Genomic DNA, 144,179 nt, shown 5'->3' with positions numbered 1-144,179 from the left:
GGAGGCAAATGAATTCTGGTCAGCACTTTCTAGATGATTTCCTCATACTCTGAAGTCCTGTGCCCTACTATCACTTTCCAGCTCCTCCCTTACCTTTTATATCTGCCCCAAAGCTAGAGTTTGAAATTGTTTAGTTATTTTATTCACATATATTTATGTTACTATTTACTATTTAAATGAGTAAATTGGCACCACTTGGAACACTGACATACTCTTTCAGTCCCCTTGGGGAACATTTTGTTTTTTTTTTTCTGGGCAAGATCATTTGCTAAGTTTTATCCCTATGAGCTGAAAAGGCACATATTCCACCTGAGAGGAGGACATTCCCAGCTCATAGAACCTGCCTGTCTGGGTGTTCACTGGAGAGGTAGTGGACTCACCCACTTCTCAGTTGAGGGAATGTTAAGGCTACTTATTTTCCAGCCATTGGATACACAGGAAGATACTGCATATCAGGGACTAGTGGATGTTCAAGTCAGCTTGTGGGAGTCACATCTGTTTTATGCAGGTAGACAAGGTGAATTAATGAACTAACAGCTTTCTCCGGTATGGGCTCTCTGGTGTGATCAGCGATGTATAATGTGCACTCAGGCAAAAAAATGAGGTGTTTCAAGGCTGCTGGAGCTATTCCACCTTCAAGCAAGGGAGAGCAAGCTGGAGGCTTTTGTAGTGTCTTACATTCGCCCATGGTGGCTGAATTGATGAGACACAGGTCAGACTTGCCAGAGAGCAACAATGTGGTCTCCTCTGTTTTGGAGCAGTGTTCATCCTCTCCAGATCCCTTTGTAATTTTTGTCTGATTTTCTTGTTCCTAGCGTGTAGTCCATGGCACGATACGATGACAGAGATAATAACAGCTACCATTGTACTGAGTGTTTTAGGCGTATAACTCTGCATGATATTATGATATGAAATTCTCCTAATGAACCTGTGAGGCAGGTCTTCGATTAGCCTCATTTTGCAGTGGAGAAAATGGGGCCTTAGAGAGGCCACATGGCTGGTGAGAGGAGTCCAGCCTGCTTGGCCCTGGAGCTTACACAGTATACACCACATTATACTGCTCTTCGGCACTTACTATATTTTAATTATTGTTGGTTGAGTGAATAAATGAATACATGAATATATGTCAGAGTAAAGAGCTTCTCACGGGGGATATGAAAGAAAAATGCCCTCTCTAAAAAATAAAAGGAGAGTTGATATCCCATTTGATTCCTAAAGAGAATAGCAGCTGCCACTTGGCCCCTGACTGTCTGCTCTTGGAAGAGAAAGCAAGACAAGCGGAAGGTTCCCTGGTTTACACCCCAGCTTTGTTACAAGGCCCTTTGCTCACCACTGTGTCCCAACACCCAGCACAGCGCCTGGGACAAATCACAGCTGAAAAATATTTGATAATTAAATGAATGAATAAATTTGATGACGTATGTGATAGCAGCGATTGGTTTCTGGCACCAATAAAGAGCTCAATAATGTATTTGCACCAGGGTTGGAAAGAGAAAAAATGCAGGAAGGGGGAGAAAAAAGAGAAAGTGTTAGGAGTGCTCCTGACGGTGGTGCTCGCATGAAGCCGAGGGAGCAGAATTAGGCCGGCAAATGCACGGGGGTCCGGCTCCCCCAGTTTATCTACTCTTGCCCAAGCCCTGGCCCAGGGAGGACAAATGCTACCGTGTGCTCGTTGGAGCTTCAGAAGGCCCACGGTAAGACAAATAAGTGATGTTTGGCCCATTTATTCCCTCTTTCCCTTCGTCCCTCACTCCCTGTCTTCCTTTCCTTCCGTCTTCTTTTTAGTTTAGGAAATGTTCCATTTTGGAGTCCCATTCAAAAACTATATATATAAAATCTCCAAGCCCGGAGTCATATTTGAATATCTGAATGATGGCATGTGACAAATCTGATTTTCTGTGTTAAAGAAAATTAACTTTAGAAATATTTCTTTCCTGTTTTATATTGGGGGCGGGGATCACTGCGGAACCCTCAAAAGACTTCCTGCATGGCCAACAGCTCTTGAAAAGATACATTTTTTAATTTTTATGTTAATGAGCAGGACATATGTGGAGCCTGTTTTCCATCCATTTCACGTGGTTTTTCTAATTGAACAAGGGCTTACAAGCTTGGCAGGGTACCCTGGAAGTTTGGTTGACCCAAAAATATTTAAAATATGATTTGAGTTGTTTGTCCAACCTTCCCTGTACTAGCGAATAATTGATAATTGATCTTCTCTCCTTTCTTCTTTTTTCAGGGGCTTGGGAGGGGAAGAGTAAGTATCATAAGTAGCTTTGACCTTGAGAAGTCTGGAGTTCACATGGTTGACTTTGATTTTTATTATTATTGTTAATTTTTACATGGTGGCCAATTTGAAGTAGTGTATGTATCATTTTATCAAGATTTGATGCTTTATAGCTCTGTCACTGTAACTATCTCAGCCTCGGTTTCTGTTTTTATAAAATGAATACCAAATGCTTATTCCACGGGATTGTTTTATTAGATGAAGAACCAGTGCTGAGCACCAAGGCTGATGTATAGGCTGTGGTCAGTGAACGTTGCCTTCCTCTCTCAGCTGTTCCAAGACGGTTCAGGCCTGGGGACAAGTGCACACAACACCCTCCTCAACTGAGAATGACCAAGTCAGCTGAGGATTTAAGAAACAGAGGGAAGGTGATGATATACATATACTCTGTGTGGACTAGGCACTCATTAAATGCCTGTTAAGCAATCAAATGACAGAATAATGAACACGATTAATGAAAAGGTAATAAAAAGAAAGACTCAGCACTGTTCATACATCAAAATATCATTATGTCCCTCAGTCCCACAACACAGGGTTGATATGAAAGCCCTTGTCACAAGAATCTCTTGTACTGGAAAGGCCTGGGTTTGAATCCTGCCTCCACTACTTATAACTATGAACTTTGGCAAGTACTCTCCTCTCCAAGTCAGTTTGCTCACCTGCGAAATGTAGATAGCAAGCTATGACATTGTGGAAGGAGTCATTGTTATATTCCCTCAGCAGAGGGCCCATAGTAGGTGTTCAGTAAATGCTAGTTACTCTTTTATCTTCCTTCTCCTCTTTGTCCTCCTCCCCTACCTCTTTTTCCTTCTTTTCCTCCCTCCCAAGTAAAATGAAAATCACAGTAGTAGTTTTACCTGTAGAAATATTGTCAGGATTAAATGTAAAGCATTTAGACTAGTGCCTCACACACACTAAGTGCTGCATTGATTGATGTTAACTTATTTTCATATGGCACTTCTGTGATGGAGACAAGGGAGGGAAAGTCTATATACAAATCTTTTCTGATTTGTCTCTCGACAGGAAATCTAAATAAAAGAAAATAAATAGCTCATGTAATTTAGCTGTTTTTTTGTTTTAGGGCATTTGATTTTTGTGTTGTCTTTCTCATGCATTTTAAAGTTGATCAACTTAACTTGGAAATATTTAAATAAGCATTGAAATATTTTTATGGAAAACATTTCCCATACTGCCCTGGCCAGACTCCCCATTCTAAGACTGATCCCAGATGCCACTGATATTTTCAGCTCAGAGTAGTGGTTCATTTATTTAAATGTGTTGACTGAAACTCAAACACGAGGAGGCCCAAATAAATAAAAGATGCTTGATATCTACAAGGCATGCTCTAGAAGACTTCCACCCACAATGAGGAAGACTCTGAGCCATTGGTATGTGTGATTCCCTGTGTGTTTCATGGCGGGCTTTGCACAGCTGACTCCTGGCCATGGCCACATGGAATCATTGCTATTAGCGGGTGTGATGAGAAGGAGGGTTGATCTGGAGTCCCTAATTCTATTTCTTCCAGGCTGTGAGATCTTGGACAAGTCAGTCGGGCTCAGTTCCCTCTCCTGAAATTGTTCTCAAAAATGCTCACCTCAGGGTCCTTTCTGAATTATTTCAATGGAACAAATATAGGGAAGAACACATCAAGCTGTAAAGTGTCTTAGAAGCATGACGCCTGTTTCCATGATGGTTACTGTGGGAGTGGAGAAGCAGCTGGAACCATGTTTGCTCTATGGATTGCTTAGGTCTGTGCCTGGCCTCTGCTTCGGGTCCTATTCTGGCTTCCAGCCTGCTTGTGTGCTTCCATAACTGCCTGCAGTTCCTCCCAGCAGCCACCTTCTTCCCTCTGCCAGCATGGCTCTTCTCCTTCTGGGGTTCCTTGGCTGAGACTGGGCCAGTGAGCAGCTGAGACTGGAGATGGGTGAGAGCTGGGACATCTGCTGCTTCTTTTGGAAAGGGGTAAAGAAAAGGGTGGGAATTATTTGCAGTGACTCAGGCAAGGCTGAGATGAGGCAGAGGAAGGCAGCAGGAACAGGATTCTAAGAAACTGAGGCTTCCACCATACGCCCCAGGCAGGCATTGTGAAGGAAGAAAATGGGGAGGAAAATGTTTAGCATAGTGCTAAAAAAGGCCACACTTTGTCTCATTCCTGCTCCAGGATCAATGAGTCACCTGGTGCCCTAATTCTCTTCTTTCCTTCATTCTTATTTGACCTGGTTCTGTGGACCTCTGTCAGAAAAGACTAGCAGTGTTCTCCTAGTATTATATGACATGATTGAATGATAATCATTTTGGGGATCTGCGTGGATATGACAGGGAGCATTCCTAGTACACACAGGCACTGACTCCAGGACCAAAATCTGTAGGCCTTTACCTTACATATCACACCAACTTGGGCTCAACATCTCTAAACCACCCTCTCCAACTCCTCACCCACCCCACCACTCCAATCAAGCCAACACCTTCCCTCGCCTGCCCCTGGCCAGTCACTTCCCAATTACCCCTCTCACTTTTCTCCTAGAGTCCCCTTTAACTCATTCTTTGTAAAGGAGTCCACAAAGAATGGTCTTTCAGAAAGGTAAATTAGAACATATCACTTTCCTGCTCAAACCCTCCAAGAACTTGGAGTGAAAACGCAAGCTCTTGTCCTACCTTATAAACTTCTGAATAAATGCTGCCTGATTTGGCAGCTCCTAGTTATCTTTGAAATAGGGCTGTTCCACATTGGGGTGTGCTATGAGTATGACACTCACACCAGATTTAGAAGACTTTGCGTGAATAAAAGAATAAAAATTATCTCATTAATAATTTTTTTTTTTTTTTTTTAGGCAGAGTTCTCGCTCTGTTGCCAGGCTGGAGTGCAGTGGTACAATCTCAGCTTACTGTATTATCCGCCTCTTGGGTTCAAGTGATTCCCCTCCCTCAGCTTCCTGAGTAGCTGGGACTACAGGTGAGGTGTGCACCACCATGTCTAGCTATTTTTTTGTATTTTAGTAGAGATGGGGTTTCACCATGTTGACCAGGATGGCCTCAAACTTCTGATCTCAAGTGATCCATCCTCCTACACCTCCCAAGTGCTGGGATTACAGGCATGAGCCATCACATCTGGCTTTCATTAATTATTTTTATAATGATTGCATATTGAAATAATAATATTTTGAATTTGTTGGGTTAAGTCAAAATCTTTTTTTTTTTTTTTTTTGACAGATTCCCCCTCTGTCACCCAGGCTGGAGTGCAGTGACATGATCTTGGTTCACTGCAACCTCCGCCTCTTGGGTTCCAGTGACTCTCACACCTCAGCCTCCTAAGCAGCTGGGATTACAGGCATGCGTCACCATGTGTTAATTTTTGTATTTTTAGTAGAGATGGGGTTTCACCATGTTGGCCAGGCTGGTCTCAAACTTCTGACCTGAAGTGATCCACCTGCCTCAGCCTCACAAAGTGCTGGGATTATAAGCATGAATGACTACATCCAGTCACCAAAAATCCATTTTTAAAATTAGTTTTTCCTGTATATGCATATCTACACCTAATAGACAGACAGACAGACAGACAGATGGTAGATAGATAAATAGATAGACAGACAGATAGATAATATGATAGATAAATAAATAGATAGACAGACAGATAGACTCTATCTATATACACACACTAGAGAATTTTAAGTTACCCGTGTAGCTCACATTGTTTCCACCGGACAGCGCCAGTCTAAGTGATCTGATGGCTGCCTGACTCTGACTTGCCTTCTGCCCTCCCCCTGCTTGCCCTCTGAGCTCAGTCACCCTGCCCTCTTCATTTTTCAGGTCAGGCAGTGTTCATCCCCACCCTATAGCATTCCTTCTCATTGCTTACTCTGTCTGGAAGGCTTCTTAGCCTGATGGTTCCTTCTCTTCTTTCAGAGTTCAGCTCAATGTCACCTGCTCTGAGATGTCTGTCCCGTAAAAATGGCTATGCTATCATTTTTCTTTCCATAGTGTCTTATTTCTTACGTGCATAGCACTTATCAGGAGCTGATGGCTTCCTTCCTTCCTTTTCTTCCTCCCACCCTTCCTTCCTCACCTCCTCAATATAACCTCTATAAAAGCAAGCACTTTGTCTTGTTCATTATTGTGTCTTGGTGACAAGAATAGATCCTGGCATGCAGACGGCACTAAAGCAAAATTTGTTGAATGAATAAATATGATTTTGAGTCATGGATACTGTCAAGACAAAATAGCCAGAGAGGTATTTATTGAGCATATCTTATGTGTCAGACATTGTAAAAAAAAAAAAAAAAAAAAAAAAAAAAAAAAAAAAAAAAAAAAAAAAAAAAAAAAAAAACCTATATATATATATCCTATCTCATAGACGTATACTATCTATAGATCTTATAGATATATGTCTTGTCTTATTTGGGGTCTGCAAACTATGGTCCATGAATCAAATCTGGTCAGCTATGTGGTGTTGTAAATAAATACTCTTCGGAACATGGCCATCCTCAGTTGTTTAAATATTGTCCACGGCTGCTTCTATACCACAACACATGGGGAGTAATTGCTAGAGGGACTATATGGCCCGATATTTACTTTCTGGTCATTTACATTAAAAGCTTGCTGATTTCTAGCCAGGCACGGTGGCTCACGCCTGTAATCCTAGCACTTTGGGAGGCTAAGGCAGGCAGATCACGAGGTCAGGGGTTCAAGACCAGCCTGACCAACATGGCGAAACCTGGTCTCTGCTTAAAATTACAAAAATTAGCCGGGGATAGTGGTACACACCTGTAATCCCAGCTACTTGGGAGGCTGAGGCAGGAGAATTGCTTGAACCCAGGAGGCAGAGGTTGTGGTGAGCCGAGAGCACACCATTGCACTCCAGCCTGGGTGACAGAGCGAGACTCTGTCTCAAAAAAATAAAAAATAAAAATAAATAAAAAATAAAAAGTTTGCTGATTTCTAAGGTAGATAAGAAGTGACCCAAAATGGCTATATTCTCCACAATAAGTTCATAATTCTTCCAAATGAACATGAAATCCAGGTGAAAGCCTATGATTCAAATGCAGCTTCAATGGAACTTCGTCAGTCTCCCCTTGAGACTACATTATTCTGCAAGACCCTTTACAGAGACATGATAGACATGTGTTGGCAAAACCAGCCCAACACTGTGAGTGAGGTATTATGCTCATTTGACAGACGAGGTGACAGAGATTCAAACTAGATAAAATGCAGACCTGGGATTGAAGTCCTGACCTGCCTCATTCTGTGGGTACAGCAGTTTGAGAAATCCAAACAGAATGCCTTCCACACTTCCACATGCACAGTTTAAAGAATTACCCTGAATTCCCCGACTGTCTTAATTTTTGCTTCAGCATGGATAATTAGTGTCAAGTTCTAGAAGGCCAACTATAGAATGTACCTGGCTCCTGTCCAAGCTATTAAAGAGTCTGAGGAGCCTATATCAAATCAGAAAATAGTGATGATCTCTGGCTTCATTGTAATAGGAAGCAAATGAAAACGATGCTTAAAAATTGTTACATGCACTTTTTTCTTTGCATATTGTTTTTTAAACTACATATAAAAGTTTTTCATGGTTGACCAAGTTTGCCTTGATTTTAAGCCATTGTATTAATGTCTGCTTTTATTTTTTCTAGCCTCCTTTTCCTCTCATGACCAAAATGTTTTTTAAAAACCTTGAATTGACAGAGAGTAATTAAGATAAGCACAGTGTGGCTTAAAAACATTATTTGCAATAGAAAAAACAAATTTCTGTGATTAGTTTGTTTCCTCTAGACTCTGACTCCTCCCCACAGCGTGTGACCTCTTTCTTGGCCCAGTTCAGCTTCTGATGTGATATCCTGGTGAATTCTGGGTTGTTCACAGTCATTTCAGCCAATTATCTAACCCTACTTTCTGATCCTGGCACTTGCCTCAGAAATAGTTCTGAGAAACTGAGTCTGATTGGCCAGAGCCTGGTGCCCATCTCTCTGGCAGTCTTGAGGTCACCAGTGACAACATGATCCTAGGTCCTTACATTGACCAAAACAAGGAAGAAGAGAGAAGAGACGCTGTAGAGAGCAAATTCCCATCTATGTGACTCATCCTAACTGTTTCTGACACATGAAAAGTTCGTGCAAGTACTTGTTGGTAGGGTGGACGGGTCAGGGGATGACTGAATGGATGGGTGGATGGATGAATGGGAAAAAGTGAAGAGTAAGTTTGGTTCACCAGGACTTTGTTAGGTTTGGGGCTGGAGGAGAAAGGGGGATATTTTAACAGTTGTTCCAGTGTGCTGTTTTGTATCTTCTCAGTCAATTCTAAAAAGCATAAAATATCATCTGCTTGGTCTTCCATGACAGAACACATTAGCCAGTGTTGTTTATTTTGTGACACTCGAGGAACGAGCTGTCAAAACCCATCTGCCCATTTGATCGATTCTGGCTTGTTTCCGAAAAGTGATATTTAGCCTTTTACTGTTGTTAGCTATTAGCCCTCTTCCAGTTAAACCTAAATTTTCACAGGTCATGCTAGATCACAAATAGTAATTCCACTGCACTACCATTTACAAGTTGTGAGTAACTGAGAGCTGTGTCTATGGTGGCACTTGACTTGGGATGCTCTTTAACCTCAGGCTGCTGACGTAAGACAAAATCAAGTTACATTCGCCAGGGAGAGCAAGCAGGGTGGGAAAATGCCCAAAATAGCTCCACTTGTTTAAGATTTCCTTACTTGATAATTGCAGCATATAAAATGTATGTATAGAAACTGCTTGAGCTGCCTGCATTTGCTTCTTTCAGTTAGCACACGCTTTTTATTTAGGCCTCTGCTAGCTCCACGGCTGTGCCTCAGTTTACAATAAGAATGAACTGCACCATGGAAGAAAGCCCACCATTGGCTGCCACTGCAGAATGGGTGTGTGTGTGTGTGTGTGTGTGTGTGTACATTTGAGTCAGAGAGCCAATTAGCAGTGCCTGGAAGCATCGGCACCCTGAGGCTGTTCCAGCCATCTCTGGTGCTGTGCTTATTCTGCTGCTGTCCCTACTGCTAAATTGGCTTTCAGTAACATACCTTGCGTATCAGGAGAGGGTCTTTGTTTATCCTGAAATCCTGGGGCCAAGACATTAAGAAAGTCCTTTCTAGTTTCAGAACTGCTTTTAGGGGGCAGTGTGGCTTTATTTCTTCTTTGATTGGGAAATGGAGGGGGTTGTGCATAGGCTAGAACAGAGGAAACAACTTATCCCCCTGAGCCCTTTCAACCATATGAGCTAATGCACTGCCATGACTGTGCCAAGATTATGATTCAAAGAAACTATTAGAGGGCTGGATGAGGTGGCTCACGCCAGTAATCCCAGCACTTTGGGAGGCCGAGGCGGGTGGATCCCATGAGGCTAGTAGTTCGAGACCAGCCTGGCCAACAGAGTGAAAACTTGTCTCTACTAAAAATACAAAAATTAGCTGGGTGTGGTGGCACCTGCCTGTAATCCCAGCTACTCAGGAGGTGGAGGGAGGAGAATCGCTTGAACCCAGGAGGCAGAGGTTGCAGTGAGCCAAGATTCTGCCGCTATACTCCAGCCTGGGCGACAGAGTGAGACCCCATCTCAAAAAAGAAACTGCTAGAGAAGGCAGTGTGGAAGCCAGCCTGTGAGACTGTAAGGCAGGCAAAGAAGGGTGTCACAAGATGGCATTATTTTTCTCCTCTGTTCTCTCTGAGGGCACAGGCCCTGCCTGCAGACTGCAACCCATGTCCCATACTGGAACCTGATGATGTGTCTCCATATCAGCTGTGACCTTCCATGCAAAAGGCAGCATCAGGCGAATGCAGGATGGAGCTAGTTTCCTTGCAGTGCCTTGCATTGTGGTCTTATTTAAGCTCAGCTTCCTCAGTCAGCAACGGATGGGCAGTGAATTATCTGCAACAGTCTTGGCCCTGGAAGTGTCACACTGAAGTTCATTACCAGTATTTATTATGGGAAACCAGCTTTTGACTTGGGATCTTTTAGGGTGGGCACTCTTTCTCAAGGGGAAACTGTGCCCAGCATTACTGGAGCATGGTAACGCACCTGTCATGCTGTGGTCAGTCTGATCGCACTTGAAGGACTCAGCTCAGCTCTACGCACCAGTCAGAAAAGGAGCTGCAGTGGGTAGATGAGAGGGGCTAAATGCCAGGGTGTGTGGCCTGGGAAACAGCTTTGGAGACGGTGTGTATTCTGTGCAGTCCAAGGAACAGAAATGTGACCTGTGATCCAGATAGTTTAGGGACACAGAGTCACCATTGACATTTTTCAGTAAACAGGGTAAAAATGTTTCTAATTGGAGTGAACTACCTCGGAACATAGAAATCTCACACTGTTGCTCAACGTCTGAGCAAAGACCAGGGTGGAAACAGTAAACGAGAGGATTCTTAAGCCATCTAGGTCAACTAAGCTCTTAGGGATGATCTAGGTTTTGTGGGGCCTAGAGTTGATACCATTTTGGGATGCTGCTGAAACTACAAGAATCCAGAAACCCAATTACATATACCAGTTAATATTTATTTATAATGAGAAAATAAGTTGCAGTAGATTCCTAGGGCCTTAGAGATTAGCGATTCTTTCCTCTAAGCTCTTTTTAGGCAATTTACCAGGAATGCCTTTACCAGAAACGCTTTCTCCTTGTAATCTGTCCTTCCATCTTCATGTAGAACATTCCACAATTCTCAGCAAAACCCTCAGCCCTCTAATGGGCCTGCAAGGAGGAGTCCTGAAGCCTAAACCTCATGACTTTATGCTACATCTTCCTGCACTGAGCTGCCATCTGGGCTTAGAACTGTGGGCATGATCAGAAATTAGGAGGGCCAGACCCTCCTTCAGGGAGTTCAATGAGCAAGTCACAGAGGGTGCTGGAGTCTGGGGAGAGAACACTAACTCTGGTGACATCTCTTCCATGTGCTTCACACACTCTATGCATTTACCTCCACTTCTGGAGTATTAGCCAGTCTTCTCCAAAGAAGCAGAACCAGTAAGATATTTATGAGGAGAATTATTTTGGGAATGGGTTTACATGATTATAGAGGACAAGCAGTCCCACAGTATGCCACCCGAAAGCTGGAGAGCCAGGGGAGCTGATGACGTAACTCTCAATCTGAGGCTCAAGGCTGGAGGATGCAGGTTGGGGATCTATGCCCTGAGTCTGACACCCCCAGAACAAAGAGCTCCAAGGCTCCAGGACAGGAGAAGATGATGTCCCAGCTCAGAAAAGAGAGAAAATTTGCCCCTTATCCACCTTTTTGTTCTATCTAAGCCCTCAGTGGATTGGACAATGCCTGTCCACATTGGTTAAGCTGATCTTCTTTACTCAATCTAGTGATTCAAATGCTAATTTCTTCCAGAAACACCTTCACAGACACACCCAGAAGTAATAAGTTACCCAATATCTGGGCATCCCATGATCCAGTCAAGTTGACACATAAAATTAGCATTACGATTGGTTAGTTCCACTTCATCCTGGAGGAAGTAGACTTGGAGATGCTAAGATTCACACCTGAATATGTCTGATTCTGTGTTCTTCTCACTTGGTACTGCTAAAGCCTTTCTACTGGGGAAGTTTTCATCCTAGGGGTAGGACAATGACCTCTTCTTGAAGAACTGGGTTCAGAGGGCAACCCAGAATATATACTGAATGTAAGAGTTAGCCTGTGTTAGTCCATTTTCACACTGCTATTAAAAAAACATGCAAGACTGGGTAATTTTGAAGAAAAGAGATTTAATTAGCTCACAGTTCCACGTGGCTGAGGAGGCCTCAGGAAACTCACAATCATGGTGGAAAGGAAAGCAGGCACATCTTACATGGTGGCAGGGGATAGGGGTTGAGGGGGAGAGGGAGAGAGAGACAGAGAGAGAGAGAGAGAGGGAAAGAGAGGGAGAGAAAGACATAAAAAGAGACCTGGTGAAAGAGGACCTGTCAAACACTTAATAAAACCATCAGATCTTTTGAGAATTCACTCACTATCATGAGAATAGCATGGGGGAAATCACTTCCATGACACAGTCACCTCCCACCAGATCCCTCCCTTGACACTTGGGGGTTATGAGGATTACAATTTGACATGAGATTTGGGTGAAGACACAGAGCCAAACCGTATCAGAGACACAACATACACATTAGTGCCATGCACATACATACTCACTGCTGGCTCAAGGAAGAGACTTTTCCAATGAGAAGGGAAGAATTTTTATTTTTAACCAAAGGAACATGGCGCCAAGACTGCACCAGCAATAAAATCACCAGTGAGATCTGTGGAGAGCTCAATTTTTATTCAAAACAGTCTGGGGTCTTGCAGTTTTTTCTCAGAGCTACTTCCAATTTTTCTCTGAACTTAAGAGAGAATTTCCCTGATTATCTGTGCCTTATTCTCTCCATTCACAACACATTAGTCCTTATCTTTCATTATGAAGATAAATGTGAAAGGGATTTAGCCTTTAATAGGCCCATTCGGATACAGATCACACATGGCTATAAAAAGGCATTAGTATTAGTTTTGTTGTTATTAAGAAATTGCAAATAATAAAAAACCTAATTTAGCTAAAAAAAATAATCCAAACTTCCTTTGATGGAAGTGGAAAAAAATAGTTTTTCTTTTTTATTATGAATATTATAAAAATAATTCATGTTTATTATCAACATTTACAGTACAGATAAATCATAAGGGAAAAAAAGTCACCCACAATCTCATCTCCCAGATACAATAAACCATTGATAACATTTTCATAAATTCGTTCATTGTCTCCCCTCCTATGTGTATACACACGTGCATGTGTGTGTCCATGTGTGTTTATGTGTGTAAAACTAGAAAAAAAAACTATACTCTTTTGTAACTTGCTCGTTGACATAATGATGTACTGTGAACATCTTAGTTTCAGTAAAATCTATTTACTCACATTTTTTTTTGAAGTGGCTGAATTAATATTCCATTATATCAATATGCCACAATTTCAGATAAATTTTTATTGTCAGATCTTAAAATATTAACCATTTTATACAATGATGCAATGAATATCTTTCCTGGTTCATCTGGTTGTTTTCTTCAGAAGCATTTCTAGAAGTAGAATTATGAGACCAAAGGGTTTATGAATTGTATGGTTCTTGATACAGAGGTCAACCCTTCCCCCAGGAGGCTGTTCATTGCTACTTATACAATAGTGCTTGAAAAAGCCGGTTTCCCCATATCCCTGCCAGTAATAGGCGTTTTCATTCTCTCAAAACTTTGCCAACTTAGCCGGGCACGGTGGCTCAAGCCTGTAATCCTAGCACTTTGGGAGGCCAAGACGGGTGGATCACGAGGTCAAGAGATCAAGACCATCCTGGTCAACATGGTGAAACCCCGTCTCTACTAAAAAAAATACAAAAAATTAGCTGGGCATGGTGGTACGTGCCTGTAATCCCAACTACTCAGGAGGCTGAGGCAGGAGAATTGCCTGAACCCAGGAGGCGGAGGTTGCAGTGAGCCGAGATTGCGCCATTGCACTCCAGCCTGGGTAACAAGAGCGAAACTCCGTCCCCCCCAAAAAAAAAAAAAAAAAACTTTGCCAACTTGTGGTGCATAAATCAGTATTTTGTATTTGTTTACATTTCTTGCTCAGTGGTGAACCTAAATGTTGTTTTTCATTTGTTTCTTAGTCATTTGTATTTTGTCCATTATAACTTGCATATCTATGTCCTTTGTTCATTTTTTTTTTTTGCTAGAATATTTTTCTATAATCTTTCCTGAGAAAATATATTCAGTAATACTTTGTCTACCTTATTTTAGGACATGGAGGTTCAGATTTCCTTAAAATTTCATTTCCCTTAGGTAGTCTCCCCTCATTGAAGAAAAGTAAGCAGTAACTTTTAAAAGCAAAAAGAACTGGAGATATAATTTCCACAAAGCATATTTGCATATTTAATATTTTTACTAGCATTTTATTTCTCAGGTTTAAAACATGAACTAACTCTCTCTCTCTTTGGATGACCTTGTGCTTTCAGTTTGGGTCCCCAAATAAATTGGCTACCTACCTATTATGCTCCTTTTGAACCCCAGAGTGTTCTATCATAATGTGTCTATCTATGTATGTGTGGGGGGAGTTGGGAATAAGACACCATGTACAGCAGATGTCAGTTTATATTGACAGCTGGAGGGCTTCTGCAACCCAAGCCTCTACGATAACAGCACAGGCAGTTTGTTGAAAATGACAGAGCCTATATTTTGGTATTGGAATGAGAACTATATACATAACTCACTGTAAAGGCACTTTAAGCAAAAGTACACCACAAAGTATAAATGACACATAGTCGCTTCTGATATAAATATCTGTCTCCACCAAGAATTGCAAAAACCTCTGGTCTGGTCTGGTGTGCCTTTTCCTTCTGGAATTCCTCTGACTCTTCAGAGCGCTTCTGTTTCTACTTCTTCTGTCCCCAAGTTGGTCTCTTTCTTTTATCAGGGCCCCTTTTCCTGGTCAGAGCATGCTTTCATCTCCATGGTTGCCACGCTACTCCTTATCCATTCATTCCTGAACTGGAGCAGTTAAGGACACTAGCTTCTTTTAATGCTCTTTGAAGAATGATTGTCCTGGTTATTGGAAACTATTACTTCATGGTCCTGAAGCCCTCTGTCCCTGTGAGGACACCGCCTGCCACCCAGTGTTTTAACACTACTGCCTTGCTTTCTGCTCATGCTGCAGCAGCTTTATAAGCTTTAGCAGAAGTATTTCCAGACCAGGCCCTGGTTGAAAATTATTTCTCCCTTGTCATTTATTTAATGGTATGAACACAGTGTGTCACTTCATTGAAACAGCCTCCCTGGCTTCTTAAACATGTAACTGTAGAAATTGTAAGGGCTATTTATACGTCCAGGGATCCGACCAATATTGTTTACATATTTACAACAATAACAACAAAATCCAAAAAGACCTTTTAAAGCATCTAGTGAGCTATGTATAGTTAACATATTGAAAGTGTTTATCAAGGCACCACACTTTATCTGAGATTTTCTGTTTCCCCTTGGTAATCTGTTAGCTCATACGATTTCAGCTGGGTAAGAATATACTGACTTCACTTAAATGTTATTCCCCCAAGCTGTCACAAATACGAGGCAAGTTGTGTCTAACAGAGTTCTACTGAAAGTATTTGAGGGGTATCAGAGGATTTACAGGAAGCAAATTCTAGTTGAGTGTCAGGAGTTTCTATTCCTCGTACTTTATCCACCATCCTTTAAACCACATAAAACGTTGCCAGCATGTCCCTCCTTATGAGACCTGGCCCCCTACCATGCTACCAACTCATCTCTCTTTCCTCTTTTCTCTCCTCTCAATTTCTGGGCTCTCACTTTCTGATAAACATTCAAGACTTCTGTTTCACTGGCAAGCAGAACAATTTGTCTTTGCTTTGCCTTAACCGTCTCCTCGCAGACTAGGCCAAAGCCTTGTGTTTTATATTCAAAAGGGTCATTTATAAGAGAGTCATTTTTTCGTGTGGAGATTAAACTCTCTCAGTGCAGAATCGGTGACAGTCACTAAATATATAAATTGCATCTCTTCCCCCATCAAATATGGAGCACTGCAGCTCTTGGAGTTTGCATCTTGCTATCAACATCCACCCATGATCCTCTCCCATTATTTCCCTTCACCTTTCTCTCTCCTTTTTTCCACTGATACAGCCAATTTTGCAGCCTTTCCCACTTTGCTGAGAATCTGACCTTTCTCCTTACTCTTGAATAGCAGGTGCTGGGCCAAGATATTTAATGCCATTCTCCTCAACACGTGTTATCAGCCGACATCCACTTCTTTCATTACCCTTTCCTCTTGCTCATGGGATTTCAAGAACTACTGGTTGCAATCCAAAAAGTGCAGTACCACCACGCTTCTGTAGGTTTGTTTTTCTCTTTCTTTGACCTGCACCATTTAGTGATTGCTTTAGGACACTTCGTGGTTTATGCAGCCTCACAGAAGTGCTTCACCTCATTCTTGAGAAAATCCAATTTGATGTTTGATGTTCAGGAGGAAGCCTTAACCATTGCTGCCAAGTACTCTCTTACTCTGTTCTCCTTCAGTAAACTCATCCATCATCTGGCCTGGCCCAGAGCTGTTCACCCAGTGCTGTAATTGCACCGTGATTACCTGCACTGGCTCTCCTGCCTACCTTAGGTGTGATCATTTCTCATGAGCATAATCCATTGCTGTCACTGAGGGCTTGGAGGAGATTCATTTCCACTGTCTCCTGTGGCTTCTAAATAAAACGTTTTAAGCAGAGACTAGACAAAAACGAAGGCTGGGGACAGTGATGAATGCCTGTTTCCCTCCCAACTAACATGTTCTCCTCCCAGACCAGGACCCATGCATTAGGAGAAAACAGATCACTCATATCATAATATTTTTGTAATAAATTGCAGTGTCCACTACAGTGTGATTGAAAAATGTATTAAGAATGATGCTGCTGGCCGGGCGCGGTGGCTCAAGCCTGTAATCCCAGCACTGTGGGAGGCCGAGGCGGGTGGCTCACGAGGTCAAGAGATCGAGACCATCCTGGTCAACATGGTGAAACCCCGTCTCTACTAAAAATACAAAAAATTAGCTGGGCATGGTGGCGCGTGCCTGTAATCCCAGCGACTCAGGAGGCTGGCGCAGGAGAATTGCCTGAACCCGGGAGGCGGAGGTTGCGGTGAGCCGAGATCGCGCCATTGCACTCCAGCCTGGGTAACAAGAGCGAAACTCCGTCTCAAAAAAAAAAGAATGATGCTGCTAAACGAAAAAGTTCTTCCTCAATTCACTTAAGATTATACTGACCTTTTTACAGAAAGTCACACTAATCAACCTGACATCAAGCACACAGCCAGGATGGCACTGACTCGGTCTGAGATGCCTGCACCCCAGTCCCGTGTTAATGCATGTTAGTCTTCCTTACACTTCAACTTCAGAGTTCACCCCAGAGTACCTACCAAAAATGGATCTCGAGCCTACATTGTTGGGTGTTTCTAGGTACACCAAACGATCTTTATTTTTTAGAAGAAAGTATGCAAAGAGATTCTAGGCACAGAGTTGGAGGTGGGAAGAGTATGTTCTGGAAAGAGAAATGAACATGACCAGGAAGGATAGAGTGTGAGGAGGCCCCCTGGGCTGGACTTGTCAATGAGTGGTCTGTGGACCAGCAGCATCAGCATCACCTGGGAGCTTGTTAGGAATTCAGGATCCCAGGCCCCACCTCAGACTTCCTAAGCCAGAATCTGCATTGATACAAGATCCCCAGGTGATTCCCATTAAAGTATGAAGAGAATAATGTTCTAGGCAACCAAACCCCTATGCACACATATATGAAGTTGTATATAAGTCACCTATAGAAGTTAAACACTCAGCACGCTGCCTGGCACATGTTGTGTGTTTATAGGGGAAGAAAGGACCAGGGGAGGCGGCAGGAAATGAGGTATATATCTTGCTGTACACAGAGAGGAGCACCATGAACTTAGAGTGACATATCCTGCTTAGCCCAGGTAGTGTCAGTAACAGTGAATAAAAACTCATGTTGAGAGCCATGTGGACCCCTCACAGCCAGTGCAGAGGATGTGATGATTGATCCTTCACATTCTTGCTATTCCTTATCTGCTGTGTAGCAACAGAGGCATTAAGGGAAATAACTCCAACTTCTGTGTTAAACCCTGATTGGGCAGATCCAGTGCTTCTCCAAGGTTAGTTCTTGGGCCAGAAGCATTACCTGGAAAATGTTTGGAAATTCAAATTCTCTGTTCTCATCCCAGACCTACTGAATCAGAAATTTGGGGGGTCAATTTCTCCAGGAGATCCTAGGGCGCACACACATCTGGAGAACCAATAGTCAAATACCATTGACCATTTGGTTTTATTGCACTAATTGACCATTACCCTAGGGAGAATTAGGAAACTCAGGCCTAAGCCAATGAATGGCAATAGGATTTGTTCATGAATATGTATGAGATCCCAATATAGACCAAAGAGACTCAAGTGGAAGCTTATTTGGGTTTTCTGAGGAAAGCTTTGTAACATTTAAACAGAACCTTAGGAATAGCTTCTCTCCCTCTAGATGATGCTGTGGACTCATCAGAGCAAATATTGCTGCAGCCATCTTGCTGCTAGCCTAAAGGGTGCCCGCACAGGATGAGGACGAAGGAAAGGGAATAACAGGCAAACGGCATGAAGCCCACCCATCTCTGGATTACATTAGGTGAGCCATTTCACTTCTTTGCTTCAGCTAGCTCAAGGTGGCTGCTATTTGCAGCTTTAAGCGTTTAACTGACAGCTTTGATGCAGTGAATAAGCTGCACTGGCCTAGTTTTGCTGATGGTCTCAACCCTCTTCAAACACAGAGGTGACAGGCCAACTTTCATAACTGGCACAGTCCAGGCACTGATCAACTGGAAGAAATGATAGCTGCAGCACTTTATTATTCATTGAGAGGAGCTCATCAAAAATCAAAATTCCTTCTGATCACTCCTATAGCAATTACGGTACCTCCGAGCTTGATTTTTTTATTTTTTAACCCCAATGGGCCATTTTTGCCTTTCTGAAATCCTGCAGCTGGCTGACAATCAAAGGGATATATCTCACTGAGACTTACCTTACACCCTAAATTCATTACTCTTTTTTTACCTCCCACTTGATCTATACAGGGAAAAGCAGTAGCTAGTATTTAAATACTAGCTACCTTTTAATAAATCATCAAATACTTCCTTCAATTCTCCTCCTTCCTTTCCTTCTTAGTCAAATTTAATAAAATCTTGATCAAATGTTTAAAAATTGATAAAACAAAAATTGTGTTAAAAGATTTGTTAAAATGAAATGTCAGGGCTTAAAAATGTTATACTAGAAAATGTGAATATGAAGTATCAACTTTTTTCAGGTTTATTTTAGTGTTAAATTGCTCTTGTTCCAATTCTTTGGAAATTCTTTGAAAATCAAATTCTTTGAAATTGTTAATTCCTGCATAGTGTATTTATATGGTAATAGCTATTTATTAATTAGAAATATTTGACTCACCAGAAAAAATGTGTATATCTTAATTCATATAGTATGGGATTTTAATGTTCTCTATAAAAAGATAGAGAGCAGTTAAATTAGTTTATTAAAATCAGAATGAAGAGCCTTTAATATAGTTATCATGGTTACTGTTGTGTGTGAAATAAGACATATGCATTTTAATATAATTTATGCATTAATAGCTATCAGTAGTGGCTAAACCATGATAGTCTGAAACTGAGATCTGTTTGCTAACTCCTGTTTCTCCTGTCTACCCAAAGCATGTATTTTCACTTGAGTTTTAGACATGAGCACTGAGGATGCTAATAATTAACAGCTAGATCTCTTCTTTCTAGAAAAAAAGAATGCTGAATACATCATATCCTAATTGTCCTCAAAAAGAAATATGAGAGTAAGATTCTAATTTAATTCAGGCCTGAATGTAACTATGAAGACACCAATAGCTATATATGGGCTGTATATGTGGCTGGGCAGAGCTGAGTGAATTATGGTGGTGACACTTTCACCACCAAATACGTTGCCTTATCCCTAAGCAGCCAGTCATATGTTCCAGTCTCATCAGCAAAGTCTTATCAGAGGGGCTGTTAAGAAGATAGTTTTTGAGATCAATATTAATTTTTAAAGAGCACGGTAACCTAGTTTTTAAAAGAAATTAAAAAATCACAACTATAAAATTCAGACTGACCTAGATTAATAAGACATCAAATTGAGATTCTATGATTTATTGTGATCTGACAGCCTATAACTGATGATCCTGCTATGTCACTTAATAGATGACTTCAGAGGTAGGTTTCGTAGCAACATTATACAGCTGATATTAAGTCTCTTAGAATGACTGACCATCTCTTAGAATTGTTTCTGCTCTTAAGCTAGCAGGGAGCATTATTGGCAGAGGTTGGAGTTCATGGTAGTCTTCCAGTACCACATCACTTTGGGAGCCCTCTGGCAATTGAAAATGCTTTTCACTCCTATTGTTTCTTGTGTTGCTAGAATTCTGAGCATGATAGTCACTTCTTTAGACTCAAGGAATCAGAAAAACTATCTTTTTATATTTTTAATGATTAATTCTCCTTTGCATCTTCTGTCTTATTTCTCTTGAGTTTACTTATAATACTTGAAATGGCTCTCTCACGTTCTGTTCTCTATGTCTTTTAAATCTGTTCTCTCTCCCCAAATTCTGCAAGAACAAGGCAGCCTTTAGATTAACTGGATTGGTAGCTTCTATTGTTCAGCATACCTCTCTGGAAAATTTGAAAATTTTTAAGCAATTATTATATATCATCTGAATGTAATCATGCCTGATCTTGGGTTAGCCCCTGTAAAATGATGCAGTTTCCTTCAAAACCTGATGCCTTTTCTAACATTTTTGTTTCACGTGTTTGTTAGCTCAGATCCTCTGCTCAGCATACTCTAAGCTGGGAATAGACATGCAAAAGGATTTTTAGGGAAATGCCTGTGAAGAGTAAAGGAGATGAAACAGGAGAAGGTGGAAAGTGCCTTATCAACCACAAGATCTGACACCTATTCAGCAGAGAGAAGAAAGGAGAAGCCAGTGGGAGACCCTCAGACTACAGCAAAAGTCCAAGAAGGTTTTGGCAAGGCTGCTAGTGAGTCTGTAGCCAAAGTCACCTATTAAGTGTCCCTTGTCTTGCATGAATGGGGCTGCATTACTGCAGAGTCACTGGCTGGAATAGCTTGGGGGCAGCAGGTGGGACCATCACACAACAGATCTGAGTGGCACATTTTCATGGCCACCACAGGGTATTGCTTAATCTTAACCTGCATGTTTCCTTTGATCTATTAAGTCCTACCTTGCTGGATGATTTCTCTTCATTCGCTCAACCTTACCAAGTGAAGTGCCATGTCACTTTGTTCTGGTCTGGAAAATGAAGTGGTTTCACGCAGAGATTGTAGTGATTTCATTATTGTCAAATAATTCAGGTCCAGACAAAGGAAGAAGGGAAACTTTAGATAGACTCTGTTTGTAGACATTGTCTTTTTAGATAGCTTTGTCTATTGAAGGTAGGAAGAGAGCTAGATTAAGAGGTTCCACACAGCAAGATTTTGCTATACTGAAGAATTCATTTTTCAAACCAAAGTCAGCTAGGACAATGCTCCCTCTTTGACCTGCCATGACTGCAGTAGGCATTGCAGTGTTTTACTAAGTAAAACACTTAGCTCTCTGCTACAGGAGAAGCTGGGAATGAGTACTGCAGTTAGCTGCTTCCCATGCTAGTCTTGCTACATGTCTCCAGAGATGCTATAACTTTTGTTTCTCAGCAAACCAGGCAATAAACTGCCTTCATTTCCAGCTCCTGCTCTCTCTAGCTGGGGGTGTTTGGGAGTCCTGTAGAAAGTCCTGCTTATTTCCTCTCCACATATGCTTCCCTTTGTGAAAGGTGGATCCTGAATTCTACAATCCCTGATACAAAATAATTGTTTTTCCACTGTATCTTATGTTATATTTGTGGTATTTTGATGGCATTATTTTCAGTTTCAAATTGATATAGATTTTATTTTCCTTTAATGCAACAAAGATCTATATGGAGTGGAAATTGTTTGGATTTGGATAATCTGCTTTCTCATATCAGTTTGCACTGGTGATTGGTTTGCACAGAAGGTCAAAGAAGAAAATGGTAAAAAATAGAACTTAAATTCTGCACATACTTCATGTCCAGGTGGATTTGTTAGGCCAGGGAAGATGTGGTATGTTCTCTAAAAAAGGAAGAATTATTTTAGGCCTACTAAATTAGGTCTAATGAGTTAGTGAAGAGAAGGACTCAACACAGTGCCAACATTTTGGTGTCAGAAAATCTTAACCACATGTGTTAAAATTTGAACTTCTTAATCATAAGTGTTATCTACAAAAAAACAAAAACAAAACAATAAAAAAACAACAAGATAAGGGTCTTGAGCCTATAATCCTAAGCTTTCCTTGAATTATGAAGTTGAGAAGAATGGGTCTTCTAGATTATCGGAGGTGGTCTGGGCTTCCATGATTTTATTTACCAGATTTATGACTAGTTCCCCTAATCTGCCTTTATTCTCAGTGACCAGTAAACGCAGGTTCTCCCATAAGTATTTGTTGTAAGTGAGTGTTTAGACATGATCATAGTTTTATAGTAAAATTTAAATTTAATATAATTCTAGGTGGATTTTGCTGATTTCTAAATTGTTTTATATATCACATCCTCAAGCTAGCCTGGGATTATTTGATTTACTGATGACGCTTTTCAAACCAATAACTGGAGTGATAATAAAACACATGCAGTAAAACTGGAACATTTCTCATTCTGTTCTAATCTTTAGTCCCCAAAATAAACCCTGTTCCAATTATGAGAATAGATAAATTCTGGGACAGATATGCCAGGATTGCTTTGAGGGGAAGATTCCTACCTTCCACCAGTTCAGGACATCAATCCTCAGAAGGACTAGTGCTCACAGGTAGCCACATTTCCCACGTGCACCAGAAGTGTTGCCATTCAGCAGAACTGAATTAGGCATGGCAGTCGCTCCTCCCCTCAGAGACTCCACACAGAGGCCTGGGAAGCTGCTCGCCAAGGACATTTCCAGAACCATGAGATATGTAGAATACTGAGCTGACATCAAAGATTGCTTTTACTGATGACAAGGTTATATCACAATATTGAAACAAAGCACGTTTAGCTTTTCAAGGAGCTAAAACAGCACCAGAGGGAAAATGCTCCTGTGGCACGAGCTGAGGGACTTGGCTTACATTTTCTTAATGCTTACATTCCTTTAAACTTACATTGCCTTTAAGCCTTAATGTGAGGGTTGGCCAGCCTATCATAACTCCAAAAATATTTTTCTTTATAGCCCAGGATAAAAGAGGTGTCTATTCCACAATATTTAAGAAAACAAGGAGGTTACGTATCACAGTAACATGTTAAAACCCATTCTGAAAGAGGTAACACATTAGGACCTTTCTTGGGGATTCCAACCAGAAAAATTTCAAAAGAGGCATTGTAATCACTGGGAAATCCATGCACTAGGGAATGAACTAAACATAGAAGATTATCACTGTGTGTGTTGAGTCACTAAGTTTGAACTAAAATTATAGCAGTTTAATGAGTATTCTGACTTGCATCTCTTGAATCCAGGCTACTTGAAGGCAACTATTTTCTATTTTCTGAAGCTCTTAGATCTCACCTGTGTCATAGTTACAGAGTTGTTCTTGAGGTGTTCCTTCTGACTATGCTTTTAGCCTCTGGGATCATTGTGTTTCTCTGACTTCCATTTTATTGGATTAAACCTGGATCCTTTCCCTTCCTGCACTGTAAGCTTGCTACACCTTATTGATGGAGTGTGCCTTACCACTTCATTTTGCTTCAACCTGAGATGCAGCCTCTCTCAGTTCTGTGCACTATAGGTGCATGTAAACCCCTCAAAGATACTAGAGTCCAGCCAAGATCCAGTGCCCCCAAATTGGGTATCCAAGAATTGACTGGTAAGTGCATCACTTGTATATGCAATATCGACATTGGTGCAACAGAGGAGACAGTTCCACTTGGCTGAACTGTGCAGAGGGAACCTTGACAACTTCTACTGGAAGACACCCGCTAGATGTAGGAGGATGGAGTTTCACACTGGAACCCTGACTGTATGGTGGAGAGAGAAGTGCATCTGAGAATACAACCACATGGGAAACAGTATTGCCTGATCAGAGAACTACAAACACATTCACAGTTGATGTGGAGGTTTATATGTTGGGACTAAGGAGGAACCAAAGAAGATAAGACTAGAAAAATAGTAGCAGATGGTAAGTGAACTAAGCTGTTCAGGGAGGGGGTGGAGTTTGACTTGATCTTGCACATCAGAAAATACATTGTATAAGGGCAACAGGCTTGGAATCAAATATATTTCCTGATAAAATTTGTGAAGTGTATAATGAATTTCCAGAGATTTTAGGGATGGATATGACTTTACAGGAATATAAATGTCACAGATTCAAAGCAGCTATGAATATAGTACTTTCTACTCCATCTCTCATCAACAACAGCAAAAACGTCTGTGTTTACTTTTCACAATATGACTGCTCCACAAATAGCCATGTTAATTCCACCAGGACCTGTTGTAATGGTCACATTGGACTCTCTTGGGAACGGCTGGCATCTTTTGCCCACTGGGCTCCTTTTTCTATCCCTGCTCTCGTTTTTAGGTTACTTTCAACTGCAAGTTCTCTGAACAATAGTTTGAAGCTGTGACCTTTTAAATAGAATAAGCATTCAAAAGTTTTTCCATGATTTAAATTCTGAGCATGAGCCAGCTGTTTTTACCTAGACATGCTGCAGGGTATGAAAAATTTCTGGAGCAATTTAGCTATCTCCAGTTGGCATCAAATGACAATACGTGAATCATACTTTTTGTCTCTCAGTGCTTTTCTATCTTTTACAATTCATACTGTGATGCTTCCTGAAAGATTATCAGCCAAATAAGTCATACTTTCAAGGAGGTGATGTGGTCCAACTTATTATCATAACTTACAGTTTGGATTTATTCTCCCTTTGCTCTCTTCCAAGCTATTATTTTACTGGCAGAAAAAAAATGGATCCATTGAGCTATCAGATAATATTTTGGAACTAGCATCATTTTCACTGTCATAAAGGCCAGCTTGAAGCGATCAGTAGGGTTATCAAAGTAGCAGTGTTTTGTCTTTTATAAATGACTGGAAATGATTGAAAGTACTGACCAAGGAATTTTGGAGCTCAACTAGGGCAATGAATTATGATTTAATCTTTATTTTGAAACTGATTATCTTAAACTAATTTCCACTTCATATCAAGGATTTCAGAGAAAATAGCATATGTTTTACATAAGATTAGGCAACTGACTTCAGTCAAATAATCCTGTATAAAGCTGGTTACACTTCTTGAAACACATGTTCCTTGTTACTGAAAGGAAACATTTGCCTTTAGTAGAGTCTCTGATTGTTGTTCATCTTATTACTATTATTGTCGTCAAGGCTCTGGAGTGTGTGTGAATGTGTGTGTGTGAGTGCATGTGTGTGCCTAAGCTGAGTGTGTTCCACAAAACCTTGGCATGACATACAGGTGAAGATGACCTTCCTATGAGTTTATTCATACATAAAATCCATGAGTCTTTAGACAGAGAAAATGACTGCATACATCCAAGCTGACAGTATGTCTGGCACATAAGAACTGTGACAAGAGACATATCCTCAGCCTTGCATGTAGTATGCCCTTCCTAAGCAGTGAAATTGCCCTGAATTTGGAGAGAACCTGGTGCTAGAGGACATAGTAGGAGAGGAAAGATCCTTGTTATGGCATAGAATTATACCACACTTATTGTTTTACTCATGAGATTTTGCGCCAGGTTTCTTGTAAGAATCTGAGAAGGTGACTCACATAAAGGATTAGACACACAATACTTAGAGATGAGCTAAGGTGGCATGGCCTGCACTTGGAGGTCTATGATGAATTGCAACACTGCAAGCTGGCAGGGTCTTCTTTGGTCTCAGCTAGAGAAATGTGGGCAGAAATGGCAGAAAGAACTATGACAAATTAAAATTGACACTAGGGAGGTGTCAGCCAGAGCAGGGGTTTCCCACAAAGTCAGCTCTCCTTGCCTGGAGCAATGGCAGAGCTGGGCGATCCAAATGGTCTGCAGGCAAGGAACACCACAGACCAGGAAAGAACTGGAATGGTGCCAGTACAGAAACCATCACAGGCACGTGCTTTGGGTCTCAAGAGACAACGTTACAATGGAAGAGACGGTATAAGGCAGTGGCATAGATATATCCCTTCTGTGCTAGAAAAGAAGCTCCATGGCAGCCATGCAGAAAGGGGCAGGTCACCTTAGAAGTCTGCCTGTAGGTGGAAGAGTGGGTGGGTGTAGGCAGTGGGAGAATGGATTAGAGTGCGGAACTCCAGGAATTCTGAAGGTGAGGCTATTGTTGGTAATCTATGTGCCTCCATCACAACTGCTTAGGTCTCAGATATGTAAGAACTGGGGAACATGGGTTACCTTATTAGATTCATACAGGAAAGCCATAGGGTGAACAGAGTGAATGCTCTCCTTCCCTAGTCTCTGTCCCAAGTACTTGGTCTTCCCTTGGATGTGTACATGAGATAAACCTCTTACTCTCTTCTGAGGTCCAGTTCTCAGCTCAAACTGAGACCCTTTGCTCACGGGCAACTCATAAAGCAACTCCTTGTCTGATTTTGAACAACCTGCGAAGACTTGGGCAAGTCGCCTGGGAGACCCCTGAATGTCGTGACCTCAACATAAACATATTCTAACAGTTGTCCTGCCCTGGACTTCCCTATCACACAGCCTAAGAAGAAAGTGTGTTTGGGAGGAGAGGAAGGTAGGCTCACTTGATATGGAAGCCACTGTCCTCATCCTGACCTCTAATTCGAGTTCCAGTTTCTTATTTTGAAATTCATTTATCATCTCCTTCTGAAAGTCCGTTATCTTCACACACTCAATATGTCCTATTCTTAACATGTTAACTTCTCACTTCCTTTCTTAGTTCTTATTTTTTCAGTGGAGCATCTTTCCATTCTCCCCACCTCCAAACTTGGAAACATCTTTCATTCCTCCCCTAAAACTCTTCCATAAGACAATATGCATTTAAATTATTCTGACAATTGTTCTTAAAATGGACGACTCCCTTGTTCTGTATTGCCATTGCACCACCATAATTAAAGCATCCATCAACTCGCTCCTGGGCCACAGTGATTCTTCCCCTTCCCTTACATGTCACTGATAGCTCTGCATGTCCCTCTATTGTACATAAATTTAGCCACTGCCTGGCTAGTCCAGTCTGGTTTCATCCCTCTGGTCAGGCTTGTTGGTCTTCACTCCCAAATAATGAAATTCTCACTTCTTAGTAAATAACCTCAGCTTTGCCCAAAGCCTATGCAGATCCAATGCATTTCCACATGAACAACCTGGCTCCTCCTCTTCTCCCTCCTATCAGCCTTGCTAATTTTTACCATCTAGACTTATAAAGTCTATTTTAATCCTTGCCATGTTGATAAAGTGATCATTAGAAACTTTAGCTGCTACCAACCTTGAATAGCTCTGAGCTACACATTTTTTTGGCTGACAGTGGGTATGCAATAAACACTTGAATTAAATTACATTCTATCATATTAATCTCAATCTCCTTCACGTGTGAAAGTATTGCCCTTTAAACTACAGAATAAAGTCTTCGAATTTAATAAATGCTTGCTGGATAAGATTTACTGACTCATGCTAGAAAAACAGACAGAAGTATTTTAATTTTTAAATCTATGCTTGGACATGGTGTATCAAAAGCATTATTTAGACACAAAGGAAATTTAAGCAAATATTTCTCCTCTATAGTATGTACCAAAGGAGGAGAACTCTTTTTCCCTTTAGGGTACATGATATTCTTTTAGGAGTCGGGGCAAGAGCTGTAATTTTCATCTGACACTGCATGGGAAGACACTTAAAGGAATTGTTTCTACTTTCTAGATTTCTACATTCTGGTTAAGAAAAGACTAATGTAACAATGAATGACTCTGGGCCAAAATAGATGCTATTGGATGTATGCTAGAGGAATGCACAGAAAGGGTTATCAGTGGGTGCCAAACAGTCAGAGATGGTCTTGCAGGGAAGGGGCCGTAGACACAAACCTTAAATGAAGGGGCATGCATTCCACAAGGAGAGTTAACTCTGGAAGGGCTACGTGAACTCTAGGAGGACTAACACAAGTCCCTCTTTCTGTGTTTCAGTGTTTCCTATAAAATGAGGAATATGAGTGAGATTATTTTCAGGGCTATTTGCAGGGACCCAAGGTAGGGAAAGTGGGGATCATGAATCCCAGCATGGAGGAGGGATGGTGATCACAGCACCATAAAGGGCTGAGCAAGCATGAGCAGTGTCACTGGCTGTGGTCAGGGCAGCTCTTCGGATAGCATCTGGCCTTGAAGAGGGAGAGAGCAGGCACCAGGGGTTCAGGATATTCCTGACAAAGAGTTAAAAGTAGGCAGGGCTGTGTAACTTCTCTTGTTCAGGTATAGCACCTGACACTAAAGTCCTGAGATTCTAGGAATTTATCTATAAGGCTCAGCTACAATGGTCTGAAGTTGTAGATAAGTGTATGTACTAAGAGGAAAGAAGAAATTTTGCTTGGCTGGATTATTAAAACTCATTTTGAAGAGAAGACTAAGATAAGGTCATACTAACTACATAGCAAATGCTCAGTAGCCACATGTGGCCAGTGGCTGTTGTATTGAATAGTGAAAATATAGAACATTTTCTTCATTGTGAAATTTATATTGGGTAGGCTGTCCTCTAGATTCCACAGTGAGTTCATTGTAAGTCTCAGAGCGAGATGAGAAAAGAGGAAACACTTGCCCTCCCCAAACTCTCTTTGGTATCATGACACTTCAAACATTTCCAGAACATCTCAAAGAATGTCACAAATTATTTTTAAGTTAATACATTCCAATTCAGGCCAATTAAAACAAAAAAAGATGTCACATTCTTCTTTTTTTCCTGTGAAGAACAAAACTTTTATTGTTCACATCTTTTCTGAAGAGCTTCTTTGAACATGTCTAAAAATAGAACGTGTTCCAGGAGCTCATGCACACCTTGGGGACAGCACTGTGCACTTTCCCCCTTGGCGTTGCTCAGTTGTTGCTGCAGAGACCCATTGGAATCTCTCCTTTTGGATCTTCTGCCTTTTCCCTTGCAACTTTCTGGTGCCTTTTGAGGAATGGGATCCACAGTCGGCTGGTTGGTGGGTAACAGCATTTCAGAACCCAGGAGTCACGGGGGTATAAAGGTGGCATCTTGAGAGGAAGCTCTTCACCTGACCTTGGTTCATTGTCAAAGATAGAAATGTGTTTTCAGCCATCTGTCTTTCTAAGAACTAAACTCCTTTTCCTTATCATATAACAATTTTGAGAAAGAAGATTCAGAACACAACTAAACACACATCTCAAATTCAAAGGACCTGGAGAGGGCCTTAGAGAGCTTTGCTTTTTTCTGGGACAAATCCTGCACCCTCCACAGATCCCCCCTCTTCCACCACCCCACCACAGGATGACTAACACAGAACCAGGAGAGGAGATGAATCTGTAAGCAGGTGAGGGGCCGAAGATATTCCTTAGGACTGGAGGAGAAAACCATGAAAGCAAAGTGTGGGGTTCCCAGCCTCCCAGCCCCCTTAGTAGCTGCTGCTTTCCTCTTCATTCTAAACCTCAGGCAGACCTGCCACCATTTTACAATGCAGGGGCAAGAGAGTCACACACTGGTAAATGCATCTTCAACCACAGAAAACATCGCTTTCTTTGGTGTTCCGTTTGGATCATTACAGGACAGAGGAGGGAGTGAGTCACGCAGCTGAGTTTTCTTCCATGCCATGCATTAGCATAGACTCTTCAAGCTTTAAGCACTCTCCTCAACCACGTATTTACAGAACAATAATATTGTGCTCAATGTACAAAATGAGAAACCAAAGGCGCTAAGATAAACAAGACATGGTATCTGACCTTGAAATGTTGAGAGATTACTAAAGAAGGGTAAAATACCTAACATTAATGTTATCAATTTCACCTCCTTGAAGCAGACATTATTAATCTATCATTCATTCATACAAATGTTAATATTAATATTGAATACCTATTATGTGCTCAGTTTGAGCCAGACATTGAAGATACCATGGTGAAAAAGTCAGATTAGGTCCTTACCCTTATGAAGTCTGCATTTAACATTTTCCCATTGAGCTCAAACAGGCCTCAGAATCCTTCTCAATGCAGTGCTTAGGGCAGTACCACTAATTCCTTCCTGGTAGAGAAGAAACCCAATATCTCTGATCCATGGTCTGACAGGAGACACAGATACATATATTAAATAATGCAACACTGAGTGGCAAACACTACACCATAGATACGCGATAAGTTGTATGAGATCTTACAGAGGGGGTGAACTAACTTTAAGCCAGGAAAGTCAAGGAAACTGCTGAGAGGAAATATGGCTTTCCAGGGACTTGTAGAAAGTGTAGGAGTCCATAAGGCAGATCAGAAGGGGTGGGTGGTCAGTGGGGGCAGGGCAAGCATTGCAGGCAAAGGGAGGAGCGAGAGCAGAGCCCAAGCAAGAAGGGGCACAGGTGATATTCAGGGAGTGCACGATGAGAATCCCTGTGTAGGCATAGGATGAGGTGATTAAGCTCCACTGTGAAAGGTTATCTATTCTATTTCGTGGACTTGAGACTTTATCCTGGTGGCGACCAGGGGCCCAGTGAAGAACTTTGTGAAGAGCTTTAAGTGAAGTGGAGAACTTTAAGCATGCAAGCGCACAGGTCCTCAGCCAAAGAGCCTATGTTTAAATCCCTTCTCTTCCCCTTACTAGCTGTGTGGTTACGGGCATGCCAGCTTACCCTCCTGTGCCTCAGTTTCCTCATCTGTAGAAATGACAATATCATTCACCTCATTGGAATAATTAAATGAGGGAATATATGTAAAATGCTTGGAACATTGGCATGTAGAAGCCATGTATGTGGATTATTTCTGTGCTGTTTTGGAATTTGGAAGCTGAGGCACAGAAAGTGAAAATAATTTACTCAGGACCACCATGCTGCTTGACAGCAGAGCCTAGATGCCTATCCATCATACCAAACTGCTTTGAACATGAGTGTTGTCAAAATCCATCTCTCCCAATGGATTCTAAAAGATACATTTTCATTTGTTTAGATGATGAAGATGAAATTCATTCTTTTAATAACTCTTTGTTATTTGTTATTTCTATTCCCCCTTTTATATTAAGATGCTCCAGCTGCTTCCCATATTGTGTCCCACCACTATGTTTTCCTTTTATTTTAACATGCACCATTTCAATTTCCCAAAACACAGTGTAATTTATCAATCAATAAATAAATCTGGGCAGAAACACAAAGTACATTTTTCTTCAGGAGCATTCCCTATTCGCAAGGGCAGGGAGAGAAAACCCAGTGGCGTCTTGAGCCAACATATGCAACAATACACACATTAAGCAGATCCCTGCAAGAGGCTGTACCAGCTCTGTTGGAATCCTTTGCTTATGACTGAAAAAGAAAACACATCTTTGAATATTGGCCAGATCTGTCCAGTCACTGCACCAGTCCAGGCACTTAAGGTTTGTAATCCTCGCTATATTTGTAAAGTAAGTATTTGGGCTATCAAATTGTTCAAAGAGGCACTTCCTGGATTTCTACAATATAATCACCCAACTCCTTTCCTCCCAGATGAATCCAATAATATCTCTGGTCAGAAGCAGAGACTTTTACTACCAGGTTGAACCAAACCAGGCTGTGTCTGCCCATATACAAAGTGATCTTGGTGACTGGGAATGGGATCTTTGATCAGGAACCAGAAAAAGAGTCAAAGCAGACTAAAGAGAAGAAAGTAATATTTTTAGTTGTAAATCTTTGAGCAAGATAACGGTTGCTGAGGTTTAGTACATAACAGGTCTTAGAGCGCTAGGATGTTTTCCTTTCGTGGGAGGAAACAGCTGAGACTTATTTAAGGGGAACTGATGTAATGGGATACACATTTGGTATATTCTAGTATTTTCTAAAGGAAGACTTTCATGAGTGGAGTGGAAGCTATAAAACTTCATGGGTACAAGAAGCAGTGGGATTCCAGACCCATATTTGGGCGAGGGGGTCTCCATCAGTATTGTGATAAGCAGTGCACTTGGAATGCCCACAATACTCGAAATCACCAAGGCATCAGTTAGTACAGTTGGGAGGTGGGGTCTCATGCCCAGTGTTTGGTTCAAGCAAACACAAATGCCAGCAAACTGTCAGGTGTCACAGAGCTCTGTGGGTTTCAATACTGGGACCATCAGGATTTTTTGAGGACATTGTTTTTCTTTATTTTTCTCTTTAAATTTTAAAAATAGAAACAGAATATATATCTGTAAAGTACAGAAATCTCAAGTGTATCTCCATGGATATTTTAAAAGTGACTTTGCCCATATATCACCTGCATCAAGATATAAAACTTTTTCATTGCAGCAGAATTCTACCAAAAGGAAAAGAAGCTTATCAGGAGGAAGAGAAATGATCCCAGATGGCAGCAAGCTAAGGCAGGATGGAATGTGGATAAACTGAATAAACACATTTTCAGTGACAATAATAATATCTTATGAGGGCTTAAATAATGTAGAATTAAAAGACATGGCAATGATAGCGCAAAATGTTGGAAAGGATCGTATAGCTGTGAGGTCCTTGTATCATCTGGAAAATGGTAAAGGCACTGATTTAAGATGGACTCTCTTAAGACAGTGATACATTCTAGGATAGCTACTAAGAGAAGAAGAAAAGAATATGTAACTAACAAGCTAATCAAGACAGAAATCGGAGTATTTTAGATGCTTTATTGATCCAAAAGACAGCAAGAAGAAAAAAGTAACAAGCATAAGATGAGACAAATAGAAAACTAATAGTAAAATGGAATATTTAAATCCAAATATGTTAGTAATTATACTAGATTGAGACAAACTAAATAAGTTATATATATATATATATATATGTAATTTATTTTTATATAGTTTAATTTAATCTTTATATAGTTTATTCTTTTGAAAATGTATATGTATAATCTTGTGAGATTATACATATATAATTAAATATCTATATAATATTCAATATAAAATTTCACAAGAATAAACTTTAAGAACACAGGACAGGCCTGGTGGCTCACACCTATAATCCCAGCATTTTAGGAGGCTGAGGGAGGTAGATCACCTGAGGTCAGGAATTCAAGACCAGCAGGACCAACATGGTGAAACCCCGTCTCTACTAAAAATACAAAAATGACAAGTGTCGTGGAACACGCTTGTAATCCCAGCTGCGTGGGAGGCTGAAGTGGGAGGATTGCTTGAACCCGGGAGGTGGAGGTTGCCATGTGCCATCACGCCACTGCACTCTAGCCTGGGTGACAGATCGAGACTCTGTCTCAAAAAATGTGTGTGTGTGGGTGTATATATATATATATTTTTAATTAATATATGTACATATGTATATATTTTACACACACACACACACACACACACACACACACACACACACACACAGGAATGTTAGGGGAAAATGGAAAAAGGTAAACATGTAAATTGTAACCAAAAGAAAGTTGACATCACTTAACTAACTTCAGACAACATACACTTTGAGTCAAATAATATTACTAGCAATAAAGAAGACATTTATGATCCTAAAAGTTTCAATTTAACCAAAAGATAGAGATATAAATTTGTATGCACCTGTTAACATAGCCATATTATATGTCTATGAACAAGAGCAAACTGCTCTTACTTGTAACAACCTGAATGAATCTTATGGAAATAATCTTTACAAAAGAATATATACTTCACTTAAAGTTCAGAAACTGGTCAATTCAGTATAATTTCATTTAAAGTTTAGAAACTGGCCATACAGCTGTGTGGTGAAGCCAGTCCAATGGTGATTTCCTTTGTGGGCACAGTGGATAACAGCTGGGAAGGGGCTCAAGGGAGGCTCAGGGGTGCTGGAAGGCTTCTATTTGTTTTATCTTATGCTTGATCCCTTTTTCTCCTTGCTGTCTTTTGATCAACGAAGCATTTAAAAAATTCCACTGTCTGTTTTGATAAACTTGTTAGTTACATATTCTTTTCTTTTTCTCTTAGTGGTTATCCTAGAATGTATCATTGACTTAAGAGAATCCACCTTCAATTAGCGCCTTTATCATTTTCCAGATAATGCAAGGAGTTTACAACTCTGATCCTGTTCAACATTTTGTGCTATAATCGTCATTTCTTTTAATTCTACATGTATTTAAGCCCTCATAAGATATTATTATTATTATCACTGAAAATATATTTGTTGAATTTACATTCCTCCTGTGTTCATGACACCCTTTCCTTCCTGCCTTAGCTTGCTGCCATCTGGAATCAATTCTTTTCCTATTGATAAGCTCTTTTTAGAATTTCTTTTGGTAGACTTCTACTGCAATGATGGCTTTAGTTTTTGTTGAACCAAAAAATATTTTATTTCTATCCTGTAAGCATGTCATTATCTTGTCTGGTGGTTTCTGTTGTTTCTATTAAAAATTCAGATGTTGGTCTTATTGCTGCTCTCAGAAGTCATGTGTCCTTCTTATCTGGCTGCTTTTAAGATTTCTCTCTTTTTCTTTTGAATTTAGCAATGTTATTATGAGGTGCCTAGGTGTATTTATCCTGGCTGGGTTCAAAGAGATTCTGGAATCTGTAGCTTTATATTTTTTATATGTTTTAGACATTCTTTCGTCAATTTTTATTTTGCATGATTATCTCTTCACTTCTTAGATTTCAATTAAAGATTTTAGACATTTTCACTATATTCCATTATAATCTTACTTCCCTTTATTTTTTCACTCTGTGTGTCTGTGTATGAGAGTCAATCTAGATATTTTCTACTGAGTACCTTCCAATTTTTTAATTTCCTCTGGTTTGTCTAACCTGCTGTTACACTCATCTTTGATTTCTTCATTTTAGTCTTGCATTACTTTTGGTTCTAGAATTGTCATTTGATTTTCTTCCACGTATTTTAGTTCACAGGAACCAGTCGTCTTTTTCTTGAACGTATTAAGCATAGTTATTTTAAAATCCATGTCTGATAACTCCAATATCGTGATCACCTATGGTCTGTTTCTATTTTACTTATATCTTTTTCTCTTGCCTTTTAGTCATCTGGTCTAGTTTCCCAGCATGCTATTAATTTGAATGCCAGATGTTTTCCATGAAAAATAGTATGGGGCTCTGGAAGATTTTATCTTCCTCTAGAGTGAATTTAATATTTTTCTGGCAGGCAGGTAGAATATAGGAGGATCACCTTAATCTAAGCATCCATTGCCAGGATTGAGATTTTTCTTTTTGAGGGCTCATATATTTTCTGTTTGTCCTTACCCCTAAGGTATAACTACTTGGAGTGATTGCAATAAAAGCCCGGGACATTACAGTGGCCTGACCTCCCTAGCAGGCTTAGCTCATTTTCATCTCTCTAGTTTTATGAGGCAGTCTGAATTTCTGTTTAGCTTTTTAGCCTCTCAGATGATACTTTTTACTGTTTCTTAGCTCTGCCTCCAGCCCCTCCCCAACTCTACCTGGTACATGTACCACTGAAGAACTTACAAATAAATGCCTTAAGAGGTAACAGCATACATTTGGGCCTCAATTATTATGGTTTTCATTTCTCCAGGATCGTGGCCCTCCGGGTCCCTGTCACATTTGTCCCCCTTCAGCATGGCCATAGGATTTAGGAAACTGATTTTGGTTTGGCCTCTATGCCTCACGACATGAATTGGCAAGTGCCCCAAAGGGTAGTAAAATAAGACAAAAAATAAAAAGCACATACCAAAAACTAACTAACCAACTAACCAACTAGCTGACTAACAAAATAACAACAAAACAAAGACAGCTGCCTCCCATCTTTCTAGGATCTTTTTTTAAGTCTTAGCTGCTTGAATTCATCAATGACTTCAAACACAAAGGGTTATTTCTGTGTTTCATTCAGCTTAAATAGTTGTTCTCAGTGAGAGGATTTGTCCACAAAAACTACTCCTTCATAAATGGAAGCAAAAGATAGTTTGGGAGGTGGGGCTGGAAACTATTAGTGTCCAGGCCCCACCCCACACTAATTAAATGAGAATCTATTGATATGGAAATTGATGTTTTTTAAAAGCACCCATAAATGATCCTCTAATGCAGTCAGATTAGAAAACTGCTGATATAAACAAGCCATATAAGGTTGACTGAATATTTGAGATGTTTTTACTACAGAGTTGGATGATTTAATGCCATGTGCAATCCTTACTGCCTCGCTCATATTTTCTAACATAAAATAATAACCTTCTGATCCAAAGATAATCCATCCCACCATGCCATTTCTATCCTGCCCTTCTCCCAGCTCTGGAATGTTATTATTCATCTTCAAGCTTTCACATTTTCTTCAGAAAATAGGTACACTTTTATAATGTTTCGTTAATATCTTGTACATTTCTAAATATATATGTTTTACACATACATGGATATATTTATACACATTTATGTATGCTTACACATACCACTGCTATTGCAAATAGAATTTTTCTTTATATTTTCTAATCTATAATTGCATGTATGTATAACAACTATTCATCTGTGAGTAGTGATCTGGTATTTGGGCCTCTTTGTTGTTATCTCATAAGTTCCAAGATATTTTTTGACAAATTCCATTTCTAAGTATCTAATCTTATTACTGTAGAAACAATGTTTTTTTCCTTCGCTACTAGAGACAGTTCTGGTACATGCTTTCTGTTTTGACATATTGGCTGGTAATTCTAGGTCAGGTTGGCAGAAGAGGTTCTATTTTTTAGAGTGTTATAATATTATCAAATAAGTGTGATGAATGCCTAAAATCAGAAGGCAGTTTTTTCATTTTTGATACAAAGCATTGTGAATATGTCCTACAATAATAATAAGAATGTTGTTCACCTTATGTTTATGTGTTCTCATCCCCAATTCTCGAAGCTCACTCTATTAGAACAAAGATGCCATAAACAAACTTTCAATTAAAAGCGAGAAAAACCCCCCTCTAATTAGGCTTTGGCATCAGTATCTTCACGGCAATTACTTTTCAAAAGTCATAGTTACTTTTCAAAACTTCCACTATGCTAAATCAGTTTCTCAGTCCTTATCTTACTCAAATGATTAGTTGCATTTGATAAAGTTGATCTGAAACACACATCTTCAGTTGCCTTCCAGGACATTGTACTGTTCAGGCTTGCCTCCTACCTTCTGTCAGAGCACCATCTTCTTCCCGTCCTCATTATACTGAAATACCCAAGGACTCATTCATATTCCTCACTCTCTAGGTTATCCTCTGTTATGAGTTGAATTATTTTCTTTAAACGATATGTTGAAGTCATTACTCTCAATACCCATGAATACCTGTGAGTGTGACCTTATTTGGAAATGAGGTCCTTGCAAATGTAATTAAGTTGACGAAGTTATTAGGGTGGGCCATGAAGTAACATGCCTGATGTCATTATGAAAAGGATATCTGGGCAGAGCACACAAGTAGAATGCCACATGATGAAGGAGGCGGAGGCTGGAGGGATGCAGCCTCTGCGAGCCAAGAAACACCAAGAATTGATGGCCACCACCAGGGCAAAGAAGAGGAAAGGAAGGATTCTACTTGGACTCTCAGAGGGAGCATGGCCCTGCTGACGCCTTCATTTCAGCCTTCCAGCCTCCTGAATTGTGGCCATAAATTTCTTTTTTTCAAGTCACCAAGTTTACAGTAATTCCTTAGGGAAGCCTTGGGAGACTAACATATATTTACCCCCTTAGCAGTTGTAGGGAGAATTCTAAGATGCACTTTAACACTACTAGCCTTTAGTATACACATGCCTTCTTCAGACATTCAAACAAAAATTGCTGATATAATCGACATCCCAAACCAGCTGACCTTAGGATAAAAAGATTTTGCGGGTAGGCCTGACTCAATTGCATGAACTTGTTAAAAGCAGATCGTTTTCTCTAGCTGGCTTCAGAAAAGGAAGTCAGAGATGTGAAGACTGAGAGGGATTTGATGCAGTCACTAGCTTGAAGATTGAAGGGGCCCTATGGCAGGACTGCAGGCATCCTCCAGGGGATGAGAGTAGCCTTTAGCTGACAGATGTATGGAAATAGTGACCTCAGTCTTACAACTGAATTTTGTCAACAACAAGAATGAGTTTGTAAGCAGATTTTTCCCCAAAGCCCCCTGACAAGAATGAAGCTTAAGTGACAACTTGATTTCGGCCTATGACACTCCAAGCAGAGAACCCAGCCACACTGTGTCATTCTTCTAAGAACCAGTTCACAGTTCAGTTGAAATAATTTGTTACATGGCAGAAGCAGACCAACGTGACCACTATCTATGTGCTGATGACTTAAATGTGTATATTTAGCTCAGCTTCACTCTTAACCTCCAGTCTTATGCATCTACGTTAGTATGAATAAAGCAGAAATTTTGTCTCTCTCCACTCGCCAATACGTATTTTTGCTGAATTATATGTAACCAACCAGGCACCACCACCATCTCCTTATCATATGTCCTCTGCATTACTGAGGAGAAGATGGGCACTAAACCTTTGTAATATCCTTGCTTGAATGATCCCAGTTTAGAATTTTCTAGTGAGAGAAACACAGATTAAGAAGGCAGGAAAAAAGATGAAGCCATTATCCCCTGCAGGCAGTTGCAGACTGACAGGGGGCAGGTGGGAGATTCACAGCACTTTTCTAGGGAGCGTTTGAGAACCACCCACTTCACTCCTAGAGCCTCAGATGATTGCTTGAAATTTTGTAGTGATTTTTGAGAATTGTAGCACTTTGCAGTGAGCTTTTGGAACCCCCTGACTTCTGGGTGTCAGGCTGAGCTCTTCAGGATCTGCTCCACAGTATAGACATCCTTGTTCCCTCTTCTCTGGTTCTTCCAACAGTTGAGTAAGGTCTGGATTCCCACAGATGCTCCTTACACCTGGGTACACAGGGAAGCTTGTGTTCTTATAACCAATCCCTCAGTGATATCTCAGTTCACCCCCCAATGCCTGGCTTCCCCAGCAATGAAAATGTTATTTTTACTTAAGAGGCACTCATGCCTCAATGCAGGGTTCATCCCTGATTCCTCTTTTTCCTCCTGTCTTCCATGTGGTGTATCCACATTCAGAAAGCAGCCAGATGGATTTTTTTTTTAAATTAGCAGAGGGTTCCATTTTTCACTGAAAGTTCTTGAAGAACATTAAAGCATTTCCCACACATAATCCCTAGAAGCTGTTCTCAGTCCCCTGGCTTTCTTGCCCGAGAAGCTGCTGCAGAGACCCTCCCATGCCAAGGCTTTAGGTTCCATGGGTTTTGGAGTCCCACCCCCTGTGGCCTCTCTCTCCCCATTTCCATATCAGCTGACTAGCTGACTTCATTGCTTGAATTCTCTTTTTCAACTCAAAAGAATCTTTTTTTTTCTTTAAAAATAGGGCATCTATGTATACAAATATAACATGCTCTTTAGCAGAGACAGATGAGCGCTCATCTGTTAATACATTTTTGTGCCCTTATGTAATGTTCTCAGGAATTTTGCTAGCTTATCTGACACAACCTGCCTTAAAAAAAAAACTATTTTAGTTATAAAAAGTTTTAGAAAACTTCAAACATAGGCAAAATGAGAGAGAGCATAATGAACTTAAATATGCCCATCACCTATCACCCATTGAGCTGTTTCGACAAGTAACAGCTCAAAAGCAAGCTTATTCTTATTTTATCTGTATGTACCCTCACCCATTTTTCCTCCCACCTCCTGGTCATGTTGAATCAAACCCTAAATGTAACATTAATTCACCTGTAAATATTTCGGTACATTATTCTAAAAGATGGGGATTTAAAAAGTATTACAAGAACATTATCATATCAGAAGTAATTAACAATAATTTTAATATAGTCAAATATCCCAAGTTCATATTATCTAATTTTCATAGAAAACACTTTTGCTAGTTATATATTTTTGTTTTAATTTGAGTAAACAAACTAATTGTTGATTTTATTGGGTTCCAGATAAGGCCCATGCATTACAATTAGTCAAATGATTCTTAAATTACTTTTAAGCTGTGATTTATCTCTTCATCTCTTTAGTTTATGAAATCTTTGTTATAGAGAGGGGAACTACATTTTTCCCAGCCTGGGTTTTGCCAATATTATCCCTGTGGTGGCATTTGAAATATTTTTCTGTCTTCTGTATTTTCTGTGTATTGACTGTTAAAGCTAGAGGTTTGTTCAAATTTATTTAAACTTTTTTGAAGGATTGGGTAAGACCATTGATTAGATGGTGTCATATATATCTGTCAAAAAACGTAATGTCTAGCTGGCCCTCTTTTTGAGATGTTAGCCACTGTTGATCATTTTCCTCATTTATTCATTTACCAGGAATTGAAAATGATATTCTAATTCTATTATTCCTTTTTCATTTATTAGCTGAAATAACTTCTTACAAAAAGAAACTTCCCTGTTAATAATTTGATTTCACCAAGATACACTTCATATAGAAAACAACAACAACAAGATAAAGGGCTGATTCTCTTTTTTCTTTGCCAGTTTTCAAAATAATGACTATTCTTTTGTCAGACTGGGCTTCATTAAGGAAACTGAACTATTTCACCTAGAACACTCTTGATACAAAATGTGTGAGTTTTATCCATACCAACAACCAGTTTTCCAATTATCTGGACACCAACTGGGTGTTCTCCAATTCAGTTCAATTCTGATACCCAGAGCGAGCTTACATCCCACAGGCCAAAGGCTCAGTCATACAAGAGTGCCCCCACTTCAGGTGCCAGTCACAAGACCCAGGTTACCAGTTGCACTTTTAACCAACTGTCTATAAATCAGGGCTTCCCACGACTCCCTCTTATGTTTGATAATTTGGTAGAATGGCTCACAAAATTCAGGGAAACACTTGACTTCCTAGTATCAGCTTATTATAAAGGACATAATACATGAACAGCCATTTGGAAGAGCTGCATAGGCCAAGGCATGGAGGTGGCATAGAGCTTCCGTGCCCTCTCTGTACATGCCATTCTTCCAGCACATCCGCCTGTTCACCAACTTGAAAGCTTTCAAACCCCATTGCTTAAGGGTTTTTGTGGAGATTCCGTCACATAGGCATGCTTGCTTACATCATCGGCCATTGGTGATGGAGCTCATTATCTAGCTTCTCCTGTCCCTGAAAGTCTCAAAGCGGGGCAGAAAATTTCAACCCTCTCAACATGTGGTTGTTTCTTCTCGCAACCAGTCATCATTTGGAGGCTCTCTAGAGGCCATCTAAGGCCACTTCTTTGGCATAAATCAGGTATGGTTGAAAGGGACTTATTATGAACAACAAAGATGCTCCAATTATCTCTACCACTTAGGAAATCCAATAGTTTAAAAAGCTCTGTGTCTGGAACGAGGACAAAGACAAGATATATATTTCTTATTTTCATAAACAAACAGCCACCACCATGTGTATTATGAGAATATTGGGGGTTAGAGTAGGAATTTGGGTTTACATCTTTGTGGGTGGGACTAGAGGGAGGTCTGGAAGTCAGAATGATGTCAGTCAGAAAATCAGAAAAAAAATTGCAAATGACTTTGAACTGTGCATTGTGTGGGTAGACAGGTGCTTGCAACAAAGTCCAAGAAGTCACTGAGCCTAGCCATGATGACTTTGAGTTGCCTGACATGATCACAAAGTGGGGGAGCATGGAGAAGTCTGGGAAGCCACCACTAGTGGATGTTTTTTACTTCCAAGAATATGGCTTTGCTTCACATACTCCTTTCAAACCTTATACAAGTTTATTCCTTTGGCACAGGGATAGTATTTTAACCTAGGAAAATATTAGTGATTGAATTGTGTCCCCTGAAAATTGTATGTTGAAACTCTACCCACTGTTACTTCAGAATGTGAGTGTACTTGGAGATAAGGCCTTTAATGAGGCAACTAAGGCTACGTGAGGTCATATGGGGAGGTCCTGAGCCAATAGACTAGTGTCCCTAAAGAAAAGATAGAGACACCAAAGGTGTGAGAGGCTAGAGAAGAGACCGTGCAGGATACAGTGGGAAGGCAGCCATCTACAAGGCAAAGAGAGGGGCCTTGGAGAAACCCAGCCTGCCGGCACCTTCATCGTGGGGTTTTTGGCCTCCAGAACTGTGAGAAAGTAAATTTCTGTTGTTTGAACCACCGAGTTTGTGGTATTTTATGTCAGCCCTAAAATATTAATATAGAATGAATGTTTGGAAATGCAGTTTCCAGTATTAGAAGTGAGTGTGGTCATGTGATGAGTTGACAGCAAAAATACAAAGATTTTTAGCATCCTCCAAAGCTGACCAATGAGGGAGTCCCCCTACTTGTGTGTGTGTGTGTGTGTGTGTGTGTGTGTGTGTGTGTGTGTGTGTGTGTAGGGGAGTGTTTGTAATGACAAATTTATGAATTTAACAAAATTTTTGTATTTCAATATTAATGCTCAAGTTGTAACACATTTCTTCAGTGAGAGCCCCTTTAGACTGAGCCCTTAGTTCTTTTGAGATGATCTAAGTGGTCTCTAAGAGCTTCCTTGCTTTTGAGAATGATAAGACATTCCAGGATTATGTTGTACGTTTCTTGTTCCAGAGCTGGAATCAATTATTTCCCAAAGAAGCCCTATTTCCTTTAGTGTGAAATAGTAATGAGGAAACACAGGCTGGGCAATAGGGGTGCTCGTTACTATCATGTTGCTAATTATTTCTATCCCTTTTTGGTGGACATAAATAGAAAATAACAGGTTATGAGTTCAAGCCAGTGTTTTTGACTTATGTGTAGGACTACAGAGTCTTCATATATTTATTGGCTTTAAATCTGTACCTCCTTTCTCCAACACCAAAAAAATGCTAGTTCTTAATATTGTAGATTCTGTTAAAGCTGTTGGTGTCCTGCCCAGACTCTATTTATTTGGCTGGTGCACACATTCCTCCGTGTGGTGAGCATTAGCAACAAATAGCTCACAGATACACCCTTATCCTAGAAAGTGTCTTGGATGTGAGTCATGCCCCTTGAGGGCCGCTATGTACTTCTCCTGGAATCAGCCTGCAGTCAATGACTGACTAATACTGTGTTTCAAAATACCAACCCTCTTGACTCAAGGGTTAATGTGGTGTTCGTTATTGGGGGCAAAAATATTACACCTCCTAGATCTTCATAGTAAACTAGTCTTTAATGCTAAAATTATCCTTGTTTTTCCTAATCCTCTTGCTAATTTTTTCTACATCTGTTTGCTTTCTCTTTTATAATTGTATTGGCTCATGTGTCCTTAAACATTTTTCGCTGGTTTGCTCATTTTCTCACTTAATTTAGTATTTGAGTTCACCTTCTCAGGGAAGCTTGACTCTCTGGCAGCACTTCTGATCTTTTCTCCAGCTTTATCTTTCTTCATAGCACTTGCCTCTTGCTGAATTTGTACTAAATATTTATTTATTTGTTGTCTCTCTCTTTCTTAGATGCAAACTTCTTGAAGGTAGGGATTATGTTTTCCTTCCTCCCGATCCCCAACCCCCTGGCAAGCTCACAGCACAGAGTAGGTACTTATAAATATTTGTGGAATGAAGGAAAGGTGCTTGTCTAAAGCATGAGATATGAGCACCCTTTCATGAAAGGCCACCAACATGAGAAAGCAGAATAAAGGGACTTAGAATCCAAGATAGAATTAATTATAAAATGTGAATATTTGGCGAGCATCAGAGAGAGGAAGTCTGGGGCATCTAGTCTTGTCATGAGAGGATGCCTACCTTTGAAACTGAGCATGTCCCAGGGTGTTTGAATCCTTTCCTCTCAACAGGCCGCACTTGGGCAGATGACATTGCCAGCATGCCTCCACTACTTGCCAACCACATTTCTCATGGACCCCTTTGTTATACCCAAATGTGTTCAAAGATTCGGGCTTCTGTAGTCACCCTTTCATTTAATATCCCAATAAAAGAGCTTGAACCTTCATAAGAAAAAATGTGGTAACACATTAAAGATATTCAAGTGTACTTTTGTGTTTAGATTGGTGGGGAACTTGTCCTGCCATATCTTGCTATGAAGTCTTGTGAGCATTTGAATTCTGTGTCACTCCATGAATGATATTCCAGGATCTTATGATCAGCCCTCTATCTCTATACTGTCTAACTGTAAATAAGACATCTCTTTATCTTCTCAAAGAACCTCTAGAATATGATTTTTGTGTGATATTTTTACTGAAGATTTGAGAGTGATGGGAGTTCATACAAACAGGTATTATTACAACAAACCTTAAGAAATGCCCTCATGTTAAGAATCCTCTATTGTTCTGATTAGTTCATTGGCAATTTCCTAATACAAGACATTTCTCATGGGCTATGTCCCTACATAGGCCCTAATTACTGTCATGTTGCAGGGATATGTTCATCCTGGACCATTTTTCTTATACCTATGTCCCTTATTCCAGAGTCCTAAGTCTTATCTTGATATATCAATGGACAATTCCAAAATGCCTGTTATTTTGGGTTTTTATGTAGAGCAATTTAATTCTCTTTGCTAACACTTCTCCATTATTGTCTAGCTTAAGAAACAGGAGGGTTTACTCTACCCAAAAAGATCAATCAAGCTATTTTCTTTTATTTTTTTTTTTAAACAATCTCTCCCTATGAAAAATCATTCTGAAATTCCTTGTCAACTGCTTAATTATAGTTTTCTTTTAAAATAACTATTTTCTGCCTGCCACATTATCATGTTGTGTCAGATTCTAGTCAATTATTGTAAATCTTAAAGCCATTCCAGGAGAATTTGCATAAATGTCTGCTTCAATTTTAACTTGTAACTTCTAGAAGTCATCCTGCATTCTATTTTCCCAAGGAATGTGATGAGGCATCATTAATGTACCCCAAGTTCTTGATAACATTGGTCAATGCAGTTTTACTACTTCTTGGGCTAATTATGGTAACTAATAGGCTTCCAGAAAGTCACATATTTCATAGTACTTTCTCTGTGTATTGCCATAGTCTCCCCATTTTTCAAATCTACTCCATATCACCATGTCCCTTCTGTTGTGGGTTGAATTGTGTCCCACAAAAAAGATATATTAAAGTCCTAACCCTAGATGATATGGTTTGGCGTGTCCCCAACCAAATCTCATCTTGAATTGTAGCTCCCATAATCCCCATGTCTCATGGGAGGGACCAGGTGGAGATAATTGAATCATGGGGGAAGTTTCCCCTTCCTGTTCTCATAATAGTGAGTTCTCACAAGATCTAACAGTTTCATAAGGGACTTTCCCGCCTTTTGTTGCACTTCTTCTTGCTGCCACCATGATTGTAAGTTTCCTGAGGCCTCCCTAGTCATGCAGAAACATGAGTCAATTAAATCTCTTTCCTTTATAAATCACCCAGTCTCAGGTATTTCTTCATAGCAGGATGAGAACAGACTAACACACTAGGTAACTGTGAACATGACCTTATTTGGAAATAAGAGTCTTTGCAGATGTCATTAATTAGGACTCTGAGAGAAGACATTCACGTTTTAGGCCACCCAGTTTGTGATAATTTGTTATGGCAGCCCTAGAGAAACTAATACTAATGTTGATTTATGTCTGACATCTATTCCTGATTAGCTTTGCTTATTTGATTAAGGATTTAAAAGAAAAATGTTCATTTTCACTTCCTTTGAATACAGTGATTTATGCTTGTATTTTGAATTATGTTCTTATTATTCTAAGCTCCTTTCTGACTGTATTTTCCTAAGTTTTTAACAGTTGGGTAATTAATACTGCTATGATGAACACAGTCCAGTGGCTGAACCTGACAAAGATTTATTTGCCACACATGGAAAGTCCATGGAGGTTGGCCAGCCCTCCTCCACATCAGATGAAATTGCATCATCTGAAACTCTGGCCGTCATGGTTGTTGGAGTAAGAAGAGAGATGGAGGAGACACAGTCTCTTAACTGCCTCAGTTCAGGATAGGAATTTCATCTACTCACAGTTCACTAGCCAGAAGTAGTTTTAAGGCCCCAACATGACCATGAAGTAAGGTGTCAAATACAGGGGAGAAGTTGGAAAATTCAATTTGTACCGTCTCTTCTGCTACTATCTTCTAGGTTATTTTTTTTTCTTCAAATATAGTTAAACTCCATAAATAGACAGATTTTTCTGTGAGTATAGCTTAGATACATCTCTTAAGTTTTAGAACATCTTCAGCCAGTATCCCCTTAAATATGTATTTTGTCTCCAGTTACATATGTGATATAATCTACTATAGTCCCACGGGTCTCGGGTGCTCTGTTCTATTTGTTTTCTTTTTCCTTGGCACATAAGTTTGAATAATCTGGCCCATCTTCATGTTTTCTGAACTTTCTGAATGTCAACTGAAAACCTAGGGTGTTGACCAACGTCTTTCCCCTCTGGCCTATCAGAACTCCAGCATCTCCCCAACTCTGTGCAACCTAAGAAATCCCTATTAGCTTTTCCTACCAGTAGCTGCACTCTGCTAGGCCACTAGAGTTTTGCTCAGTACCTATGCTGTATAGGATTTTGCCTAGGATAGGGAACCCCCTCCCTAAGCCTTCTAGGGATTTTTCTTAGAAGCCCCCTTCTCTCAGACACAATCTCTGATCCACAGTCTCAGACACTGTAGTGGTCCAATGTCTGTTTCCTTTCTGCAGCCGTATCTGGCTCTACACTGAGTCTCCACTTCCATTTAGAAAATGCCCCAGCAGGAACCCAGGATGAATGTGGCACTAACCTCATACTTCCCTCCTAGCAGGAATCACAGTATTATGCAGGCTGCTCCCTTGCACCTGAAAGAGTGGCAACACACACTTTATCAGGCTTCATAGTTGTTCACCACCACAACAGCAAAAGTCTGTTATCACATACATTTTAAAGTGTGGTGTTCTCAGCCAGGCATGGTGGCTCACACCTGTAATCCCAGCACTTTGGGAGGCCAAGGCGGACGAATCATAAGGTCAGAAGATGGAGACCATCCTCACCAACATGGTGAAACCCTGTCTCTACTAAAAATACAAAAATTAGCTGGGTGTGGTGGCGTATATTTGTAGTCCCAGCTACTCAGGAGGCTGAGGCAGAAAAATCGCTTGAACCTGGGAGGTGGCAGTTGCAGTGAGCCAAGACCTCACCACTGCACTCCAGCCTGGCAGCAGAGTGAGGCTCAGACTCAAAAAAAGAGTGTAGTTTTCTCTTTTTCATAATTTTCCAAACATTGTACTTCTACTTTTATGTATGTATTTATGTATATATGTATGTAGGTATGCATGTACGTATTCTTTGCAGAGACAGTCTTGCTTTGTGGCTTAGGCTGGAATGCAGTGGGTATTCACAGGCATAATCATTGGGCCCTAAACTTAAACTCCCAGCCTTAAACTCCTGGCCTCAAGTGACCTCCCACCTCAGCCTCCCAAATTGCTGAGATTACAGGCCTGAGCCACCATGCTCAGCCAATTCTACTTTTAATTTGTTTATTTGATGACAGTATTTGTTAGGGTTTTTTGTTTCTTACTTTTTTTATTTTTTATGTTTTATAGTTTTAGTATTTGCCATAAAATTATATGGCCTATACATTTACAGCTTTCTGAAATGAACAGAGGCTCATTTTTGGCTTAATAGACAATCACTTTTAAGATAATCACTTCATAGTTCCATGAAATGATTATATAACCTTTGTAAAATTTAATGTTAATTTATTTAACCATTCAATTATATTACTCCAATTTTCTATGTCCTTGCTTGATTTTGGTTTAGATGATTACTTCAAACAAATAATATTGCATAAAAGTTTCTCATCATTCTTTGATCTTATAAATTTATTTTCATTTTTTGTTTTATAGTTTTTGCTTAATGTGTTTTGATGTTATATTATTGACTGATGAAGGTTTATGCCTTTAATACTAATTGCATATTTTCATCCTATACTTTTTATTAATATGAAATTATCTTTGTTGTAATCATTTTTCTTTGACTTGTATATTTGTTAAAATTACTTTTGCTATTTTTGTCCTTTTTGTTATTTTGCCAGATAAATTATTGTTGATCCTTTTCTAACTTTGTTATTTTGTATTTAGACCTTTTAGTTTACACTGTGTATAGTTCAAAAAATCTGAGTGTCTTCACCTTTTCATAAATGTATGTAGTTATTTAGGTTTCAGTTTTAACTGGTATGTTAAATCTGATGTCTTCTGCTCTGAGATATATACAGACACACACACACATACATATATAGAGAGAGAGAAAGAGAAAGCATGTTTTATAACATTCTTTATTAATGGCTACATGATGTTACATAGCCTATTTTTGTTGATGTTTGCTACTTATTTATAATAAATAATAGTTTGTTTACTTTTAAACATTAACTTAAAAGATATACATCCGTTTAAAAGTTCCACTTGTGGTTATCTTTAAGTCAGGAAAAACTTTAATAGTAAACCCCAATGGAAGTGGGGGCTGGCTAGTTTATAACACTTTTAATATATTGTCCTTTATAGTCACCTAGTACAGAGGTTCTTAATCAGGTAATTTGCCCCCAGAGAATGCTTGTCTATGTCAGGAAACATTTTTGATTTTCAGAATCTGGGGAGCGAGGGTACCAATGCCATCCAGTGAGTAGAGGCCAGGGGCACTGCTAAACATCCCCCAATGTTGTTGGGATAGTCCTCAACAACAAAGAATTATCCAGGCCCAAATGGCAATAATGCAAAGGTTGAGAAACCCTGATCTAGTTAAACATTTTTATTTTACATACAAAGAATTTGAGACTCAAAGAAGTGAGGCGTTCTGTCCAAATTCACTCCACTAGTTAGTGCCAGAAGGAAGGCAATAATCCAAGGCTATAGCCTTTTCTACCACAGTGCTCTACTTCTGAACAGAGGTCCATTTAAAACAAGCCACTCCTGTGGCTGACGTGATAATATGTTAGATGCCCCTGCACCGGGCACTCTTTTTGGCTGAAAGCTAGCAGCTGTAGCTTTTTTCCCAGTAAATCTGAGACCATTTCTGCTTATTTAGCTTCTCAGCTGAGTAAGATCAAGTAAAATGTGGATATTGCTATAAGACTTCAGTAAGTGAGAATAGCCACATGAGCAGCAAGAACTTTTGGTTTTCTGCAACATATAAAATGTGTAATCCACAGAATTTGAGAGGAGGTAATCTATTAAGAGTTCATCCCATTCCACTGCACATCAGTCATGGTCATGCAGACTGACTCTGCCTGGACAAATCACGGGAGGGAAAGCTTAGGATTCTCAGATGCAGGTTGTAATGGTGATTATTATAAATCCAAGGTAGAATAGAAATTGCAACTGCAATTATGGTGACCATAAGGTAACAATTGAATTTATGTTCATAAATCAATCAGGAAAGAGTTTGTCAAACAGAACAACGGTGGGTTTTGTTGAGAAAGTGATTTGGAAAGGGAGTGAGGAAGGTATGAGGTCAGGAAGTGCTTTAGCATGACAAGGGATACAATCAAATATTCCAAGCCCTAAAACAAGCCCTGCCTCCAAGTCCTAAGAAGGAGCCAACTGACTTTAAAGACACTAAATTCCTGAATTAGAATTACTACTCCTGCAGGGAAAATTGCTAAGAGAATTTTAAGAGTTAGTCAAGGTGGCTGATTCAACTCTACGATTAGTCAATGTCTGCAAGCGGGAGAAGGAAAAACCAAATGGTCTCTGGGAACAAATCAGCTAAGAAAAGAATCTTTGAGAGATTGCCTATCACCCAAGGGAAAGGGAGGAGAAAATATTCTCTATTTAGATCAGCATTACAGATGTGGACAGAGGTAAAAAAATTATCAAAATGAAAATAAAAATACATTTCAGTTTTGAAAACTATATGGAAGTTTCTAAAAGTGGACTTTTGTTCTATAACCAATTTTAAATTCATCTCCTACCCCTCAACCTGACTTACTCCCCATTTTTCTGTCTTCCCAAACTCAGTTACTTGTACTACCATCTACCCGGTTGCTCAAGCCACAGACGTGGAGGCAATTGTTGGTTTTATACTCCAGATCCTCTCGCAAGCAATCTAATATCAAATTGCATGGACTCTGTCTTCTAAAATCATGTGAATTATAAACACTTGAGATGTCTTCACTGCTATGACCCAGGTTAAGGCCACCATAATCGCTTATTTGGAAAATCATAGTCATTTTTCTGTATCCAACCCTTGACCTTTTCTAAGTTGTTCTCTGCACAATAGCAAGAGTTTTTGTTTGCTTGTTTTAAATAGCAGTCAAATTCTATCACAGCCCCCTTTCTGGATATGGCCAAATGTTCTATGGATAATTGGCCTCTAATGACAATAATACCTTGAATTTACGTACCATTATCAATTCATCCTCAAGCAATGCTAAAACGGTGGTTTCATTGATTCTCATTCTGTGCATGAGGACACTGATGTTTCAGAAGATTAAGTAATTTGCCCAAGGTCACAAAATTAGGAAGAATTATGATTCAGGTCTTCGATTTTTTTAAGAGTATACTGGCTGCTATTTCTCCTTGTATTTGGGAAAAAGAAATTCCTCTCTCCTCCTCTTTGCAAGAAAGGCTTTTTATGTTTTCCATTACTGACTTTGCCCACAAACATCAGGCAGCATTCTATTTCTTATTTTTTAACGTTTTGAATATAAACTGGTTGTTGTGGTTAAATTTTCCACAGTTCTGTATTATTATTTTAAAAAATAACAAAAGAAACAAGAAAAATAATTATTTATTTATAAGCCGAAGCTTCTCTAGTTCTTTTCATACACTTAAACATAATTCTAATTTTTGTTAAGCAAGCGAGGTTTAACAAAGAATATTAGCCTAATAATGAAAAAGTGTAATTCTAAATACTTAATCTAGTTTTTCACATAAATTTGTACTTTTATTATAAAAAATTAGTTTTGAATGACATTTTGCAGTTCACATTCAATTAAATTCAATGAAGTTCATTTAATATGCAAATGGACAAGGGAGTCAGAAGAGTAAAAGAAGCTGACATTCAACGATATGCAAGAATTGGAGCCCAAAGGCCTGTGTTTATGTTTACCACCTACTAAGCCTATGAAATTGTATAAGACAACTGTTCTCTCTAAATTTAAGCTGAACTGATGGGAAGAGCAGGGGCTAACTCCTACCTCAAAAGGTTATTGTGATGATGAACCAAGACAGCACATGCTAAAGTGTCTGCCATTGTGCCCAGGCCATAGGAGGACTTCCAAAGACTTTACCATATCTGAAGTTTAATAGATGTACCAACAGAGCCTGAAGGAGGCTATAATAAGTGGGTTACATGGGAAAGATTTCATGGAGTATGTTACATTTAAGCTACCTGTTAAAGAATGAGTCAAATTTCAATAGGTGGAGATGAGTGCTAACAGAATTCCAATAAATGGAATGAACAAAGGCTAAAGCATACCTAGCTCTGATTAGAAGCCACTAGTGCTGAGGGTTGACTTGGCATAAAAGGTTTACGGAAGGAGAGATAAGGAATTAATTGGATGATTAGATTGGGAAATTTTATTTCAATCAAATCTGAAAATATCATCCACTGTAAAGATGCACCATTATTTTACACAGCACTCAGAAAGAAAGAACACAGTCAACTAAATTATGACTCTTGAAGTCTTAATTTCATTGAAGAATTCTTTTAGAATTAGACATCCTGTAGTATTCTCATGAATAAATAGAAAAGAAAATAAAAGCAAAATAAATTGGTTTATAAATGATTAAAATATCTTTCTATTCAGCATCCTAAGACATTGAAGTCTTACATTTTCATACAGTATCTGTGTCTGCCACCAAAAGCACAGTGATGTGGCATTTCTTAAAGGAGTGTTTCACTGTTGTCTCTGGTGTTTTTTCCAAGCTGCTCATGACAGTTCTACAAATTCTGATATGTGTCCTCAGACAGTGGCAACTGCATCATGACCACATCATGACCATCACATGGCCAGCGATTTTAAGACAAATCGATTTCAGAGATATTAAATGCAAAAAAACAAAGTACGGTTCTTAGAAAAATCTTTGAAATTTGATGGCAGCAAAAGGCCTTGAAAATATATTGTGCTTAGAGTCTGTACTTGAATTTGTAGCCAACTGAGAAGCACAACATGGTTTTGAATCAGATGATTTACCCAGCTGATGCTTTGGGTAAATCATCCTGGCACTAAGATATGACAAGATGGGAGGGTGGGAAGCCCCAAGGTCTGTGGGCTGGTGAGAGATGAAGATGGTCCCAACCAGGAAATCAGCTGAAACATTGGAAAAAAGAGTTCATAATGTTCATAATACTTCCTTCATTTTTCATAGAGAAAATCTTATCTATCTTTAGGTTAAGTTTTGTTTTTCAACAATCAGATATCTGGCTCCTGAAATAGGGATAAGAAGATTTATAGAGTAAAAGAAATCTGGGAAGCTCCAGTTATCCAGACTGATAGTCTAATTTCAGAGGTCACATTCCATCCACCAGTAGGCTGGACATGACCCACTAACTTCTTATATTTTATCAGCAGCATAGCAGGAGCAGCTTTTTTAATTAAAAAAATAAACTATTTTAAAATTAAAAAAGGTAGACTGTAAATTTTAGCCTTTAGATGGGGCATGCATTCTCCTGTTCGCCATAGGCCCTAACACTAATATACCTGGCCTGACCACTCCACACATTTATTTCTGCTGCTCAGTATCTGAATTAATTTACATTTATGACCTCTGGCACATGTATTGATAGCATTTGCCATTTCCTTTCTTCACAGGAAGATATTTCAAATCTTGCTTTATTCAAAGCACAAAGTTAAACTCACTTATGATTACCATCACCCTCTTGAATGACTGATTAGTCCAAGGCAGGATGGCATATCAGAAACAATTGGCTTCTTTATGGTAGACCTCCATCTTCATCCTGCTTAATTACTCTGGGGATATTTGATGCTGTTTCTTTCTCAAAATATTTTTTCTCTTTCCTTCGTGTTAATTAAATTAATATTAATGACCAAATTTACCAATTAATCTTTTTTTTTTAATCCCATGGGCTGAGCTCATGCACAAGGAGTTTCCAGGATACAACTTTGGAGGTCCAAACCTGCGCAGAAGGAGGCTTACAGAAGGTCCAGGGATGGCTCTGACTGACACAAGGACCTCACCTTCTTATGACGACATATAATCAGTCGCCATCATCTTGTCCCAACTGTCTCCTAACTTCCATTAAAAGGAAGTCCACTCATTTATTCACAGTCTATTGGCTTCCTGGTTGCCACTACTGGTTTCCTAAGCTTACAGTTATGCATGACTACATGTTTGGGGAAAGCAGTTCTACCTGATTTTTTTTTTTAAACTATCCCCACATTTCAGACATACTGATTTTTGAGCCATAAAATATGCAAGCAGAGAAAGAGACAGCAACATTTTAGTCTTAAATACAGAAGCTATCGTGAAGAAGTCAGTCATGAGAGTAGCAAGGTTTGAGACTCATACCTTTTTTTTTTCCCACCACACATCAAGAAAAGAACCAGATGACCTGAGAAGACAGAACCCTGAAGAAGGGAAACAAGTAGCTTAAAGGCTTGAGGAGGAAAGGGAAAGATTCGTGTCACTGACTATGAGCAAGGTGGCCACATGGAGTCATGGAACAGCCACATGACTCAAGATCAAAGAACCTGTCCCCATTATAAAATAGTGACAAAATAATCAGAACAGAGGAGTTGATCCCATTCCCAAATACTCAGTTCTCTGTGGATTCTGTATGGATCACAGACTGTGACATGAGCATGAGGCAAAGGGCTGTTTCATATACTCTGTTGTTGTTTTGGTTTTTATTTATTGTTATTTTGAGACAGGGATTTGCTCTGTTATCCAGGCTGGAGTGAAGTGGCACCATCATGGCTCATTGCAGCCTCAACCTCCCAGGCTCAATTGATCCTCAATCCACCTGCCTCAGCCTCCCAAATAGTTAGGACCACAGGTGCCTGCCACCACATCCACCTAATTTTTTTGCATTTTTTTAATAGAGTTGGAATTTCTCCAAGTTGTCCAGACTGGTCTCAAACTCCTGGGCTCAAAAGGATCTGCCTGTCTTGGCCTTCCAAAATGCTGGACTTATAAGCATGAGCCGCCACACCCTGCTCTCTGTGTGTGCTTGAGCAACTATGTCACTATTCACTTTAGAGTGCTGTAATTCCATATATTTCTCTCTATAGAGCATCATTAACTATAACTAATCCCATCCACAGATGGGATCTTTAGGATCTTTTCTGATACTCACTAAAAGGTGACTGGGGTGTACGTCTGGGTTCCCTCCTAAGTTGAGAGTTCAACTGACCTCAGAATATCTACTGCAGATCTTAAACAGAGACCACATTGAAGAAAAGTAACTCTTGAGGACTTGATGAGCTACTTGTCTAAGTATCTGACTTTTAAAGAAGGATGGGTTCTTAGACATTCAGGACATTCCCAAGGCTATTCTTTTCAGAGTAGATAGAAATTCACTTTGTGCAATCTTCAGCCATATCCTGTACAGTCAGTCTTCTCTGTTCATTTTAGGACAATATTTTGGGAAATCTGTCACTGCCCTTTCCTGAAGTACTGATCCATTATTTGAGCCTTTTATGTGTATGTGGCCTTCACTCACAATCTGTGTAGATCTTCTAACTGCAGAACCATAGAACAGTGAACCAGCCTCTGCCTTCATGTACCCATGGTCATGACATCCTTCTAAGCAGCTTTCAACATGATGTAAATTTCTACTTCTTCTTCCCCATTCTTATGAATACTTCTAAGTTTCCTTGTTTGGACCTTTTTCCTTATGCTACTGGTAAATGACTATAAACTAAATTCAAGTCAGCCAGTCAGTTCAGAGCTCAAGGAGAAATGTTGAGATGCTTCAGGTACAAAATTTCTCTAATTCTGAGTCCGTAACTCTCCTGAACATATTTACCACCCATATGGAAATATTTGACGTGATAAATCATGCATTTACTCATTCATTATATATTTTTTCTGAGTGCATAATAATAAAATTTTTTCTACTTTTAAATTATTTAACTCAGGCATTGATGTTTCCAACTTTTGAGTCTTTAGTGCATGCTAGGCACTGAGCTAGGCTACTCTTTACCCACACTGATGTGTATCTACTTTGTTAAAAAAAAAATGTTGCCTCTTTTGATTTTTACTCTATCTTAGAGAAGAAGTAGATTGGATTTTCTGCTAGATCAACATGTGTGACCTGCACTGAGAAACATTTCCCATGAGGGAATATGGCAATAAATGTTGAACTCACTGTCTTGCGTCATTATGTCTGTGACTAGTGTGACTCTCTGCAGGGTTTGTCTCCCTGAAGGAAAACCCAGAATGGACATAAAGATGCCACTTGAGGCAAATGTCCTGCCAATTACTGAGGCTACTCCTGCATATATATATATATACACACACACACATATATATATATATATATATATATATATACACACACACACACACCCAAATAGAAGAAAGCTGAGACAAAAACCTGCCTAAATCTAGCACCCTGCTTACACCTAGATATTGACAAAAGAAATAATTCTGTTTGGTGGAGTTATTACCCATAGGTTTATGATATTTTAGATTTAATCTTCTATATTTAATTCTGAAGAGATTTTTGAGCTAGGGTTAAGTCCAACTGTGGTAATAATTGGGAAAATGCAAAATGGCTCGATGTAAAATGATAGAAGTTTATTTCTTGTTCACACAGAGTTCAAAATGAGTGTTTGTAATTGGCAAGCAGCATTCAGCAAACTAGGCTCACTCTTGCTGCTTTGAAATTCACAGTGTAACCTACAAGAAACTGACAAACAGGAAAAGGCATAAAGGATGATGCATGGGTGGTTTCTTGGGGATAGGGTAGAAGGTGGCCCATATTACTTCTCTGCTCACATGTCATAGGGTGGAATTCAGTTATATGTGTACACGACTATAAGAGAGGCTGGTAATAAAAGACGAATAATCTAATACCAAAAATACATAGTAAATATAAATAAGCACTCTCTGAAAAAAATATATTGGGCTAATAAATATATGAAAATGTGTAAACTTTCATAATTAAAAAATATACATCAAAATAACAATTCCATTTCTTATCTCTTTGACTTACAAATTTTGGGTGAGCAGTTATGAGGCAGTCCTCCCCTTAGGTGAAGCAGAAGATTTAATATCCTGTCTCTTTACATATTTCCATCCTTTAGGGATAAAAACCTGTGAGGATATTGCAGTTTAATTGTTGAATAATTCTTTTGAATGGAATGTATTAGATGCATTTCTTCCTGAGTTATGGTTTTTGGCTTTAAACAATGGACACTGATGCTGCAATAACTTAAGAAAATGAATTTATTATAATTATATCAGATAGCTCAGAGTCTCTTGGGAAGTCTTATAGAATAATCCTTAGAGGATAGATAGCAATTAAGGGAAGCCAGGCTGCAGGAAATATGGCCAAGTTCTCATCACAAGAAGAGTCTCAAAATGCTGTCATTTGTGCTGTCACCCCTCGACAGGTAAAACTACTAAATAGCTGAACTCTCAACATCATCACTTCTGTGAATAATTCTCACTGTTTCAGTGTCTTTCCATTGAGAGCATCAGTTGAGTTCAGCTCCTCGCTAGCTGCAAGGGGTATGGAAAGGGACAAATATAAAAGGTATGTCTTTTATATTTATTGGGAGATGAACCTCTGCCACTTAGTCCCTTTATCAGCTCCCAAACTATGTGCATCCTCTCCCTTTGCAAAGACAGTGCTGTCATCTAACTCACTGCCTCCTGAAAAGAAAACATCTAAAGTTTCATCAAGTGTTGCATCTTACTCCAGGTCTAGGATCTTGGTTGTGTTCACTTCTCCTCTATTTTTAATTTTCATAGTCATTCTTGATGTTCCATAGGTATAAACTTAATTGTGATGTTCAACATTAAGAACCCTGGCTTGGGGAAATATATGGAATATAGGTAAAATATATATACTTGAGACATAAAGATTCAGGTAGGCCACACTTTTAGTCAGGTGATCATGAGGCTGTGGCAGCCTGGTATTTGCATGTTCCTGTTACTCTACTCAGTTTATTTTCTTTTTACTTTCGATTCTTCTTTACTTTCTATACATCAGCTGGTAGGTGCTCTTTAGTCAACGGGATGACCTAAGCCTTCATTTCTGAGCGAACTGGGGCCCTAGTAGTCCTTTCTATACAGCACTTCAGTGGTTTTCTGCTAACTTTTACTACTAGGTTTATTAATAGGAGGGCATCAACTGAGTTTCATCCATATTTCTCTCTAGCCATAGTGTGCAAAAGCACCTCTATATTTTCTGGATAATTATGATCAATAATTGCAGGTAATACTGTAAGCTTTTTTATGTCCATTTACTTAAAGGCATGAAGGATACCAAATTCAGTGGAATCACTGAATCTTCCAACTCAATGAATCATTACTGAGTCTTTTAATAGAAGCATTACTGGCTGGGTGTGATGGCTCACACCTGTAATCCTGGCACTTTGAGAGGCTAAGGTGAGCAGGTCACTTGAGGCCAGGAATTCAAGACCATCCTGGCCAACATGGTGAAACCCTGTCTCTACAAAAAATACAAAAATTAACTTGGCATGGTGTCAGCCACCTATAGTCCTGGCTACTTGGGAGGCTGAGACAGGAGAATTGCTTGAACCCAAGAGGTGGAGGTTGCAGTGAGTTGAGATTTCACCACTGACTCCAACCTGAGTGACAGAGCAACATTTCATCTTAAAAAGAATTTAAAAAAAGAAGCATTACTCTTAATGATTTTATCAATGTAATACACCAGGGTAATAATTGTGTTAGAATGGTGAAGTTCTCCTTAAATAAATTGTGATACATATCTGCAGAGGAGATAAAATCCTGGCATAAAATGCAGTGCCTGCCCTGTCAGGTGAAAGTATAATGCTTCTGGTTATTCATCTTTTGTGGGAAGCAGTAAAGAAAATATTTGTCACTTTAATAATTGCATACCATGTATCAAGATTACATCCTTTGTCCCAGTTCCTAGCTGTAATTAAAATCATTCCATGTGATCAACCTTGTAATACAACTTTTACACATTTGGCTTTAGATAATCAGAGATATGGGGAGAACTGCCAGCCCTGCAGGTTTCAAGACTAAAAGTGACACAACTCTAATTCACACAATGATGCAGTATTGTTTTTGATTTAAGGAAGAGGGAGTTTCAGGTCTCCTACTTTACCTTTCTATGATACAGGAGTTAAGAAGAAATTGCTTAGGCAGATAGTAAGAGTATGGGATTCCTTGATAAGATTTTCCTTTTAATAAAAAGCAGCCCCCATATCATTTTCTTTTCTAACAAAGAGAAGCCTGTAAAATCTAGCTGCAGGCATAGGCAAGCAAACTAGACGCTTGCACAGGTGAATGCCAGCACCGTGCCAATAGGAAAAGGCTACCTGGGACTGGGCATGTTAAAAATGGCAGGTTCATCTTCCCTTCTCTTTGCCACGTGTACAGTAAAGAGCAGACAAGATGGTGCTGGCCAAATGGAAAGCCCGCTTGCATAATAAGATTAGGAAGGTTAGCCTTCCCTGTGCACTATGTAAATGTCACATCTGATGGAACCAATCTGTGGGCCTTGTGAAAATCAGACATTGTCTTCTCAAGCCTGTCTATAAAATCAGGGGCACCCTACAACAGACTGGATTTTTCTTTCAGAAGCCCCTTTCTTACAAAGGAGATAGCTGTTCTTCCTTTTTCTTTCATCAATTAAACCTCTGCTCCTAAACCCACTCCTCGTGTGTGCCCATGTCCTAAGTCTTCTTGGCACGAAACGACAAACCTGAGGTATTTAGGCCACACAGCGACACCGCTTCACTGACTGGCTGTAACTCTGAATCAGCCTGGAAGAGAGGCAACAGCACCCAGGCAGCAAGGCACTGATACTAAGTAACCAGCATGGAAATGATTTCATCATCAGTTTGCTCTACTGTCACATATTGACTAGTATCATCCTGACTGCTGCCAGAATGGTGTAGGGTTTATATACAGTTTTTTTGGTTTATTACTGCTGTAGTTGTAGTTGTGTGTATATGTATGTATATGTAAACACACACAATTATTTGAACATTTTCCAAGTTATATGTCATATGCAATTATTGCATTGTTATAAAAATTATTTTAATGGCAAGCAGTTGACAACTTGTTTAGATATTCTTTCAATTTTTTTACAGTCAAAATATTTGTCACAAAAGAGTTTGCTATCCAATCATTACATTCATCTACTTTCTCAAGATTTTATGCTGGCTTAAAAATGACTGGTGAATATTCCGATTACTTTTTCACCCAGAGGCGCTTTGTTTAACCCAAAGGAATTTGGAACAGTTTGGAAAATAAAATCATGTTAGTACTGTTGACAACGCAATATTTTATCTTATTACAAACCTTTTAAACATGTTTTAAAGCCAAACTTTAGAATTACATATGCAGCTCATTCAGTTAGTGGGATGTTCCTGTCATATAACTACTCTGGTAAAGTCAATCCTTGTTGTGAACTACTCAGCTAAATCAGAATTGTTTTGTGTCAGAAAGAAAATATAATTTAATTTTTCAATTCAACTTAGTGTGCTAATGTATGACCTTATGAAAAACCATTTCTACCTCTGAATTTACTTGAAGATTGAGGTATTAGGCAGACAAGCATGCCAGAATTTGTCACCTGGCTAAAGTATTTCTTTCTGATGCACTTTTTGACTTTTAGTCACAAATTTTTCCACAGGGCAAAGCGTTCTTCACTTCATCACAGAGTCGAAGAAGCAGGTCAATTAACACTCAAAGATGAGCCAAAGTATCCAGTCTCTAACATCACACTTTGAACTATGAGGCAGGAAAATAATATTCAAATAGGCTTTCTGCAGATTTACGGTGGCTTAATTAAAGGCAGATTAGATTCTAAAAATTATTTTATTTGTTCCTTAATTTTATAAAAGTATTACTGCCATTATTATTACTATTACAATTATCTGGTACAATGTACCATAGTAAGTAGTTTGGGGATGGGACATGAGAAGTCAGCCTTTCTTTTGTAAGGTGGAGGAAAGACCATTAAAAAAGGGAATATAAGAAATGATGCCTTGGCCACCAGTTCCATTTCAGGCAAATCATTTTGGGAAAAAGTACTTACAAAAGTCAGGGACTATAAGCGACTGAACTCCTTGAACAGTCTTAGTGGACTCCCCCCCCCCCCCCATGCTGGAGCTACTTTCTATGGTAGGAGCAGTGACATCACACAATGCATTGCCTTTAACAACTGCATTTTTAAATTTTTAAAATTCGATGCATAGTTTGCTACAGAATGCCATGGATTGCAAGATTAAAATGTGTGCATACTAAGAGTATACTTTAGGTATAGTATTAATTAATTCACTTAATCAACTGCAAGTTCTTCCTTTCCCCTGAAAGCATTTTGTTTGGATTCCACCACCGGTATCTTTTTTTTTTTTTTCTATAAGGATTCTTGGTTGTGAATAATAGAAACTCATTTAGACTAGCTTAAGTATAAAAATGAATGTTTCAGATGAGTATTTGGAAACTCAAAGAACCAAGAAAAAAGACTGGCAAATAAGGCTTCTAAAACATGTAAGGTTCAAGTGATTATAACTAATAGCAAGCAAAGAAAAAGAAAAAAGAAAGACAGACAGAAATAACCTAAAACATAGTCAAGGCCATTGCGCAAGAATGGAATTTTTAGCACTTATTACCACATGACTCTCTGACTGCTGCTGCTGCTGCTCTTGTAATACTGAAGATTCTTACATCATCATGAAAAAGTTGTTGACCATTTCTCTACCTTTATGCCACTCCTTAGAGAGTCATATTCCCAGGCAGACTGCATCTGATTGTAGCCCCTAAGTCATGGGCCCACCCTCCTTGCTAAAGAGTCAGAGGCAGAGTTCTGCCTCTTCATAAGACTTGCACAATTGGGTAACACTCCGAAGCAGTAATGGTGGGTGTCCCAAACAACAAATGTTCACTACAGTTAATTTATAGTATTATTTAATCCTAAATTGTTCATTTGATTCTTTTTTATATCTTCCCTTTATTTGTTGAGATCTTATTCTTTTGCGTTTGTTTCAAGTGTGTTTGTAATTACTCACTAAGCATTTTTTTACGATGGCTGCTTTAAAATCCATGTGAGATAATGTTAACATCTGTGTAATCTTGATGCTGTCATCTGCTAATTGTCTTTTGTCATTCAAGTTGGAATTTTTCTTGTTCTTAGTGTGACAAGTGATTTTCCATTGTATCCTGGACATCCTGGGTATTACGTTACAAGATTGTTGATCTTATTTAAATATTCTGTTTTAGAAGTCTTCCTCCAACACTAGACAGGTGGTGAAAGAGGTCTGTCTCCCTTTGCTCCTGCCAGGTGTGGTGAAAGTTCAGGTTCTCCTCTGGGCCTCCATTACCACCCCAGGAGTAAGGAAAGTTCCTGGTTACTCTTGATTGGTGATGGGATTTCTGGTACCATGTATTTCCACACCTGTGAAAGCCCTCATGTGGTCTTCCATTTTCTCTCTACTTAACAGTCTTTTTATGTTTGCTTTGCATATAATGTCCAGGGATTTTAACTGTAATTAGTGGGAAGAATAGGTTGAACTGGATCTACTCCATAGTGTACCTGAACTAGAAGTGCTCATTTATTTTCACAAAACATTTTTGTATATCTATCTAGCCACATGTGCACATATTGCATATATAAAATATTTAGTGCCTTGTGTGTATATGTATGTACACACACATCATATATATATATCATATTTTGCCATATTTTCTATGGTTATATATATATATATACACACACACGTATATGCATAGAAAATATGCCAAAATATTAACTATATAATGTGTATATATACTAAATGTGTATATATATATTATATATCATATGTCAAAATATTTAAAATATTCCAAAATATTTTCAATATTTTGGTCTGACTTGAACTAGTATTTTAAACCCATGTTATTTTTTTCCTGCTACTGCCTAACACTATGTAAGAATCTAATCTGTTTCTAAATTAGATATCATATTATGGTACAGGAATTTTTGCACATGCAGTGACCCCAGACTTTTCAAATTATGAATGACTTATAAAATTAATTTCCTATTAACTTTCCATATTCCTCACACTCCATCAAATTAAAAAAAAATGCAAGAAGCTATTATCTAAATTGCAGAAAAGACACTAGCTTATGACTGATGGTTCAAATGAATCCATTAACCTGCTATTACAAAGAGCAAAGAGAGAATAAGAAAGAGAGAGAGAGATAGTAAGAAGCAAGCATCTCTCCACTGTATGATCCAAGTAGGCAGTCAGCTTTAGATGACGTCACAACAAATACATGATGAATCGCAATGCTAGGATTTTTTTCCTGTTGTGGAATTATTTCCTTAGCATTCCATTTTAAATAGTTACCCATCATCCACATGTTCTTTAGCAAATATTTAGATTATACTGAATATTGGACATTGAGCTAGCCAGGTGCTGGTGATACAGGAAGAAACAACCTTTTTGGAGGTCATTGTGGTCTAGAGCAGTTGTTCTCATACTTTAGCCTCTCAGAATCAACTGGATGCTTGGTCAAACACAGAATGCTGGGCCCTATCCCTTGAGTTACTGATTAAGTAGTTCTGGGTGGGGCCAAAAAGTTTGCATTTTTAACAAGTTTCCAGATAATGTTCTTGCTGCTGGTTTGTGGACCACATTTCAGAAACACTTGTCTAAAGCACTAATACTCAGATTTTAGTGTTCCTAAGAGTCACCTGTGGCATGGCTTAAATAATAGTTTCCTGAACTCAGTTCCTGGAGATTCTGATTCAGAAAGTCTGAGTAGGATCAAAGGATTGGCATTTTAAAGAGCATCCAGGTGAGTTTTTTGTACCTAGCTTGAAGGTTACACTTTGACCAGTATTGGGACGTGTTGGTCTAATGTGGAAGCAGGCATAAAATAAATACTCACATAAAAGTTATTTAATTTGAAATTTAATAAGAGCTAAAGGAAGTATAGGTGCTTTGAGAGTCGAGAGGTGAGCTCAGAGGAAAGGCTATTAAAGTTATTTTGGAGAAAGCAGCAGACCCAAGCATGATGGAGAATCCCCTTTTCTTCAAACCTGGCCAAGAAAAGAGGTATGAGGGGAAATTAATCCTCCTATTTTTAAAAGTTTTGCGCTGATATTATGGCAGCTTGTTACAGGGTTATGAGTATGGTCTCTGCAGTAAGATATCACTTCTGCTTCTACTAACTTACTAGCTATATGAACTTGGGAAAGCTGCTTATCATTTCTCTGCCTCATTTAAAAAAAATCTGTGAAGTGGGATAATAATAGTTCATAACATAGACAGTTCTATGAATATTAAATAGGTTTAAAAATGTAAAACACTTAGAAGGATGCCTCGTGGATAGAAAAAGCTCAGCTCAGTAAAAGTGAGCTATTATCACTGTGGGCAGCAGATTGGAATCCATTTGTTAAAGCAGCACTGTGTTACATACTCATGCAAAAGCTCCTCAAGAGAGTTCTCTGGCAGTTACTTAAAGCTCTACTTTTATACACCTTTAATATGGAAAAGGAAGAAATCTAATAGCATCTTCCTTCATGAACAATAGTTCAGAGTAAACATCCAGAGGTCTTCTCAATGGTCAGCTTCAATGTTAAGAGCTATGGGCCAGGATCAAGCCGGTAGACACCTTTAAGGCTCCCAGAACTTTGTCTGCACACGGCTCCTTCTGTGATTTCTTCTGTGATTTTTAGCGATTAGTAGAGATCCTCTAAAATAGAAAGGCCTTATTATATCACTATTGATGTATCTAAGGAAGGAAGACCTAAGGAGACAGTGTTCTACTCCCCAGGTGTAATTGGCTAAGAGGATCCCTGAGGGATGGGGATAATGGTAGCAGTTATGAATGAGAAAAAGGAATTCCTCATCACAGAAGTTAGGGAAAGAGTAGAGGTCTGAACCTCAGGAGTAGACAGAGCCAAGGCCCATTTCATTGTGCTGTAGGAGAGGAGACCCAATTTACGCTTTTTGTTATTCATGTCTCCACTATATTCTGGCCTCTCTTGCTGTTGTCTGGCCAATGGAATCTGAGCTGAAAGAATGTGTGTTTCTTTAAAGTGGATGCAGTTAATTACCTGCTGTGCCTCCTGCATCCTGTTTCCCATTGTACTCCAACTCTGAATCCAAGGTGGTGAAATGACATAGTGGAAGAAATCTGAATCTCTGAGCCAGCACTTAGGGAAGAGTCGTTGACCAGCATCAGTCCATGACATGAATGAGGAAGAAAATTATTCAGTAACTGAGATTTGAGGAGTGTACAATATGGCTATTTGCTTTATCTAGCAAAGGAATTGAAATTGATGTATTTAAGTGGAATGCTGCCATAAAAGTCCCTAAAATAGGAGGCATCAGCTGAATAGTTAAATGGCCACCAGTAAGAAAACTGAACCAGAGGCCAGAAAGACCACGATCCTGCCACACAGAGAGGCAAAACATTTAACTGTTGTCTATAATAACTGAAGGGATGAGTCACATGTTTTCTGACTCTGCACGTGGTTAGAAAGTGTCACAGCTATTCACAGCGGCAATCTGCGATCGCTATTATTGGCTGCAGTTAACAAAGTAAGGTTCTAAAAGGATGAGCTCCAGGAAGAATTGGTTGATGAACAAGCAGAAATGAAAGAGAATAGTAATGGAGAAGGTTTAGGAATTTGCCGGCATTGGAAAAGCCAAATAATGAAAGACAAAGATTAGAAATGCTTTAGTGATGTTATATCTCAAACTATTAATAAATAACAACCAGTTAAATAATAATAGGAAACATATTAGTATTTTACAAAGTATGGTCTTCCCACTGATTACTCCACATAGCCTCAAGGTAGCAACCATGAGATTGAAGGAGGGAGAAGTATGAGAGCAAGAAAAATAGAAATATGTGAACGTGAAAAACTAGGCTGACCAATAAACTGAAACTCCCAAGTTCTCGGGAACCCCTTATACCTGGTTAAATCAGGAAGCGTGTTCACCTGTAAAAAGTCCATGTCTAGGAAGGCATTTCAGGTATAACTACTGACACAGGGCACAGTAATGAAGTGGGAGGTGAATCACTGGAAGCAAATCAATTTATAAGTCTACTAAGTTTTTTTTAATTATTAAAAAACTATAAAACCTTTGATGAATTTGCATGTCATCCTTGCTCAAGAGCCATGCTAATCTTCTCTGCATGGTTCCAGTTTTAGTTTGTATGCTGCCAAAGCAAACACTGTCTACTAAGTTTTTGAGGAAACCATATCGCTAGGGAAACCGCAAGGCTGAGCAGCCTCTGATTGCTGAAGACTTACATCCATCTTTGACCTCCAAACCTCCATAAGCAGGAAGCAGGCTTCAAAAGCTCTATGGCCCCCAAATAAGGGCTTGCTCCCCAGCCCCCACTTTAGACATGGAGAAGAAGAATAATGGACAAGAAGGCTCCTCTTAGCAGGAACCAAGTACCCCTGAGGTTGGTGGACAATGGACTTTCAGCAGAGTAGAATCAGAACATAATCAAGGCTGCTCCCTCTTCCCAATAAAAACCCTTCTCATGTCTGCCCAGAGTAATTTCTTAACTGTGATGTTAAGGAATGTGGCATCATTGACTTCCTTTTTTTGAGTGAAAGTTATGATGCAGTTATCCTTTACCTGTCCCAGCACTGTATGTTGGGAGTGGAGAGGGGCCAATAATTTGTCATTTTTGTCCAAAGGTTGCCAGACCAAGAGGAGTCACATCTGGGCCTGCAAAAATGAACCAGACATTGCCACAAATCCTGGACTTGAGCTGAATGCAGAGACCGGTGGGTTTCTGTATTATATCTTTGGGAGAGGAAATGAACACTTTTTACATGGTGCCTCTCTACCTTTTCCAACCATCTTGGCAGTTAGGCTTGCCATGTGATGAGTTCCAGCCAGTACAATGTAAGCAGAAGTGACCTGTTTACTGCTGGGCTAAGGTAGTTACGTACCAGTGTGTCTTCCCCTCACTGAAACTCCCACCTTCTTCCCACAAAGCCCAAGGGATAAAGTTCAGGGCAAATTGGAATCCAAAAGGAGCCACAAAGTGGAAGAAACCTGGATGCCTGAGTCACTATATGGAGAAAACACCAACTAAAAAGCTTTATCTGATCCACATTTGATGTAAGTGAGAAATAAATTTTTGATTGTGTTAGGCCATTGATATTTTGAGATTGCAACAGCAGCTAGTATAAGTTAGCCCAATGCTTTAGGACAATATCTATTTGGTTATCTACTCTGTGAAGACCACTGACTCATTTCTCTGTTTTGTTTTCTTAATGAGCACAATATAGCATGTGAGTAAGAGATGAGGGGAAGGTGTGGAGGTGGGATTTGGAGCCAGAAGACAAGAATTTCTCTCTTTATCTAGTCATGGGCATTTAGTAAATTAACATTTCCATGCTGAGCCATAAAATTCAATGTGATTATTTTCCCTGACCCTGCCCAGAAGAAAGCAATCTCCAATTGTATACTCACTGGCATTTTGCTTTCAGGGATACTATTTTGTAATTGGGTTCAGTTCAGTCCTCCTGGTCTGAAGAGAAAATGAAACACCCTACTTTAATAAGAGATGTTCTGTCTTTACTGCAAGATCCAGCCCACTGTTTGTAATAAACTCTGAAATCTGTGCTTGACAGGTACTGCATACATAGAGAGCATGTCATGAAGGATAACAGAGAAGACGAAGCCTGTTAAAATGACGCAGTTTGCTTCTCCCTTCCACAAAGTAAACTCAGATTCTGGTTTCAGAAGGGACTGGTGCCTTCTCCCTTCCCTACCAGATTTTCCTGTTATCCCTTTTATTTCCTGTTATTTCCTGTTATGTCCTCCTGTTAAAAGAGGGAGACTAAGGTGACTGCTCCCACTCCTTCTATCAAGACTGGGGTCCAACTGTGAGCCCTGTGCTGCAGGTCAAGAGAAATTTGGTATGTGAAAGCATTTTGCAATCTGTAAAGCTTAAATATGCATGCACTTTGTAAGGAAATATGGTATAAAGGAAAGTAGAGGTTTAGAAGTCAGCAGAGTTTAGAAGTCTCATCCCAATTCTATGCTGGCCATTTTACAGCTTGGTAATGCTGAGAATGTTTTTCAACTTCTCTGATCTTCAGTTTCCTCCACTATAAAATGGGACCTATAAGTCCTACAACTTAGGGTAGGAATAAAATAAATAACATGTAAAATACCTAGCTCGGTGTCTGGTACATGTTGGTGCTCAATAAATGTGCAATTCCTTCCTTTCCCTTTCCTACCCACATGCTGTCCTCAGGGTAGAACACACATATGATTCTTTCTCATGCCCTGCCTGCCTCAGTACATTTCTGGATATACAGATCGGGACTTCCTGACTTACAATTACATAAACTCCATAGCAAGTATCTTTGGCTGTGTTAGTACAAACCCCTTAAATAATGCTTCAGTTCCCCTCTACCACAGACTCCACTGGATTAAGAAAGAAAGAAAGTAACAGAATGAAAAGAGCATTCAGCTTGGTGTCAAGTACTGGGTACAGATCTCTTTTCCAGCCTGTGCACTGTAGGTTAAATTAGAAATCTCTCTAAACCTCAGTTTACTCAGATGGAAAATGTCAGTTATAGTTTCCACGAAAGAACTTTGTGAAATAAAAAAAAAAAAAAACCTGGCACAAATATAAGGTATTTCAGTATGCTTCCAGGATATCCTCGCTTATTCTTATCACCATATGTGTTAATCCTGCTAAAGTGCCTTGTGCCCCATGTGTCTTCCCCAAGACCCACTGACTTTGTAACGCAAGGTAGGTGCTTTGGGCGGGCATCCATCCATGGAATCACTTCATCTATCTTTGACCTTGTTCAAGAATGTTTTGGTTTCACTGCATGCTACTTTAAAACAGCCTCATCTGAGCAGAGCACAGGGAGAAAGTTCTGTCTTTCTGTAAGATTCTTTTTGAACATTTGTTTCAATTCTCCACCAATTCCAATGTGCTTCATATATTTCAGTTTAGTGAAGTGAAGTCTCATCCCAATTCTATGCTGGCCATTTTACAAATAGAAAATCCTAAAAGTTAATATAGCAGATATGAAATACAATGCATGAATAAGGTGTTTGAGATATTGTTACCAGGGGAGTCATCTGTTTGAATTTTTTGACTTGACTTAAAAAGCCTAACCACCTTGATGTTTGTTTAAACTTGAATTCGATTCCATTAGGGCGTAACAGTACTGTTGTCTCACTTATATGTTAACAGAGTTTTATACGTTGGAGAATATATTTTCTTATAGTCAGAGGCTTTCGGACCTCTGCTTTATTTCACAGCTGTCTACACTTGAAGCCACATTTTTGGACATCTACTTTTAATTTTCTTGCCTTCTCCTTCTTTGGAATCAATTCGTTTTTCTCCTGTAAAGCTATATGGAAGCTCACATGGGGGGCATGGTACAAATTTCCAAAAAAGAATACTGAATTTTGAAAAGGCAGTAAAATAACATTATGGAAATCTTATGTTCCAACTCTGCTCTGACTCATTAATTCTCTCTGTATGTTGCCTTGAGGATCCAAATCCTCTGCGTGCCTTCAAACAGGCTCTGTTCTCCTGCATTCCGTTTGGTTCTTGAGCACTTTTCCTCTGCTGCCCAGGGAGTTTTCCCCAGTCCTTGGACTTCGACACAGTGTAAGCTCATGTTCAACTCATGCTGCTGCTGCTGCTGCTTTTTTTCCGCTTGGGTCTCCTGAGCTAAATGGATCTCACATAATTTATCTCATGCCTTATTGCAGCTGTTACCACTTTGCTCCAAAAATATTTTCCTCCTATTCAACTACTTTGTCACTCAGGCTTATTGTTATGTTGACATATTGTTCACTCCTGTGTCTCCTTAACATTCTCATGTGTTGTACACAACAGCAAACACATTTGATGTTGTGAAGTTGCAGTTCTGTGTGGGAGAAAAAAAGTTAATTCCTAAATTTGTCGCTCTAAATGAGTGCTTTACAAGTCTATTCTATCATTATTTCATTTCTTTTGATTCTGTTTAAGAAGCAAAGAATTGTATATTTCTGGGGACTCGTGAAATTCTTTTATACAATTATATTTTAGAAAGAAAAATGTTCATTTATCAGTTTCCTTCCTTTACTTTCTCACATGTTTTCAAAAGCTTTGTTAAGGTACTGATAATATATACCATGAAAATTAGCAGGATTTATTTTAAATATCTTGAACCAGGGAAGCTTTAAACTCACCACTTTGAGAATAATTCCATATTCCATTAAGCTTTCACTGAGGGGAATTATATCAAGTACCCTCAATTTTAACTTTTCAAATTTCATTCTGTTATTTCTGGCTAGAAATTGGAGGAATTTTACCTTGCTGTTTATTCATAGAATTTTAGAACTGGAAGGAAACTTAGAGAATGTGTTCTCCATCATCCTGACTTTTTAGACACCAAGCTCAGAGTAGCTGAGTGGATTGTCATTGTCACAGAATGGGTCTTAGCGGAACTGGAGCCAAAGCTCAGGCCTTCAGATTCCCAGCCCAGATCTGTGCCCTGTCTGATGCCCCCTGATACACTAAGTATTTTCATGTGTTTTTGTCTAAGGTCTGTGAATTTTTATTTTAGAATGTGTCATTTGGATGTGCCTCAGATTCACAGTGCCTTAACTGGTTTAATTCTGCTTTTCAGGGTTTGGACATTTGAATGGACAAGGCTGAGAGGTATAGTCATTCATTCAGCTGAGCCACAAATGACTCTATGCTCATTTTGGTGACCTGGCCCAAACACCATTCCTTGTATACATAGAAGATTCTGTATAAATATTGTTGAATAAATGAATGAATGAAAAAATGTTCCTTGTTTTACTCCTATGTTGTAAATTGTAAGGCAGGAAAAAGAAGGGAAAAAGATTTACTGCTATTAGTGAAAATATAATCTTGAAGCTGAAAGCACAGGTGGAAGTAACAATATAAGAAACCATATTTAATTGCCAGAATGAAAGTGCTATAAAAGTTCAGAAATATCAAAACTAATATAACCAGTGCCTATAAAAATATGAGGAGTGTGGATAAACACCAGTATATGTTGTGGAAAATAGGGAATATGTCTGGAGTTTGAAAAGCATGCCTTCTTGACAGATAAAATAATGAGTAATAAAGAGAAACACTACTTTCAACAAAGAAAATTGAGTGAAAACATTAGAGAGAGAAAGAAAGCAGAAATTACGCTCATAAATAATAGATTCACAGTATTTAATGGTTTTTAAAAATGTAAATCATTTTATTGTGTGGGTTTTAAAAGCATCTCACCAATGTACCTTGAGGCCTTTGTCTTACTACTTAAACCTGTTAGGTAGGGAGAATAACTTACAACTTTCCCAATGAACTCTTTTACTAAAAACTAGATTCTCATCAATTCTTATAAGTGAATTGGTAAAGGGAGTAAATGCATTTCTTTACTATTGACTCAAAACATAAGGTGACTACTTAACTCAAAAAATAGTTTAGATGTTATAGTTAATTAGGCATCTCCTGAGATAAGACTGAATATTAAACAGCATCAGTACTGAGGTTTGCATTCCTTCAGAATTGGGCTTTGGGTTACACCTGAAGATATTACATGCCCCATCTGTGGTCTTAGACTTCATTATTCCCATATGAAAAATTGTATCCCAATACCTGCTTCTCTTTGGGAATTGAGAAAAGGCATTGGTGAAAGTCAGAATGCCTGGGCTTTGATTCTGGTTGTATATCCTAAACAATTAAATTAAACTTCTTGGGGCCACAATTTCCTCATGTGCTAAATTAGAACTATATTACAAGGCTACTTTCTGTCAAGATTTATGTATTAGGTAAGATTCTTAGATTTCAAGTAGCAAAGGAATTTATTGAAATACAGTATTGGAATCTAAAAAGAAGTCACATAACCAGGCTTCAGAAGAGAAGACCCCAGAAGGTCTGAGGTTCAGAAGAGCAGGGGGCAACAGCTCCTTTCTTCAGGATACTTCCATTGGGATGCATTAGCTCCTTTGTCACATAACTTCAGGTGCAACTTCCTGGAACCGAGTATCTGATTGGAGGACACTCAATCCCTGGATAAGGGATGAGCATCTGACTCAGGCTAGGACTATCAGTGCTTTCTCCCTAGAGGCTGAATTTCAGAAAAAAGATCTGGGAGAATAGGAAGGTAATGATACATATTTCCAGGAAAGTGAAGTCTGTAGAGCTTAAACACCAAGTCCAAAGTTTTAGCTCATAGTGACTCTAACATTTTTTTTTTTTTTCTCGCCCAGGATACATACACTTTCACTAGAAACTGTAATCAGATTTTGCTTTTGGGAATTCTCCTTCTTTCATCAGATAAAGGCTTTGGAGATGCTTTAGTTACCTATTGCTACAAAAAAGCAACCCTAAACTTAGTGAACAGAAGAGTTCCCTGATCCCCCTCACAGGACATGCAGCGGGGGTTGGGGTTGTGTGAGGAATGGGGGTGGCTTACCTATTCGGTCACCCCTGTGCTCAAGCCCCTTGCTGGAGGGGGAGAATGCAGATGGACAGGTGAAAGAGCCCAAGTGGGCATGTGTTACAGTGTGCCCTTCTAGCCTTGCCCTTCGCAAACTGCTTGAGTGTTAACCAGCTCAGTGGACCCTATGTGTTTCTGCAAGGGCAGAGGGCCAATGTGACAGCTTTCTGTTTCCTGAGCTCTTGTCCAGCGTCCCAGAAAAATCGGGTCACACATGGACTGGAAAGATGAATGCGTGAGTTTTATTGAGTGGTGGAGGTGGCTCTCAGCAGGATGGATGGGAAGCCGGAAGTGGGGGATGGAGTGGGAAGATGATCTTCCCTTGGAGCCGTCCCCCTTTGTCATCCCCAGTGGAACACTTCTCTGTGTTCAGGTGTTCCTCCTCTTCTTTCTTTCTCTGCAGCGACCTTCGGCTGCCCAGTTCTTCTGCCTGTCTCCTCCTCTCCCACCTGCTGGTCAGCTCTAGAGCCTGAGGTGCGGGGTTTATATGGGCACAGGATAGGGGGCATGGCAGGCCAAAAGGTAACTTTTTGGGAAAACAGGAATGCCTGTTCTCACTGAGGACCTTGGGAATCTAGTCTTGATGGTGGAGCCTTTGCCAGGGAACCACCCTCTTCTACCCAGTATTTCCCTGTCTCCTCTTTATATCATTAGTGGTTGGAGACAAAAACCATGCCATTATTTATGATTCTTTAAGTGAGGAATACAGGCAGGGCTCAGTGGGGACAGCTCATTTCTGCTCTTCATGGTGTCAACTGAGGAGGCTCAAGTGGGGCTGGAGCATCCAAAATGGCCTCACATTTTTGGGAGCTAGAGATGAGCCAGAGAGTCCCAAACCACATGTATGTTTACCTTCTTCTCCTGTTCTATCCTGTTTCCTCATCCCTTTAAATTAACCCCCATCTCAGGCTCTTCCTCTAGAGAACTCAGCCTAAGTCCCTGGGCCTCTATATTGTCACCTGTACATGAGCAGTGTTGGGCTAAATGGCCTGTTGAACTCCTTCTAGGTTTGAGGTATAAAGCTTGGGATTTCATGAATTACTCTTTCCTGCCCCTCTCTCTTCCTCCCTGAGTGAAGGGGGAGTATTTACCCAGATCCTGCAATTCACAATGTTGGTGGCTAGTAGAAAATTCATAGACTTTCAAGTCATGCAGACATAAATGACGTCAATTTACTTCTAACCCTGGGGTCTTGAACCTGCTATTTAATTTATCTGGGCCCCAATTTTTTGGTCAGGAAAAATGGAGATATCTGTATCTATCTCAGAAAATTGTTATGAAAATCAACTGCAGTAAAACATTTGCAGCACAAATAGAGGATCTGGTACATAGAAGCTGCTTAATGAATATTCCTTTTCTCTCCTTTTGCCAAAAGGAGCCATCCTTTTAGGACTTTATTACATTCCCCTTGGGACAGAATAAATCACAAAATTTCAGTACAATGCATTTTCCCATGATGTGGCTTGACAGTAATATTGTTTAAATGATGTCCTTGGAGAGTACAGTGATTTGGTATAAAGTGTCAACAGCTGAGATCTGACCTCACCTCTTTACCCAGGGCTAAAGTAGGGACCCAAAACGCAAGATTCACTAGTGTTTAAAGAAATAAAAGTTATTAAATGTCAATGTTTATTTTTCAACAAAATCACAGAATTCAATAAGGAAAATATATGAGAGAATGGATTTTCACCTTCTTTATATTCATTAAAAGAAAAACATAGACTATACCAATACCACCCTTATCTCAATTTAGGCTCTGCTGGTTAATATGGTTTGGCCATGTTCCCACTCAAATCTCATCTTGAATTGTAGTTCCCATAATCCCCATGTGTCATAGGAGGAACCAAGTGGAGATAATTGAATCATGGGGGTGATTCCCCCTTCCTGTTCTTGTGATAGTGAGTGAGTTTTCACAGGAGCTGTTGGGTTTATAAGGGGCTACACCACTTTGCGAGGCACTCATTCTTCTCCTTCCTGCCACCATGTGAAGAAGGGAGTGAAACATATAGGCATATGTGTAATTAAGTTACATATTTGTGTCTGTGTCTACATGTCTATATACACACATATATCTATTCAAACATGATACCTTATATGCATGTATATGTGTTTTTTTTTGTGTGTGTATATCTTACATGTATGTAAGGTATGTATGTATGGTATGCATGTTTGAATAGATATGTGCATATATAGACATGTAGCATATATATATGGTATGCATGTTTGAATAAACACACACACATATATATATAGACATACACACACATATATATAGGCTTAATGTGTGTAAGTGTACGTGTATATGTATATCAAAATAGCATTATGAGAAACATTATAGCAACTTTCCATTTACCAAGATACAACACTCTCCATGAAGCAAATCCAGCCAGTTTCCATGATCCTAGGTCACCAGTCTGATTTTTCATCCTCTTCTCAACTTTCCTATATTTTCTTAGAAGAGTCTTCTTCTAGCTTCCAATTGTAGTGAATCAGACACATAAGGAAAAAATGATTGGCCAGATATTAATGTCTGGGTGATGTAAATAAAGATGAGCCTCAGATATTAATGTCTGATCTTCCTCAGATATTAATGCCTGAGGCTAATCTTTATTTGCATCACCCAGAAATGGAACCTTTGATTCAGCCAAACCCTTGATGCTCCACACTTCCCAGCCTCTGGCATTTTACTGTCAATTCACCTTCTCCCTAGATGGCCTTCTCCATCCATTATTTGTGTGTTTAAATCCTACTTGAGTGTTTAAATCCTTCTCAAGTGACATTTACATGGCTGTCTTTTCTGACCTGAGTTCTATGCCTTTTCTTTGTATTTTTTATGGGACTTACTGTATCTTCCAGGTGCCACTGGCTTCTCTACATGCCTTACCTACTCCTCCACAACCGTGGTAAGAGCCCTAAGCCACCCCAACAACATAACCAGCCTAACTGATGGGGAAACAAAGCCTCCATATTCCAGGTTCATTTCTTTTTATGTTTAAGCATTACAAGTAGTGTTGAAAAGGAACAGGAAAAGGAATGTGTAAGGAGAGAGACAGAAGAAGTTTCAGAATCCACCCACCTGGGGAGAGACGAGAACCTGGGAGATAAGACTAGAGAGCCATTTTATTGTTTTATTTTTTTTTTTTTACTTTTATCCTGGCAAATGAAATAGGAAAAACACAGCAGAGAGGCCACTAGCTAGAAATACATGAAGAAAGAACTTTGCTGAATTCCTAGCCTCTGAGTAACTGGAAAAGGAAGAAATCCATCATTGGAAGCACCAATTTACTCAACACTTATGACATGTCAGCCTTAGCACTAAGTACTTAACATATATGACCTTATTTCAACCTTAAAAAAGCATGGATCATCATTAATCCCATTTTAAAGATGAATTAACTGAGATTCAGAAAAGTTAAGTAACTGTCAGTCTCTTAGTTAAAAAAAAGCAGCAAGTTGGGACTTAAATGTAACTTTATGAGCTTCTAAGCCCATAGTCTTAGCCATTTTTTTACATTGACTCCCAGTGGAGATGGTAATGGCAGAGGTTTGGCAATATTTCCTGGGAAGACTGGGGAAGGGAGGTAACCCAATCCAGTAACCAACTTGGAGCGGGACACCCCACCTTGCTGCACCATTGTTGGAGTGTGTGTGTGTGTGTGTGTGTGTGTGTGTGTGTGTGTGTTTTGGAAGAGGACAGGGTGAAAAAGAGAGTCCCTGTTGCAGTTCTGCCCTGAAACCTTTTAAAAGAAAACAACTACTTCTTGAAGACATGGCCCAGGACACATCGACTGTGGCCAGTGAGAAGAAAGTTTGGGACTCAGCTGGACCCACTGACAATGGCTATCAGGTAATTGGCCCGTTCAACAGGGAGAGGAACTCTGGCCATGAAGACAGGAGAAACTGGAGCATCACTAATATAGGGGAGGTGCCAGCCCATACCTGAGCAGGGAGCCAAGGACAGTGTGAAAAATTGAGGTCAGACAAAAGCCACAGGCCTCAGAAAGCTGCTGGAGAGAAGGGACTTGGGGAAATTCTGGTTTCTGACACAAAGTTGGTGAAAGAGGGAGCTTCAATCACTGGTTTTGTCTTGTTATTAACATTTAAACTGTGCTTCTCCATCCTTGATCTTTGAGCCTCTTTTGCTGAACAGGATCTATGTAAATACCTCTATTAAAAGAAGATGAAAACCCCTATCCTCCCCAGGGCTTACTATGGAATAGAAGAGAATAAAGATTCCAGTGTGGACTCCTGCCTGTCTTCACTGCCTTAGGCCTACAGCCTACAGTCATGATTGGGAGGAGGGAAGCCCATCTACTTTGAACTGATCCCATCCTAAACATTTGATTAGAGATTTAAGAAGCTTCTAAAGGAAAGCTAAAGTGAAGAACCAGGAGACTATTCATGCGATGCAAGAAAACATAGTGATAATTCTTTTACTATGAAACAGAAGAGATGGAAGATGATGAAACACAGGAGTATAAGTTATCATCCCTAATAAATTAATAAGAATTTCAGACTTTTGGTCAGCTGATATAACAGGGATTTGGGACCCTAGGACATGGAGTAAACAGAAGACAAGAGAAATATCTTAGCAGAGAGGGCAAATGTGGGACCCCAAACAGCAAAGACTGGGACATAGGGAAGAAGGTGCTGCCAGTGAGAGTCTGTTTCTAATTGTGAAAGCTGATGAACTGAAACAGTAACACTGTATGGTGTTGCATATAAATTGTTTCTAATACTGTGTTTTTGTAGCATGTAGGAATTTCAGAAGCTGTAAAGTCAAATGTGCAATAAAATTTTTCATTTTTTTTTTCTAAAATGAAACTTAACTCTTCTCTTGAATCCCTGTCACCTGGGGCTAGAAACTTAGTCTTATTCAATTTCATAGCCAAGAGAGGAAAACCATAGTTTTACCATATTTTGCCTCTCCCTAGATGTGCCTCTACATTTCAAGAGGCTTATGGAGCCCGAAAGCATCAGGAGAATAAGACATTTACATCCATTGGATTTGCATTGGGCTGCAAGTAAGAGAAACCCCAATTAATCAGTGACTAATGGGATATAATTTTTTTTATATAATAAAAGGACTAGAGTCAGAGGGTCCTGGTCTGATGTGATGGCTCTCTGATGCTATTAAGAACCTAAGCACTTTCTGTGTTTCTGCCCAGCCATCATTGACATCTTAACTTCGTCCCCACACATGTCTCATGTCACTAGGTGACTGCTCCACCTCTGGCATCTTGTTTCCATTCCAGGAAGAAAGAAGAGAAAGTACAAAGACTCCCCCCTCGGCTCTGCCCCACCCCGCCACAAGGCACATGGGTAGCTGAGTCAACACCTTTTGGGAAATTTTTTCCCAAATTATGTTTACATCTCCGTGGCCTGAATGGTATCAGATGATCATATCTAATTGGAGAAAAGTTGGAAAATGTAATTTTAAAAAACTATTTCAAAACAAAATGGTTGTCTGATTGCAAAGAAGAAGAGATAGTGGATATTAGGCAGGAAACAAGCAGTGTCTTTCACAGGTGTTACATTCAGTCTGCAACAGCATCTTTTGAGATACAGTTTCTCAAATCCCTAGTCTCTATTTTCACTGACATTTACTTTTCTTCTCCATTGAGATGCAATGGTCCAAGAAGATAATGGATTTTGTGCAGAAGACTGGGTGAATAGAAGGAAGATATAGTATTGCTGATTTGGGTGTCTAATACAAGAGAAGACAAAAATGCCCATGTTTCAAAGGCTCTTATTTGAGTAAGTAAAGTCTCTCTAGTGTTTAGGCCATACTCTGCTATTGTTACTGTTGGGTCCCTGGGGTACTCTGGCAACATAAGCAGTTTACCTTATGCTGGAATAGAGCTATATCCCATGGAAAACAAATTGCTTGCTACTCTCAGATAACTTTTAGTATTTAACCTCAAAACCTCTAACAACACTCTGTAAATTCTCTGTCTTTGAAGGCAGAATCTTGGTGATATTCTTTTGTTCTGGGATGTGAGTTCCTTTGGTCAAAGAGACAAACTCATCACTCATTTTCTTCAGCTATTTCAAAGCAGGTTTTCAGATAATTTACAGATAAATTAAGGCAAGTGTTTTTTCTGCCCTCTGTCAAGATGAAAACCTGATTTGAAAAGACAAAAATTATCATTCTTTTTTTTAATGATTATCAGTCAACGCATTACCCTACTTACCCTACCCAACGCATTACTTTCCTTAAGCTACTGTGTCTGTTATGTCAGAAGAATACTCTGGGGTCACTAAGTTTGCTGTGTGCGTCAGGAGTTTTCCTTGGTTTAGTCAATTATTTAGTCTCCTTTAGGATCTCAGGCAGCCTATTTCTCCAGACATCCTGCATTCTCTGCCAGTAGCTTAGAATTTGCAGCAACTTCAAAGACTCCTCCCTAAGACACTGGTGTCTACAGTCCTTGATCTATGACACAAGGGAAGTCTCCTTTGTGAACATCCCTGTAAGTTAGGGAATAGAGTCAAAAGAATATTCCTTCTGAGAGAAAACTCTAAAAGAAATAGAATTTCTCTGGGAGAGTTTGGAGAGCTGTGAAGACCTGAGAGACCCTAAAGCAGCCATGGTTCAACTCCTTTGGGTCACAGACCTCCTAGAAAATCCTATGAAATTTATAAATCCTTCACCCAGACAAATATGCAAATGTTCTTGGGGCTCATTTTGTGTCTGTATTCTTCCAAGGATATCAAAGAACTGTTTAAGCTCAGGCTAAGAACTCTTGCTTCATTTAGACAATTCTTGCATTAGCAGAAAATGTGGCCATCTCTTTCCTATCATGGCCCAATTTGAGGTGCAGAAAGGAAGCAAAGGATATGGGAGTAGAAGCCAAGACTGGGGAGACTAGAAAAAGACCCTATAATGTCCTTCCTGACTTCTGCCCTCAAGGCCTCTAACCTTCAGAGCTAGGGATTTCACCACCTCCTTTACTTCCTGTCCAATCTCTGATGTGTAACCAAGCCAGGCACCTGGTCTTCCTCTTTCACGTGGGATCCAGGTCCAGGAACCAGGCCTAAAAACCAAGCTTTGGTCATGCTCCTGTGAACAAGCTCCTGCCGTATATATTCTATTTGCAGACATGAATCATTTATCTTTTGCCCCTTTGAAATTTTAGAGTCCTGGCCCCAAGATACAAATGTATATTTTCTTACAGACCACTTTGAGTCTTTTTGTGCTGCTGGCTTTGCTCACAGTCTGTCCAGTTCATATTGCTTCCAGCTGACTCTAGGAGCGGAGAACGAGTCAACAATGGGAAACGGACTTTTCTTAGTTCCTCTGGAGTTTTTCAGGCTCAAGTTCATTAGTGACATAAATGACTTTCTAATCCCTTTGTATTATACCTTCTATCTTTTCCTTTTTGAAATATTTTGTTCCTGTCTTCAAGATGTTTGAAACCTAAGGAACAAAGAGAAAAATGGAATGTGATGTGCATCTTAAGACTGAGATAAATGGTAATGAGATGGTGATATACAGAGTTCTCAGAGGAAGAAAACTGGCTTTGAGCCAAAGGGAACAGGAAGCCAGGGATTTGAGCAGAGACCTGAATGACGGTATATTTCCCACAGGACAACCATTCGTGATCTTTTATTTAATAAACCTTTGAGAATGTGATGAAGATCGAAGAAGGCCTCTGAGAGCTGTGGTAAAGCCAGTTCATAATTAAAAATCAAGGTCCTGAATTGTAGCTACAACATCAGCATATCCTGAGCAGGTAATTTTCATGATACATCTGGATTCCCTCACCTATAAAGCAGAATTGAAGGAGATATGACTAGCAATAACTCAGGTCTCTACTTGCTTTAAAATTCTATAATTCTATCATTTAGTTTATCACCCTGGATACAGCCATACTTATTGTTACAAAGAGATTGAATATGTTCTTATCAAAAGAAAAATAATTCTTATATGTCATCCTAAAAATTATTAAAAAATGCATGCTGCCCACACTGAAATTTTAAAGATCCTAATGTTTTACAGCTTCTAATTTAAGGGGTTCATTGTAAATAATGAAGCCAAACTTTACTGAGAAATGAATATGTGTCAAGTAAATTACTAAGTGCATTGCATGCACTTATCATTTAATCCTTGCATTAATTCAATGGATAAAGTGCTATTGTTATTATTACATGCTATATTATTATTCTCATTTTACAGATTAGGAAACTAAGGATTGCAGATATTAGGTTAGTTTCTCAAGGAATCTCAGTCTGATTTGAATTTGGGCACTCAAATTCCACAGCCCAGGTACTTCAATCACTGCTGTGGTTTGTTTTACTATGGGGGTGAGACTTTTTGTCGGTGACTTACAATGTTTCTTGGGTCATAGATACTTTGAAAATTGAATGAATTACCAGTCTGTGAGCTTGCATATAGAAAGCTTGCACAAATGCACACGTGCACACACACTGATATATACACTTAAACATGTGCTCATACGTGTATGTTTTCCATCCATTTTAGGATCCTAGAAACTCATTTGAAATCTGTGCTATGGACTTCAGTGTAAGCTTCCCTACTGAAGGCCAGAAATAGCTGGAGAAGAATGGAAAGACTGGAAAGAATGGTCAGGATTAGTCTGGGACAGAGACAGCTCACCCAGTTTATCTTTGCAAAGGGTAGAAAGCATGACTGTTGATTGCCAAGCAGGTGGGGTTGGCCAGAGAACTCTGATGCAAGGACAACCTACCCCAGGGATCCTGCCAGCCTGGTGAGGTCGCCAACATGCCACTGCTCATGGGGCAAGGACATTGGGACTGATTTTGCCCATGGAAACAGGATCATCTTTCTCTGGTCACTCTTTCTTTGCCACAGTCCTTCTTAGCTTTTCCCCAAATATAGTGTCCCCCTCAGAGGCGACCTAGGCCTTTCAAAACCAGTCTAGAAAACAGCATTAGATCTGCTACCCTCCATCATAGTGAGATGTACAGTTATATTCAACGAGTTAAAAACAAACATTTTAAGAGTAAGCATTCTCAAATGATGTGTAAAAACTTCAACGCAGTTTGCTTTTCCAGTGAAAAGAAAATCTGAGACTGCAAGGCGGGACTGTGGGTCTCAATTACAAGCATACCTCCTCATCTCCCAGCTCACCTTCTCACCTGGCTCTTCTGAATTTCTGCCTGACCCAGATGCGGCCGTCTTTGCGAGTGAAAGGTGGCTCGCTCTGTCCACTAGAGGGAGACTTGCTCACATTTATCCTCTGGCTCTAAGAATTGGAACTTGATTGCAGCGGCAGCTCCTTGACCTTATTTCCTTTGCTATGCAAAGCATTTGAGTTTGATTAAAGAAATGCTCTGCTTAAATTTTCAACTCTCATTCCAAGAGATGATGAGGATGCAGTAATGTCTAGTGTGCAAATAAGGTAGTGACTTTCTCCCAGTCCCCTCTGAGATGCGTGGCTTGAACCCTCCTGGGAGGCGCCCGCAGCCCCAGCCCCTGGGAAAGCAGCGTCGCAGGCTCCACGTGGGCCACGGTGGACCCAAGGAGGCACCGCACCCTGCAGCCCGTCGGACCTGCGGTTTTTAGATTGTTCGGCCAGGCTGACTCACACAGCTAAGGCAGGAAAATGTGCCCCAGGCGATTGCTGTTGGTATTCAAACAATCTATTTTCTTTTCTATTTTTTTCTCTCCTCTGCCAGCCTTCCGTCCCTGCCCCCTTGCGTTCCCTCTGACTGGCCCTTGGCAGCGGCCGGCCCCAGCGATTGGTTCTCAGAGATAAAGAAACTTCGTCTACGACCTTGCCTGAAGGTTGCTCCCCGAAGCTTGTGAATTTTCTGAGGGACGCACACTCAAATTATGTTTGGACTTATGTCTCTTCCATTAAGAAGTGTAATACACATATATGCACGGCACTTCTTTGGTTTTATTTTTCTGACTTTAGAAATAATTTGAATTGAGTTTTCTTCGTGAAAGCAGAAGATGGAAAGTGTATCATAGACATGGCCCACACTTCTGTTCTAACTTTAATTTAAATTTATAATGGGTATATGCATTTAGAGAAGAGCCAGGGAGCTAAGCTACATATTTCTATTTTCTTGTATTTCCCTTAAAATGTATTATTTGATACAGAAGAGGTAGGATTGTCCTTACATGTCACTGTCCTCCGCATCTGAAGACACATTTCTAATTTAATATGTACTTGAAAGCAACAAACTTGTAATATAAAAAAGTAGCTTCAAACCAAAACAAATTTTAGGTATTTTGCCTTTTAAGAGAAGAAGCATATTTCCTATCAGTGAGAAAATGGAACCCTCTGATGCTACCTTTCCATTACAGAGAGGTGGGAAGGGGGCACCCAGAGGAGACAGTCTGTAGGGGACACTGATGAATGTTTGGAGTTACAATGGTAAGCCCTGAGCTGAATTTGGGAGTCAGGGCTGGAGAAAGGGGAACTGTTCGTCCACCGGATGAATTTAGATAGATGTTCCGTGAGGGGAGGTGGGGCATAGGGCAACAGAAGATCAGAGAATGGAGGATGAAGAGTGGTGTGTTTGAGACATTTAAAGCAAAAATTGATATTTAAGATGAAAACTTCCTCCATTTCCCAAGTCATCAGTGAAGTCTGTACAGCCCAAAGGAATTCTTCTGATTCTTCTTATTTTTGATGGACATCAAGAAAAATGTGTAAGACTCCTTTCGTCTGTGTGCATTCCTTCAAGAAATATTTATTAAAATCTGCTGTGAAGCAAGTTTTATTCTAAGCGCTGGTGATACAGAGGTGAACAAGAAAATAAGATTCCTCCTCTCTTAATCCTTACCCTTGAGTGGGGAAAACAGATGATAAATACACAAAAATAAATGAGACAATTTCAGAGAGCACCAAGTTCCATGAAGATGAACAAAATGGTAGGTGTTGCAGAGTAACTGGGCTATGGGTGGGAGGGTATGTCAATATTCAACCAAGAAAGGAAAGCCACTCCAGGATTTTTTTTTTTCCATTTTTAAAGTTGTGGTAAAATACATATAAATTTAGCATCTTCCTTTTAAACTGTTAAATGGTATTAAATATACTCATAAAGTTGTACAGTCATCACCACCATCCATCTGCATAATCCTTTCATCTTGTAAAACTGAAACTTTATACTCGTTACACGGCCACTCCCTATTTCCCCTACTCCCCATTACCTGGCAACCACCATTCTACTTTCTGTCTCTGATTTTGTCTACTTTAGATACTTCATATAAGTGGGATCATACAGTATTAGTCTTTTAATTTTTTGTGATTGACTTATTTCACTTAGCATAATATCCTCGAGGTTCATCGATGTTGAAGAATGTGTCAGAATTTCTTTTTTTTCGAAGACTGAAGAGTATTCCACTATATGTGCATGCCATATTTTGCATATCCAATCATCCTTCAGTGGTCACTGGATTTGCTTTCACATTTTAGCTATGAACATAGGTGTGCAAATATCTCTTCCAGACCCTTTTAATTATTTCGGATCAATACACAAAATCACTTCATGATCTTTTTTTAAAAAGACCTTTAATTCAGAGCATTTATTACAAAATTAGTGGGGTACTGGAGGAGCAAAAGGGGAAACTTTGCCAGTAATTGGGAGATTAGAAGGAAGTGAGGAGGAAGAAGCCATGTTTTTTCTTGTGTTTGGTGGAGACTTTGCCCGCAGCAACTTCCACAGACAGCAGTCCTGGGTTCCTGCTCACAGTTGCAAACAGCAGCAGGGGTCTTTCACCTCTGCTTTTTCATCCCTACTGTAAGTGATAGCAGCTTTCTCTTTTTATTCTCTGGATTCTTCCACCCAGAGGCGTGAGGCTTGTTTGCAGTTCTGTACACAGTGCAGAAACCTTTCACTCAGGTTTCTTTCTTCTTTCCACACAGCCAGATGACAACTCTAGCCTCCTTAAGCACACTCCCTGGTAGAAGGGGAGATCCAGAGAGATGCTAAAATAAGGGACACTCGGCAAAGTAGAGGGTTTGGTGCCAATCTGCACAGGGCATGAGTGTTTTAGTCTGCCTTCCTTAGCCTATTTCCAGATCACTGGCTGGCAGACGAGCCTGATCCAACTGTCCTGCCTCTGACCTAGAGTTATAGTCATCTTCCCTCCAAGTCTGAGCAGCCACACTAACCCCAGATATTCACATCTGAGAGCACCATCGTGAAAAAGCCAGTGATTTAGTATCTTGAATATATATAAATATAATCTATTTATTTTGATAAATATTTAAACATATATTTATTTTTTAATTGCAAGAATGGGATGGGAGGAAGTGGAGACACTGAGAACAGACAAATTTTAAATGTTTTTCCATAAATGGGAGCAGAGAATTAAGGCAATAGTTGGAGCAGAACATAAGGTTAAGAGTTTTAAGTTTGGCGATACCGTAGCATTGTTGGAATAACACAGCAGGGTGGGAGAAACTGATGATGCAAGAATAAGTGGGAAATGGCAGGAGCCTAGTTCCTGAGATAAGAAGGGATGGCTGGAGGGGTGTGGAAGACACACAAGGCAATAGCTGCACAGCACAATGTGAAAACAAGAATTCGAGGGTAGTAAACAATTCAAGCCAGAAATAACAAGACAACATACCCCAAGAATTCACAAAGCTCTTGAAGAAGACATTGGACATTTAACAGGGACTGGAATTATGGTTTGAGCAAATCTTACCAGATCTTATGGGGCAGGGTGACCCATTTGACATCTGGGTTCATTCATTTCTTAAGTGGAAAAAGAACATTTTAAAGCTGTTTCTAATTAAAAATCTGTCTATTTCACCTTAGCCTTCTCTTTCTTAGTCTTATCTTTTACTTTTTAACATATGTTAATGCTTTATGTTCTAGTCAAATTGGCACATAGGCATCCCTGAACAAATGCTTGTTTAATTAATAAATAAATTGGACTTTTTAATGAGAGACTTGAGGTCTCTTTGGCCTTGCTGGAGCTCTCAGTTTCTGCAGACTATGTTTTCGTGGATCTGCACATTCAAAAAAAAATTTTTTAAGTACTTTTCTTTCCTCTGAAATACTCTCTGCCCCATCTATTTTTCCACTTCTCAAAATCATATTTCTCCCTCATGTCCACCTTAAATTCAACTTTGTTTATGAAGGCTTTTTGACCTTCCTGTCTAAATATGATATCCTGTCTTCTACTATATAGACAATCAGTTCATTTTTACGGTAATCTTATATCCTGCAAACTTTTTGAGCTTAGATAGTTATAATAGTTTTTCAGTACATTCCATAGAATTTTCTTTATCTGGAGGATGTTTTTTATGCTGTGTCAAGAGTTATGGTTATTTGTGGAGTTGTCGAAGTGTTCTCTACTAGACTGTGAGCACATTGAGGGCAGTAACCACATCTTATTCACCTTCATTTACCTTGAACTACTTGACACAGCATCTTGTGTATAGGACGTATTCAACAAAGAACAGATTAATTCGAATTTAATTTTCCTACCCCGCTGTACTCATTAGTTCACTGACAAAAATGAACTGAGATCCTGTTGCTTGGAGGTCCCCTTCATTAGCTATGGAATAACCAGTTAATCAGCTCAGACTGCAAACAGATAGGTTGTTTTTATCACTCCACTTTCAGGATTAAAGATTTTTTTTTTAATTCAAACACCTTCCTCACATCTTTTCCAGAGATACAGATATCTACAAAGGCACACACTGTGTATGTTCACATGCATGCTGTCTCGCACACATGTTCCTTTTTACACACATGCATAAATACACAATCTTTCTGTTTATATCCCCAAACAGAATCCTGATTAGTTTTTTTATATCAGGTTGATTGTGGTATAATTTACATATAGGAAAATGTGCAATTTGAGGGGTATATTTCTATGAATTTTAAGAAGCACATTGTGTTAGCTAGGGTTCCCCAGAGAAACAGAACCAGCAGGGTATAAATATGTGTGTGTGAATGCATGTGTGTGTATTTGTGTATATACACACACACACACACACACACACATGTGTGTGTGTGTGTGTGTGTGTGTGTGTGTGTGTGTGTGTTCCATGGAATTGTCTTATGTGATTATGAGGACTGGCAAGTCCAAATCTTATAAAGCAGGCTGGAATCTCTCCGGTAGCAGCTAATGCTTTGGTGCTGTGGTCTGGACCAGAATTTTTCTTCCTGTAGGAAATCTCAATTTTGCTCTATGTCCTTTGAATTGATTGGATGAGGTCTACTCACATTATCAAGGATAATCTTATTTACATAAAGTCAACAGATTGTGGGCGTTAACCACATCCACAAAACACTTCCCCAACAACACTTAGATTACTGTTTGATAGCATAACTGGAGATTATAGCCTAGTCAAGTTGACACATAAAACTAATACTAACAGGCATACCAGTTGTGTCACCAATACAGTGGTCCTCTCTTATCCTCTAGGGATATGTTCCTAGATCCCCAGTGGATACCCAAAACCAGGGATAGGACCAAACCTTGTATATATACTATGTCTTTTTCTATACATAGATATCTATGATAACATTTAATTTATAAATTAGGCACAGTAAGAGAGTAATACAATAACTACTAAAAAATGGAACAACTATAACAATAGACCACCATCACTGCTCTTGGGCTTTGGGACCATTATCAAGTAAAATAAGGGTTATTTGAACACAAGCCCTGCAACACTGTAACAGTTGATTTAATAACCGAGGTGGCTATTAAGGGACCCAACAGGTGGGTGGTGTGTGCAGCCTGGATATACTGGACAAAGGGATAAATCACATCTTGGGTGGGACAAAGGGAGGATGGTGTGAGACAGGCAGAGCTTTTATCATGAGATCAAAAGACATGCAATTTAAAACTTATAAATTGTTTATTTCTAGAATTTTCATTTAATATTGACCTCATGGAACTAAAACCTTGCAAAGCAAAACCTCAAATACGTGAAGACTATTATACCATCATCAAAGTAGTAGTTCATTCTTGTTGAGCTCCAGAAATTGATACTGTACCTGTATTTCCCATGTAATTAAATGTCAAAACACTTCTTCACATTGTTCAAGACAGAAATCTAAAAGTTATTCTGTTTCTTCCCTCGCCCTTCCTTTCAACACACAATCCATTAATGGGAAGCTTTTCTACCTCAAATCCCATGCAACATTACAGTTCCATCATCTCAAAGAATTTCCTCATACCTCTTTTTGGTGAATTATCTCCACCATCACCCCTTCTCACACCTGTTAGTCACTCATCTGTTTTCTGTTCCTACAGTTTTGTCTTTTCTAGAACACCATATGAATGAATCATACAGTATGTAGCCTTTTGAATCTGACCTCTTTTGCTTAGTATGATACAGTCAAGATTCATCTATGTTGTTGCACGTATCAATAGATTGCTGAGTAACATTTATTTGTATGGAAGTACCATAGCTCTGAATCCATTTTGTTACTGGGAGAGGTATTTATCCTATATTTCTCTAAATCAAATATATTTCAGAAATTTTAAATTTTATAGGCATATACCTTGAAATACAAAAGTCTAGAACATTTTTCTAGATGTAATCCAATCAGAAATCAGCTATAAAACACACTCTGCCCCCTGCTGAGACAGATATTTGGTCTTGGAAAAAAATGATTTTATTGGCCACATACAGTCAAGGCCAAGGTGGATTCTAAAGGATCAGTCATTATAATATTATTGGCACCGTAGCACAGCCAAATATTTCAGGACTGACTCGGTTGACACTAAGTGTCATAACGTTTTAAGGATAAGCCATGAAATCAGGGATCAGGGAAGGGTTGGATTCCTGACCTGGTCATGAAGATGCTAAAAGTCATAACACTGTTACTTAGATATGACAGATGGTCAGCCATGACAGACCTATAGGTTATAGCATAGGTGTCAGTCAGTCTGCTAACATGGAAGAGTGACTTTCATGCACACGACCTGACATAATGGATCTCCCTGGGATCTGTGCTCAAGAAGTCAAGGGAAGTCCATTGTCTAGTCCAGTCCAGCTGGGCCAGTGCCTTTGTACTTAGCAGACCCTTGGGCTGCGATGATGAAGCTCTTCCCTGTCTACAATGTAGGAGAAGGCCATATTTTTAGACAGATCATAGAATTTGAAGAAAGATCTGATTGTTCTATAAGTTCAGTGCCGAAAGTTGGCCTCCTGGTTTCCACCGTTTGTCTGCTGTTTGTCTGCTGCAGTCAGCACATATTAGTCCAGAAGTTTCTAGGTGTTCCTTGCAGTGCTTAGAGATACAAGAACAAACACAACTGCCATGGTCCCTGCGTTGACTGAGCATAAAGTCTGTGGTAGAAACAGGCAACATCAAGTCATTGAACAAAGAGCCAAAGCAATTACAAACCTTGATAAGTCAAAAGAATGAAGGAGATAAGTTGATGTTTAGATTTTTGATGGGTGGCAAGGAAGTCCTCTCTGAGATTTTTGAGAAATGAGAGCTAAAAGATGAGTTTGGAGGGATAAAGTTACCGGAAGAAGGAACAGCATGCTCAGAGGCCCTGATGGGAAAACACGCCATGTTTAAAAATCTCAAAAGTTCAGTGAAACTGGAGCAAGCTGAGAAAATGTAAGAGGGGCATGGGATAGAGTCAGAAAGCGTGTCAGACCAGCAGCAGCTTGTGGCCAGGATAACGAGTTTGAATTTCCTTTAGTGAAAGGGTAAGCCATGGGAGGGTTCAAAACACAGGGGTTAGATGCTCTGATTTCTATTTTAAGAAGATTATTTTTGCCATTATGGGATGATTTATTCTAGTGTGACAGGATTGGGAAGGTGAGAGAAGTTAGGATGTGGTTACAAAAGTCCAAGTGAGAGATGACAGTGATAAGAGAAATAAAAAGAGAAATAGAAATAACATGGTGGAGAGATTTTGCCTCCCTACTAAGGGATTGTGTGTTGAAAGGCAAGGAGTGGGAAGAAACAGAATAATTTTTAGATGTGCGGCTTGAACAATCTGAAGAAGTGTTTTGACATTTAATTACATGGGAAAGACTGGTGCCATATCAATGTCTGAAGCTGTAAGGATGAACTACTACTTTGGAATTGGAATATATGATTTATTACAGTTAAAGTTTTGGGAATTGTTGAGATCACCTTAGAAGAAAGTGTCAGAGAAGAGAAAGAGTCCCAGAGAGAACCTTGGGGAAATTATACACTTTATTCAGGAAAAGAAAAGAAGCCCAAGAATACCGAGGCCAGTGAGATACCAATAGGAACAGCAGGAGGATGTGTTGAAAAGGATGTCAAGAGAGTAGTGCTTCCAGAGTGGGACAGTCATCTGTGGGGTTGAAACTGCCAAGAATGAAGAAAAGCTACTGCTTCCTGATTTTGGCAACATGAAAGTTATTGTTGACCTTGACAAAATTTGCTGGAAGGGCAGTGGGTAGCATTTCAGAGACAATGGAAGGTAAGAAAGGGGAAATATGACATACATGAGCAACTCATTTGGAGGTTTTGCTGTGGTGCTGAGAAGAGAAATGGAGAGTTCTTTGAGAGCAGAAAGAGTTGAGAGGTTCAATTACATTATTCAGTTATAATGTAATAGTAATTGTATGTGAAAAGAGAAATTCCTATTAAGAGAAATGATGGCCCAGGACAGCAAAATGATGATGTCCTGGAGAAGGCAGACAGAATCCACTTGGAACATGGGTCTTGCGTAGGGAGAGGGATGGAGGGAAGGAGAAGGTGGGTGCAGGTGCTTTGGGTGTGAACTTAGGAAAGTGAAGTAAGAGGCTTGGCTATTATCCGAGAGAGAAGGGAGCCTGGAGGGCTGCAGAAGAAAGAAGAAGGTACAAAGTCATTTTTTGGGATGAGGAATTGAAAGCCTGGAGAAATGTAACAGGATTGATTGGTACTAATGAGGGCTCATGTGAAATACGAATTTTCAGTGGGACCATCATCTGAGTTGCGAGAGTTTGTGCAGTTATGTTCAGCTGCTCTGGTGTAGGCTAAAGAAAGGAGAATAGCAAGGATCATGCAGGGCTAGAATTTTGTAAGAAGAAATGAGAGTGAAGGAAGGGGATAAGAATGTTAAAATGATGTGCCATGGATTCTAGGTTGAACAGTGTGGGAAGCAAACCCAAGGGGAGCATAGATGAATAGTGAGAAAGTGATGACATTATAGTCTACCTTGATAATATCTTCACACTGGGAAGCAAAATTAAAGCAGAAGGTTTCAGGCTAAGAGGACACATTGCCATGCTAAGAGAGCAAGGATCACTGCTGTAAGAACTTTATAACAATTTCCTGTTGTATGTTGTCATGAGCACACTGTTTCCTTGTAGATTAATCAAATGCTTAGAGAAGAATCAAAGCCCTTTGTTTGTATTTGGGGCAGCAGGGAAGGAAAAACCAGGGAGTTTGTCTCACTGCAGAGCAGTGGTGCAACCCTAATGGATAGAACAGAAGGAGGCAGCTTATCTGAAGAGAAGAGGAATGCTCAGAGCCTGAAAAGGAGCTTGGATCTGAGAGCAGCTGGGTAGAAACACCTGAGGAAGCTGATTCCACAGGGACCCCAAGAACCTGTGTTTGAGGTCTCAATTTGTTACTGCTAATTATGGCTTAAAATAGCAATTTAGTTCTATTTAAGTAACTCCAGCCTTCTCCTCAATAGCACTTAATGAATGGAACCAGTTTTCCTATTGGAAAGGCAACATGCCATGTTGAAAAGAATGCAGGCTTCAGGGGCATGTGGATCTGACCTTGAGTTCTGACTCTGCCACCACTTGGCTCTGTATTCTTAGGCAAGTTGTTCAGTTTCTCTGAATCTTAATTCCCTGCTCTATAAGGCAAAGCTGATAATAATATGCACTCATATAGGCATAAATTAACTTTAAGGCATAAATTAACTAAGGTAAGAACATAATTTTGAAAATTGCAAAGCCATATGCAATGTGAATGCAGTAGAAATAAATCCTAGTCCACAAACATAGATGTGTAAGAAAAATTGTTTTATAATTTTTTAAACATCGTTTTAATTCTGAATCTGAGTACCCATCCACCTCTGAAAGGTTTGCAAATTCAACTTCAGATATTATTCAATACCATCTCCTCTCACTCTAATAGTTAGTTAAGAGGCCTGGGGTTTTCCATAATACTGCAACATTGCTTTGACACCTCACCCCCACTGGTTACTATGGAGACACCATTTGGCTCTTTGAGGCCCAGCATTCTTGCAGGCTTGAGCAAGGTTCCATCTCCTCAGATGAACTCTGCAATCATCTTTGCTGAGGAGACACTGCAAGAAGAAAGGACTAAGGGACCTTTTCTCCTCTCCATCTTTGGACAATGTTCCCTCTCTTTTCTTGTTCTTGAAAAACTTAAATCACTATGATCATGTTCTGGGACACTTAATGTTATCTTCTCAAAGAATTTTGGCTTTTATAAATTCAGAAAAAAAAGCTATTACTTGTGAGTCTTTTTGCTTTCAGCTCTACCAAAATTCTTAATGTAAGGAAGCCCTAAAGGACCTAGATTCCCTGCGAAAAAAATTAGGAGCAGGGGAGATAAAGAGAAGACAACTAAAACTATTTTAATAAATTGTACCCCATGATGATTACTTTTGCTCATTTGCATGGGATCCTTGGTGGTCTTGTTGGATCAATTAACTTATAAGGGGATTGACTAATTCAAGAACTTGGAAAACATCAGCTTTAGGAACGAATGAGGTGAAAATTTCAATTCTTTAAAGAAGATACAGTTTAAACACCAAACACTGAATAGGAGATGTAGGAACAGACCCACTTGCTAATGCAGGCACTACTTTCTCTTGCTTTGGGAAAGCACTGGGCAGGTAGGCATTACTTGGTGGATCCATATCTATTAATGGAATACATAAATGAATACTTAGATGCTAACGTTTTTAAGAATGGCTGTGGAGCAATGAAAAAAAGATGTTTTGTTGAGTGTTGGTGACTGTATTCAGCAGGCCAAGGAAATGAAAATTGCTGGGATTAATTGTTGGAGTCAGTCCTACGTGACTAGACGTTGGTTCATTTAGCTGAGCACACAGCTCCACACCCTCCCCTACCTTCCTGCACTAGGAACTTCAGCAGTAAAGTCCTAATTTCAGACATTGGTCTTGTGAGTTCATAGAAACAGCAAGTGGAGTATCACTGTGGCATGTGTGCAATGGATCAACATCAAGGTTCTAAGGAGATGCCAAATACCATTAGAAAAGACATCTTCCAGAATTAATGTGCAATAATGAAAATTATTGCTCATTATCCAAAGATCAGAAAAGAACCATGAAATATTCTCTAGTTTTTCTCCCTGCCTCTATGCAGCTTGAACATACCACAGTCTTACCAATGATTACTCCAAATCTTCAGACAAAAGAAGTCTATTGAGGCACAAAAACCACCCTTTTGTCTCCTGAGCCATCCCTACCTACTCCTACATCCTGTTTGAGTCTAGGCTGAAAGAGCCCAAAATTTACTGGTGTAGGAGATAACATCAAATGGCTAATGAGATAAAGTTCTAACAAGCCAGCATCTAGATTTGGGGAATTTAATTCTATTTTGTAGTGCGATTACTCAATCTGCAAAGAAACAGCGTACATCATTTGTCCTTCAAAATAATTTAACACTCTTCTTTTTCTGCCTACTTTTTAAAGTATGGAGTTGTATATAACTAAACCTATAAATATATGGCCAATAGTGCATTGTTTCATGAACCCATATGATGAAATGTTATTGAGGTAAGTGTTGAAAGAAAACTGAAACCCAGGGAGGTAAGGAAAATGGCCCAAGGTCACACTGTCAAGCATGGGGAAACCCGATTCAAACCAAGTTGTGATTGAATGCTTTACGATTACTGGGCATTTTAGAATGCTTTGGAATGCTTTTTTAAAATTCCCTGTCACTTCTACCTTATTCTTAGTTTCAATCTATCAGATTTTTAATGTTACAAAAATATTTCATAGTATTTGCTGAAATAGAGTCAATCTCTTGATTTCCCTGTTGTTTCTGAACTGGTAGCTGGAGTCCTCACAGCTGAATTAACTGTGGGATATTAAGGCTGAACGAGTTTACAAGTTCAGCCTTAATTTGACAATTTTGTTGTCTGATTTCTCCAATTTAATTATTTAAAGCTCAAAACACTTCAGTGAGATCAGTGTGTAAACTCCAGCTCTGAGAATAAATTATTAAAAGAAATGGATGCTAAAGAAATAATCGACACGTGCTAAGTCAGCACAAACTGACTTTAAGTCATCTTCTACCCCTTACCTTGCTGAAATATGGTATCTGGGTGGGAGGAAGAACAGCATAGTTGGATCCTGCTTTCTAGAAAGAATAGGGACTCAGGTTTATCTGTGACTCCTCAGCCCTGGATGACCACCATTTTGCTCGGTCCATCAGCACTTCTTTCTGTAGCTGAAGCCCGGTCTGGTCTAGACCCTGTAATCATTGTCTTTACTACCATCCTAAAATCCCTTGTCCTCCAGTCTTCAGCCACCTGCGTGCTAATCTCCACATATGTACCTTTCAATAGATATCTTTCTCCATTATTAGAGAAAGACTTGAAAACGTACACCCCTTTCCACTCCAAGCACATATTGTCTAAGTTTAAGCAGTTAATGGCTCAGCAATATTTACTCTTTTCTGGTTTAATGATCTTGTCCTCCACCCTATCTCAGCCACTCATATGCAGAAAGAAACATTAGACATTGTACTGATAATTGCAGAATCTCAATTTCCATTGTCACAATTTCTGACCATCTCTACTTCCCACATTTCTAGCCAACTCCCTCTCTTATTCTTACTCAAATAATTTTTAAAACACCCAGTAACACTCAATCCATTAACTTTAATACATTTTCTCTGTCCATTAACCTGCTCTCATCCCTGCCCTCATAGTTATCCCACTAAGATGCCATGATTCGTCATATATTGCTCATATCCACTCTCAAGGGCGCATTATACTCACTAGGAAAATGCCCGCCCCGGTTATATCTCTGCCTACTCAGTGCTTGCTTCAGTGGCTAGAGAGAAAGAAAAAATCAATACGCCTCATCTTACTTTAAATTTATAATCACAAACCTCAGTAGGCCCTTGTCAAATCATGCTCTCCCCTTCCCAAACATACTATGTAGGCACACTTTCTCTTCTCGAAACTCCCCACATTTCCTCTGCTTCACGCTTGGATGATAACTTTATTTTATTCTGATGACAAAATAGAGTAATTCAAAATAGAGTTCAGGGGACTTCTACATGCCCTGCTTTTGAAACTCTACATTACCTGTTTCCTGTTAAAATGATGAACTCTAAAGAAATCTGCTTTGGGGATTCATTTTCTCTCAGCTACACATGAAAGTTGCCTCTAGAGTCATCCCCTCCCTGCCCCACATCATCTCACTGTATTTCTTTTACAGATATAATTCATGTACCATAAAATGCACCATGGTCAGTTTACAGTTTATAATTCATTTATGTTTAGCATATTCACAAAGTCGTGCAAACATTACCTCCATGTAACCTCAAAATATTTTCTTCATCCCCTAAGAAACCCTTTGCCCATCACTCCATTCCTCTCTCCCCTAGCCCCTGGAAACTACTAACCTTACTTTCTGTTTTATGATTTTTTTTTTATTCTGGACATTTCATATAAATAAAATCTTATAATATCTGGCCTTTTGTGACTGGTTTCTTTTACTTATCAAGATTCATTCATGTTGTAGCATGTATTAGTACTTCATCCTTTTTTATAGATGAATCCCACTGTATAGATATACTATGTTTATCTATTCATCAATTGAACATTCAGGTTGTTTCCATTTTTTGGCTTACAAATAGTATGAATATGAATGTTTACATACACATTTTTGTGTAGATACAAGCTTTAAACTCTCTTGGGTATGTAACTAGGAATAGAATTGCTGGCCCTAATCTACGTTTAACTTTTTACAGAACTTCTGAAATGTTTTCTGATGCAACTGCATGAGTTTACATTCCCACAAGCAGTGTGTGAGGGTTCTATTCTATCCACATCCTCACCAACACCTGTTATTGTCCAATTTTTTTAGTTATAAATATTCCAGTGAGTGTGAAGTGATATCTCATTATGATTTTGATTTGCATTTCCTTAATGACTAATGATGTTGGTACATTTTAATCTTATTGGCCATCAGTATATTCAAGTTTTTTGCACATTTTTAAAGTATTTGTCTTTTTATTTTTTAGTTGTACAAGTTCTTTATATGTTCTGAGTACTAGACTCATCAGCCCTAATTTGCAATTATTTTATCCCATTTTGGGGGTTATCTTTTCATTTTCCTGATGGCTTCCTTTGAAACACAGATGTTTTTATTCTGATGAAGTCCTATTTATATATTTTTACATGTGTTGCTTGTGCTTGTGTCATACCTAAAATTCCACTGCTTAATCCAAGGTCACAAAGATTTATACCTGCTTTTCTTCTAAGAGTTTTATATTTTCATTCTTAACTTTAGGTCTTTGACCATTTTGAATTAATTTTTATACAGGAAATGAGGTGAGGGGTTGACTTTACTTTTTTGTGTGTGACTATCAAGTTATTCCAGCAGCATGAGTTGGAAAGTCTTTTCTTTCCTCGTGGCATTGTTTTGTAACCCTTACTGAAAATTCTTGAAAATCATTGACAGGGAATGTAAAGATTTATTTCTGAGCTCTTTTTTCTAATCCACTAATGTGTATGTCTATCCTTATGCCAGTACCACAGTATCTTTTTTTACCATAGCTTTTTAGTAAATCTTCCAAATTTCTTCTTCTTTTTGAAAATTATCTTTTTTATATCGCTTGCATTTTAGTTAGCTTATGAATTGCATGCCAACTATTTAGAATGAATGAAATGGACAAAATCCTAGAAACAACAAACTGTCTAAAGTGACTCAGGAAGAAACAGAAAATCTCAACAGGTCTATAATAAGAGACATTGAATTAAAAACCTCCCAACAAAGAAAAACTGAGGACTTCAAGGCTTACAACAAAAGAAAAAAAAAAGCAGCTGCGATCTTAATAAAGTTTACATTAAATCTGCAGCTAAATGTGGGGAGTCTTGCCATCTTAACAATATCAACTGTTTCAAACCATGAAGATTCACTGTCTTTCCATTTATTAAGGCCTTATTTTATTTTTTTAAACAATGTTTCATAGCATTTGGTGTCCTTCTTTAGTGAAATTTTTTCCTAAGTACTGAATTCTTTTCTATATTATTGTAAATAGAATTTTCTTAATTTAATGTTTAGCTTCTTCACAGCTAGTGAGTACAAATACAATTGATTTTCATGTGCTGATCTTGTAATCTTGTGTCCTTCCCCCTTGCTGACCATGTTTACTAACTCTGATAGTTTGTGTTTGTGATGTCTGTGTGAATTTCCTGGGATTTTCTATATACAAGATCATGTCATCTGTGACAAGAAGTAGTTTTACTTGCTTTTTTCCAATCTAGATGACTTTATGGTTTTGTTTTTTAATCCCTGAATTGTTCTAGCTAGAACTTCTAGTATTTTTTAAGACAGGGTCTTGTTGTCACTCAGCCTGGAGAGCAGTTGGTGTGAACACCACTGACTACAGCCTTGATCTCCTGGGCTAAGTGAACCTCTTACTTGACTCTCCTGAGTAGCTGAGACTACAGGTGTGTGTCATCATGCCTGGCTATTATTTATTATTATTTTTTTGTATCTTTTGTAAAGACAAGGGTTTACCATGTTGCATAAGCTGGTCTCAAACTCCTAGACTAATATAATCCTCCTGTTTCACCTCCCAAAGTGTTAAGATTATAGGCTCAAGCCACTGTGCCTGGCCCAGTATAATCTTGAATACAAGTGGTGAGAGTAGACATTCTAGTCACGTTTATGACTTGAATTTAAGAGGAAAGTTTTTATTTACCATTAGTATGTTGCTATATTTGGGTTTTTAGTAGATGCCCTTAAACAGAGAAAGTCAAATGTTTTGAGTATTTTAATCATAAAAGGATGTTGGATTTTGTCAAATGCTTTTTCTGCTTCTAGTGAGATGATTGTGTGTTTTTTGTCCTTTAGACTTCAATATGATATATTACATTGAACTTAATATGTTATCTTACTCTTTCTGTCTTTCAGGGCTTCTGATGAGAAATCCTTAGTTAGTGTTATTCAGAATCTCTTCTACATGATGAGTCACTTCTCTCTTGCTACTTTCAAAATTCTGTCTTTTGGCAGATGATAATGATGCACCTAGGTGTGGATTTCCTTTAGTTTATCCTTCCTGGATTTTTTGTGCTTTATTTATGTTTCTTGGCTATGTATACTATTGCTTTTTATGTAAGTTGGGAAGTTTAAGGCCATTATTTCTTCAGAATTTTTTTTGCTCCTTTTTCTCCTCCCCTTCTGAGACTCTCATTATACATTTGTTGCTATACTTCATGATGTCTCACAAGTCTGTGAGGATCTGTGAGGATCATTCTTTTGTTGTTGTTTTCAAGACTGGACATATTAATTGAGCTATCTTGAAGTTTGCTGTATCTTCTGCCAGCTCAAATCTACTGTTGATCCCTTCTAGTACATTTTTCATTTCTGTGATTGTACTTTTTGTTTCTGAAATGTCTATTTGAGGAGTATATAATAATATGAAATTTCCTCCTACATGAAGATGCAAGTTACCACCACCATGATTGGGATTTAAAAAAAAAACCTGTCTATTTCTATTTTTAAATAATTTTTTTCTATTTATTGAGAATCTTTATTTGGTGACACCTTCTCATTTTGTTGTCGTTGTTGTTATTGTTCTTTAGAAATTATTTACTTTGGTTCCTGGGACATAGCTAATTTAAAATCTTTGCCTAATAAGTTGAAAGCCTGGATTTTTTCAGGGGCAGTTTTTATTGACTGCTTGTTTCCTGTGTAATTTCCTGTTTCATTGAGCGTCTCATAATTCTTTGTTGGAAGCTGGTCATTTAAAAGAGTTCTGTATTAGTCTGTTCTTACCCTGCTATAAAGAACTATCTGAGACTAGGTACCTTTTAAAGAAAAGATATTAAATTGACTCACAGTTTTGTAGGCTGAACAGGAGGCTAAGGAGGCCTCGGGAAATTTATCATCATGGTGGAAGGCAAAAGGGAAGCAAGCATATCTTCACATGGTGTCAGGAAAGACAGTGAAGGAGGAGGGTAGATACTTTTAAATAACCAGATCTCAAGAGAATTCATTCACTACAATGAGAGCAGCAAGGCGGAAATCTACTCCCGTGATTCGATTACCACCCACCAGGTTTCTCCCCGAAACACTGGGGATTACAATTTAACATTAGATTTTGGTGGGGACCCAGCCGAACCATATCATTCCACACCGGCCCCTCCCAGATGCACTGAGAAAAGGCCATAGGAGCATGCAGAGTGGGGCAGGTGTCTGCAAGAAAGGAAGGGGCCCTTACTAGAACGCACTTGGTATCCTGATCTCAGACTTCCAGCTTCTAGAATTTTGAGAAACAAATGTCTGTTGTTTGAGCCACCCATTCTATGGTATTTTGTTATGGCAGCCCAAGAAGACTAAGATAGCTAATAAACTCCTTCACTGAGTGTAAGCTCCTTGAGGGAGGCACCTTGTGAGTATGGTTTATCACACAATCAGCCTGGTATTCGAGAGGCAGAGATTCCTATTTGTTGACTGAGGACCAGCAGCCCAGAAATACTCTGTGGCTTACTGTCTTTCATGTTCTCAGTCTGTAATCACTGGCTTCAGCCCTCCTACAGTGATTACTTGCATTTTGTACTCCCTCCTTCTGGTGAGAAGGCTAACTTTCAGCCTTAAGTGTAAGGTCAAAAGAATCAAAGACAGAAACTCCAGTTTTAAAAAGACCTGAACCACAGTAAGGACCCTGTTGGAGGCAATTCACTTCCTAATCACACAACTGATGCCTTTTGACTCCTTGATCCATAATGCATGGTCTGGTTCCTGCCCTCTGCCCAATTCTGCAATAATATGAGGGCTAGTTCTTCTGATTATAGTACATCCTGCCCCTTGTGGTACCCAAATTTCTCCTCCTGCCTTCTCTCATTGCATTTGATTCCCAGAAAAGAGCCTTCTCTACCACTTGGTTTTTCTACTGCCCTCAAGTGTAAATGATTAGGGTCCCACTAGATACTAAGTAGATGACTCTTTCCCATACCCGGTGTTAACCTTTAAAGCCATTCCTCAGTGGGGCAACAGTCTTTGGGCATTGCTTCTGGAAAGCCATCTTAAAATACAAACATGACCCTTCTCAGGGGTACCCATTTCTGTGTCATTTCCTTGGGTCCCTGGACAGTTAGTGTTTCATACCTGGGTTTCCATAGTGGCTTGACCAGACCTCTGAGGTGGCAGAGTTGGTGGCAGCAGTAGCTTTTCCCAGGACTGCTCACCACTTTAATGTGTCTCTTCACTGTTTTCTGCAGGAAGCAGGTGGGGCCATTTTCAGAGAGGCCCCCACATGGCCCACCATCTCAGCCAGTGCTTTCACAGTGGCTGTGCAGGTAATGCCCCCACAGAGACTTCTGCTACCCCATTGCTACACTGCCCCTGTGAATGTAGATCCCCACTTTTCAACACGTTTTTCTGTAATTTATGGCTCAGAGTTTTTCATTTGTTTATTTTGTCTGTTTTTTGTTTTTTTCTATAACCTCAGAAATGATTTATTGTTGTTGTTGTTTCTATAATCTCATAGTAGAAGTGGGACTCAGAGTTCTGTGAGGTCAATACCTTGTTTAGTTTCTGTTTAGTCTATAATCTATTTCAAAATGGAAGATTGAACCACATTGCAGACTAATGTACATAAGACCAATTTTATATCATTTGGAATTAAAAAAAAAGAAAATGACCCCTTATTTCATATTCTTAAGCTGTCAGACAGGTAGGCAGGCAGACAGACACTGATTATAGTACATCCTGCAAAATCTCACACTTTTGGGGTCAAGGAGAGTCCTGGGTAGTGTCAATGCCTGCTTACTTTTCCATGCCTTCCTTAGGCTGTAAGTTTCATACATATATATATATATATATATATATATATATATATATACACACACACACACACACACACACACATGAAACCTATATCTGGCATTTCTCCCCATGTTATCCCTCCCCAACCTCCCTACCCCCTCTGTCTCTCCCCTATAGGCTGTAAATTTCTTAAGGACAGGAACCTTATTTCTATTATGTCTCAACACTCAGCACTGCCTGGTATGTAGTAAAGAGTAAATATTTGTTGACCAAATGACTGGCTCAGTAAAAACTACATGTAAGATCATATATGTAACTTTTGAATATGAATTTTCCTTAGAATTCAGTGAGGGCTTAGAGGAAGGTTAGAGAAGGAAAGACCAAAAACATTTGCTTCTCATGGGCCTGAGGAAATGTCAAATGGTTGACATTCTCTTTCTGACCCTCAACTTTCTGCCTTCCCTTTTCCCCTTCTGCTACTCTGGGTCTGTCCTTCTGAGGCCATTTGCTCTGCCTAGAAATTTTTTCTTCCCCACCCACTCAACACCAGTCAAAAGTCTCTATCTTGGGTGCCCGTGCTCTCTTTGAAAGACACTGGGAAATGGTGATGTCACCCTTCCAGGTAACGGATTTGTATTTTCCCGGAATGCTTTGGGGGTCTTAAAGCTTTACCCCAAAGCAATTCATTTAATGGTGTTACCACAGTCACTGAGAGAGTTATTTTGAGACAGACAATCCTTTTTTCAACCTGTTTTTGAAAGCCTACTCAATTTTATCCTACTTAATATGTAAATTCCATTTTCATGTTCAGTTGAAGAAGACATATTGGGTAATTATTCATTCTAATCAAAACATTTTTTCTCCACAATCTTAGCTGTTTCGTTGTTTTTGTTTTTTTAACTAAACACAGGATAGATTTTAAAAGTCGTTTAAGCCTGTCAAAGGAAAAGATAATAAACTAGATGAAAGAGACTCTCTTGGGCATATTAACTCCTCAAGTCTTCTGAATCTGTGCTACTAAATACAAGTTGTATTTCAAACAGCCTCAGGTTACAAGGACGATGACTAATGAATTATAGAGGAAGGTAATTAACTTCCTACACTCCCTAGAAGCTTGCTTTGTGAGAACCTCTCTGACACTCATTTATAGAAGACTGTAACTTCTGATTAGCATTGTTAGGAAAACTGCCCACTTCTTTTCTATTTTCAGGATTCTTTCAGACTGGGGGTGTAGCTCCAGCAGGCTGTGGAAATGCTGGAGCTGATCAGAAAAGGAAGTGTGAAGACAGTGTCAGAAGTCATTTTGCTATTAACCAGCAAAGGTGTTGGGGGCGTGTCTTTTCAACTCTCTTTGTCATGAATTTCCTTATTTTAAAATGAGGGGGAGACACATGACCTATGAATTTGCTTCTCTACCTTACATTCAGTGATTTGAGCTTTCTCATCCAAAGGCAAATAAAATATTGTAGAATGTTGGGTGGTACCTGAAGGCTTAAATACATTTAAAACAAAACATAAAACTTAAAAGACTTTCATATCTGGATAGCTTCCTTTGATGACTTGTTGGGCACTAAGGAAGATGAGACAAGATTTCCTTATGCAGCTGACATACTGAACAACATCAGTGTGTGGACTGAAATCAAAACAGCTTTATTTTTATCTTTATTCAGAGATGGTCATCTTATGCCTATGGGAATCTTTCTTTCTGCAAATTCATGATTTTCCCCTCACTCTTAGAAAATTGTGCAACATTTCCTTAAGAAGCAAATGCTCTCAACTCAGAGTTTATGAAGTCCAACACCTTGTAATCATCAAAATGACACAATTAACTTTAGGATAACACCTTTTCCCCTCTGCCAATTAGGATCCACTTCTTAGAACAGGGAGCAGGGTCCTGTTGACCTTCTCTATCACTTGTTGATTACTCCAAGCAAGGTCCCAGTGGGGAAGGCAGATGGGAGAAAAATAAGACTAAGGGAGCTTTGTGCGTCGTAGGCCCCCGCAGTTGGTAAAGTGGACTGCTTCTTCCATAAAGTCCTTAGGAGGACCTCTTGAAGGCTTCCTGCTGGAACCCTCCCTCTTGCAGTTTTTGGACCCAAGGGGAAACATTTAATCTGAGTGGCCAAGGAGACTCCTGTCTCAGCCCTTGGTCACCTGATGTTGTGCGCTTCCTAACATCTTTTCCCAGTGGGGGTCTTCTTACTCCTTTACCTGGCCAGATTGGGCAAAACTCTCTACACAGCCCCACCACAGCTTCCTGCCACAACCTCCTCACCATGGGAAAGCTCATCTGTTACCCCATGCAAACTCTAGGAGACCAGCCTAATCTCAACACGAAATTTTTTAAGCCTATTCTTTTTCTCAATATTTCTGGAGCAGGCTGAGACTAGAGCCCATGGTTGGTTTTCCTTTTCTTTCTGGTGAGTCAGGCCCCAGTCTCCCATATCTTCCAACGCTAGGGAACAGCATGTCTACTCTTTCCAAGTGGACACTTTGGAAGCTACCCACTGCCTTGGAAGCCTTCGGGCAGGTGGCCCACTTTTACCCTCTGACAGCCCTAGATATTCTTGCAAAGAGGAAGACAGTAAAACAGCAAGACAACAGGTTTCTCAAAATAAAATTATATATCCACATATGTATATGTCTTTTACTAAAACTCTTCCTCAAAGCTTCCTCTGCCTTTTTTGTACCTTTGATCTTACTGAAGTCTCCAAAAATTGGATTTTCATTAACTCTATCAATTCTGCATTGAGAAGTGGTGAACAGTTTCATCTCTCTCATTTTTGTCATCTGATGTATATTGTATTGGTACTTCCATTGAAGCCAGTCATAGAAAGAGTCTCATTTTAACATCCTGTTATAGTTTTGTTGAGGCCATGGCTAACATTTGTGGTTAGAAAAACATATTTGAAAAGATGATAAATGAAACAATGAAGAATATTAATTGCCCTAATACAAACGTATACTTTTATGGTTTTAATTTTGAGTCTATGAAACTAGACTTCTTTTATAGATGTAACCTGATTATACATGTGCTTTTGCAATCTACTTTTATAAATTTATTCCTTATAAACATTTTATTAAATCATGCTCAGAATTTTAATTGGTGCATATTATCCTGTATATTGTGGTGCCATTTATTCATCAAAGACTCTTCCAATGCCTATTTTGTGGCCAATGCTGATTTAGGTACTTGAGTTGTGAAAGTTAAAAAAACAGAAATAAGACCTCTATGTAGGAGGCTGCAAATGATTACAATGCAATACTTTATTTGCAGTAGGACAGTTAGCTACATGAGGTGGGGGTAGAGAATAAGATGCATATATGTTTTTGAAAGGAAATTAGGAAGGAACCACACAGAAAGTGTTGTGAGTTGGTGGAGGATGCATGGGAGGCAGACAGGCAAGAGGAGGCCCCCGTGGTGGATGAAGCAGCTTGTGCTAATGCATGGGCTTTATTTATGACTGTTGCAAAAGGTGTGAGCGTTTTTTTTTTCCTCAAAACTGTCATTGAATTGTTCTAAAATTACTCATTAAATAATCCTTTCTTTTCAAGTGCAGACTATGTTGAAAAGCTTAGTTTATCATATATTAAGTTAATTGTGTTGTTTGATCTACATAAAGTCTCCCCATACAATTCCAGGGATTTATAATTTTATATGGGGCCAGAAACACACTTCTCAAAGTAGTGCTGCTTTTTAATCTTTTCAAGTACTGAATAAGCTAATCTGCCTTCACAGCTTTTTCGCCAAGCAATTCTTCTCTAAATTGTACTAATTCTAATACTGTCTTAAAGGAACCTAGCTCTCTTTTGATATTTTAAGATAGCAAAAATATTTTTGATATTTTGAAACCCTTGGAAACAAAATTGCATTTAAATTAGCCCAAGTAATCATTGGTTTTATTGCATTCATTGCAGAGGCCTTTGGCCTTAAATGAAAGGCTTAAAGCCAAATCCTATTGATTGCTTGAAAATGTTTTGTTGCTGTTATTCCTAGTGTTTTATTTAGTTTAGGTTAGTTTCTTCACACAAGCCTAAATGCACATTACTTCATGGTATCTTAACTGATTTCAAAATATCTGAGTTGTTTTTTAAAGCGTGAAGTTTATTCTAAATCTTACAAACTGTAATTTGATCTATTGAGCAAAATCACCAGATAATTGCCTACTTATCTACTTTACATATGGAGTTATTCTTATGAGTATTTAAAGATGGTTAAGCCCTTGATTTTATGCTCTGTGTTGAGTTTGTATAGATTTAGTTACACAGATTGTTTTTCTCTCCTTGCTCCTAAAACATTAAAGAAAATATACACACGCAAAAAACAACATACATAGTAGAGACCCCATTCTGAGCCGAAAGTAGGATTCATGTATGGCCTCCAAATACCTGATAAGCTAATGGCGTAAGTCCTTAGGAGTTGCCTGACACAAGCACCACTGGTGATATGTGAATGGGGAGGAGCTGGTAACATACCCTGAGGGATGGTACAGACAGATAGCCTGCTGTCTTTCTCCACCTTTATAGAATAAGGATAAAAGTTTTCAAAACGTTTATGTCATGTGATACAGGGGCCCCAGCAATACTGCCGAAGTGACAGAATGGCTTTGGAACTTCAACTTGTTTTGGAGTAATTCCAGGCACAGATGTAAGTAAGCATTGCTGTGAGGCATATATGAAGTTACATCTCTAGGTGGCCTTGCACATGTGCATGTGGGCAGACGGGGGGAAATTATTATATATGCCGTATGATAGCAGAGTGCACCCCAAGAAAACTCAGGTGAGACTGCATGTAGTCTACAGGGGCTCAAAGTCTTGAGAATCCCTGTGGATTAATAACCAGGGAAAAGAAGCTGTTGCTACTAATAATATGTGTTGATACACAGATCTGGCAGAAGATGGGTTAGACTTAAACACCATTTGAATAACTTACAGTTAGTAAATACTAATTGAACTACACTGAGCATTTTCTTGAGTTCTGTAATTTTAAAAAATTTGGAAATTATCCTAACATCAAAACAAACAAATAGGTAACCTTAAAAATTTTGAGAAACTAGCAACACCATATAGTAGGAAACTCATTGAACTGGACTTAGAGGGTGTTATTTATGTATTTTTCATTCATAATAATTGTACATATTTATGGAATACATGTGATATTTTGATACATGCATACAATTTCTAACACTCTAGTCAGGGTACTTAGGATACCCATCAACTCAAACATTTATCATTTTTTGTGTTGGGACCATTTCATATCTTCTCTTTTTGCTATTTTGAAATATATAATAAATTATTGTTAACTTCAATCCACAGAAGGCATTATTTCTAGTACAGATGCTTCTTGAATTACAATGGGGTTATGCCCTAATAAAGGCATCATAAGTTGAAAATATGGTAGGTCAAAAACTCATTTTATACATTGTAGAATATCTGTCATTTGCCCTTATGATTGTGTGGCTGACTGGGAGCTATGGCTCAAGACAGCTGCATTGCTAGCCCAGGAAAAGATCAAAATTCAAAATTTGAAGTACATTTTCTACTGAATGTATATGACTTTTGCACCATGATATAGTCAAAAACGTCATAAGTAGAACCACCTTAAGTCAGGGCTGTCTGTATAAGTTCTGTTGCTAACCTGAGACACTCATTCCATCTCTCTGATCTCATATGCCTTATCTACAAAGTGAAGGACTTAGGAAATGTGCCACAAAAGTAAATTATAGTCAGTCTCATGTACAATTATGAAGGGAAAATTCTTCAATAAAATATTAACAAATAGGATCTAACAGTGTATTAAGGAATAATGCATCTTGACTGTGGAGAGTTTATTTCAAGCAGAGAAGGATTCAAGTTTAGTAATTCTGTTAATAGAGTTCATTGCATAAATATTTTGAAGGAGAAAACAAAATGATTGTCTTTATAAACTTCAGGTTGTATTTTATACTATTTAGCAATCATTCCAATAAAAGAAAACAAACCTCTGTGCATTGTAGATCCCTTCTTATCTTGAAATCTAGAAATCAGTAACAAATAGTAATAAAGGACTTAGTACATTTCTGTTATAGACAAGGATATGCACTGTGGTAGCCTGTCTGCAAAGATAGCACTCGATGGACAGATGGACACACCTCCTGGGTATAATGCCCATGTGTAGACGGTTCCATATTGAATTTGACTAACCTGCGACTTCTTTAACTAAGCAGAAGATTTGTTAGCAGAAGTACTGTGGTGGCAATCTCAAGGTTTTGCCTTAAAAAGACCTAACACCACACACTTTTCTGTGCTTCGAAGGCATACATAAGACATTAAGACATCTGACTATTCTGAAGAAAGAGTCCACGGGTAGAGACTCTACAGGGTGAGAAGCCACGGGGAGACAGAAGCACATGGAATAGCACCTATAAGCCAGACGTGATAATGAAGCCAAAACATTAAGTAAAACCTGCTATTTACATTCCAGTGCCTGGCTGTAGCCTGATTGGCCACAGTAATTAAATCATCATGACATAGGTATAAGATTAGGTACATAAATTAGGTAACATAACAGAGAATCCTGACACAAACTCAAGTACCTAAGGGAATCTAATATATATCTATGCATATATATGTATGTATTTACATATGTAAATATACACATATACCTAAATGAGAATCAAATTGCTGGAGACAAATGAGTCATGGATGCAACAAATGTTGCTTGGACAATTGACATGCAGATGGACAAAAGGAAAAATGTAGAGTTATTATTCCATAATAAAAATAAACTTCTGATGAATCGAATACTTCTATTTTTAAAAATTAAACTATTTAAATACTAGAGGAAAACAGGTAAATATTTCCTATAACCTTCAGATGGGATGCTATTATAAGGAATTAAAACCTCAGAAACCATAAACTAAATTATATAATGAAATTGACTAAAGAAAAAATAAAAACAAAAACTTTGCTTGGCGAAACCACACTACAAACAAAATTAAATGCCAGACTGGGGAAAATTTTTGCAATCTGTTTGACAGATACATGGGCAAAATCCTTACTCTGCAACCATTTTACAATTGAACAAAATACACAATTTTATTCTTATAAATCATTGTGCAAATGATGAGTATTCCATAGGAAAATGAGAAAAGGCTATGAATATGCATTTCACAGATGCAGAATACAAATATCTAGTAAAATTCTTAATAACTTAAAATGCAAACTATAATGAGATTGTACTCTTTATTCATTTATACCAATGTTAAACATTTTGAAGAGTAAGAGCATTCGCTTTAGGAAATGGTCACTCTGGAATTGTTCTCTGGGGTTCAAATTTTAATACCTCTTTCTAAAAATACTTTTTATTGAAAAATAATGCACATAATGAATAGTATTTAAAACTGAAATGTCCTTCTTCATAAAGTATCATCAAGCAAGCATTTGTGTGACTACCAGAAAGCCAGGAAATAAAACAGCCAGCATCGTAAAAGCCTATCTTCTAGCACTTCCCAAGGTAACCAGTATTCTGATTTCTAATACCATAGTTTAGTTTTATCCATCTTTGAGTTTCATATGAGTAGACTTATTCTTTTATATCTGCCTTGTTTTGCTCAATATTATGTTTGTGAGACTTACTTTTGCTATCACATGTAATTGAAATTCTAATGTGTTTATTGTTGAATAAAATATCACTCTATGAATACACGCAATTTACCTTCTAGTCCTAACATTTGAGGTGTTTTTGGCCATTATGTGTAAGGATGCTGTGGACATTCTTGTATGTCTTTGTGTCTCTATAGAAAGCAATTCTGTCCCGTTTATACCTAGAACTGGAAGTGCTTACTCATAGGGAATGACTATGTTCAACTTTATTAGATAATGCCAGACTGTTTCCCAAAGTTGTTGTACTGATTGACATTCCTACCAGCAATGCATAAGCATTCAAGGTGCTCCACAATATTATCAACAGTCGATAATATTGCTTTTCTTAACTTTAGCCATTTTGGAATGTGTAGAGCTTCAGTTTTCATTTTCCTTATGACTAATGAAATTCAGCACCTTTTCAAATGTGTATTAGCCATCTGAATTGGTTTTATAGCCAAGGGCCTGTACAAATACAGCAAATCTTCAAATAATGTTGTTTTATAATAACCTTAAGAGAAAAAAAATTGATTTCTAGCTGGGGCCACTGTCTATGTGGAGTTGACACATTCTCCCCATGTCTGTGTGCATATTCTCCAGGTCCTCCAGTTTCCACCCACATCTCAAAGATATGCACATTTGTTGAACTGGTGATCTAAAGTGTCCCAGTCCAAGTGAGTGTGGCTGTGGGTGTGAGTGTGCCCTGCAACAGGATGGTGTCCTGTCCAGGATGCATTCCCACCTTGAGCCCTGAGCCCCTGGAGACGCTCCAGCACCCGAAACTCTGAACTGGAATAAGTGGATAGAGTTATCTTCCTTGTTTTTATTAATCTTTCTTAAATGTATGTATAGCTCACATTTATTTAAATGTTTACTATTAGATGTATTTTGGTCTTTTTAAAAGAAGTTTGGTGACTTTTTTTGTGACCAGTAATATGCCAGGAACTTAACTCTTATTTATATCAATTCATCTGTGGTAAAATTGGTTTTCCTATTTTTTTATTTTTTACTTTTTGCTTAAAGTCACAGCTTCCATGAACCTATCAAAAATATTAAGTGAGAGCTTATGATACCTTGCTCATTTTGGATTGTCTGTGTTTTTCTTACTGAGTTTAGGAGCTCATCATATATTCTGTACACAAGCCCTTTGTCTTAATGGTGTTGCAAATATCTTCTCCCATTCTGTGGCTCCTTTTCTACTCTTTTAATGCTTCTAATGGTATCTCTACATAAAATGTATTATTATTTTTTCTTTGAGGCTCTCACTCTGTCATTCTGGCTGTAGTGCAGTGGTGTGATCTTGGCTTACTTCAGCCTCAATCTCCTAGGCTCAAGTGATCCTCCTGCCTCAGCTTCCCTAGTAGGTGGGACTATAGGCATGTGCCACCATGCTTGGCTAATTTTTCAATGTTTTGAAGAGATAGGGTCTTGCTATGTTGCCCAGGTTGGTCTTGAATTCCTGGGCTCAAACAGTCCTCCTGCCTTGGTCTCCAAAAGTGCTGGAAGTAAAGACATGAGCCATCTTGTCTCATCTTAGCTTTAATAAAATACAAGTATCTTCTCATTTGCATCATGCTTTCTGTATCTTGCTTAAGAAATCTTTTCCTGTCTCAGGTCCTGAAGGTAATCTACATTATCCTTCAGAACTGTGCTCTCCAGTACAGTAGCAACTAGCCACATGTAACTTCTACTAATGACTTAAAGTTAGGTTAATTGAAATAAAATAAAAAATAAAATGAAAAGTTCAGTTCCTTGTTCATATTAGCCATGTTTTTAAGGGCTCCATAGCCACAGGCATGGAACATTTTCATCAATGCAGAAATTATACTTATCAGATATAATAATTTGCAGAACAATTTGTACAGTAGAATTCTTTTTTTTTTTTTTAATAAAACAAGTATTGCTGGGCACGGTGGCTCACACCTGTAATCCTAGAACTTTGGGAGGCCAAAGCAGGTGGACTGCCTGAGTTCAGGAGTTCAAGACCAGCTTGGGCAACATGGTGAAACTTCATCTCTACCAAAATACAAAAAATTAGCCAGGCATGGTGGTGGGCTCCTATAATCCTAGCTACCTGGGAGGCTGACGTACAAGAATTGCGTGAACCCGGGAGGCAGAAGTTACAGTGAGCCAAGATCATGCCACTGCACTCCAGTCTGGGTGACAGAGCGAGACTGTCTACACACACACACACACACACACACACACACACACACACACACACACAAAACAAGTATCAAAACCATAACACTCTCTGCATGTGTCCGAATTTGTATATGTATATAAGAAGTCTGGAAATAGGTACAACAAATGCTAACAGCAAATTGGAAGGTTTTAAGTGACCCACAAAAGCAAATAATAAGCAAACACGTTTCAGTATCTGTCTGAATGAGAGTTTAAAATCTACATATCTGTTAATGAGAAATAAGTTAAATTTTTTTTACTAAAAAAACACAAAATGTAATAATTTTTACTTTTTAAGTAGAAATATCAGTTGCAGAACTGTTGCACACAATTGTCTTGACGTGTATTGTTCAGGTCCAAGGGCGTCATTTACACAAACAATAAGGATGGGCTGTGCAACCCTGTCAATGAGAAATCATATATCTGGAAAGACCTTTTTCAGTTCTGCTGCTAAAGTAGCCGGGAAGCATGTTTCATCTTGTCCCCAATACACATGTGGGACTGCCTGAGGCTTATATTTGGTGTTAAATGTTATTTTTCATTAAAAGGAAATAGAAATCCTTGGAGAATGGCTGACTCAGCATCTGGGGGCTTGAAAAAGTCATCCTGGGAGTAGAGTATCTTGTGTTTGCAGAACATGAAGATTCTATGGGAAAATCCCTGACTATTTCTTTAGGAGCAGGCATGCATCAAGTTTTAGCAATTTCATCAAAAAGCCTAAAAACAAATGACATTTAATAAAATGCATTGGAAGATAGCTATACAACAAAAATAAAAATATAATGATATGTGATTGTTTTTGTTAATTACAGTGCCTATGGGATAATTGATATAGGTGAGTAAGTGTTGTTCCTGTGACGTATATATTGATTTTTTCTTTATCTATGTAGGCAAGAATGGGCAGATTAAGGAATTTTGAGCAAACATGATATTTCTGGGGAAAGAAGAGATTTTATAAAGAATCAGAAGGACAGGGGAATAACCAGGTAGTTCCAGAGAGCATATCAACATGACAGACAAGCAGAAGGGCCCAAGGAGGAAGCAGGCTCCTCGGACTAGATTCTCATCTCTTGAATTAAAAAACCTTGGATAAGCCTTCTAATAATATGTGATTAAAGCATACCCATGTTTCTTAAAATGCTAACAAACTATATCAAAGTTATGAATACATTTGAGAGGAAAATGAGTTTTGCAATGCAGGCCAGGGAGGAAAAAAATCTAAAATGTTGTCTTTGTTTTGTTTGAAGACCATGAGCTTGAAAATTCCATTTATAAGAGTTTTATTGGAAAAAAAAGGGTATTTTGAGGATCCATCTAGATTTGAGAGACCCCAGAAGATACAACCAAGTCTCATACCATGACCAGGGATCAGTTAATTAAGTTAAAACCCATCATTTTAGCAGGCTGTATGAGTTAATATTTTCTTCTGAGTCTGGCAAGATCATTGTAATTCTGCAGAAGTATAAAATAGCCATAAAAATGTGAAGAAATGAATCAAAAGCATAGTTTATTACTTACGAATTAGAGTAACTAAAAAGTATAGAATCAAATTTTGAAACCATGCTGATACTCTATTTCCAAGGTGATTGAATAATTAAAAGAAGTGGTAAATTAGACTCTTGATTGTATTGAGATGGTTTAGATAATTTGGTTAATTACATTTAAATCAAGTTTTAAATATTTAAGATAATTAATGAAATGTAGAAATAAATATTTGTGATGTTTGAATGTTTAGAAACATTGTGTTAAGTAGATTTACAGATTTCAATAAACCAAATGTTAAATAAAGAAGCACAAATAAAAGTATGTTTCATGTCGCATCTTGGTGTATTCATAAGACAAAAGCTTACTTATGACCCAACAAAGTACAGTTAAGAGATATTTTGATGGAGTCTCTTTGTGGTGATGAGAGAGTTTTTTATCCCAGTTATGGTGTTGGTTACTCGTATCTATATGTAGGAGGAAATGTCATATTATTATACACTCTCCAAACATAAATAAACAAATAATTTCCATTTATTTTTTATTTTTTGAGACTGAGTCTCACTCTGTTGCCCAGCCTGGAGTGGTGAGATCTCTGCTCACTGCAACCTCTGCCTCCCAAGTTCAAGCGATTCTCTTGCCTCAGCCTCCAGAGTAGCTGGGATTACAGACAAACACCATCACACCTGGTTAATTTTTGTGTTTTTGTAGAGAGCGGGTTTCACCATGTTGGCCAGGCTGGTCTCAAACTCCTGACCTCAGGTGATCCACATGCCTCGGCCTTCCAAAGTGCTGGGATTACAGGCATGAGCCACCATGCCCGGCCGACAAATAATGTAAAAAGAGAACATGTAAAACCTGATGAAATCCAAATAATGTCTGTACCTAAGTTAATAGTATTATATTAATGTTAATGTCCTGGTTTTGACATGTACTATGGTTTTGTAAGATATTGTCATTGAGGGAAGCTGGTTGAAGGATACATGGAAATTCTGTACTATTTTTGAAACTTCTAGTGAATCCTAAACTATTTCAAAATAAAAATGTTATAAAAAATATACAGAGATACTAGTAATTGCATAAAGAAGAGGCATAGGCTGGTCTAGTGGTGCAAGCAGGGGCATCCCTTTGCCCATTTGGAGGATCTGCCTGTGAACTCAGGTTTTGGCAAGATGTCAGATAGATCTTGCCGAGTCTGCTAGTCCAGCTTTGTTATTTCTTGTTGCTATTAAGACTATTATAGGATTTAATGCAACAGAAAACAGCTATAAGCATAAATACTACAAAACGATCATCTATGTTTATATACAGTAATTCTGCCCTTTGAATGCTGCCTCCTTATAAATTAATCTTCAGGCATCTTCCTAGATCATGTCTTTCCACATAAAAGCCTTTTGCTATTAAAACTGCCATATTCCCATTTAAAACCACCCATTTGTTCTCCTTGGCGCTTAGAAAGCAAACGAAGCTCCTTACAATACTTCAATGACCTATAAAATCTGCTTACTGTTGACATTTGTAATCTTGTGTTGTGCACTCCCCCTCTTCTTCACAGCGTCATAGATACTGTGGCCTCTTCCACATTGCTAGAACATACCCAGCGCCCTCCTGCCTGATGGGCTCTGCATTTGCTGCTCGCTTTCCCGTGCAGTCACACACTGTCTAAAATGACCTCGCTCATCACTCTCTCTCTCATTAACTAATATTATCTTCTATATCAATGTATTTATTTTTTTATCCCTGTCTTAATCCAGAGCCTAACATATAATTTGTGCTCAATAGACATTTTTTTGAATAAAGCATGAACGAATGAATGAATAAAAGCTCCTATTAATAGTGCTTATTCGTGGAAATATGACTGAGAGTGAGAGGACTCACATTCTACTTCTTACACCCCAGGGCAATTTGATATTCTTATACCAAGTATAAGCTAATTTTGCAACCAAATTTAAGAAACACATGCACATACACATGTTTATACTTAGAGTAGATGACTATAAAGGTAATTTCCATCTTCAGCATTCTATGTTAAGTTTTCCAAATATTCTCTCAAGATACAAGGAAGAAGTATAGCACAGTTTAAATGGAAAGGTGTCAAGACAGAATCAATGTATTCCATTTTTCAATTATGAATTACTGCAAAAGCATGAATCAATGTCAGTATCTAAGAGCCTTCCAGATATCCCTTAATATACAGATTAATGTGTGCACCTGTGTTCTCACTCTTAATTCCTATAAAGATTAGGTCAAGAACATCAATTCTCTCTGGCCACCAGTCAGGCTTTGGAGAAAACAGAGGCAATATCATTTCGGAGGGTTGAAGTGGGCGGTGAGGCAGTGTGACGAATGTTTGCAGATGGGTTCTCCCCTTCTCCATCTGGTCTCTGCATATGAGAATGCAGAATATGCGCTCCTGTATCTTGGCCCTCACTTTGAGGGTAATAACTGTTAACTTTGAATTACTTGACTTATCTGTTGTGAGGCAGACAGATAAGGGTTCAAAAGGAGAAATTATTAAAATTTTGCTATGCCCTTCCCTTTTCTGTAAAGTATTTAGGAAGTCTTCAAAGATAAAGGAAATATGCCAAGATAAGGTAAAAGCAGAAGAAAAAGAGAAGGCCAGGAGGGGCATGAACATGAAATGGAACCTGAAATGAGAGTTAAACAAAATTTCTGCGTCTCTCAGACGCCTACGCTCTTGCAAATATGGTGTAAACATTGGCTGTAACCTTTCTCAAATGCAGTTTAGAAATGAAAACTGGATAAATTACACTGTTTGCAATATTTCTAACATAAGTTAAATCAAATCAGTTGTTTTGTCAATTCACACCTATTCCTGATAGAAAAGCACAAAGAACTTTCTCCTGAAAGTCTCCAAACAAAGGATGTTATTCTTAATCTCATTCTTGCAGGGTGTTTAATCTCATTGCTTTTATTTACATGGGGGCACTGGCATAACTCTGAGATGCAATTAGGTTGAAACAGTTCTGCAGTGATGAGGGTGATGGTGGGTGTGAAGCGGAGGTGGAGGTTGTGAAGGACACTTTAAAATAAATACATGTACTTTTAAAATAATCACACGCATTTTCTTTTCTTCAGTCATTCCAGGATGGGAATTGGCAGGCATACTTTTTTTTTTTTTTTTTTTCCTGTACCAAATTAGAATCTGCCCCTAGGACTAAGGAAAACAAGGCTGGGGAGAATGACAGTTAAAAGCCAATAAGAATCATTTATTTCTGCCTCACTGGTCAGACATATTTTGGGCATATGAGTCAGCAAAGTGTGAGAGGAGTGTTTGGGCTAGACTTTATCAGAAGTTATGTAAATTTTTCAGACTGACGAAAGCTATCCTGGCTAATTTGAGGCTTTGGGTAGAAGCAGGGCTGAAAAGGTCAGAGAGTTGAACTCATTTTGTCACTGGGACAGCTCTCATTGGGCAACTTCTCTGTTCCAGCGCCCTCTGAAATCTCCTTTCTGGAGTTCATAAAATTGTTTTATGCCTAAATTGCTCAATTTGGTCAACGATGTGTTGTCAACGCTGAAACAGCTGACAAAAAATCTCAGCCTGTCAAAGCAGTCTTCCATATCATATCAGATGCTCAGGACATTTGCTGGCCTGGAGGAGGTTAATGAACTGAGTGCATTCAATGCGCTTAAATGTATGTGGTTCTTAAGAGGGGATGGCAAAGATCAAGCTGTATTTTCCATCCTCAGAAATGACACAATGTGGTGGCAAAGACAGGCATGGACACAGCTCTCACAGAGCAAAGTAGAATGTGGTCATTGCAGGACAAGCAGGGGGATTTGGGAGCATAGAAGAAAAGAATGAAATTGTAGGAAAGTCTTTTGTATGCCTCTTTTATTGGGGGCCTATCACAGCAGACACTTAAAGTTTAGCAGGCACTCAAAGTATGCTAGATAGACAAATAAATAGAAGAGATATTAACTGTGCAAGAAAGAGTAAACCAAGAAGATGTAGAGATGAGTAGAAAAAACACTTGAGTAGGAGAATTACATAGTGGCCGCACAAGCATGGTGAGCAACAGCATCAGCTAATACTGGGTGAGGAATATCGGTCTGGAATATTGTCAAAACAAGGCAATATTCTTGGACCCATTAATTTTCAAAGAAACACTTGTATGCAATAGTCAAAAATGAGTTTGGGAGCACATATAAGTCCTTGAAAAATAAAGGCAGACAAATGCGGTTAGAAGATTGAGGTTGGTTAATATAAGAAATATAAATAAAATATTGTAATGTAATATATGGTGTGACGTGATGATGTGATATAAAGACAAGGTTTTCTAAGGAGGATTGTACACCTACCATACTGCTGCCCCTACCTTGAGGCATGGGGAGCTAAGGATAATATGTTATATCATGATATTTGCACAGCAAGACAGGGGTAATAGAGGATGGTTTAAGGACGAAGCAATGCATAAACGTATGGGTAGGGTTAGAGAATACCAATAAGGCATAGTGAGGCCCTGGAGCTGTTAACACTGGGGAGCCTTTGCTACTCCGAGAGCCGTCCCAGCAAGAGGGTGGAGTGGTTAGAAAGACCTGTGGCTGTAGGTGAGGAAGGATGACAATCCCCAGACAGGAGCTGCAGCCTTCTGGAGAGCCCCATACTGTTGTCAACCTGTGACCCATGAGAGAGCCAAGGAAATAAATCCCCCAATCCTTCTTGCCTCCCTATTTCCTTTTGGTGTCTCCTACTGTACAGACGTCTAGAGGGCAGGGAGACCCATAGTGTGGTCCTTACAGCTCAGCCTCTTGGAGCACAGAACAGGAAGGGCAGAGAAGGCTGAAGAATGACTCTGGAGGGAAGAACAGAGCAAACCCACCCCAATCGGGAAAGGGGAAGGCCTAAACTAGTTTTGCTGATGGAATCTTGGGAAGTCTAATTTATTCACCTCATGATACCTTCAGTTGTCACGGTGAATTTATGGACACCTCAATAGAGATTCAAGGGGCAAACTGCTTCCCAATTAAACAGGCTTGTTATAATACAGAATTAGCTCCAATCTCTAGCTAATTTAACTTCTTTCATCCGGCACCCCTATCCCATAAACAGTCATGGCTATTACTATTTTCTTCAGTATTGGTGACCTGCATATATATGCACAGCATCACTACATTGGTGGTATTAGTACCAGACACCATGCATGCTTCCCAAGACAGGTGGCTCTTGTTAAGACTTTGCAAATCTATTTGTCTCCTTTATTCAAAAACAGCATTTACACATCAACACTCTTAAATCCCCTACGTTTTTTCCATGCCTCCAGATGTATGCTCCTGAGGTCAGTATCATATGCTGGATGTGGGAAGGGTATTTTATATTAGAAAAATGTTTTGCTAGGAGAACAAAGGGAGTGGAGGAGGATTGTTAAGCCTCTGAAAAAGTGTTACTCATCTCAGAGGCCTCTAGCTAGGATACAAAGAGAGAGAGGAAATCAGGTGGTTAAAATAATATTCTTACTCTCAGAGAAATTCGCCCTAGACCAGTTTGACTATCTGTGTATTCAGGGTGAATTCTAACTGCAAACCTTCTTGTACAAGAAATGTCATAAGATTCTCTTCAAAATAAATACAATCTGACTTTGAGCTTCTAAGATGCTGGGCTAACAGGACATAAAACATCAACCTGTATTGCTACACCTTCTCCCCACCCCCAAGAGTGCACAGTCTGGGCTTTAGTGCTCTTCAGGGATCACAGCCAGCCCCCTCCTCATCAGGCTGCCAGGGAAGGAACACAGGCCCCTGCATTTGGAGAAACCCCTGGCTTCCATTCTCTTCTATGTACTGGGACTCTCTCCAAGGCACTCACCTCTCTCTCCTCCTTCTTCATGGTATAGCTTCAGTGAGTTTAGGTTTAGGTTTTCTTAAAGACTGGGAAGAAATGCTGCCCTCCAGAAACTGAAATGTAGAGTCCTGCTAAATTGGCTAGGGGCTGGTGAAAGAAAAAATACAATAGAAAACAAGACAAGACACCTCTCATCTTTTCCGAATCTCTCAAGACAGAAAGAACAAATCCAAACTGATATGTAAAGAAGTTTTGGTGCGTGGTGGCCGTCCCCAAAGCTCTCCACTCATGGTGAGCCCTAGAATGATGGTTTCCTCCAGCTCTGAGGAGCAGGCCTGGAAGGAAGGCACTAGGATAACCCCTGTGGCTACACAGAGGACTCAGTCCTGCTTCTTGAGCTCACAGTCTACCAGACAGCAAACATGCCCACGACTGCAATAGCATGGAGAAATGCCACAATGGAGGAGGTATGGGAAGAATGAAGAACTTCCTGGACCAGGAAGCCTGTCAAAGAGCAGCAGAGATGGAGGAGATAATATTTGGTCTATGTATAATGTCAAGGATCAATGCAGGTGGGATCTGCAGGCATGGGAGTGCAAAATTGTCCAAAGCAGAAAGTCTTGCATAGGTTATTCTCAAATAAGAGAGAGCCTAATATCTTGCGGGAATAAGAAGTGTCACTGTTCGGGTTCCCTTGGAAGTAGATGCCGACACAGATTTTCATGCAGGAAGCTTGTTGGGGCATAGTCAATACAGGAATTACCCATGAGAGAACACAACATGGAAGCACAATCAGACAGAATTAAAAGTGAAACTGCAAGGCAGTTGCCAAAGAGGCCTCAGCAGACCCCATGGCAGCTCTGGAACAGGGAAAGCCCTGCAAAAGAATCTCAAATTGAGGCAAGGAATCCAGGCTTTTGCAGGCCCTAAAAGGTCAATGATAAAATGAAGCTGCTCTTGGAGAGGGGTCATAACCTTGGAACAGGAAGTTTCCTTTGGCTGAGGGAAATTCCAATGGAGGAACCCAGCTATAAGCCCTTGGCAGGCAACACTCCTGAGTGCTGGGGGAGTGAGCTATGTCCTGCAGGAGGAGAGCTGGGCATCGCACTATTGCATGCACCGCAGAAGCCACAGTCCAGCATTGCTCTGTCATGTCAGGTGGGGCAAGGGAGGATGATGCATTCATTAGGGTGTGCTATACGCCCGTAATAATACTCCCCAGACACCATACAGATTTCCTTTTGTGCCTGTCACTCTTTTTGGAGGGTTGAGTAGCTACTTGTGGTAACTTAGGAGTTCAATCTCCTTCAGTTTTCCAAAATTGTAGTAAAAGGCAGAGAGGAAGAAGAGAGGATTATGATAAAGGCTTTAGGGTGCTGTTTGCATATTGGATACCTGGCTTCCTCCTACTTTCCACTGATGAGATCCATTCACATAGATACAACTTAATTGTGGACTGATAGGAAATACAGCCTTTCACATGCCCAGATAGAGGAAGCGGGGTTGGTGAGCATCTAGGTAGTCTTTGGTTCAGGGATGGTTGCCCAGTGTCTATGCAGAACAGGATCATTGGGTAGCACACACTGGCTAGCATCTAGTATCAAACAGAACGCTCAGGATTTTTCATGTGTTTATGTAAATGAATATTCAAAAATCTTTCATATTTGTGTTTTCTCCAGCAACACTGACTTGCTCTAAAGTTATAAACATCTTAAAAAATGAAAAAGCTCATCAATCATACAGTGTAAATTATATATTGAAAGTAGCAAAGCAATATTTTTAAAACTGTCTCCAATGCTCCCCTCCAGACTTATAGTTTTATATATTATTTAACATTCATCAAACCAGTAGGACAGATCCTGGGTAGGGGCCTGAGGAGTCAGGGAAGTTTGTTCACAGACTCATCTATCTTCACAAAGGGGTTAAACATTATTCTAGGGTCAATGGGAATTGTCTGAAGATTTAAGTAAGACGGTAACACACCACATCCTATCTGGAATATGATCCCCCATACAAGTAAGCAACCTGTTCATTATCTGGACAGTCATTCAATCACAATGTGTACCAGAAATTTATCTGTAGCTTAAATCAAGATATCAGGTATATTCCTATTTACAAAAATTTGACTTAATCCAAAGAATTTTATTTTTTGCATAACCCTCTTACTTGAGCTACTTCCAGAGTTAAATTTGATCAGATGAAACCACCACCTTTCAAAAGAGAACTAACCCTCTTACGTGAGCTACTTCCAGAATTAAATTTGATCAAATGAAACCACCTCCTTTCAAGAGAGAACTTCCAAAATACCTGCTGATCATGCAGTCCTCCTAACTCCCTTCTCCCTTCATCAATGGGTAGAGTTGAAAGTTTAGCCCACTTCTAGGACAGCTGTTAGGAATATCTTATCCTGCTGTAAACTTAAGACTACAAAGACTGCTCTTCCAACAGTGACTTGATGGCAGAGGAGAGGCCAGGTGAGCCTGTGCCCTGACTTACAGGAGGCAGCAATGATTTCTGAATCATAGCTCATGCAAAGTCCTCAATGATCTGCTTTCTCCTGTGGGTCAGACTTAGCTGAAAATAAACAAGTCACAGGAAGCCTTTTCATAACTTTTTCCTCCTTTTTCTCACTCCTGAGGCATTCTGATTGAGGATAGCATTTCATTGGTGTTCTTTATTTTTCTGCAGGCAACGAATGCCTGAGAGCAGCGGCTCCACCTTAGACCTATCAGGTATGCCACAGTATTTGGCAGAGCTCCTTGAAAGGGATCAATAACAATTTGTTACAAGCACAGGAGTGGGACCCAGGCTTGCCTCAAAAGTATTTGTGGGACCTTATGGAGTAGATCACTTAACATTTTTTGCCCTCAGCACTCTTATCTGAAAGTAAAAGAAGCTGGATCTTTTCTAGGCCCCTTCAAGCATTCACCATGATCACCTTAATAAACTAAATGGTTGGATTCATGAACGTCAATCCAACTGTTTAGTTTATTAAGGTGATCATGGTACACTGCTGTCTCTGGAATTAGGAAGATCTATATTTGAATCCTGACTCTGCTACTCACAAGCTGCATAAACTGAGCAAGTTATTTAATCTCCCTGAGAAAAACAACTTCAATTTTGCCATTTCATGTTGAGGAATGAAAGATACAGAGAGAAATATCTCAGCACAGGCATGTGACAAACAGAGGTTTAATATATGAGATAATATATAAGTAATAATAGAACAATATGAGCAATCTGCAAGACAAGAAGTTCTAATGCAAAAAAAAAAAAATGATGTTTGTAGAGATACCCTCTAGTTTTAGATGCCGACTAGGGCCAGGCTCTGATGTAGACACTGGGATTAAAAGATACATGTTTTTTTTAACAAAGCTGACAAATATATAGGTAGAATCAATTACGATGATAATGTAGCATTACTTTTTATTTGGCATGCTTCCTTCTGAAAGCCAGTAACATAAGGCAAAAGAGGAAACAATCCTGAAATGTAGGGACTGTTTTATAGAGAAATAAGCTGGGAAAAAATGCACTTTTAGATATTTGAACAAGACTTTGTAAGGTCTACCCTGGCCTAGACCTACTCCATCCATAGAGCTGCACATGCTCATGTGTGTCTGCATGCATGTGTTTGGGTGTGTGCATCTGTTTGCGTGCACACACACACACTTGCCCCTTTCCAGCAAACATTCTCCGGCTTTGCAGATGGGATCACTAACTCAGACGGCAACAGCATCAGCATCTGTCATCTTTTCACACCAAGAGCAGTAGAACACGTTGATGTGATGAGAAAACACATCTCTCAATCAGCTCTGGGTAAAGAGTAGATGCCAAATAACTATATTTTTAAAATTGAGGACACCGTGTGCATCTTCCAAGTGATGCTGGTAAAAGGTTGACTCACTCATAAATACAGGGATGCAGCTGGTAGGAGGGATGGATTTTCCCAGCAAGGGGTCCCTAAATGGCAGCTGCCTGCAAGAAAAAGGCATGTGAGGCACTGAGCTAATTTGGCTGTTTGTACTCTCTTTTGCCCTTTCATTTGGTCAAGCTCTGGAATGTTAACACCAGCTGAGAGACAGCAAACCACACATGGCTTTCACATACAGAGGAGCCAGCCATTGGAACCCACATTTTTGGACTGAATTGATGAAGATTATACGTGAAGTCTCGGGAGATCACCAGCCTTCCCACCCTTCATCTCTGTGGGGTGTGAGAATCTGTGGATTTCATGCCTTGGGGACTTTGAATGGCTAGACAACATTTTGAGGCATTAATTTATTTGTTTAGCTTCACTGCCTTGATTTTCCTTGCTCTCTTTCCCTCATGCATGTAGGCTGTTAGTTCTGGGCTTTATTGCACAGATAAGGTAAGTGACAGGGCAGAAATCAGAAGTCACAGAAAAGAATAGCTGGCATTTTCTTTATAAGCCTTCATAGAGAGTATGAGGGATTTCCTTAAGAAGTAAAGGTATGAAGAGTGGCAGAGGCAGAGCGACCAGAAAAGGCAGAAAAGATCATGGGACTTACTGTGTCTTCCTGCTCAGTCCACAAAACCAGGGCTGCAGCAGGAGAGAGGCAGGCAATGGAGGCCTCCTAGAACCTAGAGATCAGCCTGGCTTCCTAGCTGTATCTCAGTGAGGAGCCGTGACTTCAGAGAAGAATGCCATATGCCAGATGGATTGCCTCCGCAGTTAAGACCACAAGTGTCCTAGGCCAGTTACCCAAGTCTCCAGACAAACAAGGACAATGCATCTTCCCAGGTGTGCCCAGGACCAGATACCAGATGTCTCTACCTGCCACCCAACCAATCCACCTGACTCCAGGAATCATGGCTTAACCCCGTGGATTACTGAGGTCCAGTTTCACAAGAGGCCCAGGATGAGGGAGATGCTAGAATAAAAATTGGGCTGAACTCTATAAAATAAAGAGATCTAATTTTTTTTTTGCACAGCTGAATTTGTGAGCTGGCATTCCTACCTACTACATATGAATAATAAATATTTTCCAGATTAGGTGTTGGTCTTTGTTGTCTGTTTTGAGGCTGATCTAGGAAACCCTGAGGCTGCCTCTGCACAGCTGAAGAGGAAGCCCCTACAGGAGCTGCATGAGTTGTACCGGGACTGAGAGCTCTGCTGCAAGATGCTGCATTTTGTTCTCTTTCATGCAGTGCTTGCTGTTGTCAGTCAATCAAGACTGTGTATCCTGAGGGCGCAATGAATCTCCAGTTGCATCATCTCATCCAGTCTCTGTGGCTTTCTCTTTTGACTTAGTATCTTTGGTTCCTGTGATATCAGGGCAGTGCAAGAGTGACAGGTCAGATGAGCTCAGAGCCTGGGATTGTTGTTTCTAGGATACAGACCTTAGGGAACCAGCTGTCTATCTGTAGCCCTCTTCACTCTCTCCTTCTCTCCTCTCCTCTATCCCTTACTCTTCCTTCCCTTTCTCCCTCCCCCCCCCGTATCCTTTACTCTATCCTGTGATCAAATTGTGGACAATGGGCTCAGGTTACTCCCCAATAGGATGTGTTCTTCCAGGCCCCTGGTCCTTCACTCACCCAAGAATGGGAGAGGGAACCCAGCACAGCGCAGTGAGCTCATTTAAGTAAATATGGAACTCCAAAGAGTTTTTCAGAAAGTGATTTATTACTATCTGCCTTTTAAAGAGGGGAAAACTGAGGCATAAGGAGGTTAAGAACCTTGCCAAGGAGTTCCGAGTGGCTTTCCCTGTGTTAGGGTAATTGTCTGCACCGCGGCTTCACAGGCATTATTGGATCAGGAGCCAAAATCCCAAATGGAATAGCGGGCAAACAGAAACTACCACAATGGTGCCTCTGTGGAGAACCAGCTTGCTGTGGTCTGGGTCACTGGGCACTTCTCGGTCCTCAGATTTTAGGCCCAGCCAGAGTCAATTCACTTCAAAAGTCTTCTTCGCTCCAAGCATTTCTCATTTCCCTGAAACTTCATTTATGTCAACCATTTGCTGAGCAAGGCTTTTGCACTGAGAGAATTTAAAGGGAAGTGGCTGTCAAGTTTCCACCTACATTATCATACATTTTGAGTAAAAAAATTCCTAAGAACAGCCCTTAGTAAGCTACAGATATATCATGATCCTCTCATGAATTTATTAAATGAAGCATGTAGTTGGGAGAATGATAACCAACTCAAAAATAATTTATGTTTTTAATTGGGTAGTGATTGAAATCTACCCAACAGTTACTAATTTCTTCACCTTGCTTTGGTCTCACAGCTCCACTTCCTGCCCCTCTGCAAGGAGCCATGTCCTATTGTATATGCCCTAGTCCTGTCAGCTATTTGTAGGAGGCAATTCGGTTTATAATGTCCATCAGGGGCCATCTTGAAGTCTTAGAAGGCAGTTGAATATTATAGGCCACAGACGCACTTTGATGTGATGATAAACATTCACTGATTCCTTCATTTATTCATTCATTCACCCAGCATTATCAAGTGCTAACTCTATGCTAGTTCTGAAGATGCTTGCTCTGCCATTAGGAGGCTAATACATGAGCTCTAACATAAATATATGTGTGAAGTTCCAATTGTAAGTGTTGGTAAGGCTCTTTTCAGAGAGAGAGAATGTTGGGTTGACCTTTGAAAAAGAAGAAAAGGTAGCATAACCATTCCTGACAAAAGGAACATGCAAAGTCATGGAGGAATAGGTCCATGTATCCATAAAGCCAGTCCTAGCCAGGACAGAAATCCTACCAGAGTTCCCAACCCCTAAGCCCATGAAGTCTGACATGAGAGCCATCACAAAGGAGCAAGCTCTGGGCATGCCTGAAGCCACTATTATACTTCATCATTTCATCATTTAAAACCTGGCTCACCCATCACTCACCAAAATTAAGAAGGCTTCCCTGACCCTTCTGGGTTGTTTTAGGCATACCCCCAGGAATTTCCACAGAACCCTGGGAGCATAACTCTACTGGAGTGCATTGTCTTAGATAATCTACAAGCAACTCTCTCCTTTGTGAGACTGTGAGCCCCTCTGTAACAATTTCCAATATGCAGTCAATCAATGAGGTAATGCTTATTAAATGAATGAATAGATAATTTTTGTTGACTACCACCACTTGACCCTCACTGTTAAAATGAGAGGAAAATCTGTCCACTGGGGATAGTACTATCCAGTGGCAATTTTATAAAGATCTGGTCCTGGACACCTGTGATTAAAAATTACAAAAAAAGCTGAAGGTAGAAACAAGATTCCTGGTAGAACTCTCACCTGAGCCTTTTGGCTCCTGCATTCAGAATTCTGGGGTTGAATTTAGAATGAGGTGAATGGAATGACTCTTGTCACATGCTGACTGCACTCAATTGTAGTTCAATTATAATTTATGAATCACTTTGGTCGTCATGGGCCATTATCGTAACCAGATGGTATGGCCTTATTATAGCACCTGAATGCATTCATCTTGCAAAAATGGACAGTCAGACACTAAGTGCCTGTGGAGAAAGCCATTCCCAACCTCCGCATGTTCGTGGTGATCTCTGATTATTTTTAGATTACGTCTCTAGATTTACATTACAATTTGCATTCCTTGTTTAGGAGAATAATGACAATATGTCCTGTTATAGGATTTGCATATATCTTTTTAACTTTCCAAGTTTGTTTCAACAACCTTCTCGCTTTTATCTAAGACTGGGAAAATTTCTTTCTCTTTTGCTTTCACTTGATCAAATTGGAATTTTTCCCCCTCTTTCTTCCTCAAAAATTTGTTTAGAGTTAGGTATCAATTATCTTGTGCCCTAAATTTTTATGTCATTTTAAAATGGAATGTTTTGTGGTTTTTTTCTTTTTAAAAAAATCTGCAAGAAGAAAAATGAGATTTATGGACTATCTAATATACATCAATGCTATGCTTACTTAAAATACTGTACAGGTTCTGTCTTCACAGAGGGAAAACATCATTTAATTAAGAAATAATGTCTCTGAGAGTGTTTTCTCTTTGTAAACATTAACAGATGATTTGAAATTTACATTCTGCCAGTTGATATTTCTAAGTAGCTTTGCCATTTGAAAGATATGTCTTGTTCTGTTATCAGTTAACTTGTTGCTTTCTGAGGGTCTTTTGGAGTTAGGCACTTTCCAGTCACACTGAACATGTTCCAGGAGGACTTGTTTGGTTGTAAGGGAGAGAGGCTAAGTCAGAATTCCTCAGGTGAAGGAAGTTATATTTACCTTGGCAGGAGCTCAGCACCATTGCCCCTTATGGGAACAGGGACTGGAACTCACTCAACTTCACGGCCTCCTCTCACGGCACCTGCTTCTCACGGCACATCTGCTAAATGCTCCTCTCTCTACCAACTGGCATCATCTTCTCCTGCTCTTTTTCCTTCATCTTATNATGTGTTGCAAATATTTTCTCCCAGACTGTCATTTGTTTTCTACTATTTATTTTTTATAATATCTTCCACTATTCATACATTTTAAATATTCATGTTTTTTCCTCACCATCATGAGTTTCCTTTACCATCTACTCCTACTTCTAACCTAGGGTTCTAATTACCTATATGCAAAATCCCAAGGATAAAACCTGAGTATCACAGCCCATCTTTCTGAGGCAGATCTCACAAGTCATTGGTCACAGGCCAGCCTCTACATGCCTCTCTTTGGGTAAAATACTGCTTTGCTCTAATCAGCTCTGACAAAATGGGGATCGTATAATATAAACATGACCTATTTAGGAAGAGGGGCTACAGATGGCAAAGTGCCTTACAGCAGGGAGTGGCTGAAATTTATCCTTAGCATTTGTTATCCATAGGCTTGAAAACAATGTTTGCTTGGGCCTATATAGTTTTTCTTTTCTTTTTTATTTTTAGCATGGGAAATGAGAACATATGTCATCAGTTACCACTCTTAATGAACTTCAAAGACTTAAGGTTTTCCTACAAGTAATCTCAGGAAACTCATCCAGAAAAACAAACAAACTAGGATTCAGGACTGACCTCCTAGCAATCCCAGTAACTTGCTTGAAAGTGGAGGAAGTGCATTTTAAACAAGCATAAGCCAAGAGAGGATTTGATGCCCACATAAACCAGGAAGAATGAGCTGGCCTCAGGAATGGCAGAATCAGGACTGGGGTGCCCTCTATTGCCAAAACTCCTGGCCTCCATGTCTGGCCTCTGCATGACTGTATGTTGATCTCATTGCTCTCAAGCCGGCTTATCCTGCATGGAGCACTTTCTTCAGGCCACAGCCTTATAGATTCACAATCAGAGATGAAGGCGGCTTTCAAAAATCCTGGGGAAGAACTCTTATTCACTTAGCTTTGTCACATACTGTATCAGAGTGCTTCAGAAAAAAATAGAATCAGAAGGATACGTGTGTGTGTCTGTGTGTGTGTGCATGCATCTGTGTGTATAAATTTATTTTGAGGAATTGGCTTACATGATTATGGGGACTGGCAAGTCTGAAATTTGTAGGGCAGGCCAGCAGACTGAAAACTCAGGCAGAAGTTAATGCTGCAGTTTTGAGATAGGATTTCTTCTCTGGAAAATCTCAATTTTGCTCTTAAGGTCTTCAACTGATTGATGAGGTCCACCCACATGATTGAGGATAATCCCCTCACGAATGTCAACTGATTTTAGATGTTGATCACATCTATAACATAGCTTCACATCTACATGATTGGTTGATTAAATAACCGGGTACTATTGCCTAGCACAGTTGCTACATAAAACTAATGATTACACGAGCCCACCCTATGCTCCAATTAATGGGGCAACTGGAAATTGGGTAGTATGATTGGAACAGGTGGTCATATGGTCATATTTAGGGATTCTATTAACAGAAATGAGATTGGTATAGACAGGAACACCTGTAAACCCATAAACCACCTCATTGGTCTATACATGGGTACATGATATGGGGACTCATTCCTTGTCTGTTTCTAGACTCAGTCTCCACAGTGCCACATGGATGGGCACAGGGAAGTGAAACCTGAAGCTGGACTGATTTAGCCAATTTGTAATGGTAACACAATTTCAATTTGTGTTTTTCTCTTTTTTCGTCCTGCCTTCTGACAATATTTTCATTCTCACAGTCCCCAACACTTAATGAAATGTGTGGAAGAAGCAACACAAATGAATTTATAATAAGAGGTATATATTACTAATATATAATCCATATAAAAATAATCAATACAATTAATGCTGACACAATTTCCGAACAGTTTTTGTGATTCATGCCATCTTCCTCTTCATTTCACTGAGTTATTATTAATTCATTCCAAAGATATATTTTGAATGTTGCAGTAACAGAGATGATTCTAGGTCTGGAACTACAGAGTTGGTGAACAAAGCAGATGAGATTCTGTTTTTATTGAGCCAGGACCTCATTTAATACCTTTGCATTTAGTAGATTAGGAGAGGGAATTAAAAAACAAAAACAAACAAACAAAAAAAACAAGCAAACACACAAATGCCTAACTAAGATAGTTATGGTGGTGGTGTCTCCTTAAGAAAATAAAACAAACACCGTGACAGAGCATGGTTAGTGGGAGCTGGGCTACCTTTGGTCAGGTAGCCCAACCAAACTGCCTCCCTGGGACCACATTTGAGCCATGATATGAAAAGCAAGAAGGAACTTCCCATGTAAGGGTATGGCAACTGCATCGACAACCCTCTATCTCCATTTCCATGTGTGAATAAACACATATGGAAGCTTCTGAGTACTCATAGTTTCTGCTTCCTCATATCTTTTTCTTACATGTTGTCTGGATGCTCTCAGTGTTCTTATGTATGCTTAGGTCCAGCTCCTATTACTGCTGGCTCCGACTGGGTTGTGTTTTTTAAGTTCATCCCCCGAAGGATATACCCTGATCGTCCCCACTCACCTCTTCTCACAGTTGCTGCCAATCAGTAGAGTGGCTGCCCTCACCACAGGCACCACCTTTAGTCCAGTCAGCTGTGGCAGATGGGGAGAGACTGTCACATTCAGAGGGTCTGTGCATTCAGCAGGGGCCATGGGTGAACTCTTTCAGTTAGAAAGCTCTCTTGAGTACAGACGCCATGACTGAAATATCTGGAACTATGCACCCACTATGTGCCAAATACCAGATTAGATATAAGTAAGATATGAAATCCGGAACTACGGGGGAACTCCACACAGCATCACCATCAACACAAAACCTTCTTGAGCTCTTGTTGTCCTAGTGGCCTCTTTATCTATTTATTTCCTGGCAACTTTTCCCCGTTATTGCTAATTTTTCTGCATATCTACTACATTCTACTTGAAACTGAAACCAATATAGATTAAGTGAATTGTCCAAGGTCAGGGTCCCATGTCCTTGTCTCCCTGTTCTGTGTGTACGGCATCCCATCACGCCAATCTTTCATATCTGCAGTGACCTAAGGCAGTGATTCTCAATGGGAGGTGGGAGGTTGCAGGGGGTGGGGATGCGTAATATTGCCCCACAGGAGATATTTAGCAATTCCAAAAACATTTTTGTTTGTCATGATTTGGATGGGGGTGATACTATCAACAATTAATAGGCCTATATCAGGGATACTGTCAAACATCCTGCAGTGCACAAGATAGCTCCTCACAACCAAGAATTATCCAGCTGAGAATATCAGTTGTGCTGAATATCAACTCTGCCCTAGAGAATCTTAAGCAATTAATAACCAAGATGTCTGATGATGACATTTTGACCTCTCTCTTCCTTCCTTGCTCCCCAGATTATTAATAGCCTCTTAGAAATGGCAAAGTTTGCTTGGTAGGCAGAGAAGAATTCTGATTTTGAACTTGATTCAGCAAAAGAAGTTGTCACTTGACAATGGAATCACAATATATCACTCTACAGTCATTCATCATCTCCCTCATCTTTATTTTTACATACTGTATGAGTCAGTATCACCTCCATTAATATTTTGCATAGCTATGTTATACATTTAATAAAATACATGCCCTTTAAAGTCATAATGTCCCCAAGGGCTTGTATATGATACCACATAATTTTTCTTGAAACTGGGATCTGGCTTGGAGAATGACTTCAATTTGTTTTCCAGACATATTGACATAAATCACTTTCACCGAGTCTGATCGCTAGACCATTGCTGGCTTGCAATAAATGTTTTCCAGCCTGCAAACCTGTTACTGGAGGAAGTTATTATATTTTTAAAAGCTATAAACTGAAACGATGACCCTTGACAGGCAATGAGACCTATAGCCTTATATGAAGTTCTGATATTTGCTATATTTTACCCATTAAATAAATAAATGAATAAAAAATACGTTAAATAGTACCTGTTTTAGCCTAGTGTCCTTCAAAGCAGAATCTGAGATAAAGGTTTATAAAGAGCTTATTTGAGAATGTGACTGCAGAGAGGAGAGGCAAGGATTGTGGGAATGAAATGTAAGGAGGGAAATCCAACACACGCCTGCACCATGAGTTGGCCACGTAATGAATGACTGGTCACATCACATCCAGAACTTCTGGGAAACATGAAATGCACTGGAGACTCATCAGACTGGGTAATAAAAAGGGAAGCATTTGTCTGTCGGCTGCCAGCCGTCACTGGTCAGGATCGCTACACAGAGTGTCTTCTTCCCCAAATTTCACTTGTAAGTACTAGTTGTCCCAGAGGTGCCCAAGGATAGAAAGTGATGGGGGCCATAAACAAGAAAATACTAGGCTGTACCTGCAAGAAACTTGTAGAAGCCTGTGCTGAACATGTCCCTGTAGAAGTAGCTGCAGTGAGAGGTAGGGCTCAGAGTATACAAAGAGGGAAATGCGAAGTGTCGGAAACAATCCTTTCAGGAAGATTGAAAATAGGCTTAGCCATATTATTCTTATATGTATAGCGTGTATAATGAATATGTAGCTGTCTGGGCATTTCCTATACATCTACATATGCCTATATAGTTCTCAGTATATACCCTTGTAAGCATAGGTAGATACACACATGCTTACACATATACACACATATACATGAATGCATACACATTATATACATCCATAAGTATATAATTTAAATAACTACTTATACACATGATAAACACTTATATAATATCTGACAGTGGTAATGATAATAGAAATTTTCAATACTTTTCTCATTTACAGTTTAGTGCCGCATAAGAAGTATGGCTACCCTTATGTGGGCTTTATTTGCAGGGAATCACCATTTGACTTTGAAACATTTGGCTCTACTTATTATTGGAAGTGCACGGCAAATTGTGCCCTTCTAGTGGTTACTAGTGTCTTGTTTTCTTTGAATAAGATATTCAATATTGACTCTTTCAGCTGTTTAGATTTAAAACCTGACTACTCCTGTTTAAATCCCATCTACATGGCATACTAGTTGTGTGACCTAAGGCAATTAATTTAATCTTTCTGTGCGCCAATGTCCCTACCAGCAAAATGGAAACAATCAGAACACCTACTTCATAAGAGGATTGTGGGAACAAATGGGTTAAACATGAAAAACACTTACATTGGCACCTGGTACACAGTAGGAGCTTTAGCAGCTCAGCTATTAATAACTAATATCAATAAATATTAGCTATCATTATTACTTTTACACATGTGTACCAAAATTGTATGAAAGGGGGTGGGAGGAGAAAGAGGATAGAATGAGTTGGCCTAATTTTTCTTCAGTCATTTCCTACCAATAACCAATGTCTAATGTATTTGTAAGTGAGAAAACAGTTTGAGTTTCATTTTTAAAGTACTTTTCTTCTTTTTGGTTTTATTTAGAGAGAAACATGTAAAGTATTTTAGACAGCATTTAACATTTTATTTGAGAATTGCTGACTCAGGCTGAGCCAGACTGGGGAGCTATGGAATAGAACAGAGTCCTTAAAGTAAGAATCCAAATGTTAAAAGCAAAACATGACAAGTGACTCTTGATGAGTGGAATTGGAAAATACATTTGCAGCCATGTGGTCAACTTAATCTGGGTAGAGGATAGGAAAACCCTCATATAAGGAAAATCAAAAATATTCCCTATACACCCACCATGTGCTAAATCCTGTGCTAAGACTGCATGTACAAAGTTAGGTAGAAAAGTCCCTAACTCAAGAAACTCATAGCCTATAACTTGCTTCTTAGTCTTTATACTGAAAGTATAAACCAAATATGTGACCCGAATGTATGAAGCTATTTTTAGGATTAAAACAAAGCAAAACAAACAAATCAGCAGAAGATTTGTCCAGGGACTCTCAGAAATCATTGAGCCAAAAGTATTTGACATAAAGAAATAACTGAAGAAAGATTTTATGAGGTGTTAGAACTTGTTCTTACATAATTCAATCAAAAGTGACATTTTGATGTAAAATGCAGTTTCAAAAGAACATGAAAATGAGACTCACCAAAATAGTCATTATTTCAATTACCTGTTGCTATAATAAACCACCCCAAACTTAGTTACTTACTGCAAACAATTATTTTATTATTGCTCAAAGTTCTTAAGTCGACTCAGTTAGGCTGAGGGTTTTCCCGCTCTGTGTGATACTGACTTTGGCTGTAGAAAGAGGAGAGATGAACGGGGCTAGAACATACAAGATGGCTCATTCTTATGGCTAGTAGTTGTTCTCTATCAGCTATGAGCTAGCTGGGGCTGTTGAACTTACCAACTCCACATGGCCTTTTCACGTGGCTTGGACTTCTCCTAGGAAGATAGATTCTGAGTGAGCAACATAAAAATGAGCATCCTAAGAGGAAGAAAGCTGAAATGCCAGTTTTCAGTTTAGAAAACCAAAATGTCACTTCTGTTGCATTCTATTGGTCAAAGTGCCCGTAGGATCAGCCTGAAGTCAAGAGAAGGAAAAGTAAGTTTCTCCTCTTGATGTAAGGGGTGACACGGGTATATAGAAGGGGAGGATTTGGGGGCTTGTCAATTTTAGATACCAGCCACCACAGGCATTTTAAAAGTAGAATTGTAATAATGAGGAAGGTCTTGGCATAAGGCCTGTTATTATTGGCACTTTTGGCTTTACAGGAGTTGTGTTAATTTCAAATTTAAATAATGAATGCGGGGTATACTTTGGGTCCTTATTGTTACAAAGTAGGATAGTATGTTAACCTCCACTCAACACTTGGTTAAAGTTCTTATATTTATTATTTTCATTTGGTTTGTGTGTTACTGTCCATCTACCATACAAACCATCACTATTAGCAAGGACAATGTTTTCGGCCCATCAACTCTGGGTCCTACCTTGCTGGTGAGGTGTGTGATATAACCTTGTTAATTACCTTGAGATTTCATTATATTTGGCTAGCCATGTCCTGTTCCTAGCTCACTATTAGACATAAAAGGCTATGTGGGATCCCTGAGCAGGCCTCACCCCACTCCTATAGAGAAGGAGCAATACTCCTTGAGGATGAAGGTGGATGGGATGAAGATTTAGAGAAGAATGGGAAAGAGAATTGTAAATGAGTAAAAGTTGTAAGGCTCTTATATAACTAAAGTACATACATTCTATCTGTGTGAGGACAGATATATCCCATTAAGTGAGCACCTACTATATGCCAGACAGTTTGCCAACCTCTTTACAAAAAATCATTTTCCATTTTATAAGTAAGATTGCTAACCTTCACAGAAGTTTTAGTAATCTTCAAAGGTTGTAACAATAATAAGTAGCCAAAGCAGGATTGTAACCCCTGCCTATTGCACATTCAGAACATCAGATTGGCTTTTCCCATGGTTATGAAAAAGTGAACACCAGCTTGTTAAATATACAGTTAACCTGTCACACCTAGTGAGTTAATCTCAATGTGAAGTCATCTGCAGTGACTCAGTATCAGCCATATTTGAAAACTGGCAGTGACTGAAATGCTCTTGATAGCTCAGAGCTATGAGTTTGACAGGGAAGATGCAACACCTGGTGCCAATTAGAAACATATAAAAAAAGATTTTAGGGAAAACCTAAAAATAAACAAATGTTATATATAGCTATCCATAAGTTGGAATGGGAATCACTTACTGAATCAAATAATTGGCTCTCAGTGTCTGTAGCAAATTAACTACCTAAGGCAAATGAAACACAGCACTCTCAAGAGAATTATATCTGTTTATCCTGTCAAGTATACTTCTAATTTTGATGCATCTTTCTTACTAATCTCCTTTTTCTTTAAAGGCTGGTGGTAGATTGTATGCTTATGATTTAATTTGACAATAAATAATACAAGGCAAAGGGCTGATCTTCTATTAATAGTAGTGATGTGAGGGAAAATATGCAATGATGTGGATGAGGAACTTCATATTATCTCTGTCCCATGTTATATAATGTCAGCCTAAGTCCACATGGTCATTTCTTTCCAGAGATACCTGGGGACAGAGCAGAGATCCTGCATCAGAGTCCTAGATCTGTCACTGCAATGTAACTTTGAAAAGATACTTAACCTCTCTGAGCCAAATAATTCTTATTCAGATGTAACTAACATTTATTTTCCCATTTTGTAAGTGTCAGCAAATTTTACCTACATAACCTCTTTTACTTGCTGTATGCATCCTGCACAAATTCTGGCATGCTATAGATTCTTCAGGGAAATAAACTAAGGTTTAGTTTTGATCAAGGTTATAATAAGGAATTGAAGTCAGCCAACCCCAGATTCCATGCACTGCCCATATGGCTAACAACCATTGTAGTTGGCTAGGGTCTTCACCCTGGTAAGATTAGATGGTTGTGATTTTAAAATAAACAATCAGCTATCAAGGCTGTTCAACTGTGCCTTTCTAGTTAGTGAAGTTTTTTCTACTGGCAACCATCAGCTACTCAGATTTAACTCCTCCATTTCTCCATCATATTCAATTTCCACCAGTGCATTTTCATTCTCTGTCCTAAACTTGCTTTACTTTTTTCTTCAATTTTCTACTCCTGCCTTAGTTCTGAGATTGCCTTTTAGATCTGTGCAAAAACCTTTCCTGGACCCCCTACTTCTTTCTCAATTCCCTCCAATTTATTTTTTTTTGCACAATTGACTTGTTAAAAGCAAAACTTCAGACAAATTACACTTAATAGAGTTTAACTGAACAAAGAATGACTCATGAATTGGGCAGACTCCAGAACCAAACCAGGTTCGGAGCAACTTCAGGGCTGCCAATTGGTTGCATAAAATTTATGGACAGAAAAAAGAAAGTGATGTGCAAAAAATGGAAGTGAATTGCAGAAGCAGCTGGATTTGTCCCCTTCTTATATTGAAACATGACCTCCAATGTTGGAGATGGGCTTAGTGGGAGGCATTTGGGTCATAGGGGCAGATCCCCCATGAATGGCTCAGTGATGTTCTCACAATAATGAATGAGTTCTCACACTATGAGTTCATGTGCTATCTGGTTGTTTAAAACTGTGTGGCATCTCCCTTGTCTTTCTTGCATTTTCTCTCTCCACATGATATGCTAGCAAATCCTTAGCCCTCTGCTATGGGTTGTAAGCTTTCTGAGGCCCTCACCAGAAGCCCAGCAGATGCCAGGACCATGATTCCTGTACAGCCTGCAGAACTATGAGCCAAAATAAATTTCTTTATTTATAAGTTACTTAGCCTCAGCTATTTATTACTTTACAACAATGCAAGTGGACTAAAACAGAAAGTGGGTACTGAGGAGTGGGCACTGCTATAAAGATACCTGAAGATATAGAAGCAATGTTGACTCCAACCTGCAGACTCAACTGATTGATGGATGAAAGACATATGCTGACAAAGCCTTGGCAGTTAGCATGGCCAGAAGACTTCTGCCAGAGTCAGCAGTGGCCTTGATAAGCCAGCGATGCTCGCATTTATTTAGTATAGATTAAATGACAAAGGTCTGGAGTAAACACCATTAGAGGGTAATTAACGTTGGCGAACCCTGGACTAGACAGGAGTCATGCGCCCATGGATGATCAAAGGTTGGTCTCAGGACCACATGAGTAAACAAGCTATTTAGATGAACTTCTATACATTCCTTTATATCTACTCTTAGCTCAAGGTAAGAGAATTAGACTGCCTTCAGCCATAACCTTCTCCTGAGGCTTTTGCAAAACCTTCCGGCCTTCCAAGAAGGTTTGTGTTTTCTATAATTTCTCCCACCATTCTGACCAATTTCCTAAAGCAGCTTTTTTTTTCCTTTTAACTCATCTGTATTTGTTACTACTTTGAGCAGAATGTGACTCATGCACTGCATTCCATCTATAAGACTGGGTCTGAGTTATTTTTGAATAGCTTTATGATGTGCTTAGTTAGGATTGTAACTTTGCTCCTCCAAACAATACTTTTCTTTGAAAAACAAGCCTTGTGGAGAATTCCTTCTATCATGTTGCTCCAGTTGAACCTATTTCTAGAGGACTAGTACATGCAGAATTGGCAACTACAAGGGATGAAAAGTTTAAAAAGTAGATCCTACAAGATGTAACAAATACTTTTCTTCTAAACATCAAGGTATAGCTCAGGAACACTTTGATAAGATTTGGTCCACTAAGGAATCTGGCTTGATAGCTAAACACTTTAGACCACAAAGTTAACATGATTGCATACATCTTACAATACATGTTACCTTGATCTGTTAAAATAAGCCAGTCTGAAACTAAAGAAGCATTACTAGCTCTGCTTTAGTGTCTAAGGTATCATAGCATCACTTGGAAGTAGACTGAAATCTTATCTTCCCCTTAAAGTAGTTGTTGTCATGTCAAACAGACTTTTTACTGTTAACAAAAATAAAGAAAAACATCCTTGAAAATATATTATCAGAGGAATTGTGGAGTATTGAACAGGTAAGTCATCCCTCAGCCAGAGGTTAGTCTACTTCTTCCATGTGTGATGTGTCATCATCTCCTTCCTGGGGTGTGGCATTTCTTCAGTTACAGCTGCACTGGTATCATCAGCAGTAGGGTCATCTTCATCAATACCAGGACCAAGTTTGATCATCCTGTAGATCCTGTTAGCATGTGTCTGGGGATCTTCCAGACTGAAGCCAGAAGACAAGAGTGCAGTTTTGTAAAGCAAGATGACAAGATCCTTCACAGACTTGTTCTTATCAGCCTCTTCCTTTTGCCTTAAGGTCTCAAGAATGGAATGATCAGGGTTTATCCCCAGGTGTTTCTTGCTGCCAGGTAATTCATTGTTGAGTTGTCTCTTAGGGCTGGAAGCAGTTTTTGAACTGAGTAGTGGCCAGAGGTTTTAAGTTTGGAGGTCTCAGAAGAAGACAGAGATGAGAGAAAGTTTGGATCTTCTTCAAGACTTGTCAAGTGGTTGTGACCAAAATGCTGATAGAGATATGGATAGTGAAGTCCAGACTGATGACATCTCAGATGGAAATGAGGAAGTTATTGGGAACTGGAGCAAAGGTCACCTGTGTTATACCTTAGCAAATAACTTGATTGCATTGTGTCTATGTCCTAGGGCTCTGTGGAAGTTCAAAGTTAAGAGTAATTACCTAGGGTATCTGGCAGAGTAAATTTCTAAGCAACAAAGCATTTAAGAAGTAGCATGGCTGCTCAGATACAGGAACAACAATTTGGAACTTGTATTGAAGTTAAACTCCAATCCATGAGAACAGCCACAAGGGCTCTACCCTGCAAAGCCCCAGGGGTGAAGCTGCCCAAGGACTTGGGAGCCCACCTTTTGCACCAGTGTGCCCTGGATGTAGGACATGGAGTCAAATATTATCTTGAAGCATTAACATTTAATGTCTTCCCTGCTGGGTTTTGGACTTGTGTGGGGCCCGTTGTCCCTTTCTTTTGGCCAACTTCTCCCTTTTGGAATGGGGATCTTTACCAAATGCCAGTATCACCATTGTATCTTAGAAGTAAATAACTTTTAAAAAAATCTTACAGGCTGGAAGGAACTTGCATGGAGTCTCATACAAGACTTTGGAACTTACATTGAAAAGAGAAGTAGAGTATAAAAGTTCAGAAAATTTCTAGCCTTGACATGTGGTAGAGAAAGAAAGAGCCTTTTCAAGTGGTGAATTCAAGCAGACTGTGAAGCAATCACTTGCTAGAGGAATTAAGGGACCAAGTGCTAATGGTCAAGGCAATGGGAAAAAGGCCTCAAATGCATTTCAGAAGTTTCTAAGATAGATCCTTCCATCACATTCTCAGAGACCTAGGAGGAAACAATGGTTTCGGGGGCCAGGCCTGGGGTGCTGCTGCCTTGCTCAGCCTCAGGACAATGCTCCCTACATTTGGGCTACTCCAGCTTCAGCCTCAGCTCAGTGGGGCTACAGTCACCACTTAAGAGGATGCAAGCTATTAGCTTTGGTGGTTTCCAAATGATGTTAGACCTACAGATGCACAGTACAGAAGACTGAAGGATGCTTGGTCTCTTCTACCTAAATTTCAGGGAGTGTATGGGAAAGTCTAGTTGTCCAGGAAGGAGCCTGCTACAGGGACAGGAATCCCACAGGGATCCTCTACTAGGGCAGTGCTGAGGGGAAATGTGGGGTTGGAGTCACCACATAGGGTGCCCATTAGGGCACTGCTTAGTGGAGTTGTGGCAAGGGGACCACCACCCTTCAGACCTCAGAATGAAAAAGCCATAGGCACACAACTCTAATCCATGAGAGCAGCCACAGGGGCTATACTTTACAAAACCACAAGGGTGGAACTGCTCAAGCACTTGAGAGCCCACCCCTTTCACCAGGATGCCCTGGATATAGGACATGAAGTCAAATATTATTTTGGAACTTTAACATTTAATGTCTTCCCTGCTGGCTTTTAGACTTCATGGATAGTTGGTGCTGTTTTCACAGTAATGAGCAAGTTCTTTCTCTATAAGTTCACATGAAATCTGGTTGTTTAAGAGCATGGCACTTACTCCCAAATTTCTGTCTCTCTTGCCATGTGATACATCAGATCCCCCTTTGCCATTTGCCATGATTGTAAGCCTTCTGAGGTCCTCACCAGAAGCTGAGCAGACACCAATACCATGCTTTCTATATAGCCTACAGAACTGTGAGACAAAACAAACAAGACAAAGCCCTCTTTTCTCTATAAGTTACCCAGCTTCTGATATTCCTTTATAGCAATACAAATAGGCTAACACAATTGGTTATAGCTGGGCACTTGCCTTATTTGAACCTGCTTTGATCACCTGGCTGCCTTTAGTTGGCTGAAACTTGACTATTTTTTACAAGAGTAGGTTGCAGTCTGTTTACACATCATGTTTGGTAAACCTTTAGGCCAAACTTAAAATACATATGGAAGCAGCTTCAGGCCAGACTACATTGAACTATTTCTCTCTTTTGGTCAACTTTCCAATTTTGAAGGATTGGCCAAAATTTTAGGCATTGATATCATTCTCTGTCACTGTCAGAAATGGACTTAGTCTCATTACGGAATTCACAAGTCATGTTTGTCTCAATTCCCATCTGTTTTGGGGTCTATCTATGTCCTTAAAGTTTCAATTTGAGCATGTGGCACTGAGCACAGGTAGCTCCATTTCAGTTTGGTCTGGTCTACTGGAGCATAGTGAAGGAGCTTAGTCCAAAACAATGGCCTCCAATAATTTTGTTTAATATTCTCCCCTTTTGGCCAGGTTTTTGCCTAGGTAAGAATGTGACAAAAATTTAGGGCTTTAGCACTACTCTCAGTTAAGCACTACTCTCAGTTACCATCATTCTAGGGTTCTGGTCTCAACTCACCATTCACAGATTACTCTGTTCTCATAATTATACATTTCTTTGGGCTTTTGTCATTCCAGCTGAAGAGAGACCAGTTGACATTCTACAGATGGCTGCATGCAAACATTTAAAACCTTTGAGAGAATACAGCATACCAAGGAGACTACTATTATGACTATTAAGGTCAAGCATTTGTTGTATGCTTCTTAGCTAGGGCCCCCATGAATAAAATAATCCAAAATTGAACAAATCAAAGAATAAGCCACATAGGAGTCTACCCATTTTAACCAAGCAGCCTATTGATGAACCCTCTGAAACTGAGCCTCTATAATACCCGATGTAGTCACCCATGTGTAACAAGAAGTGTCAGCAACTGTATAGATTCCTTCCTATTCAGCTACCATGTAATCTAAAACAATTCTATTATCTAGTTAAAGTTTATCAAGAGAATGTAAAGAAATCTTTTGTGCAACCATAGGCTTTGCAGTAAAATTTTCTGTGGAGACTACTATGAAAAATACATTTTAAATCATTGCCTCATTTATATTTACTCTAAGCCATGATTAAAAGGGCTTAACAAACAATGCCCACCTGGAAAGTTGAAGGCCTCCTGCCAATAGTCTCTTTAACCTTTGACATAAGTAAAGAGGAGTGGACCAATGTTTTGCTTATGACTGATTTTGGAGCAACAAATGTCTCATTGAAATGCCTAGCCTATATTGACCCTTCATCTTCCATCCAACAAGCATAAGGTTTACCATGTATTAGGTTAGCTGTGGAATCCTCTACTAATAAAAATAGATCACGTAGGTGAACCCAAAACCCATTATTTACCAGTTATATTGTTCATAGATGCATAAACAAGAAAAAAAATAAGGAGGTAAGAGTTTTATAATGGCAGAAAAGTCTTGATCCATGATCTTAGGAAAGCTATCCATGTCTAGGATGCTGTGTGCTTCTAGAGAGAAACTTCCCTGATGAGCTTTACCTAAGTTCTCCAATGGGTGTATAGTTCCAAGAGTTTGAAGAAACCCTCTGAGTTGTGAGATTATGGACCCCAAGTTAGAAGCTCTGAAGTCTTGTTGCAATATGTGAGGCAAGGGTAGTTCATCTCTGATGCCATTCCCAGAACACCGAATCTCTGAGTTCTAGATTATGAAGGGTTTGAATGTCCTCAGTGGGTAGATCATGAAAGCCTTCCTTTACTTCGTGAAAATATACTTTGGCATAATTCATTAAAGCACTTCAGCATTTAGTCATGTAGGGATATGGTCTTGACAGTGACTATTTCATAAGGGATCAACTTATGTTTTCCACTGGAAGTATAATTGTCATCAATCTATAATACCTTTGACCAAGACAATCTAGTTGATTCAGTTAGTATTTGCCTAATACCATTGTATCTATAATGCTTTATTTAACTATTTTGAAAATTTTCCAGTGAAACAAATACCTCTACTGCAAGTGATTCCTTCAGGAATGCCCCATGAAGGAAACACATTTTCTGTAAATATTTTAGTTACTGTTTTGGCATTCACCCTCCTGCAGGGGAATGCTATACAACCGTAAAACATTCACTTAAAATGGCAATTAAAAGAAATCCCTCTAGAAATGTTCAAATGGCCCATTAGGTAGCAGCAATATACCTAAAGTTTTTATGGGTTTGATGAACCAAATACTGGTCATATAGCATAATAGCAATTTAGAATAGTCACTACATTAATTTAAAAATATATATATTTGTGTCATTTTGTCTCTTCCATCATGAGTCATGGAGTGCAGAGCTTTTGATAATGAAAGCTTTAAGGACTCAGAAAGGACCACATAGCCATCCAGATTCTCCATGAATCCATGCTTAATATTGGATGTATTTGTTCTTAAATACTAATTTTGTTTCTCCAATTCAGGTGCATGGAACTATTTATTAAATGAGTTTTTATAGGTCATTTAACTTGGATCATGAAGTTTATTCAAGATGCGTATCTTAACAACTTCAGTACTGGCTGACTTAGCATGAAAATCTGCCAAAGTATTTTCTTAGTATTTAATTAGACCTTGTCCCGCTTGGGTTAGCAATTTTATAAACCAGTCAGTCCTTCAGTAGAGTTCTGGGAATTCTTAACCAGTCCAAATAATTTAATCCTGAAGTTATCAGAAAACTGAATTCAGGAGGGCCTAACAGTGTCCTTTCCATCTTTTCCATAAACCTTCTTGAAGACACAACACTTTAGGATTATAATTTTTTTCTAAGGAGCTTTCAGAAAAATCACCAGAATCAAACAAATAACTGTGGACAACAAGATTTAAAATGATCATAGATAAAGATACAATTGACCAAAAAATGGTTATTTCTGTGGCCTACAACAATTTAACATGATAGCCATAATTATGACAGATACATACAAGATATATCCGAATTTAAGGAATTTTATATAATTTTGAAATACATATTAGTGACATTCATGTAAATATAACTCAAAATACAGTTAAAACATTGTGTATTATTTGACAATGCTTCCCTTATAATTTAGTGTATCAATGAAGGTTGTTTATTATCTCTCTTTTGGATGCTTCAGGGGTCCTAAGTAACATCCCAAGTAGTTTGAGATAAAAAGACTTGATTTTGATATTGAAGTTCTATTTTGGAAACTCTGTCAAATATGTCAAAGGTTAAAACACTTGATCAAAGTAGAATGACAGGTCATTGTGAAATGAAACCAAGTGACAAAAAATGTTAAAGGCACAAAGCACAAGAAATTGTCTTGATGAAACATGGAATTTGTTTCTTAGGCCAGTTACCTAAAACATAAAGAAAAGCTTCTCATAATTTTCTACTAAGAACAGATCAATGCTCTCAGAAAACCTCACTTTTCCAATACAGATGCCCAAACTCTAGCCTTACCTCAGTGTACTTTTGATAATAATGCTCAATTTTTAGAAAAACTCACAAATAATCTCCTCTAATTTTAGCCAGCTTGATCACAAATAAAATTCCTTTTTCAAGACTGATCTCCTACAAACCTCTACAGCCTTCTCTGCTTCTTATTTTGGAACAACCATTCGACTTTAAGACAAGGATTACTATTATTCTGTTTCCATAACGAAAACACATCTTTTATGTAAGTGTCATTTACCAAAAACACATCTTACTTTCCTTGCAGAAGTTGTTGTTTTAATTAACATATTAAATTTTTTAAAACTCAAGCAACATTAATTCCTAGTGAAAACCTACGATGTAAGCAATTTTGAACTGTTTTATATCATCATTTTGTAGATAAAAAGTATTTTATGATTTTTGGAGACATATTTTCTCTTAACACAATTTTTATAGTTTTTACTAGACCCAGATATATTTAGCTTGTCTATATTATATAAAAAGAAGTCAAAGTATATAAAGTTGAACATGTTTAATAATTAATGTCTCTCCTGGGAGTGGTGGTTCACATCTGTAATCCCAGTACTTTGGGAGGCTGGGGTGGGCAGATCACCTGAGATTGGGAGTTCAAGACCAGCCTGAACAACATGGAGAAACCCTGTCTCTACTTAAAATATAAGTTAGCCGGGTGTGATGGCACATGCCTATAATCCCAGCTAGCCAGGAAACTGATGCAGGAGAATCACCTGAAATTGGGAGGCAGAGGTGAGCCAAGATCATGCTCCAGCCTGGGCAATGAAACTCGGTCTCAAAAAAAAAAAAAAAAAAAAAAATTAATGTCTCAGTATTTTAAGTTAAAAAAGACTCAGACATTTAATGAGTATCTATTAAATTAACATGATTTTAAGATTTTCAAATTTATGAAAAAGATTTTTTAAATGATAGCAAATCCATTTATATATTTTTATGTCATTTACATTCACCTAATTTACTCATTATTAACAATGATATTTGAATTGTTCATTGATATGGTTTGGCTGTGTCCCCCCCATAATCTCATCTTGAACTGTAGCTCCTATAATACCCACATTGTGGGAGGGACCCAGTGGGAGACAATTGAATCATGGGAGTGGTTTCCCCCACACTGTACTTGTGGTAATGAATAGGTCTCAAGAAATCTGATGGTTTTATAAAGCCCTTTTGCCTAGCTCTCATTCTGCTCTTGTATGCCACCATGTGAGATGTGCCTTTCACCTTTCACCATGATTGTGAGGCCTCCCCAGCCACATGGAACTGTGAGTCCATTAAACCTCTTTCTTTTGTAAATTGTCCAGTCTCCGGTATGTCTTTACTAGCAGTGTGAAATGGACTTATACAATAAATTGGTACTGGGAGTGGGGTTCTGCTGAAAAGGTACCTGAAAGTGTGAAAGCAACTTTGGAACTGGGTAACAAGCAGATGCTGGAACAGTTTGGAAGGCTGAGAAGAAGATAGAAAAATTTGGGAAAGTTTGAAACTTTCTAGAGACTTGTTGAATAGCTTTAACCAAAATGCTGATAATAATAAAGACAGTGAAATCCAGGCTGAGGTGGTCTCAGATGAAGATGACGAACTTTTGGGAACAGAAGCAAAAGTGACTCTTGTTATATTTAGCTTAGACCTCTGCAGGAGCCCCTCCCATCACAAGCCCAGAGGCCTAGAAGTAAAAGATGGTTTTGTGGGCTGGGTCCAGGGCCCCTCTGCTGTGTACAGCCTAGTAACTTGGTGCTCTGAGTCCCAGTCACTCTAGCTGTAGTTAAAAGGGGCCAAGGTACATCTACGGCCATGGCTTAAGAGGGTGCAAGCCCCCAACCTTGGCAGCTTCCACACGGTTTTGAGCATGCAGGTGCACAGAAATCAAGAATTGAGGTTTGGGAACCTCTACCCAAATTTCAGAGGATGTATGGAAATGCCTGGATGTCCAGGAAGAAATTTGCTGCAGGGGCAGGGCCCTCATGGAAAACCTCTGCTAGGGCAATGCAGAAGGGAAACGTGGGATTGATGCCCCCACACAGAGTTCCCCCTGGGGCACTGACTAGTGGAGCTATGAAAACAGGGCCACCATCCTCTAGATCCCAGAATGGTAGATCCACCAACAGCTTATACAGTATACCTGTAAAAGCTACAGACACTCAATGCCCGCTCATGAAAGCAGCCAGGATGGAGGCTATCATCTGAAAATCCACAGGAGCAAAGCTGCCCAAGGCTATGGGAACCCACCACCTGCATCAGTGAGACCTGGATATATGACATGGAGTCAAAGGAAATCATTTTGTATCTTTAAGATTTGACTACCCTACTGAATTTGGGATTTGCATGAGACCTGTTCCTCCTTTGTTTTGGGGCTAAAGGTCCCATTTGGAATAGCTGTATTTAACCAATGCCTGTACCCCGATTGAATCTAGGAAGTAATTAACTTGCTTTTGATTTTACAGGCTTATAGGCAGAAGGGACTTTCCTTGTCTCAGATGATATTTAGACTATGGACTTTTGAGTTAATGCTAAAATGAGTTATGACTTTGGGAGACTGTTGGGAAGGCACAATCCTGTTTGAAATGTGAAAGGGACATGAGATTTGGGAGGGACCAGAAGCAGAATGATACGGTTTGGCTGTGTTTCCACCCAAGTCTCATCTTAAATTGTAGCTCCCATGATTCCCATGTGTTGGGGGAGGGACAGGAGATAATTGAATCACAGGGGTGGTTTCCCCCATACTGTTCTCATGGTAGTGAATAAGTCTCGTGAGATCTGATGTTTTTATAAGGAGAAACCCCTTTCACTTGGCTCTCATTCTGCTCTTGTCTGCTGCCATGTGATATGCCTTTCACCTTCCACCATGATTGTGAGGCCACCCAAGACACGTGGAAGTGTGAGTTCTTTAAACTTCTTTCTTTTGTAAATTGCCCAGTCTCAGATATGTCTTTATCAGCAATGTTAAAACAGACTAATACATTAATTAAACAAAGTTAGCCATTGAAGGAGTTCAAGAAATGTCACTCCAAATTAGGTTGCTTTGGTAGATTATTGCTGCCAATAGGTAGGAGGAGCAGTAGTTTTTTAATTCCCCTTATCTGTTCCAACATAGGTTTTTCAAAGGAACTCAATTGTCATCAGTCTGCTCCTTAGTGAGTTTCAGCAATCAGGAAAATTTTACTCTTATTACAGGAGAAGAGACTTCATCACACCCAGACAGATCTTGTCACAAACCATCACTCATTCTTATGACAGCCCATTCATCTTTCCCAAAAGACATTTACTCTGAACAGTTTCTTACACCCCCTCTCCATTTTACCCCTGACAACAGG

General features: G+C 39.2%; 1 non-coding gene across 1 annotated transcript; it reads right to left on the bottom strand.

The window, feature by feature from the left end:
* Positions 1-65,017: 65,017 nt before the first annotated feature.
* On the bottom strand, positions 65,018-65,122 carry LOC119467472. Its single transcript, XR_005196012.1, has one exon. It is a non-coding gene; the product is annotated as a U6 spliceosomal RNA (small nuclear RNA).
* Positions 65,123-144,179: the final 79,057 nt, after the last annotated feature.

Source organism: Cebus imitator, unplaced genomic scaffold (assembly GCF_001604975.1).
Source record: "Cebus imitator isolate Cc_AM_T3 unplaced genomic scaffold, Cebus_imitator-1.0 Scaffold294, whole genome shotgun sequence".
Taxonomy (NCBI): domain Eukaryota; kingdom Metazoa; phylum Chordata; class Mammalia; order Primates; family Cebidae; genus Cebus; species Cebus imitator.
Note: the sequence above shows the minus strand (reverse complement) of the source record. Positions and strands in the feature narration are given on the sequence as shown.